At 40.8% G+C, this 144,179-nt stretch overlaps 1 protein-coding gene, 1 non-coding gene and 1 pseudogene across 2 annotated transcripts in view; 2 read left to right on the top strand and 1 right to left on the bottom strand.

The window, feature by feature from the left end:
• LOC143389058 (splicing regulator RBM11-like) overlaps nucleotides 1-452 on the bottom strand; it is a 5,062-nt gene extending 4,610 nt beyond the window's left edge. Inside the window, exon 1 of the mRNA XM_076842384.1 lies at nucleotides 322-452. Coding sequence (XP_076698499.1) covers nucleotides 322-452 — 131 coding nt within the window. The remainder of the gene's footprint in view (nucleotides 1-321) is intronic.
• Nucleotides 453-27,549: 27,097 nt separating this feature from the next.
• Nucleotides 27,550-86,583, top strand: LOC143389060 (lysine-specific demethylase 5B-like; annotated as a pseudogene).
• On the top strand, nucleotides 48,321-48,421 carry LOC143389096 (small nucleolar RNA U13). Its single transcript, XR_013090100.1, has one exon. It is a non-coding gene; the product is annotated as a small nucleolar RNA U13 (small nucleolar RNA).
• Nucleotides 86,584-144,179: the final 57,596 nt, after the last annotated feature.

Genomic DNA, 144,179 nt, shown 5'->3' on the forward strand with positions numbered 1-144,179 from the left:
CTGTGTATATTCTAATTATATGCATTTATATTTGTAGTATAGTTGCTGACTCATACTACCTGTAAAAATGGCAGTTTTTGTTGTTGCTATTATTTCTGTCATTTAACAATATGAAAGCTATTCTTAGATTTCTGACAGTATTTGTCTCATTTGTTTCTCATAGTTTTCCAAATCCTGTGTTCTAATATTCTGGCAAAGATGTAAAAGATAGATCAATTCAGCTTTCTCATTTCATAGATGTGAAAAGTGAAATATAGGAAATTGAGTCATTTTCCTAAAAATCATGAAACTTGCATTTATGGTAAAGTACGCTTAGCAAACTTGGTAAAATGCAAATTCTCATTCATGGGCTGGAGAGGAAGCCCCAGTTTCTGCATTGCTAATAAGCTGTTAGGTGATGCATGGGTACGGAAGCACACTTCAAGTAGCAAGGGAATAGCATAGCAAGTCATGCAACCTTAATAGCCAGTATGTAGGACAGTGACTTTTCCAAGACCCATGGGATTCTGAGCTCATTGTCTCAAACAAAATTATTATATTTGTCTAAATTGTACCAATACTCTTCTGATGTGTCCAGTAATTTATTACTGTTGACTTATGAAAATCAAGTGCATACAAATGACTAATTTACTGTACTAAAGTCACTTTAACACAAGGGTGTTGTGAAAGAACATGAAATGTGTAATTTTAAATTCATGTCCTGGTGGCTAGATATCAGGACTAAGTGACTCAGCCTCCATGAACTTCAGTTTGCCCATTTTTAATTGAAAAGAATAGTTACAATACTACCTCATAGAATTGTGAAGCTCAAATGAGATAATGTAAATGTGTGATATGGTAGATTGTAAAGCAATAATCCACTGTTTTCCCTTTAAATGCATTTTCTTTTAATTCTGTTGAATAATTTCCAACTGTAGATCTTCTCCATGCAGTTTCATGGACTACTTGAATCTCCTAGGTTATACATTTAAAAATGCAAATCTACCTACCAATCAGAATCTCTGGAAATTGCCCCAGGAAACCACATTCTGAACAAACGTACCCAGTATTTTTTCACACAGTTTTTTAAACCTATGCTTGGGAAATCCTAGTTTGTTTTGCTTGTGTAGTCAGATTTCTTGTCAGTCATTGTCCACATATTTTTATAAATAAGTGATTGAATATCTTGATTTTGTATAACACATTGAATCAATATTTATTTTCTGAATTTGCATTGGTGGCTCAGAACTAAAATTTAAAATACATTTTTGCCTTTACTTTTGCTTTTGGCCTCTATCCTTGAGGGATCTTAGAGTTTCACCTATACAATTTTGTTTTAACTGCTGCTATAACCACATAAACACCTGTCTTGGTGACATCAGTGGGTCAATTGTTTCAGGTTTGGGATTCTGCTGTCCCCAAAGGCTCTTTATTCTTGATACACACAAATAGGCAAATGGACTAGTGAACTTCTGATGGGGGTCTTATTTGTGTTGCTCAAATGTGTACAAAATAGCTTATACCATAAATATGTTGCTATGGCTTTTTGGATTTCACTTGAAAATGTTCTGTTGTTTCTTATTTTATGACCTTAGGTCATTTAATCTGTTTAATCATCACTTTATTCATATGTAGAATATGTGAAGAGTAAGGAAATATAAAACAACACAGGACTTGGCATGGAGTGAGTGCTAAATAATCATATGCCATATGATTATTGTTGATATGAATGCTGTTGATAACAAATCCATTTTATTTTCAGAAATAGGGAAAGAGAAGGAAGGAGATTTTTGGGTACACTTTTTGGGATGAGATTGTGGTTTAAGGGGATTATCATAGAACAATGGATTAAATTCAGGATATGTGTGAGGATTTGTAACTTTTTATGCAAGTGTTGGTCAACACTGAAAGTCACAAGATAAAATCATTTGTCTTAGTAGTTTACCAACCAGGAAAATGTGTTTGGAGTCAAATAATATTATAGTAGTAGAGGACATTTGTCTCAACTCCTTCCATTTAAAGATGAGAGCATTATTGTATTAAGTGAGTAAGTCAGAAAGATAAATATCTCATGGCATGATCTTATTCATATGTAGAATCTTAAAAAAGTTATCTTGTAGAGGTTGAGAGTTGGATAGTGGTTACCAGAGAATTGGGAGGGGAAGTGGGAAAGGAAGATCAGGGAAAAGTAGGTCAACACATCCAAAGTTACAATTGGATAAGAATAAGCACTGGTGTTTTATCACCTGTTAGGGTGACAATATCTAATAATATATTGTATATTTCAAGATAGCTAGAAAAGAGGATCTAGACTTATCACCAGAAAGAGGTACTAACGATTGAGGTACTATATATGCCAATCTGATTCAGTTTTTTTTTAAAGGTTTAGGCATTGAAACCAGGGGCACACTATGACTGATGTATATCAATAGACTTTTTATTTTTTATTTTGAGACAAGTTCTCACTAAGTTGTTCAGACTGACCTTGAATTTGTAATCCTTCTGCTTCAGCCTCTTTACAGGCATGTGCCAGTTATTCGGTGTATATATGTGTTGAAATGTACTCCATAAACATGCAATTATTATATGGTTGATTACATAAAGTAAGGCAATAAAATATTTCAAAAAGTGAAGAAACCCGGCTCAGGGTTGAGAGGCATAAGAATTTGTTCAGAGCTGTAAGGGAAGTATGAGAGGGACTAGAGGCCCTTGGGTTTTAGCTGCTCATGCCAAGGGCACTGTTCATTCTTTGGAATGTTGTGATCATTCTGTTCTCATTATTACAGCCATTGTAACTGTAATGAGAATGTATTGTGAAGATACAGTTGCACAGTGTAGAACAATTTTCCCTAACTTCACCATGTATCTGACATTTTTTAAACATTTTTATGCTACTTTATTTAAAATTTGAAACCTAAAATGATTTTCAGCATTCTTTATCAGTGTACCTCTCTTTTGACAATTTCCAGAATCATTATCTTCCTAAGAACTAGCAATAAACTCCTATATTGTTTCCCAATTCTCAATTTTTAATCACAATAATGTTACATAATCTAATCCTCAGACCCTCAGTTTGTTATTCAAAAATTAATATTTCTTTTTCTGCTTTGATTTCTTTGACTTTTTTTTCCAATAACATTACTTTTTGGTGTTTTCAATTTTAATTCAGTGGGGTGTTTTTAAACCATTTTTCTTCACGATAACACCAAAACGTGAATATTTTAGATTCAAAAATCTAAGAAAATATAGAAATACAGGAAATAGAAAAGACAAAAGTACAAATAAGGAGAAAAAAATCGCTGTAATAGTAGCATCGCCATAAACTATACTTTATGGATCTGTATCCTGGTTCTATTACAATAAATATGTATGGTTGTGTATGTGCACATGTACATGTGTATATTTGTATTGTGCATACACATACATTAAGTATTACAGATGAAATTAGGACTATACCTATGGACTACACATAGAAATATATTTATGTGATTTATTTATATGTTTTTGTAATCTTGCTTTTTATTTTATTTTATATAAAAAGTTTTATAATTTATCACTAGTTTTTATAAATGATTTTTAATTTGTTTCATAGCCTTCATCTTAAGGATCCACTATAATTTATTTTATTAGTCTCTCATTGCTATAATTTAGTTGATTCCTAAATACTGACCATTAAAATTATAGTACATTTTGATGTATTAATACTAATAAGGTCAATTGGTATGATAGTAAAAATAATATGGTAATATTTTAGTTAAATTTTATTTCTTTGATCATATTTTAATAATTTTGTGAGCCCTTTATTTTGGATAGTATCTGTTTTTCCTTTGCTTGCATGTATCATTTTCCTTTACTCATTTATGGTTTTTTTTTAAAAATGCATATATATTTTTCTTTTCTACCTTATATTGAAACTATTTTTCTAATTTATTTTTTATATTATAGCTAGTTTATAGTTTCTATATACAGACATTTTAAGTTTATGTGCTGTGGAATATGTTGGCTTGTATTTATATTTCCACCTTTGTTTTTATGCTTAAGATCATTTCTCAGTCTGTAATTGTATTAATTGTATCCTTCTAGTTCACACAACTTGGCTTTTACATGGAATGATTTAGTATAGCTAGACTCAAATAATCATCTTAGCATTGTTTATTTAAAAATCTACTGCCTTTGACTGTTTTAATTGCCCTCGTTTTCATAGCTAACATGATACTTATTGGTGTCCTCATTTTGTTTCATCTATTAGTTCTTGATTCAATTTCACAGGCCTCTTTATTTATAATATTGGGATAATTTTAACCATGCCCCTTATTATCTTCAAAAGGTCATTCTTTTTTAAATACATTTTCCCCTTCCTGTGACATCTTATTAACATCTTAATTTTAGAATTGTAAAATTAACTTGAATAAAAATTATTTCATATTAAATCTTCCATTCTGGATTGTGGTATATCTTAGTGTTATTCGAATCCATTCTATTTCTATGTACAGTTTCTTTGGCTTTGTAGCTTTGTTTTCATTTAAAAAAATGTTTATTGTATATATTTTTGTCTTTGTTTTTTTTTTTTCCTTTCTTCCTCCTTTTCTTCCTCTTATCCTTTTTTTAAAAGTTTTGAAGTATTTTTTTCATTGCACAAAATATACATTGTTATTCATCATCATAAAATTTGAAACCATAACAATATCTACTGTCATAACATTATCTACTGATTTTTAAAAAATGGTAATCTTATTGTGGAAAATGACTTGCTTTGTTCTTCTTTTCATCATGATTTCTATTTTCCTGTTCCTTACTTCTTATACTTACTGCACACCTGCCTTTATGCCTTATTGCTTTTTTCAACTGTTCTTCTATCAAGATGGCCCTCTGATATTAATACCTCATCAAGCAAAAAAAAATCACCTAAAATCAATCAATCAATCTATCTATCTATCTGTCTATAATGTTTTGTTGTTGTTTTCTCCTAATACCTCTTATTCTTTCTCTTTTCTCCTTACACTCTGCTTCCTCTTCTTTTTTTGAAAGAACTAGTTGACTTGCAAATCATAGAACCTTGTTCAAACTAGGTTAAACGAAAACATGAGTTTATTATCTTCTATAACTTAAAGAGTTTTGCATGAAATACCACTGAATACGAGTACTCAGGAAATAATAGCTTCAGGATGTATTTCCTTCTAGCTTGAGCTCTCAAAAGAATAAAGGCACTTTTTATTTCAATGCCTCTCTCAAAAGGTTCCTAAGTGGGTCTGCTTAGATTTCACACACTCCTGTAGATCCAATCCAATACTCTGTTTGAGTATTCAGAGTTCACTGAGATGGAGAGAGAATACACCTTTGCAAATTAGCATAAAAAATCATTTAGGATTGGGAGAAGTTTCCAAAAATGTAAGGCAGGAGAGCTGAAAAACAAATTATACAGATAGTAATATTAATTAATATTTTTTGTGGTTCTGAATATTTTTAAAATTATATTTTATATTGACTACTGTTGCTGTGAGCCAAGTTATTGACTTTTATATAGTAACACTAAAGTTTCTCACTGGATTACTTTTTCAGTTGCCATCTTCTTATTTTTGGTAGAATATCATGTCATATGCAATAATAAAGAATAATATCTGCATTCTTTTAATTACATCATATTTCTTTTTCTTATTGCTAATTTAAAAATATTAAAAATGCATAATAGTATTTATTTTTATATTTTTATATTATTTTAATGGATATATGCTATTATTATTTCCTCATTAATAGGATTATGACTCTTAGCATGAAATTCACAGGATTTTCTCATTTTAATAAATAATATCTGTTTTAACTTATGTAGAATACTTTGTAAAATTTATTTGTTCTAATTAGTTATGCATGCAACAGAATGCATTTCAGTTCATAGTACACAAGCAGTGCACAAATTTTCATTTTTCTGGTTGTACAAAATGTAGAGTCAAACCATTTATGTCACCATACATGTATGTAGGGTAATGATGTCTGTCTCATTCACCATCTTTCCTATCCCTATGCCTTCTCCCTTTCCCTTCTTTGCCTTTGCCCTATCTAAAGTTTCTCTATTCCTCCCATGCCTCTCCCAACCCCCATTAAGGATCAGCGTCTACTTATTAGAGAGAACATTTGGTCTTTGCTTTTTTGGGATGGGCATAATTCACTTAGCATGATATTCTCCAACTCCATCCATTTACCTGTAAATGCCATGATTTGATGATATTCGACAACTCCATCCATTTACTTGTAAATGCCATGATTTTATTCTCTTTTAATGCTGAGTAATATTCCATTGTGTATATAAATCACTGTTTATTTAACCATTCAACTGTTGAAGGGCATCTAGGTTGGTTCCACAGTTTAGTTATTGTGATTGTGCTGCTATAAACATTGATGTGGCTGCATCACTGTAGTATGCTGATTTTTAAGTCCTTTGAGTATAAACTAACAAGCATCATTGTTGATCCATTAAAATTTTTTTTTAATTTTGTCTAATGCTGTGTATTTTTGTCAATATGTTATTTAGGCATTTTGCTTTTGAGGTGTTGCATGACTTAGAATAATTTCTAATTCATGTATCTCTGTGTGTGTGTGTGTGTGTGTGTGTGTGTGTGTGTGTGTATACGTGCATGCGCTTTGTGCATGTGTGTCTTTGTCCTATTTTCATGTTTGATATTAAGGTTATTGAACTATTTAAAGTGATTTTAAAAGTTTTTTTTTCTATTTGCTGCTAAATATTGGGTACTTACTATGACATTTTTATAAAATTAAGGTTATTGAGGTATAATTTAAATACAGTAAAATATATACTTTAATTATATTTTGATGAACCATGAATATGTATGTGTACGGTTTTATAAGTCTTAGTAAAAACATATTAAGATTTAAACATTTATTTTACCCTAAAAGTTAGCTCTTTGCAATTAATTCACTTTCCTTCTCTGATTCCTTATAAACTGGACATATTTTCTGACATTCTAGATTCAAGATCCTTTTCTAGAATTTCATATAAATGAAATCTTCTTTTCTATAGGTTTTATAGCTATAGTTTTGCTTAGAATATATATTTTTTGTGATTCATCAAAGTTGTTCATGAATAAATACTCTATTCCTTTATACTGGGTGGCCTTACATTATATAGATAATCACACTTTGTTTATTCATGCACTTCTTGATTAGCATATGGGTTCTTTCCAATTTAGAGTTTATATAAAAAAATACTACTGAGTGGTACATGCCTGTGATCCCAACAACTCAGGAGGCTGAGGTGGGTGAATTGCATGTTCAAAGCCACCTCAGCAACATATTTTGAGTCCTGTCTCCAAATTAAAAATAAAAAGGGCTGGGGTGTTGCTCAGTAGTTGAACATTTTTGAGTTCCATCCCTAGTACCGAAAAAGAAAAGAAAAAGTGCTACTATGAAAATGTACATGTTGTGGTGAGGACATATTTTCAGTTCTCAAGGGTTAATACCTAGATGTGAGCTTTTTGTGGTTATGTAAATTACATATTTAGCATTATAAAAAAGCTATCAACCTTTTTCCCCAAAGTATTGTATTATTTTGTCCTTTTTCTTCATTAATGTAGAATGGTTTCAGCTTGCTTTTGCCAGTTTTTTTAAAATTCTAGTGGGTGAGTAGTGGTGTATTATTTTGTTTTTAATTTGCATTTTTTGAATGACTAAAGACATTGAGCACCATTTCTTGAGATTCTTGGCCATTATTACAATCTTCTGTTAAATGTCTTCAGTTCTTTTGCCTATTAAAATATTGGTGTGTTTTATTATTATATGTATATTCTACACACACTCACACACACAAATCTTTTGAACCCAAGTACTTGTCAGATATACATATTGCAGGTCTGCATGTTTGTATCCTTGACACTGTTATTTGAGGAGCAAATCGGTTTCATTATGAGAAGGTCCAATATATCACTTGTTTCTTTTTTGTTTCATTCTTGCAGTTTCTTATTTGAGAAATCCTGGCTTCACTCAAAATCGTTAATGTTTTCTCTCAATTCATACACATATTCTGCTTCCTGCCATTAAATGAGACTGAATCAAAGCAAGTAGAGTTGAAAACATGAGAGGGCAAAAGGGCTTGTCAAAGTTATCTTTTACTTTATATGTGGTTTAGCAGCATGGCAACTAATGTCTGACTTTCTGGGGTCTCTAGAGGATGGATATGCTTTTCACTAATGTCCTTCTACTCTATCTAGTTGAGACATTAGTGTCTTCTTTCCCTGCATGACCTCTGGAGTTGTTCAGCTTGTAGCTCCTTGGGCTTTATTCTATGCATGTGTAGGTTTGTATACAGCCACAGACACAAAGAAACTGCCCTATAAATTTCAAAGCTCTTCTTCTTCATGGCTTCTTCCTCTCTAGCATTCTGCTGTTCAAACTTCAATGGCCAAACTCCAGCTTTCTCCTATGTTAGCAAGATCGCCATGCTCTAACTGGATTCACCCTTCCTACACTGCAGTCAAGAAAGGACCTCCTAGCAGAAAGATATTAGATTATAGGATTCAAATAATTTGTTTCTCTTCTTTCAGGGAACACATTCCTGTGATTGTTGTTGTCAAATTTTAAACTTATTTGTTCCAATTCTTATCCAGTGTTCTTTTTTTAGAGAAATATCTGCAATGGATATCCATCATGACAGGAATTGGATTCTGTAAAGCATTTACTTATCTATTTATTTTTGTTCTTAATTGAGGTAAAACACATAAAAATTTACATTTTAGCCATTTCAAGTGTATAATTCTGTGGCATTAAGTATAAAAATATTGTCATGTAACCATCATCACTAACCATCTCCAGAACTTTTTCTCCTTCCCAAACTGAAACAATGTTCCTTTGAAACATTAACTCCCCTTTACCGCTTTCTGTTCAGCCTCTGGAAACCACCATTCTACTTTCTCTCTGAAATCAACTATTTTGGTCATTGAAACTAGGTTGATCATGTAAGTGGAACCATAGAATATTTGATCTATTTTTGACTTTTGTATTTTCACTGTATCATATCTAGTCAAGGTTTTCCCATATTGTAACATGTGTAAAATTTTCTTCCTTTTTAAGGTTGAATAACATTCCATTGTATATTAGAGATTTCGCTAATCCATTAATTTATTGATGGGTATGTAGGTTGTTTCCACTCTTTAGCTATTGTAAATAATACTTCCATAAGCCTCAGCCTTCAATTATTTGGTTATTTACCTAAGAATGGAATTACTGGATTTGTTTCTCTTCTTTCAGGGAACACATTGTGGTAATTCTATTTAATTTTTTTTTTGAGAAGACATCATATTGTTTCCACAGCAGTGGTACCATTTTGCATTCCCACCATCAATGCACAAGAATTCCATTTTTCCATATCTTCATCAATAGTTGTATTTTTTGATGTTTTAAAAAACAGTAGAGGTTCTAAAGAGTTGGAAGTGATATTCAATTATGGTTTTAATTTAATTTTCTTAAATTTAGTATTTTTTAAATCAGTTTATTTACCATTTACTTTTCCTCATTGATATGTCTATCCTACTCCTCTGCCCATTTATTTTTTTAAATTGAGTGTTTGATTTTTATTTGTTACATTGTGGTATTCATCTGAAAATTATCTGCTTTTTGATGAATATATTTTCCCATTCTGTGGGTTCTCTTTTCACTTTGTTGATTCTGTCCTTTAATGCACAAAAGCTTTTAATTTTGATAAAACTAAACTTATCTATTTTTGCTTTCATTGCTTGTGCTTTTTAAAATCTTTTTGGTATTCTTTGAGAAATCAGGGAATCAGTGCTAAATCCAATCTAATAAAGTTTTCTATTTCTGTTTTTTTGGAGGTTTTATTGTTTAAGCTTTATAGTGTTTTTCCTAATCTTTTAACAATTTTTAATTTAAAGCAATTTTGTCTGGTATTAGTGTAGCATTTCTACTCTCTTTTGAATTGAATATTTTTTTTCATCTTTTGACAAAATGAGTCTGTTATAGATAGAATATAGTTGGAGGCTGGATTCTTTGTTTTGTTTTGTTTTGTTTGTTTGTTTCCCATTCTGCCAATGTACACCTTTAGATTAGGGGTTTCAATACATCTACATTCACCTGCGGTGATCTACTCTTTTGTCATTAGTTTTCTACATGTCTTCAAGTATTTTTTGTTCCTCATTTCCTACATCAGTGCCTTTTGTTGGGTTTAGTTGGCTTTCATACTGACATGCTTTTAGTCTCATTCCCTTTCTTATAAATCCTATAGATAGTTTTTATGAGGTTACCATGGAGACCACAAATAACATACTAAAATTATACCAATCCAACTTAAACTGATACTAACTTAAATTCAATCCCATGAAAATACTACCTCTCTAAAGTTCCACTCCACCCTACTTAATGTTACTGATGACAAAACTTTTGTCTTTATACATTGTCTACCCTTGAACATGCAGTTACAGTTATTTCTATTCATTTGTCTTTTAAATCCTTTTTTGTTCCTCATTTCCTACATTATTACCTTTTCTTATGTTTAGTTGATTTTCATACTGACATGCTTTTACAGAAAAGTAAAGTTATAAACCAAAATTATGATAGTATTGTTTTCTGTATTTGTTGTGTGTTTTGTCTTTACTGGAGAACTTTATATTTTCATGACTTCAAATTACTGTCTAGTGGACTTTTATTTCAATTTGAAAGATGCATCAGCATTTCTTATAGGACAAGTCTAGTAAGTAAAGGAGCTTCCAGATTGTTTGGGAATATTTCAATTTATACCTAATTGTTAACGATAATTTTATGAGGATTCTGATATATTTTTGATGCCTAGAATTTTATTCTTCTTTCTACTCCAAAGACCTAGAATTAAATCAATTTGATGTTCTTTAAGTCTAACAATACACTATGTTAACTCTTTTGTATTATTTGGTATCTCTTGTTTTCACTCTCTTTCCTACAATATTATAATCAGGCAAAAATAAAGCCAAAACAAAGTAAATGCTAACATCCTTAGTGGCACTTGATGTGAATCCATTAGTCTCACCTGTGGACTCAGTGAACATAATAAGGAACAATTATTATTCTTGCTTTTGGTTGTGATCACCAGCATGTCTGACTGTTGAGTGGCCATCATCTGGACTGACTAGTGCCTAGCACAACTGAGGAAATAAACTTTTCCACACATGTCTCATCTTCTAGCTGGACAGACCAGTCGCCTGGTACAAGTCCATTTCAAGCCTCTGCTTCCTTCAAGTCTCCTAAGGTACTATTTGTCAAAGAAAGTCCTATTTTTGTTTCTTCATTGTGGGTTTGGGGCAAATCACCCCACTTAAATGAGAGAATACCTCAAAGTGACACAGTAAATGGCCCAGACTTGGGAAAGGGTGATGAATTGGAGCCATCATTGTGCTCTAACAAAGCTACCTATGCCCCTTTTGTGAGGAATATACTTATCTGTCCATTTATATTCTTATTTATTTTTAAAATATTTTTAGTTGTAGATGGATACAATATCTTTATTTTGTTTCTTTGATTTTTTTATGTGGTGCTGGGGAACAAACCTAGCACCTCATACATGCAACGCCATGCATGCTAGGCAAGCACTCTTACCACTAAGCCACGACCCCAGCCCTGTGTTCTTATTCTAGATGTGTTATTCTTATTTATTTATTTATTTTTACAAAAGCTGAAATTGATTATTTTTTAATAGGCCAACTTTACAGTTACATGTCTATTTACATATCATATATTTTTCTCTAGTGTAACTTTAACATTGTCTTATGCTTTCTAGTTTCATTACTTCAATTTTCAAATTTTCTTTTATTTTTGTATATTTTGTATATTTTGTGTATATATATATATATATATATACACATATATATATACTGTTATATGATTAAATATTTAATTTATATTCTAAATATTTTTATATTTAGAAATTTATGTGTTATGTTTTGCATAGCATAGCAGTTGACATTTGGGTTTTCAATATTTTTTAATACCCTATTTTTCTATTTCTACAGTTAAAAATTTTGAATTTTTACAAATTCCTCCTCTATTAAGAACTTTTTGCACCAAGCCCACTTCCTCTATACTCCTTTTAATGTATGCTTCTGTCTTATTAGTTTAATTTGGACATACAGAAATAACTTTTGTTATTGCTTTTCTGTTTTATCCAATTTTGTAACATTCAACCTAAATCAGTGTTCACCTTATTTGCACATTCACTTTCAATCTTTTTCATACTATGAAATTCTGTCGATCTTATCTCCAATAAATCTAACATTTTTAAGTAACAATGATGATTCAGAAAGTGTGCTGTATTATTTTTCGTAGAGTCCTCTAGAAAGACATAGACTTCTAAGGCCCCAAACTTTCCACTTATAACTTTTGTCTGTCTGATGTATTCATTTAAAGGAAATCATGAAGTCATCATTACTTCATTCCTCTGTTTGCAACCTATATTTTCTGCCTTACTATTTTTAGGATATATCTCTCTTTCATGGAACTTCAAACGAATTTCTAGGAAACCTCTTGGTGTGTCTGATTAACTGTCTTTCTCTGCATTGTAGTGAACCTTCTCAGTTTGCAACTCCTGGTATGCAATTCCCTTAATTTTTGTAGTTTCTACCCACCCCCTCCTAAATGCCCCAGCCCATGGAACAACAACATTTTAAAATTTGAATCATCTTTCTTTCTCTTGTATGTATGTTTCCCTTCATAATTTTAATTTTTTCTTGTTTTATTTCTTGCTATAAGAGAGTTCCATGTTTGTTATGACATTTATAATGTGAATTTTTATTCTGCAATTGCTTCGTTTTACTTTCATAAACTAGAATATTTCATTATTCTGTTCTCCATGTGATGCTGTGTTTTTTTTTTTTTCTTTTTTAACCTCAGTTAATTTTCTCTTAATGGCTTTCTGCTTTGTGTTTCTGAAATGATATTTTTCTTCGCATTCCAATGGGGATGCTATCTCTATAGAAATTATTTCTGCAATTATTTGTACATCTGGTAATAAATAATATATTTCTCTGCTGGTGGTTTTGGATGATAATTTCTTTCCTTTATTTTTTTTTCACAGTAATCCTACTGAATAATTCTCCATTATTCATTCTAGGGCCATGTAACAGCTACCTAGAGTTGGAGTGGGTCAGCAGTTTGGATTCATTGATTGCATTGGGCCCTTGTCCAAGTTCTGCTGATAAGATAAGGTGGAGGTACAGAATTTCTTACACAACTTGAACAGTGTAGCAAGCATTCATAGGCACTATGATTCAATCTATTTCTTCTCTTACTTCCTCATTCTCTAGTACTTAAAACATATAAAGAATCAAGGTTTTAACTTTCCAAGGATACCTTAGTTTTTTTGCCTGGGAATTGAATGTATAACTTGCTTCTCCTTCAATGTCTTTCTCCTTTTACTGTACCTCAGTGATTATGACAATATTGCAAATATATATTCACAATTAAGATTATAATAAAATATATATGTCCAGTAATAAAATAATATTTGTTAGTTCATTTCTTTTTGTTTTTTTTTCCTGATAGATTCTTTTTTTTTAATTAATTTTTATTGTAGGTTGTTCAAAACATTACATAGTTCTTGATATATCATATTTCACACTTTGATTCAAGTGGGATATGAGCTCCCATTTTTACCCCATATACAGATTGCAGAATCACTTCAGTTGCACAACCATTGATTTACATATTGCCATTCTGGAGTCTGTTGTATTCTGCTGCCTTTCCTATCCTCTACTATCCCCCCTCCCCCCTCCCCTCCCCTCTTCTCTCTCTACCCCCTCTACTGTAATTCATTTCTCCCCCTTATATTTTCCCTCCTTTCCCCTCACTTCCTCTTGTATGTAATTTTGTATACCCCTGAGGGTCTCCTTCCATTTACATGCAATTTCCCTTCTCTCTCCCTTTCCCTCCCACCTCTCATCCCTGTTTAATGTTAATCTTCTTCTCATGCTCTTCGTCCCTACTCTGTTCTTAGTTACTCTCCTTATATCAAAGAAGACATTTGGCATTTGTTTTTAAGGGATTGGCTAGCTTCACTTAGCATAATCTGCTCTAATGCCATCCATTTCCCTCCAAATTCTATGATTTTGTCATTTCTTAATGCAGAGTAATACTCCATTGTGTATAAATGCCACATTTTTTTTTATCCATTCATCTATTGAAGGGCATCTAGGTTGGTTCCACAGTCTTGCTATTGTGAATTGTGCTGCTATGAACATGGATGTAGCAGTGTCCCTATAGTGTGCTCTTTTTAGGTCTTTAGGGAATAAACCGAGTAGTGGAATAGCTGGATCAAATGGTGGTTCCATTCCGAGCTTTCCAAGAAATCTCCATACTGCTTTCCAAATTGGCCGCACCAATTTGCAGTCCCACCAGCAATGTACAAGTGAACCCTTTTCCCCACATCCTCGCCAGCACTTGTTGCTGTTTGACTTCCTAATGGCTGCCAATCTTACTGGAGTGAGATGGTATCTTAGGGTGGTTTTGATTTGCATTTCTCTGACTGTTAGAGATGGTGAGCATTTTTTCATATACTTGTTGATTGATTGTATGTCCTCCTCTGAGAAATTTCTGTTCAGGTCCTTGGCCCATTTGTTGATTGGGTTATTTGTTATCTCATTGTCTAATTTTTTTAGTTCTTTGTATATTCTGGATATTAGGGCTCTGTCTGAAGTGTGAGGAGTAAAGATTTGTTCCCAGGACGTAGGCTCCCTATTTACTTCTCTTATTGTTTCTTTTGCTGAGAAAAAACTTTTTAGTTTGAGTAAGTCCCATTTGTTGATTCTAGTTATTAACTGTTGTGCTATGGGTGTCCTATTGAGGAATTTGGGGCCTGACCCCACAGTATGTAGATCATAGCCAACTTTTTCTTCTATCAGACGCCATGTCTCTGATTTGATATCAAGTTCCTTGATCCACTTTGAGTTAACTTTTGTGCATGGCGAGAGAAAGGGATTCAGTTTCATTTTGTTGCATATGGATTTCCAGTTTTCCCAACACCATTTGTTGAAGATGCTATCCTTCTTCCATTGCATGCTTTTAGCCCCTTTATCAAATATAAGATAGTTGTAGTTTTGTGGATTGGTTTCTGTGTCCTCTATTCTGTACCATTGGTCCACCTGCCTGTTTTGGTACCAGTACCATGCTGTTTTTGTTACTATTGCTCTGTAGTATAGTTTGAAGTCTGGTATAGCAATACCGCCTGATTCACATTTCCTGCTTAGAATTGTTTTTGCTATTCTGGGTCTTTTATTTTTCCATATGAATTTCATGATTGCTTTCTCTATTTCTACAAGAAATGCCGTTGGGATTTTGATTGGCATTGCATTAAACCTATAGAGAACTTTTGGTAATATTGCCATTTTGATGATGTTACTTCTACCTATCCATGAACAGGGTATATTTTTCCATCTTCTAAGATCTTCTTCTATTTCTCTCTTTAGGGTTCTGTAGTTTTCATTGTATAAGTCTTTCACCTCTTTTGTTAGGTTGATTCCCAAGTATTTTATTTTCTTTGAGGATATTGTGAATGGGGTGGTTGTCCTCATTTCCATTTCAGAGGATTTGTCGCTGATATACAGGAATGCCTTTGATTTATGCGTGTTGATTTTATAGCCTGCCACTTTGCTGAATTCATTTATTAGCTCTAATAGTTTCTTTGTAGACCCTTTTGGGTCTGCTAGGTATAGAATCATGTCATCTGCAAATAGTGATAATTTGAGTTCTTCTTTTCCTATTTTTATGCCTTGAATTTCTTTCATCTGTCTAATTGCTCTGGCCAGTGATTCGAGAACTATGTTGAACAGAAGTGGTGAGAGAGGGCATCCCTGTCTTGTTCCAGATTTTAGAGGGAATGCCTTCAGTTTTTCTCCATTCAGAATGATGCTAGCCTGAGGCTTAGCATAGATTGCTTTTACAATGTTGAGGTATGTTCCTGTTATCCCTAGTTTTTCTAGAGTTTTGAACATAAAGGGATGCTGTACTTTGTCGAATGCTTTTTCCGCATCTATCGAGATGACCATATGGTTCTTATTTTTAAGCCTGTTGATGTGGTGAATAACATTTATCGATTTCCGTATATTGAACCAACCTTGCATCCCAGGGATAAATCCTACCTGATCATGGTGCACAATTTTTTGATATGTTTTTGTATCCGGTTCGCCAGAAGTTTATTGAGGATTTTTGCATCTAGGTTCATTAGAGATATTGGTCTGTAGTTTTCTTTCTTTGAAGTGTCTTTGTCTGGTTTAGGAATCAGGGTGATATTGGCCTCATAGAATGAATTTGGAAGTTCTCCCTCTTTTTCTATTTCCTGAAATAGCTTGAAAAGTATTGGTATTAGTTCCTCTTTAAAGGTTTTGAAAAACTCTGCTGTATACCCATCCGGTCCTGGGCTTTTCTTAGTTGGTAGTCTTTTGATGGTATCTTCTATTTCCTCAATTGATATTGGTCTGTTTAGGTTGTCAATATCCTCCTGACTCAATCTGGGCAAATCATATGACTTAAGAAATTTATCAATGCCTTCACTATCTTCTATTTTATTGGAGTATAAGGATTCAAAATAATTTCTGATAATCTTCTGTATTTCTGAAGTGTCTGTTGTGATATTGCCTTTTTCATCCCGTATGCTGGTAATTTGAGTTCTCTCTCTTCTTCTCTTTGTTAGCGTGGCTAAGGGTCTGTCGATTTTATTTATTTTTTCAAAGAACCAACTTTTAGTTTTGTCAATTTTTTCAATTGTTTCTTTCGTTTCGATTTCATTAATTTCAGCTCTGATTTTAATTATTTCTTGTCTTCTACTTCTTTTGCTGTAGTTTTGCTCTTCTTTTTCTAGGATTTTGAGTTGAAGTATTAGATCATTTATTTGTTGGTTTTTTCTTTTTTTAAGGAATGAACTCCAAGCAATAAATTTTCCTCTTAGAACTGCTTTCAATGTGTCCCATAGATTCCGATATGTTGTGTCTGTGTTTTCATTTATCTCTAAGAATTTTTTAATTTCCTCCTTGATGTCTTCTATAACCCATTGATCATTCAGTAACCTATTGTTCATTCTCCAAGTGATGCATGATTTTTCCTTACTTCTTTTAACGTTAATTTTCAATTTCATTCCATTATGATCAGATAAGATGCATGGTATTATCTCTACTCCTTTATATTGTCTAAGAGTTGCCCTGTGACATAATATATGATCTATTTTTGAGAAGGATCCATGTGCTGCTGAGAAAAAAGTGTAACTGCTTGATGTTGGGTGGTATATTTTATATATGTCAATTAAGTCTAGGTTATTAATTGTGTTATTGAGCTCTATAGTTTCCTTATTCAACTTTTGTTTGGAAGATCTGTCCAGTGGTGAGAGAGGTGTGTTGAAGTCTCCCATGATTATTGTATGGTGGTCTATTAGACTTGAACTTGAGAAGAGTTTGTTTGATGAACATAGCTGCACCATTGTTTGGGGCATATATGTTTATGATTGTTATGTCTTGTTGGTGTATGGTTCCCTTGAGCAGTATGTAGTGTCCCTCTTCATCCCTTTTGATTAACTTTGGCTTGAAATCTATTTTATTTGATATGAGTATGGACACTCCTGCTTGTTTCCGAAGTCCATATGAGTGATATGATTTTTCCCAACCTTTCACCTTCAGTCTATGTATGTCTTTTCCTATCAAATGCGTCTCCTGAAGGCAGCATTTTGTTGGGTCTTGTTTAGTGATCCATTCTGCTAGCCTGTGTCTCTTAATTGGTGAGTTTAAGCCATTAACATTTAGAGTTATTATTGAGATATGGGTTGTTCTTCCAGCCATATTTGTTTATTTATGTTACAAAACATGGTTTGTTTTCCTCTTTGATTATTCCCCCCCACCTTTACTGTACTACCTCCCGCTGTTGGTTTTCATTGATATTTTCCATTTCCTCTTCCTGTAATATTTTGCCGAGGATGTTTTGAAGAGATGGTTTTCTAGCTGCAAATTCTTTTAACTTTTGTTTATCATGGAAGGTTTTAATTTCATCTTCCATCCTGAAGCTTAATTTCGCGGGATACACAATTCTTGGTTGGAACCCATTTTCTTTCAATGTTTGAAATATGTTATTCCAGGATCTTCTAGCTTTGAGAGTCTGTGTTGAAAGATCAGCTGTTATCCTGATTGGTTTACCCCTAAATGTAATCTGCTTCCTTTCTCTTGTAGCTTTTAAAATTCTCTCCTTATTCTGTATGTTGGGCATCTTCATTATAATGTGTCTAGGTGTGGATCTCTTATGATTTTGCACATTCGGCGTCCTGTAGGCTTCTAGGATTTGGGATTCTGTCTCATTCTTCAAGTCTGGGAAGTTTTCTCGTATTATTTCGTTGAATAGATTGCTCATTCCTTTGGTTTGGACCTCAATACCTTCCTGTATCCCCATGACTCTTAAGTTGGGTCTCTTTATGTTATCCCATATTTCTTGAATGTTCTGCTCATGGTTTCTTAACAGCTTTGCTGAGCTGTCTATTTTCTTCTCCAGTTGAAATACTTTGTCTTCATTGTCTGAAGTTCTATCTTCTAAGTGTTCTACTCTGCTGGTAGTATTCTCAATTGAGTTTTTAAGTTGGTTTATTGTTTCCTGCATTTCCAGGATTTCTGTTTGTTTGTTTTTTATAACCTCTATCTCCCTGTATAATTGATCTTTTGTTTCTTGGATTTGTTTATGTAATTCATTGTCGAAGTGGTCGAAGTGGTCTTTCATTGTCTGATTTTGCTGTCTAATGTCTTCCTTGAGACTCCAGATCATCTGAAGCATGTATATCCTGAATTCTTTATCTGACATTCCATCTGCTGCAGATATTACCTCTTCTAAAGTTGAGTTGACCTGCATTGCTTGTGGTCCTTTCTTTCCTTGTCTTTTCATACTGATCGCGTTTCTTTCTGCTTGGTGAAACTGTTGTGTTATTGATTTTTCCCCCTATATATTTATATTGCTCTTGTATAGCTGCAAAGTCTCCCTCGCAGGCTTTGGCAGTGGCTCTGCCCCTCCTCCAATTGAGGCAATGTGCCTACCACGCCAGGAGGCCGCTGTTCCTGTACTTTCGATGGGCCTGTTCTTTCAGTGGTCACAGGTCCGCCTACCTTGCAGGCGTGAGCAGCGGCTTTGCCCCTCCACTGGCCACTAGGCCTGTTCTGTCTGTCGGTTGCAGGTCTGTCTACCTAAAAGGCGCTGGTGGCGGCTCTGCCCCTCCCCTGACCGGGGCGATGTATCTGGGGGGCCACTGGGCCTGTTTTGTCGGTGGTCACGGTTCCGCCTACCTTGCACGCGTGTGGAGCAGCTGTGTCCCTCCGAGAGTTGCTGGGCCTGACCTGCCGGCGGGTGGCAAGTGCGCCTACCTTGCAGGCCCGGGGGTGGCTCTGCCGTTCCGCGGGTCACTGGGCCTGATATGCTGGTGAGTCGCAGGTCTGCCTACCTTGCAGGCGCCCGGTGGCTCTGCCCCTCCCCCAACCGGGGCGGGGCGATGTGTCTGGCCGGCCGCTGGGCCTGTTCTGTTGGTGGTCACAGTTCAGCCTACCTAGCAGGCACGTGGGGCAGCTGTGCCCCTCCGCAGGTTTTTGGGCCTGACCTGCCGGTGGGTCGCAGGTCTGCCTACCTTGTAGGCTCGGGGGGTGGCTCTGCCACTCTGTGTATTGCTGTGCCTGTTCTGCTGGTGGGTAGTGGGTCCGCCTACCTTGCAGGCGCCCGGTGGCTCTGCCCCTCCCCCAACTGGAGCGATTTGTCTGGCGGTCCACTGGGCCTGTTTTGTCGGTGGTCACAGTTCCGCCTAACTTGCACACGCGTGGAGCAGCTGTTTCATTAGTGCCTGGGCACACTCTCCTTGTTTGCCTCCCTCAGGCCCTAAGTTTGTAGAGCTTGGGGCTGAGAACCCCCAGCAAATTTGCTTACCTTCTGGTAGCCACGCCCCCGTATCTGGTGCAAGAGACCTCAGTTGTCAGCACTGGTGGGAGCGGTAGCTGGGAGACCCGCGCCGCACGGGTTCTGCGTCAGCACTGCCTTGGCTCCCGCCGGTTCCCGTGCGGCTGCCGCGGTTCCCGCCAGCTCCGGCCGGCTCCCGCGCCGCTCCTGCTAATTTAGAATCCGCTGGGAAGGAATCTCTTTGGCCAATCTTTGGTGACTTCCCCTCTCTGCTATGGCGGGCCCCTGGCTCCTTGCAGGAGTGACCGAAGGGAGAGGTGGAACTGGCTTGTCTCTGGTCTGACACAATCTCTGGTTTTAGATCCCAGTTCGCTAATTCATAGAGGCTTGGTTAGATTTCCTTCCCGTCCTCTCAAGGGGGGGAGCCCTTTCCCGGGTGGGCAGGGCCGTTAGTAGAGCCGGAAGGGCACGAGCATTCTGTCGGGCCAGGCGGGGACCCTTCTGGCTGCGCTGGGCCGCCGGGGGCGCCCACAGAGCCAGGCATACGGCGCCCACGTGGCTAAGAGCCGGGCGGGGTGACCCTTCGCAGAGCGGGTGGGCCGCCAGGAGTGCCGGGATGGTGGGAGCTGTCTGCCGGCCGGGCAGGGACCCTTCTCGACGAGCAGGGCCGCTGGGGGCGCTTGTAAAGCCGGGCGGCTGCAGCCTCGTGGCTAAGAATCAGGCGGGCGGGGTGGCTGTTTGCAGAGCAAGAGCGGGATGGCTGGAGCTGTCTGCCGGCCTGGCGGGGACCCTTCTCGCCGAGCAGGGCCGCCGGGGGCGCTTGTAAAGCCGGGTGGCTGCAGCCGCGTGGCTAAGACCCAGGCGGGCGGGGTGGCTGTTTGCAGGGCAAGAGCGGGGCTGCCAGGGTAGCCGGGATGGCGGAAACTGTCTGTCGGCCGGGCAGGGACCCTTCTCACTGAGCAGGGCTGCCTGGGGTGCTTGTAAAGCCGGACGGCTGCAGCCTCGTGGCTAAGAACCAGGCGGGCGGGGTGGCTGTTTGCAGAGCAAGAGCAGAATGGCGGGAGCTGTCTGCCGGCAGGGCGGGGACCCTTCTCGCCGAGCAGGGCCGCCGGGGGCGCTTGTAAAGCCGGGTGACTGCAGCTGCGTGGCTAAGAACCAGGCGGGCGGGGTGGCTGTTCGCCGAGCGAGAGCAGGGCCGCCAGGGTAGCCGGGATGGTGGGAGCTGTCTGCTGGCCGGGCGGGGACCCTTCTGCCGCGCTGCTCTGGGCCGCCTGCTGCTTGCAGAAGCGGCGGGTGGCCGCGGGATTGGACTCTGAGCCCGCGCTGCCGGTCAAGTTTCACTTGTCTGGGGCAAACTGTCACGTCTAATAAACTTACTAATTCTCAGCAGGTCTCCTTTCAACGGAATTTTGCTAGAAGATCCTCAGTAGGTAGAATGTAGCTGTTTTAATGGGTGTTTCTGATCCCGTTAATGTGGAGATATTGAAAGTGCTGCTTCCTCGCCGGCCGCCATGTTGGATCCCCTGATAGATTCTTAGAAGTAGATTTGCTGAGATAAAATATACTAACACATTTGTGAATATTTCATATATATTGACCAATTCTCTTCCAAATATTATAGAGTTAATGTTCAAGAAGGAATATAAGCACACATTCTCATTAAAAGTTTATTTGGAAAAAAAACTTTGGGATTATGTTGTTATTATGAAAAGAGTTACAATTCTGAAAATCAATGAAAGAGAAAATAAAAAGTGGCTGTTGTTTTACTATGTGGCAATGAGCATTTTTAATCTTTCTTAGTTATTTTATTTTCTGCCTTGGTTTCTTCTGGGAATTACAAAGGGAGAGAAAGAGAAAGAGAAAGAGAGAGGGAGAGAGAGAGAGAGAGAGAACACATATGGTTTCATAATGACATTTAAAGTGATTTATAATTTTGTGCCAAGAATAAGTGTGTGGTGCACACATATGGAGATACACACATAAATATAAATTTTTCAAAGAGTGTGTCATTTTATATGTTCTCACTGTGTTTATCAGTCATTTGGTATTTACCCTTATCAATGGTATAGGAAGATTTGTCTATTTTTATTTGATAGAAAATGTTATCTTGTTTTTATTCATATTCATTAGAGAACTGGTCAAGTAAAATGTCTTTTTACCTAAAGCTTATTATTCATATATAAGTACTATTCTATAAAGCTATTGTTAAAGTTCATAATTCAAAATCAATTTATCTATCTTATTGGTGGTGGGCTCATCACTTCTTTATTAGCAATATTCATGACTTTAGTCACAAACATTGCTATAATTTCCTATTTTATACAGATAAACAACTCATGATTTTTAACCAATCGTATTTATTTATATTTTCTATTGTAGCTTTTTTATTATTTCTAGTTTAGAAATTATATTTTTTTGCCTGATCAGTGCATTACTTTGAACAGTGCAGTTGATTAGTGAATTATATTTGATTGCTAAGAAAATTTTGAAATCCCCCAACCCTCATATTCAATTCTGTTCTTTATAACAGCATCAAGAATCCAATAATATCTAAGTTCTCAGCTTGATTGACTTTTTAAATTTTAATTTCAGAGAATAAAAGACCATGCATTGAATTCTCTCATCTAAGTGTAAAGGATTCCTGAAAAGATTTGTTTATTCCCAGATTAAAGATAGTTCTGATGATGTATACAAGGAACAAGCTGAACTGTGCTGAGCCACTTTTAGGGCTCAATAACTCACTCAATGTTAATTTCAACACACAAAAGAAAACAGTCTGGCTGATTCTTGGATACAGACCAATGGGCTCCACCCCATCATGGCTTTCAAATTTTGTAAGGAGTTTATTGCATAAAGAAGATATTAATGTAATTGTAGTAGACTGGAACCATGGTGCTACAACTTTTATTTACAACAGAGCAGTTGAAAACACCAGAAAAGTTGCTGAGACTTTGACTGAGTACATTCAATATCTTTTGGTAAGTCTGGAAATTTTATCATTAATCTTGCTATACAATATATAATGTGTTATGTAATACTACTTGTGATAATAAAAGTAATACTTTTTTCCCATAAGCATTTAGAATTATAGCTTTGAAATTCTAATTTGTGCAGTCTTATTATCTTTGCATCAAAATATAATTGTATATCTAGATTTACCTTATTTTAAAATAATTCTCATAAACATTTATTATGATTAATTTAAAACATTGTAAGACTTTTTGACTCTAACTAAATTAACTTTAGAATAAAGTAGTGATCCTAAGTGGGCAGAGGGGATAAAGTATATAATCTTTTCATTCTTTGGATATTCTCCATAAAATATGTCTTAACATGTTTACATTAATCAAATATGAATTTGGTAAAAGACAGGGGAAAACAGTCTGAAAAGTAGATTAATTTTATCAATGTCAAAGGAAATTCCATTCAGGTTTGCTCAAAGTGGGGATGGGTCAGGTAAATTTAGGCCAGTTCTGGGTCATCTATAGTTTGAATGAGTTTTCTTAACCATGTCAACCTTTATGGAGACTCATGTTTGTCCTGAGAGGTGGTGGTTATGGGTAATTGAAATCAGAGGCCACTAACTGGATTGTGCTACTTATATTTTAGAAAAAACAGACACAAGGAGGTGGAACTTCTAAAGCTGTTTTATATCTCACACAGAAAACCATGTGAATTTAATCAAGTTTAGGATGTTCATGTGAAATTTGAACAACTTAGGTTACATACATGCCTATAAATCTGTCTTTGAAATGGGAGTCAGAGTATTGCATTGCAAAGACATGTGAAATCCTAGAACCTAGGTCTATTGAGGGCAGAATTGGTCTATTGCTCATTGTAGAAAAATTTTTAAAGTATACCCTTGGATGAATACCCTTCTCCACAAAACTGAAAATGATGGATACAATATTTAAGAGAGTTTCAGGAATCATCTATATTTAGTTAATGTTTCTATAATTCCTGTATTTCTAAATGCCTAAGCTTTCAAACTTTAGCTTAAAATGTACGAATTTAATTATTTTTTTTTACATAGACTAACCCTTTAATAATTTTACTAACTTTGTAAGACAGGTAATGCATGTGCATATTCTTTGGGGATAGTGAACATTCTGTTTCTTAGTGGAAAATTGAGCATAGTCTGTGGCCAATAGAGTAGAAGAAACAAACTGGTTGCATCAAAAACATAGCAGCTGAAGCCAATAAATAGTTTAAAATAAAGTTACCATGTCTACCTTTTCGTGCCTTTGGTTTGTCTTGGTAAAATTTTCATTCATATATAGTAAGATTATCTTGCTCTGCTACAAATCATATATGTATTTACTTTAATGTCATATATATGTGTGTGTGTGTGTGTATACACACACACACACACACACACACACACACTTTTTCCTATACAAAGAAAGCTTACTTTCTTTCCAACATTCATGCTTTATTACTACTGTGTTTGTTGCATTTTGCATAAACAGTCAGTAACTATAGTACAAAATGTATGTGGAGTGTGGTCACCTAAAATAAAAGGTAAATATTTGTTTCAAAAATGCTAGCTTAATTTGTGTTAAATATTTATCTCTCATATACAACAACCAGATGTAACATTGATAGAGTCTCTTCCCAGTATTTAACATTCAATTAAAATGTTTCCTTTAATGTTTTATTGTCCATACAACAACATACCTTCCAAATTTAAAACATTGTATTTTTATTTCTTGTATTATATTTTATTTTTTGCATTGTTGACTTACATATAGCATACTGTTATGGTTTAGACTATTTCACAGCAACTATAATGAAGAGTCAGCATATTATTTATATTAAAGAAAAAATAAGTCTTCAAAGTGAGGCTATTTAGCTTCTCTAATAAAAAATAATCACTTCTTAATTTGAAAAATAATTATTAAGAAAATAATATTTGTGATAAAAGTACTAACTCTTCAATAAGAAAATAGCCTCTACTAGATATTTAAAGAAAGACTCATGCAAATGCTCCTCAAATTATTACATGAAATAGAAAGTGATGAAACACTTTCAAATTCATTCCATGAAACCAGTGTTGCCCTCAAACTGAAACCATATAAGGACACATCAAGGAAAGAAAGCTATAGAACAATATTCCTGATCAACTTAGATACAAAGTGCCTAATAGGCTATTAGCAAATCATATTCAACACATATGGTAAGATGATTGCACATTGTAACCCAGATAGTTTTATCCCAGGAATGCAACAATGGTTTAAAATATGCAAATTAATAAATGTAATTCACCATATAAATAGAATGAAGGGAAAAAATCCTGTAGTCATCTCAAAAATGCAGAGAAAGCAAAAAAATCACTATCCATTTATAACAAAAACACTGAAGAAAGTAGGGAGAGAAAAAATTATCTAAAATCATAAAAATTGTATATGACAAACCCAAAGCAAAGCCATAGTGAATGGGGGAAAGATGAAAGTATTTCCTTTAATATCCAGAACAATACAATTATGTCTACTGTCACCTGTTCAATATAGTACTTGAAATTCTAGTCAGAGTGATTAGGCAAGAGAAGGAAATAAAAGGGATTAACATAGGAAAAGAAGAAATCAAATATCAAAGTTTACAGCTGATGTGATTCTATACTTAAAAGATCCATAAATATCCACAGAAGATTACTTGAACTAATAAACAAATTTAGCAAAGGAGAAGTTTACACAATTAATATACAAAAATCAGTAGCTTTCCTATAAACAAATAATGAATCTGCTAAGAAAGTAGTAAAAAAAATCCCTTTCACAATACACTCAAAGAAAAAGTACCTGATCAAATAGGTGAAAGACCTCCACAATGAAAGCTGTAGAACACTAAAGAAAGAAATTGAAGAAGACACAAGAAAATGAAAAGACTTCCAAGACCTCCATGTTCATGGATAGGCAGAGTTAGTATTTTTTTACAGGGCCAGTCTCCTTAAAGCAATGTACAAATTCAATGTACAGAGTCAATGTTCAAAATACAAATGGCATTCTTTACAGAACTAAAAAAAAAAGTCATAAAATTAATTTGGAAGAATAAATGACTCAGAATAGCCAAAGCAATTCTAAGCCAAAAAGTTGTGCTGGAGGCATCATGATATCTGACTTCAAATAATACAACAGAGCTGTATTAACAAAAACTGCATCATACTGACATAAAGTCAGACATATAGACCAATGGTACAGAACAGAACACAGAGAAATCCACAGATAGGGTCTGATCCTTAAAAAAGGTACTAGAAACATACACTGGAGAAAAGAGACTTTTTAACAAAATGATGCTGGGAAAACTGGTTACCTGTGTGTAAAATATTGAGACTACATTCTTGTATCTTAGCCTTCACAAAAATAAACTCAAAACAGATCAAAGCCTTAGGAATGAGATCAGAAATTAAGCAAACTCTAGAAAAAAATAGATGGTAAATATTCCAACTTACATACATAGGTCACACTTTTTCATTAGGAGGCCCGAAAGCACAGGAAATAATGCCATTTTTCAGGAAAATGGATTGAACTTAGAATATTATGTTAAACAAAATAAAACAAACTCAGAAAGTCAAGGTCTCATGTTCTCTCTAATATGTGGAAGCTAGAGAGGAAAAATTTAAAGTTGTGTAGAGGAATCTTAGGAAAATCAGAGATCAGTAGAGGAGAGGGACCAGGGTCAGAAAGAAGGTGAGGGAAAGGAGAAATACTGGGGAATGATTTTCACCAAATTATATTATTTTATCATGTTAATGTGTGAATATGTAACAACAAAACCCACTATTGTGTAGAATTATGATGCACCAATAAAGAAAGAAAAAGAAATAGCCAATGATCTGTGAGAAACTCAGCAAATCAATATAGGTATATTTTATAATATCAAACTGTAGAACTGTAGAATAACTGAAGATAGAACAAATAAATATTAGTCCCATTGAACATGCACTAGAACTATTTAAATTTTATGATTAAATCCTCAATTTCAATTTTCTTTAAGAATATTTGGGAAGTAAATCACTTTTTTTTGAGATTACCTAGGCATATCTTCCCCATATTATGAATGTTAAACTGATTCTAAATTTACTAGTTTAAAATAAAGGCTTATGTAAATTGTAAGAAGCAAAATGGTAAGTTTCCAAGTAACTTATGAATTTAGATTATGTTTCCAGCCATTAATTGATGCTTCCACTGTAGGAGAAGGGGAGGGATAAGAGGGAGAAAGGGAATGCTATCTAGTTTGACTGAACATGACTGAAATTCACAAAGATAATTGACAACTTTCCCTTTGTAGTGCCCAGCCTGGGTGGTAAATCAGTTACTTTAAATCATCCCACATGGTGAAGTTTATCCATTTATAATGTATTAAAATCTGGGAAATCTGCAGCTACAGAATATTAACAGCAGGTCAACAGAGAATCACATCTGAAATTCAAAATAAACAATAAAAAAAAACTAGTCAATCTTAGGCTCATTAAGTGCATTTTTATGGATTGTATTTTCTTTCTTCAGCGTGAATCCAAAGGACAAAAACTGGCCCTGTGGCTTTTACTCTTTCATTATCCCAAACAAGAAAGGAAAGATGGTGTGGAGAACAGAAACATAAAATAGCTGTTTCTACAAAAATGATCATCTTCCTCATAGCTTCATAATTTACTCCCAGTCCATAAGGCCCTCAGTTCCTGTGATTGCAATGATGGATGACTCTGCTTCAGCTACATCGGGCAAAGATGCTGCAGGATGTACAATAGAACAAACGAACCAGCAGGACGAAATGGCAAGCGGGCGTGCCAAGGGAATTCTCCTCAGTGGAAGAGTAGATAGTCAGTCCCCAGAATTATGTAAAATGTGGCTTGTAAATATTGCTCTCATTGTGGACACGTGCATGTGTAACTTGACAGAAAGGGCAACACTGGCATAGGATAATGCAAAATATTTTCCACTTCAGTGCCCATATTTTTCACATGACCAGATTTTGCATTAAACAGAGCTCTAACTCAATGCCCAGTGAATTGTTGAGGATGTAAATATATGTATTTAAACACAGAGGGAAACCATTTATAGTTTCATCAATGAAATTTGGTTTACTCTGAAGCTTGTAATTCAGTACTAAGGTAAAGCTAAATTGTTGGTAATACTTGATTAAAATCATATTTAAAGATTACCCTGAATCTCTCTATAAGTCAATATTAAATTTGGACTGACTCAATTAGCAAGTGCAACAATACCCTGTATATTTGATCTCTTCTGCTCACTCTGCCATTCATTAACAAAAGGAGCCTTGGATTACAAGGCAGACATACTTATTCCTACACCTGTCTTGTGCAAATTGTATAGGGAAGAAAAATTCTAAATAACCATACTTTACACTGTCTCATGTAATCTAATATATATAGACCCTATACTGAAGACTAAACGCTTATAATCCTAACAGGACCTTAGTAGTTTAGACCTTGAATCAGCAGTGAATTAGAGTGCTCATTTGCAATTACTTTGAGTTACTATTATCTGGCCAGATCCACTCCTTGGCCAGTTCTTAGGAACAATTTACAGATCCATTTTGCCAGATATGTCTTTATCTTCTTTCTCAAATAAAAACTTCTGTTTCACAGGGGTCCTATTTTTGGGGTGTGTATAGTTTATCTGTTTTGAATTTTTTTAATTTTTATTTTTAGTTTTTTTGTAGGAAAGAAATGTGCTATTTCCCTATCATACCAACAGAGTAGAGTTGAAAAATAAAGTAAATAGAGTAGAAAAATAAAGTGAAAACTCTCAAGTAAAAATAAATAGAGTAGAAAAATAAAGTAAAAAAATCTTAAGAAGTACCCTAATATTACCCACCCGTATAGAGTTCTGTCAGATTTAATTCATATAGACAAGAAATAGACTGTTGCCTGTGTGTACGTGTTTGGGATGGGGAGGGGGGAACCATAATCTTAAGATTGGCTCTCCGGACAGATGCAGTGACCTGTATTCATTCATTCAGTAAAAAATGAATGAAACCAAGATGTGAGTTCCATCTTTTTCATATTGAAGCAGTTTCATTCAATGTTTTTGACTATTTTTATCTTTTGTGGGTTTTTAATTTTTTGGCTTAGGAAAGGAAAGGAGAAACTAAAAAAGGGATGATTATCATGAAATAATATTTTGTGCAGTTTTTATTTTTCAGGAAAGTGATTGGAAGTTATACTTCGGCTTAGAAATGAAGATAAGACTTTACTGTAGTTTCTCTGTACACACGATATGCATTAATTTTGCATCACTTATTGCACTTTATGCAATATTCTTATTTCATAAGGGGTTCTATGGAAAAAGAATTTGGAGAAACAGTGAAACAAAGTTAATTGGATAGTTTTACTATATAACTTAGAAGAATGTTTCATATGGGCATACGAAGTGTGCACATCATGAAGAGATATTTCATAAGTTTCACTCAAGTATATTTAAGTTGGAAATTTTTGTTTTCACTTTTACAGCCTATTCATATCCTGAGAAACATGCCTTGTACAAACTATATTTTGAAAAAGTCTACCTAAATGTTGCATGAATAAGCAAGAATCATTGATCTTAAATTTTATTTATCATAGACAGTATTTTGATAAAGTGGATTGCTATAATACATGCAAATTTCTCTTTGTGCATTCTACTTTATTTATCTTCTGCTGCTTTGTAGAGTTAGAATATTATGTGAGTTATCTCTTGCTTTATTGAAAAAACTTCCAAATAGGTTGATGACCATTTTTGACATGCTGAAGCATTGGCTGTGCTTTGGAAACTAGAACACTATATTGTTTTTTAACCACTATGTAAGTGGTTAGAAAACATCCCATACCCATGCAAAATCACATGTAATCTGGTGCTCTTATTTATATTGGTTGTTTTTAAAATATACTTTTTTCATTTGACATTCAGGAACTCAAGTTCAGTGAAGGAAGATGGCATATTAAAATGGAAATAGCATTAGACTGAGGTTTAAGGGATGAGAGTTTAATTAATATTGGCAGTACAACTCCTGGCAGTTCATTTTATGGGCCTCAGTTTCTTATATAAAAGATGAAGACTGTATGATTTATATATTCTGAGTGTAAGATGTGAAATCAAAACTTAATAAGGATTAAGAATAATTATTTCTTTATACATATATGAGCCATTCTTATTGCAAATAAAAATCATGAAACAAAAAATTAGCATTTCTATATTTTCTCAACATTTATGTAAAACATAAATATTAACATTTGAAATAGACTAGATGTTTATTAAGTGAGACTTCATATAATAAGGAAACATTTCTTCCCTACCTTCAGACTCAAATTATTTCTGGTTAAAATATTATTTTTAAATACAAATTGGGCAAGGAGACCAGAGAATCTTGTTTTTAGTGTGTGTTCATATATAGAAATTTTTCTCTATCAAAATAGTCTTTAGATTAATAGATTCAGAATTCACTTGCATATCTTTCAACACATCAATCTAGGAGCAAAATGCTTTTTAGTGCGTTTTTGTTTAAAGAAGAATGTGTACCTACTTGTTAGAAATCTTGGCACCTTCCCTCCTCTGTATGTAGAAGATATAATAGCTTGACATTAAAAGAACTTAGCTTCAACAAAATATACCCATTAATTGTCACAGCTAAATTCTTCTTGGCAAAAAAAAGGGGTACAAAAAAGAAAAGTGCGAGTTCATGAGAAGAACACAAATTAAGCCTTTTAAAATTCCTTTGGTTTAAATGCCTATGTTTTATCCATTGTTCAGTAAAAGACATTCATTACGTTTTTTTTTTTTCTTATGATTCATTGCTAGCTTTTTTATTTTAAAGATGTGTCAATTGTACCCTTTTAACATAAATGCAAAGTGCTTTATACCATTAAAATATTTTAAGGAAAAACATGATCTTGAATTTTTTAAAGACATACTTCAAAATTTGTGCTTAAAAATATACTGTGGCAGAAAAGATTAAAATGTTTGCAATTCATCTGTCTTGTGAGAGGTTTAGAGCAAATCTAAACATGAAATGTTTCATCTTGAAATGGGCAGAAAAATACTTTACTTTTTTTGTAAAGATAAATATCTTTTATTTTGAAAAAGAAGGAATCGTTTTACTTTCTTTGTTGGGCCACTCTATGTGGGTCTGTTTAGTTTCTTGTTTATCATTTCACTTTGACATGATAAACACAATTTATCATGGCACAATTACCCGGATTAGAGGCTACTGTAAGCTTGTTGAGGATGATAGGTATTCAGTTATGGCTTTAGGGCAAGCAGATGGACTCCCCAGAGCCCAGAGACACTGAGTCTTGTTCTACCTGCAGGCTCCAAAGCAGGTGTGCACTGCTGATGGGGTTGCTCCAAATGGAAAGTACACAGGTGATGCTAATTAAGGAAGCTCAGGGACTAGGAAGGAGCTCTCAGTTTATTGCTGATGGTGGAGTGCCAAAGGTTAGTGAAAAGCAGTATTGTCTGCTGGCCCAGGGAAGATAAGAACACAAAGGGCACAGGAAAGGATTTGAATACAGGCACTTATCAGGGTGCCTTTTAAACTACATAATGCTGCAAATAATGGAGTGCTTTTAGCAGTAAAACTGGGAGTCCTTTTATGAATGTACTAATTTATTAACATCAATTTGTGTTACCATTTAAGTAGTTAGTTTCATTTTTTCCTGTCTTGAAGAGAAAACATCAAGAAAACCTTAGACCAACCTCAAATAAGCTATGATTAAATTAAAAATCAGCTATATCACACACTTATAAATAGTTTCATATGGCATAATTTTATACCCACCTTGGCAACAATTCTTTCAATTCAATTGGCTATGTGTTAAATATATTTTCCTGTTATTTGGAAAATATGTTTTAGAGACATGAATACTACATTCCACAGAACAATGTAATTGCTTTTTTAATGTGATGATCAAATGGCTAATTTTAATAATTATAAACCTGAATTCATGATAAACTTGTAGATAATTGTGAACTTTACATATGCTACTTTGTATTAACTGTATTAGATTTGCTTTAAATTAATATCAAACTATAAATTATCAAAAGAACAATGTTTAAAATTAGAAGCATATCACTTGAATATTCCAGACTTCAGCATGGTTTTCCATAAAGTAACTTATTGAAGGTAAACAGGTCATAGATCACCTCAAGTGTAGGCATTCTATAATTCATCATTAAGAAATTTAATTAGTGTCAGGTTTGTTTTTGTTATCTTTTGTTACTCAACTATCTATCCCAATATTTAATGGCTTAAATCCCGAACAGTTTTATTTGCCTAAGATTTTATAGGTCAGGAAATAAGGGGTAGGTGTGCTTGACTGGGTATTTCCTCTGTTCCTTGTGGTATTTTCTGGGATTGAGCATTTGGCTGGATTCATCTGGGTTATCAGCTAGTGATCAGGGTCAGTTGGAGTGCACAGCTAGCTGATGAATGGAATCCATTCACATATGTGGTGTCTCAGCTTGAATGGCTGGAACAGCAGGGGGATGGCTGGCTGGACCTCTACCCATCTCCATGTTCTTTATCCAGTAGGATAAGTGAGGACTCAGAGAAGTTAAAAGCTGAATATAAGACCTGTGTCTAGAATTACAAGGTGGGGCTGGGGATGTGGCTCAAGCAGTAGCGCGCTCGCCTGCCATGCGTGCGGCCCGGGTTCGATCCTCAGCACCACATACAAACAGAGATGTTGTGTCTGCCAAATACTAAAAAATAAATATTAAAATTCTCTCTCTCTCTCTCTCTCCCTCTCTCACTCTCTCTTTAAAAAAAAGAAAAAAAAAAGAATTACAAGGTGTCATTCCCATCACCTTCTATCGGCCAAAGACAGTAAGCCTAGATTCAAATGGAGGGAAAATAGATTTCAAAGCAGTATGAGATAATGGAATGGCAGATATTATTATATCTTCTTCCCAAATGCATCTGAATCATTTTAATGTCTTTCACTTTGCAACCAGAATTTGCCCCCTATTTATGGAACTATCTACCTAAATAAAACACAGGTGACTCTAAAATACTAATATTTATTTGGAAATGGCAGAGTATTGCAAGGGGACTATGCCTGTTGTAGGAAATAATGGGCCTATTCAAAGACACTGATGCCAGGGGAAGTTTTTAAAGACAAAAATGAAGAGGATTACCTCATATATTTCAAAACAATAATCCTTAGTCACAAGGGTTAATAACAAGTGTGGCACCAATTCAAGTTTGAACAGAAGGTTGCTGGGCAGATGACCTTGTGGAAGTACTTTTTGCATGAGTTTTTTGGTGGCCTCTGTGCAAGTTTATGGTTCTAGCAGAGCCTTTTGTGATAGTTCTTATCAGGCAACAATTCATAACCCTTCCTTCATAAACTCCTGGCTGTGTTTGCTTTTTTAGAATTCACCTACAAGCTAAAAATGATTCGTTCTCATGAGGAATGGGGTTCAGGTTGAACTCTGCCCCCACATCCTTCCCTAAGCAACACCCAAACCTACCTGGACACCAAAGGCAGGAAAAGTCAAACATCCCACACCCTACTTTTAAGGTCTCATTAGACTGTAAACACAAGCTCTACCTTTGGTCTTTTATGAACTAATCACTTTTAAAGAGATTCAAAGCCAGGGTCAGGAAAGGGATAGTAGAAAGACTAAAAATCATCTTGAGCCTCAGAAAAGGTAGAAAAAGAACACAAAAACTTTGTTGTTGTGTTGATGTCTCAACTAAACATACATTTGTAATTGTATTCAAAAAAGGAAGTTAAATGGTAATCTATTTTAATAGATGCAAATATTTAACAGCAAATACTTAGCCCTCCTACAATTAAGATTCATTAACTTTAAGCCTAACATTCAAAGTGGAAACATTCTTAAACCCCACATATGATCCCTAATAGTCATATTTAAAGTCAAAGACTAAACTTAAACCTGAACTGAAATTAGCTTGGAAATTGCTTAGCTCACCCCACTACTGTTAAATGTTTAACAAGGCAAACTGCTAGTCCATTCAAAATATTAATAGATTCTGATTGCTATGGTTTCATTGTCTGTGCCCCTCCCAAAACTCATGTGTTAAAATTTAATCACCAACGTGATAGTATTAAGGGGTAGGACCCTTTGGGAAGTGATTAAATCACAACGGCAGAGTACTTATAATAGGATTAGAAATCTTATAAAAGGGTTGGAGGAACTAGCCCAGACCCTTTTACAAACCTTCCACCCAAGGAGAACACAGCATTCAAAACACCATCTTGGAAACAGAGACCTAACCCTCACCAAATATCAAAACCTACCAAGAACTGTGAAAAATAAAGTTCTATTATTTACAAGTTACCCAGTCTCCAGGATTTTGTTTTAGCAGCATAAACACATTAAGACAGTGACCAGGCTTCAAGGATAGATGCCCGTTTGAAAGAATAAAGGATGTATTGAGACACAAACATTTAAGATGATGCACATCCACTTAAGATGGTAAATTAACAGGTCTTTTCTAAACCTTGATAACTTCAATTTTCTGCCAGACATTGTTTTTCCTTACTGGGATCTTAAGTATGGAAGAAAACTGAACCAAAACTACTTATTAAATTATAACTTCTGGGGCTGGGGATGTGGCTCAAGTGGTAGCGCGTTCGTCTGGCATGCGAGCAGCCCGAGTTGGATTCTCAGCACCATGTACAAACAAAAATGTTGTGTCCGCCGATAACTAAAAAAATAAATATTAAAAAAAAAGAAAGAAAGACAAGGTCTTGGCTGCTCTTTTAAAAAAATAAATAAATAATAACTTCCTTGAGAGAAAGCTGTGGTGTTACAGCTATTTGGTCACAATCTGACTATTTGGTCACAATCTGACTTGGTGTTAGCATTCCAAAATAAATAATGTGTGCCTGTATTGGTAACAGTAGGGAAGAAGAATCTAAAGTTTCTTCTGGTCCCATCCAGTGATTTACATATCATAACTATGAGTGACCGAAAAGAAATATTAGTTTTCTGTTAACTTGTCATGATTAGCCCACATCATGATTATCAGTCCATTTGGGCAGAAGGTGATTTGTTCTAGGGATTCAGTTAGCTTTTTTAGAATCCTTCTTCGTGAATTTTAAAAAAGATATTTTCATTATAGGCCTGTTAAGACTTTCAAGGAGGGGCTGGGGATGTGGCTCAAGCGGTAGCACGCTCGACTGGCATGCTTGCGGCCCAGGTTTGATCCTCAGCACCACTTACAAACAAAGATCTTGTGTCTGCCAAAAGCTAATAAATAAATATTAAAATTCTCTAAAAAAAAAAAAAAAAAAGACTTTCGAGGATATGCCAAAATCTGTATGAATCATTTCAGTAGGTGATTTTGGGAGACTTCTGATGAGTAAATTTGGGAATGGTAAGGTATCTATGTGGTCTAGTTAGCTCCCTTACTCTACTGTTTATGAACAACATGATACTTGGCTAGTTCCTATAAAGTGACCTGACAGGAAACTGTTTCTTTGAGGTTTGATGAAAAAAGATCTCTGAGAGCCATTTTATATTTTCTTCTGGTTTTGAGGACCTGTAATTGCCAAGTTTATATATACATATGCATATATATGTACTTTTTATTGTTCTGAAGATTGAACCCAGGGCCTAACTGGCTAAAAACCCAGCCCAATTACCAAGTTTTGTTAAAAGTGGTGAAAAGGGAATTTAAACAACTCAATTTAAAATTAACACCCCAGGCCCCAAAATTAATCCAATTAATAAATGAGTTAAGCAGATACTTCTCAAAAGAATTAAACCAGATACTTCTCAAAAGAAGCATACAAATGACCAACAAATATATGGAAAAAAATGCTTAGCATCTTTAGCAATTAGGGAAATGCAAATCAAAACACAACAATACAGCTGTGATTTGGGAGGTTGAAGTAGGAGGATCAAGTGCAAGGCTACCTCAGCAATTTAGTGAAGCTCTAAGCAACTTAGAGAGATTCTGTCTCAAAAAAACAAAAAGGATTGGTGAGGTAGCTCAGTCTTGGAGCCCACCTGGGTTTAATTACCCCCACACACACACACCAAAAAAAAAAAAAGGAAAGAAAATACAAGTAATAATACAAGCTGGAGAGGATGGGAGGAAAAAGTAACACTTTTAAACTTTTGGTGGGATTGTAAATTAGCACAACCACTATGGAAATTAGCATGGAGAAACCATCATATGACCCTGCTAGACCACTCCTATTTATCTTAAAGAATTAAAGTCCAAAAACTGTACTGATACACGCATGCTCATGTTTATAGAAGCACCATTCACAATAACCAAACTATGGAACCGTAGTCTAGGTGTCTCTCAGTGGATGAATAAATACAGAAAATGTGGTGTAAACATAATGGGAGTTTTATTCAGTGATAAAGCGGAATGAAATTGTGTCATTTTCAGGAAAATGGATGGAACTTGAGAACACTATATTAAGCAAAGTAAGCCAAACTCAGAATGTTAGAGGGTCAGTATGTTTTCACTCATGTGGAAGCTAGAGAGGAGAAAGGAAAAGAAAGGTTGGGGGAAGGGGTCTCATGAAAAAGGAAGGGATATCAGTAGAGTAAAATAAAGGGACCAGTGAGAGGGAGGAGAAGGTTAAGAGGAGATCCTGGGGAATGATATATGAACATATGTGTTAGCAATGAATCCTACCATTATGTACCATTCCTTTTCTTTTTTTGTACTGGGGATTGAACTCAGGGGCACTCAACCACTGTGTCCATTCCCAGAAGTATTTTTGTATTTTATTTAGAGACAGGGTCTGTCTCACTGATTAATTAGTGCCTTGCTGTCGCTGAGGCTGGCTTTGAACTCGCAATTGTCCTGTCTCAGCTCCCAAGCAGCTGGGATTATAGCTGTGCGCCACTGTGCCTGGCCTACATTTCCATTCTTGTGGTTGTACATGATATGGAGTTACATTGGTCGTGTATACATATATGAAAACAGGAAAGTGTTAAATAATATAGTTCTTGTAGTTTTTATTTTGAAAGTTAAAACTATATTTTAAAGTTTTAAAAATGAAGGAAATTAAATCTCAGCAGGGAATTTATTTAGAACCGCTTGTAATCTATGATTTCTTATTACTTTATGGACTGAAAATATTGTTTTTCTGTAAGAAAAATGGTTTATTATTGGGCTGGGGTTGCGGGCTTGCCTAGCATGTTCAAGGCTCTGGGTTCAATTCTCAGCACCACATAAAAATTAACAAAATTAAAGTATTGTGTACAACTATTAAAAAAAATTAAAAATGACACTTTTTGTTTTTGGGTGTACAGGGAATTGAACCCAGGGGCACTTCACCAATGATATACCCCCCCAACCATTATTATTTTTTGAGATTGAATTCTTGCTAAATTGCTTATGGCCTCACTGAGTTGCTGAGGCTGTCCTTGAACTTGTGATCCTCCTGTCTCAGCCTCCCCAGTTGCTGTAATTACAGGCATATTGCGTCACCATGCCTGGCTAAAATTTTTTAAAAATCTTTTTTCTGTATTGCCATGGATGAATCCCACAGCTTCATTCATGCTAGGGAAGCCCACTACCGCTGAGCTGCATTCCCAGCCTTTAATCACTTTATTGATTAGGTTACATGATATTTTCCTTTTAGATTAAGTGTTGAGATAGAAAATTTCAAAATGTTTGTAAGTGGAGATCTTATTATTTGACTTCTTAATCTGAAAATCATTTCCCCTAATTTTTACTTATTAGAGCCTTTTTATAATGGTTTCTTATCTTTCTTTCTTAATGGCTTTCCCATCCTTATTTAAAACACATGACCCAATGAGGCCAGACTTTGCCAAGGCTCTCTTGGGTTCCCCATGATAGTGAGCATTCAAATAATGTGCAGTTCTTGTGTTGTTGTTTTTTTAACACTGGGGATTGAACTCTGGCACTCATCCACTGAGCTACATCCCCAGCCCTAGTTTGTATCTGATTTAGAGACAGAGTCTCACTAAGTTGCTTAGGACCTCTAGTTGATGAGGCTGGCTTTGTGGTCCTCCTGCCTTAGCCTCCTGAGCCTCTGGGATTACAGGCACATGCCACCGCACCATGCAGTTCTTTTTTTTTTTATTGGAGTACACCTTTATTACTGAAAATGAAAGTCCCAAAAGGAATGGCATTTATCTTTTTTCCTCTAATTTGCAACTGAAAGAGGAGGCAAACATTTGAGTAGATATTTTAAAATGAAAAAAAATGATTTTTGAAACCTTTAATTATAAATTTTAATTGATGTGTCATTATAAAATATAATTGAAGGGACTCTTGATGTGTCACTTTTAGTATTCATTTTATTTGAGGCTACAGGCTAAAATAAGCATAAATTACTTATAGAAATATAAAGATATACTTTAATTTTTCAAAGTTTTTCAGGCTTATCAGGACATGAAATTTCTATATCATGTGTTTATGTTTAGGGATTAGAAGGCTTATTATCTATCTGATCAGTCAGGGAATAATTTATATCACCTTCAAATCCTTTTGGATGGTATGATAAAACTAAATATTTGATCACTTGTTCGTATATGTGATACAGGGAGAGAACCCAGGGACTTTCAACCATTGAGCCACCTCCCCAGCCCTATTTTGTATTTATTTAGAGACAAGGTCTCACTGAGTTGCTGAGTCTGTCCTCAAACTTGCCATCCTTCTGCCTCAGCCTACTGAGCTGTTGGGATTATAGGTGTGTGCCACTGCACCTGGCAGACTTTCATCTTTAAAAAGATGGACACAGCACCTTTATTTTGTTTATTTACTTTTAAGTGGTGCCTGAGATTCATCCCAGGGTCTCACACATGCTAGGCAAGTGCTCTACCACTAAGCTAGAACCCCAGCCCCTAGACTTTCATCTTTTTGACTAGTATGGAGTATTTTTAACTTTCATCTTTAAAAAGATGGACACAACACCTTTATTTTATTTAGTTTTAAGTGGTGCCTGGGATTCATCCCAGGGTCTCACACATGCTAGGCAAGCACTCTACCACTAAGCTAGAATTCCAGCCCCTAGACTTTCATATTTTTGACTAGTAATGGAGTATTTTTATTTTTTTTATTATTTTAAAAAGAGAGAGAGAATTTTTAATATTTATTTTTTAGTTTTTGGTGGACACAACATCTTTATATGTGGTGCTGAAGATCAAACCCGGGCCGCACTCATGCCAGGCGACCGCGCTACCACTTGAACCACATCCCCAGCCCTAGTATGGAGTATTTTTAACTTGAACATAACTACCATTTAAATATTAGCCATAGTCTTTATTTATTTATTTATTTGGTACCGGGGATTGAACTCAGGGGCACTCGGCCACTTAATCATATTCCCAGCCCTATTTTGTATTCTATTTAGAGGCAGAGTCTCAACTGTTGCTTAGCGCCTCACTGTTGCTGGGGCTGTCTTTGAACTTGTGATCCTCCTGTCTCAGCCTCCTGAGCTGCTGGGATGTCATAGTCTTTATTGAGAAGGCAGTGTGACTGAAATGGCATTAAACATTGTATTCTTAAACAACTAACCCTCACGTGTTAGAACTTGCAGGTGGGCATTTCAACTGAAGTCTTTTATATCACTAAAACAAAACTAAACTTCTATTTTTTGTTACCCCCCACCCCCATCCCTGGTACCACTGGGGATTGAATGCCAGTGTGCTCTACCACTGAGCTTCATCCCCAGTTTCTTGACAGTCTCATTAAATTGCCCTGTTGTTATCCTGGAACTTAATCCTCCTGCCTCAGCCTCCTGAGTTGCTCTGTCATGCCTGGCTTTTTTTATTTTTAAACAAAAAAACTATAGTGATAAATTCCTGCAGTATAGGTTCGAAACGTGAAAAAGCCTTTCTTCCTTCTTCCTGTTATGGTAGTCTTTAAAGTACATAAAACTGTGAACACAATTTTTCATGTTTTGTTTTTGTTTACTCATTGAATCTTAGCTATTTTCAATGTTGAATGCCTAGATATTTTATTTACTACCGCTGATTAGTTTTATTATTTACAGATGTACCAACATTTGCTTAACTTACTCCTCACTGATACATATTAGGGCTTTGTTGTCATTTATTTTTGTTTTGTTTACTGAGGACTGAACGTAGGGGCTGTCTACTGCTGAGCTATGTCCCCAGTGCTTTCTGTTTATTTTGCTCAAGCTGGCTTTGAACTAGTTATTCCTCTATCTCACCCTCCCAATTAGCTGGGATCACAGCTGTGTGTACCACCAAGCCCATCTTAGTGTATTTGGGTGTGTTTTTTTTTTAAATAATTTTTAATTTATATGTTTATTTTTAGTTGTTGATGGACCTTTATTTTACTCATTTATATGTGGTACTGCAAATTGAACCCAGTACCTCACACATGCTAGTTAAGTATGCTACCACTGAGTTACAATCCCGGCCCACGTATTTGGTTTTAAGTTGAAACAATTCTACAGTGAATTTCCTGTGTCTACATCTTGTTATTGTGAATACTAATGCATATTTGTAAATTGCTGTCAGGGAATTTCTGGGTCAGAGGGCATATGCCTTAATAAGCTTCCTAAATATCTTACCATTAAGAGTGCACAGTTTGTCACAAATTTCTAATATTGATGGTATGTGTATTTTTAGTCTTTGCTAAGTAAGATAGGAAGAAACAATATAAGCTTTGATTATTTCTTATTTGGAATTAATTTGGACACTAATCTTGGGATGATTGGTCATTTTCCATTTCTTTTTAAAAATTTGGTTTGGGGGATTAAACCTAGGGCCTTGTGCATGCTAAGCATGCTCTCTCACTACTGAGCTACACCCTAGTTTCCCCCCCAATTTTTTCTTATTGATCAGAGATTCTTTATAAATCTGGAACTTGCAAATGCTGTATGTTATTCATTGTTATTTTAATATCCTAATATTTCTTCCTAACATAATACTGCAGTTAATTTCACACATGAAATTTGTTCACTCTGGTTGAATTATTCTCTTAGGATAAATTTCTGTGTATGAAATTCGGTTAAAGGATATGAACTTCCTTGAATTATATCTTTTCAATATTTTATTTTTCTATTTCAAAGCCACTTTTTCTTTTTTTTCCTGATCTCCTTGATCTACTTTATTGATTTCCCTGTTCCTATAATTATGATTATGATTGTTTTGGTTGAATACATTTACATTGTTGTGCAACTATCACTGCTATCCATCTCTGGACTTTTTCATTATTATTTCAAATGAAATTCATTAAAAAGCATTTTGAAAATATTTTAGCTCTTACCTTATTGTAGATTTTTGTTTGTATTTAGCTCCACATAGGTAAATTTATATGTTTTTCTTCTTGCTTGATTCTTTCCTCATGATCTCAGTTCTCCCAGTATAGAAGGATTCTCTAGAGATCAGGTATCTATATGAATAGACATATTAAGGATAGTGAAAATTGGTTTTGGATGTCAGTTTCTCCTTCCCCCTATTGAAGAACTTATCTTCAACTTTTTAATAAAAGCTAATGTGACTAGAAGTTTAAATATATAAAAATATATATTATGGTGTTGATATAGCTGTTTTGTAGTAAGATACTTCTGTAGTAAATAAGAAGTTAGAGTCTCTTTACCTAAACCTGTTTTTTCAACACAGGCTGGCGCTTAGTGATATTGCTGGGCTCAGCAGGGAAGGGGGGGAGTATATGTGATATATCATTCATTCGTGTATATATTCTGCTACTAAATGTCAAATAATTATAAATTCTTCTAATAAGAGCTTTTGCTCTCTCCTAGGATTGGCAGCCACCTTTTGCATGTGATGTTGATAAAATTCATTTTACTCCACGAATCCAGAGGCTGAATGAATTGGAGGTAATGTCTTTACTATTGTTCCTGTTTCCTGTATTCCTGAGGGGTCCACTTTGAAGAGGCTTTGTCACCAATCTGGTAGGGAAAGAAATTATGTCCAATAGTTGATGATCATGGTAAAACAATTTGCAGTAAGGCCATTGAAACAGACAAATTTTACTAAAAGCAATGATTCTTGTCAGACACTTTTTGGTCTGTTAGTAAATCCTATATTAAGGCGATAATCATTAGAATTTAGGTTTTGAAAAAAATTACACAGTAGAACAGATTCTATAGTCCTAATTTCTTCAAAATGCATAACTTTGTCACTTAGATTTAATAACACTTTAGTTTCCTAAGGAAGAGTGAGGAACACAGAACATTCTCTAGAGAACAGATGTTTTTTCAGTTTCTAGCCACCAAGAGCAGGGTAGATAAGACTTGTGTTTTTTGTTAGTTTTAAAATCTGATTTTAATTTTGAACTAAACATCCTTAACTGAAACAGAGCACATATCCAACAGAATTTTATAGACATTGATAATAGGATTAAAATGTGTATACTGTAAATAATTTCAGTGTATTTTCAAATTCAAATTAAACCTGAAAACAGAAGATAATTACTAACTTGAAATCTTGGTATGATTGAGAATATCTGAATATTGATCCAAATTTTGGTCTGGCTTCAAGTTAAATCTCCCCAAACTGTCCAGCTTATATTTGGCAAAGAGAGTAAAAATAAAAATGACTGTATAATAATAATATGTTTAAAAAGTTTCCTTTTTTATCTTTAAATTATAGGCACTTTTAAAAATTGATATGGGGGCTGGGGTTGTGGCTCAATGGTAGAGCATTTGCCTGGCATGTGAGAGGTACTGGGTTTGATTGTCAGCACCGCGTATAAATAAATGAATAAAAATAAAGATCTTCTAACAACCAAAAATATATATATTTTTTAAAAACTGATATAGACCGCATCTGGTGTTGCATGTTTATAATTCCAGATACTTGGGTGGCTGAGCTAGGAGGATCAGAGCTGGGGATGTATGTAGCTCAGCAGTACAGTGTTTATCTAGCATGCACAAGGCCCAGAATCCAATCCCCAGGACCATTGAAAAAAATTTGCTATAGAAGCACTATTATAAATCTGGTTTTAGATTTGTGTTTGAGCAAGTAAGAAAATTTCTACTTGCAACAAGCCTTTGAAATCTTGTTGTAAAAAGACCAAGGTGGGCATATAAAAACTTGTCACGTAACTTAAGCTGTAAAATGAAATTGTGTTTACTCTGGTACCTCTTAAATGAAGCACCTTTTAGGGTAAGAACTTATGTTTTAAGACTGTTTATTGAGTGTAGAACTCCTTGCCTGACACATGCATGATAAGGGCTAAATTAAGGTTTTGTTGAGTTAGTATATAAGTTTTTAGCCAACTTCATTTATTTACTTTCAGCTATTTCTCTATTAAAGTATGATTGTTTAATCAGCTTTATCTTGTATCCTTTGATTATTTCTCTTGAATTCAGAAATAGTTTTGCATTTAAATATTCTAAGAATGAAAATGCGGCACAGCCAGGTAATAGACATGAGCTTTAAAATAAAACTAGGTAAGTTTATTTTATAAGCAGGCATATGTGCCTGTGGTCTGAGCTATTCAGGAAGCTAAGGTGGGAGGATCCCTTGATCCCAAGGATTCAAGCTCATCTTGGGCAACATAGTGAGACATGTCCAAAAATAAGTAAACAAACACATAAACAAAATATCTGAGATTAATGCTCAGTTTTTTGTCATTTAGGCTCAAACTCGTGTAAAATTGAATTTCCTGGACCAGATTGCAAAGTACTGGGAGTTACAGGGAAGTACTCTAAAAATTCCACATGTGGAGAGGAAGATCTTGGACTTGTTTCAGCTAAATAAGGTAAAGGGCTAATGACCATCTTACTCATTTATATAATTGTGAACAGTGCATTTGGTTTTCTTTGCCTTGTGAAGAAACTTGTTTAAAATATATAAAGTGAAGCTGGGTGAAATGGCACACTCCTGTAATCCCAGCAACTGGGGAGGCTGAGGCAGGAGGATTGTTAGTTCAAAGCCAACCTTAGCAACTTAGCAAGGCCCTAAGCAACTCAGCAAGGCCCTGTCTCTAAATAATTGAATATAATAAAAAGGGATGTGCCTCAGTGGTAAAACACCCCTGAGTTCAATCCCTGGTACCAAAATCAAAGTAAAGTGAGATTTTTAGTTCCGTTGAGTGATAAGAATCAGGTTCCATCTGTCTGGTCTGGAAGTCTTGTGTATTTTGCTGCCACCCATTTTTGTCATTTTTAAACTCACCAATAATTCTGTAAACTATTTCTTTCCATTTTAGTATAGACAGACAAACTGAAGCTCATGGGGATTTAAACAAACAAACAAAAAAAAAAAAATGACCCAGTTAAAATGGCTGAGCTCATAGTTAAATTCCAGGTCCCACTTTTTTTAAAAAAAAATATTTTATTTACATTTTATTTTTCGGCAGACACAACATCTTTGTATGTGGTGCTGAGGATCAAACCCGGGACGCACCCATGCCAGGCGAGCACACTACCACTTGAGCCACAACCCCAGCCCCCCAGGTCCCACTTTAATCTAAAGCCTGCATTCTTTCCACCAAACATTATTTCAGGCTTTCTGTCCCTTAGTTTGTGGAGATTTTAAGGGTCACGGAGTAGGACCAAGTACCTAGGGCCTTTGCTTTAGTAGAGATTTGATTATGATTCTTTTAAGATGACTGCTTTGGGGAAGCAAGAAGTCATTTTGGGAGGGACAAAATGTTTATGAACATATTGTTAAAAAAATGTTTTAATTGTCTAGCTTGATATTAACAGCACATGCATTTTTTCTTTTACTTGGGAAAAGTATTTTTAAAATATAACATTAGCCAAGAACATTTTGTTCTTGGAGTCTACCTAGGCATGATTTCCACAGAAGTGTTTCTAACTTTTGCTATTTTAACAGTTAGTTGCAGAAGAAGGTGGATTTGCAGTTTTTTGCAAGGATAGAAAATGGACCAAAATTGCCACCAAGATGGGTTTTGCTCCTGGCAAAGCTGTGGGTTCACATATCAGAGGGCATTATGAACGAATTCTCAACCCTTACAATTTATTCCTGTCTGGAGACAGTCTGAGGGGGAGTTTTGGGGCTCGCCACATACCTGTTTCATTTACTGCTTGTTGGTATATTATCTTTTAGGGGGAATGAAAAAGCCTTAGTTGTATTTGAATGACACTGTTCAGAAGACCTTGGTTTTTGGCTGTTTTCTCCAGTGTTGTTATTCTGTTTTGAGAGCAACCATACTTAGACATTTGTTTTTAGAATGAGTAAGATTATAGAGGACATGTTATTTTACTGTCAAAACCTGAAATCTGTATTTACTCCACAACAGGTGTTTATTTACAGCAAGAAGTTAATTATTGTATACTGTTAGGTTTATACTTTTGCATTTGCTTGCTATTTAAAGCATCCCTGGTTCCCATATTATGAAAGTATAACTTGGAAAATAATTTATTTGTTCTTTTTTGCCAGCAGAGATTCCCAAGGAAAGGGTCATGTAGAATGCTTATATTTGTAAAGGAGAAGGAACTTAAAAATACTGCATAGCTTCAGGGTGTGTGGTGGGATTTAAAACTGTAATCCAGTTAATGGGAGGCTGAAGGAGAAAGAATACAAAATTTAGGACCACCTGGGCAATTTAATGATGCCCTATCTCAAAATCAAATTTAAAAAAAGGCTGAGAATGTAGCTCAGTGGTAGAAGATTCGCCTAGCATATGCCATTCCTGGTTCAATCCTCTGTAACACAATTCAAAACAAAACCAAAAAAACCCAAAAGCTTTGAAGCTAATGGGTTCCTTTTTCAGTAGTTCTTACCTAGCCATGTTTGTTTCCATACAGAAATGGTATTTGTGAATTTACTCAGATAAACACTTTTGTTCTCATTAATTAAGGTAAAACAATATTGTAGAAACTTCCCACCTATTTCAAGATTCTGGCAAAAAAAAGAGAGTCATAATTTATTTAAATCCTTTGAGTTATTCTAAGACTAGAGCAGTGAGCCCTATAATTTTAAAAGTTGTTTCTATGTTATAGAAAGGTAGATAATAACATGGTTTCTGAGGGCAAACCAGTAATCAAAACCCTGTTCTAATATTATAATCTAGTACCATTTGTAATGCTTAAATCCTATAGATTTTCTTCCCTTTCTCCTTTCTTGATTTCAAGTAAATTTTCATTTTAGCCTAGAAGAAAGTGACCAATCTGATATTCAGAAAGCTATGTGTCTATTTTTGTTACTTGGAACTGAACCCAAGGGTGCTTTTATTACTAAGCTACATCCTTACCCTACCACCTGCCCCCACCTTTTTTTCCTTTACTTTTTTTTCCGCCCAATTTTGAGGCAGGGTCTTTTTGTTAAGTTGCTGAGGCTGACTTCAAACTTGATCCTCCTGCCTCAGCCTTCTGTGTAGCTGAAATTACAGGCATGTGCCACCATGCCCAGCTGTTTTAATGTATATTACATGAGTGGTTAGTGAGTCTATGGATGAAATTAAAAACAATATTGAATTTGGAACTTGTATGGTTCTGTTTTATAATCAGACCTAGATAGAGTTGTCCATATAGATTTTCTCTTTTTGAATCTGAAGTGTGGAGGTTGCAGTGACTCAGGGGAGAGAAAGTTCCTGCTTTAAAGTTCCAACATTTCAGAAATATGCCATCTGTATACTTAGGCAGTGGAGTTTTGTTGTTTAAAAAGCATTTAAAAACACAGGGAAGTATCATGAAAATAAATTGCCCCTAATCCTCCTGCTTGTTACTTCTCTTGGCTGTTTTTTATGCATGTATATACAAATTGGCAATGGGTTCTTCCTATACAATATTGTTATCCTGTCTTTTCGACATGAGCATCTGCTATGTCATTGAATGTTTTTAAAAACACAGTTTTGAATGATGGTGGCTTTCCATTTTATATCCAGGTCTTGATTTAATTTCTCCTACTATTGAAAGTTTATATTGGTTTATATTGGTCCCCCTTTTTTTGAGGGGGGGCGTGGACAGGGAATGGGGGTTCTGGCATTTAACCTAGGGTCTCACACATGATGAGCAGGAGCCATACCACTGAGCTACACCTCTAGCCCCTATGCTCATTTCTCATTGTCAAAATTTGTTTTTATGGTAAAGGAGAATTAGAAAATATAGAGTTTTAAAAAAGAAGTGCACATAATGAAGGATTTATTGCAAATTTATTGCCTAAATTTGGAGAAACTTGAGTAAAGTTGAGCAATGATATATGGGCATTATAGAACACAGGTCTCCATCTTGCATCATCATGTTTTTTAAATGTCTTAAGGGATTACTCTGTGGGATGATGTGCTTATGGTGTGATGCTATTAATCATTTGTAAATTTCTGTTTCTCAAGTAAAGGTTAAAATTAGTGTTTGTGGTAGCATTAGATATAAAACCAAGGCTTCAGGTGTGTGTTTTGATTTATGGTTCAGAACAAAATAATGAAGCTCTTCATGCATATTTCTTTTTTTTATATATAGAGAGAGGATTTTAATATTTATTTTTTAGTTTTTGGCGGACACAACATCTTTGTTTGTATGTGGTGCTGAGGATCGAACCCGGGCCGCAAGCATGCCAGGCGAGCGTGCTACCGCTGGAGCCACATCCCCAGCCCTCTTCATGTATATTCTAAAAAGCTGCTAAGCTCGTAGGTCTCAATATATAGAGTCCCTATAGAACTGAACTGATCATAGATAATGGAAATCATTGAAACTAGTGGGAAATAAAAATGGTCTGAATATTTAGTATCTGAATTTCTGACCATCCTTACAGTAATTAGTATTTCCCAACTTTGGTGTCTCAAATAGAGAGTTCATAGAACACATAAATGGGTTAATTTATGTGATGGGCAAGTTTATTCTTCTCTGTTTGCTTTCTTTAAATGTGCTCCAGATGCTCAATAGAAGACTTGTTATAGAATGGTAGATATTATTTCATAACAATTTTTTTTAAAAAACTCAGGTTCTCTCACTTATTACTGGTATTTTATTCATAAGTTTTTCAGACTGTTTAATTATAATATTAATGATATAATAATTGACTTCCAAATAAAATCACTTAGAAAGAACAAAATATTTAGTATTGCTATGTTGTTGTGTCTTTGGTATATTCCTCACTTGATATTAAGTAATCACTTGATGTTCTGTTTTATATATTATATTTCTTAAACATTAGAAAATAGACTGATAATTTGTTTCTCTATGGTTTCTTTTGTTTATTCTCCCCACAGCGTCTCTATTTTCTCTGCAAATGTAAAGGAAAAGGAGCTAAACATGTAAATAAGACTATATGGTAATAGTGGTATCCATAATGCCAATAATTCTGGAATTTTGTTATTTTGGTACCTCTCATACCAAATACAAATGATATAAAACCTCTAGATGGTTACATTTTGGAACATTTTGCAGGGGGTGTTGCACAGCTGGTATAGGGGATTGAAACCAGGGGAACTTTACCACTGAGCTACAATCTCAGCCCTTTTTATTTTCTATTTTGAGATGGGTCTCACTAAGGTACTGAGGCTGTCCTGAAACTTTTGATCCTTCTGAGTTGCTGGGATTATAAATGTGCATACTTTGCCTAGCTGGAACTCACTTTAAAAAAATCCTTGCCATGATCCTTCGGTTCATAAGCGTGACGATTGGGTGTTCATGCTCCTGTGTGAGATGTGCCTCCCTCTCAACCTTGTTACGACATGGCATATTACCTTTCTGGCGGGAAAAAAAATGCTTTGCATGCAAGGTAGGATGGTGCACACCTATAATCCCAGCAACTCTGGGCCTCTGGCAGGAGGATCTAAAGTTGCAGGCTACCCTCAGCAACTTAAAACAGTAAGGCCCTAAGCAACCAAGTGAGACCCTGTCTCAAAATAAAATAAAAGGACTGTGGATGTAGCTTAATGATAAATTATCCTGGGTTTAATCTCCTCTATCTCCACCTCCCGAAAGCTTAAGATGTTTGTGGGTTCTCTTATGAAATGGAAGTGCTAACTTAAAATTCATATTAGCTTCAGTGGTGATACTTTGTTGTGTTATGCTGTATTGGCATTAAATACCATGTTTTAGTCAGCTTAGAATTAAACTAAAGGAGAAAGTGAATAAGTAGAGACTTGTATGATGAGCCAGTTATTGCTTTGAGCTACTGATTAATCTTTGCTTTGTGAGTTAGACTTTGTTGGAGATATGCAAACCTTGGAATGCTTGTCACATGTCCTGTTTTCTCAATTCAGGTGGTATATTTTGGTGACAGCATTGCTTAGTTATTTCTAAAACTACAAGATGGTAAAATTGTAAAAAACCTATTGGATTCCCCTTTTTATTACTCCCAACGCTTTTTGAAAAATAAGATAGTCTTAATGTAGGAAATTATTTTTGGAACATATTAGGGGTCTTTTTAACAACTTGTCTTCAATTAATTGACAGTTGCAAGCAAGGGAAATTGCAAATGGCTCTTTGGGAGTGTCTGGAACCTGCTGTGGTTTCCTGTGACTTAATGAGATCAATGAAATAAATTGAAGAAACCAAATTTAGTTGTTTAAAAAAATTTAAGCTGTTGTACTTATTACATGTGTGTATATTATTAGTTGTTAGTTTTTTAAAACAGATGCAAACTTGTCTTTGTATTTAAATTTTAAAAAATAGACCTGTATGTTATCTACATAAATAATTGTACCATGTAAAAATACATCAAAACCAGATTAAAAAAAAAAGAAGGGAGATTCATTAATGCAATTTATTTTATGTTTAGTGTCTACAGAAGCCCAACCTGACCACAGACACAAAGGACAAGGAGTGCAAACCCCATGATATTCCCCAGAGGCAGTCTGTGCAGCCCTCAGAAACCTGTCCCCCAGCCCGAAGAGTGAAATGCATGAGAGCTGAGGTGAGAGCTTCTCCAGGTCCATTAGCAGGCATTGTGGAATTGTGGTGCTACGGCTGTCCAACAACTGTACCTATGCTTTTTATAGTTTTGAACCTTATTCATCTCACACAAGGAGGCTTTGTGTATTCCATCATTTACGCTTGTGGGGTGGGGGTGGTGGGAACTGTTCCAGCAAAGGGATAAGAAATTGAAGAGCTTTTTCTGGGCTTATGTTGCCTGGATAGCTGCTGAGTTGTAACTAGTCAATACTTAGGAAGAATGGGTGTTCTTGTGCTTCTATTTGGATTGCCCATTGCCCTTTCTTTCTTTCTTTTTTTTTTCAATTTTTAGTTGTATATGGGCACAATACATTCATTTATTTATTTTTATGTGGTGCTGAGGATCAAACCCAGTGCCTTACATGTGCTAGGCAAGTGTTCTGTCACTGAGCTACAACCCCAGTCTGCCCATTGTACTTTCAAAGGTGATATATATTGGAGATTAAGGGTGGGAGATGTGAAGATGGGGAGTTGTTAGTTTTTTAAAACAGGTTAGAGAGTGAAAGCCATAATTCTTAGACTTACTGAAAAGTAGCATGGAACCAATGTCAAATACTTAGCTGAGAGAGAATTGGGAAGCTTAAAGTAGCATTAAATATATGAGGTGAAATAAAAGGAAAATCAGGAGAATAGTAAAAAGACTGATAAGAAGTTTCCCTGGAAAAGAAAGAATATTTTTTCAGTTATCTTGTTCCATACAGAGGTGTAAACTTTTTGGATTCCTGTATAGTCTGTCTGATAGCATGTATGTTTTAGGATTCAGAATATATAGGGAACATTTAGAAATGAGAAGCTTCATATTGCAGTAACCACACTTCTCAATCTCTTGACTATTTAATAATCATTGACAAAGATGGAAAAAAAAGACTCAGCCATTTTGCTTTCTGAGAAAATGAATAAATAAGAGAAGTGTTTTTTTACTTTGAAAAGTTGGAAATATGAAAAACTTTAGTAACCCCATTTTTTGAATGAGGGAAACTATCTAGAATAGGAAAATAGTTATTCAAAAGCCATAAACATATTAAGTTTGTTAATTAAAGAATCAGTTTTTTTGAGCATATCCTTGATCTTTAATAAACCTAAGTACTATGTGTAACTATAATGCTCTAATAAAAAATAATTGTGTAGATAAGCTGGGCATGGTGGCACACCCTTGCAATTCTAGCTATTTAGGAGGCCTAAGGCAGGAGAATCACAGGTTTCCCTCCAATCTGGCATAGGTGAGACCCTTTCTCAAAATAAATAAGGGCTAGGGATATAGCTCAGTAGCAGAATGTTTGCTTAGCATGAGCAAGGCCCCTTGGTTCAATTCTCATTACTTCAAAAAAAAAAAATAAATAATAGTCGGGTGTGGAGACACATGCCTGTAATCCTAGCAGCTAGAGAGGCTGAGGTAGGAGGATCACAAGTTCAAAGCTAGCCTCAGCAACTTAGTGAGACTCTAAGTGGGACACTGTCTGCAAATAAAATATAAATAGGGCTGGGGATGTGGTTTAGTGGTCACGTGCCCTTCAGTTCAATCCCTGGACACCCCCCTCCAAAGGGGGAAAAAAAGATAAAAGAAATAATGAAATAACTGAGACACATGTCCTGGGATATGGATGCCTACATCTTACCTCAGTGACACCTTTAGAAGAAAATCTCTTATTTATGGACATCCTTACTATACCTGAATGAACAAGGGCAAAGTGATATATAGTTTCAGAAACACTACTTGGTTAAGAGATCACAAAAATAATTTTGGTTTTTTTTTCCCCAAAAAATATCAGTACTGGGCTGGGGATATAGTTCTATTGGTAAGAGTGCTTGCTTTGCATGCACAAGGCCCTCGGTTCTAATCCCCAGCACCGCAAAAAGAAACAAACAACAACAACAACAACAAAACCCAATAAATATTAGTACTTTGAGAAACAATAGAAACCAAGACTGGCTTATATACCCTCAATGAGAAGGAAGTCCTTAATAGTTTATTGATGTTAAAAGTATAGTTTATAATGATGGTTTGTAAAAAGAATTGAAGAAAATTTTAGAAGCTGAATTTTCTGTGAATACTGGTAGACCTTGAAAAGAAGTCAACAAAAATAAATAAACTTCCAGGAGGAAAATAAGAGTTGTTTCCAATTTGAGTAGTAATATTTCCCATAATTTGTTCCTGATTTTTCATTGTTATTTTTGGTGGGGAAAGGGCCTATTTTATTTTATTTTTATTTTTTAAAACATAAAATAGTGGAGAATACTCTGTTAACTTCTAAGTTTCTCCTTTATACCTTAAGTAAGAGTTGTGTCAGGACTGGTGTTGTGGCTTAGTGGTAGAGCCCTCACCTAGGATGAGTGAGGCACTGGGTTCAATCCTCAGCACCACATAAAGATAAATAAAATTATTGTGTCCATCTACAACTAAAAAACATTAAAAAAAAAGAGTTGTTTCAAAGATGAGGTGGTCTCCAAGGGAAGAGAGAAGTGTGTTTTGAATTCCTGATTAACAGATATAGTTTGTAAGATTATATAAACCTGTACAGTTTATATTCTTTAAAGATTTCTTTCTTTTTAAAGAAAGTATTCATATATATGATAATTTCTTTTAGGCCATGAATATTAAAGTAGAGCCAGAAGAGACAACAGAAGCCAGAACTCATAATCTGAGACGTCGAATGGGTTGTCAAACTCTAAAATGTGAAAATGGTAAGAAAGTTTATTCATAAATAAGAAAGAAAACATAGCTGAGTACGGTGTATTCCCAGCTACTTAGGATGTTGAGGCAGGAGGATCACAAGTTTGAGACCAGCCTATGCAACATAGTGAGACCTGTCTCAAAATAAAATAAAATTTCCTGGGATGTAGTTCAGTGCTTGCCTAGATTTGGGAAGCTCTGGGTTCAATACCCAATATAAAAAAAGAAGAAGAAGGAGGTGATGGGGTGAAGAAGGAAGCAGAGAACAGCATAATACAGAAAGATCTAACTTTGGATTGCCTCCCACAGACAAAGAAATGAAAAGTAACGTCAAGGAAGAACTCACTGAGAAGAAAGATTATATTGTAGAAAGTGAGAAGGAAAAGTCCAAGAGTCGATCTAAAAAATCCACCAATGCTGTGAGTTGATTTCTTCCTTTCTCTTTTCCCCCATTTCTTGTTTTCTCCTTTCATTTCTTCCTTTTGAGTCTCTTTACCCTGAAGCTTATACTTTTGTGCCATACTTAGGTTAGGTTAACTTACTGCCTGACAATGAAAAGATCTTTTTGAGTCAGTTTATACTATCAGTTTGTAAATGAAGAAATACACGAGAACCTTATAAAGACAGTGTAGTAATATGGGGAGGTGGTAGGGGCAGCTGTTTTTCTAGAGTACATTCTGTTGAGCACTGAATAGTAAACGAGCTGTATCATATATTGAATCAACGAACCTACCTTCAAATGAGCTGAAGGCTATCTCAAAAATCAGTTTGGTGTTTTCCAACTTTCCATCTAGCAAGGGAAAGGAACAGAAAAAAGAAATGAAATATAAAACAGAGAAAGGAAGGAAAGAAGAAGTAAGGAGCCTAGGGATTAGTGGGTAGGACATGGCAGAGATGGGGAGCTGTTTACTCTGTTAGACACTTTTGTTTAAAGTGAAACTAGAGTGTTAGGCTCTGATTGCCCTCATTTCCTGCTCCCACACCGGTAAATATACCTCACCAGTGGGTATTTTGGGGGAACTTTTAAACACTGACCCTTACTTAATTAGAATTTGAAGTGGTAGTTTAATGTAGTTAATTAACTTTAAAACTTCTCTTCTTTTAAATATGGCAAAATTGAATTTTTCCTTCATAAATTCTACTTTTGGTTAGCGGGTAATTATTACCTAGCACCTTATTCTTCTAGAAGACTTTTTTTTTCTTTTAAGGTTGGGTCATAAGCTTTTTAAAATATACTTGTTTTAAATGTATATAAACACAGTGCTGAGGATAGAACCCAGTGCCGCACAGGGGCTAGGCAAGCACTCTACCACTGAGCCACAACCTCACCCCTGAAAGACTTATTTTTAAACTACCAAAAGGTAGCAATGTAAATATAGGACAATTGAGAAAAAATATTCAGAAACTTGGGAGATCACATTTTGGAACTGAGGTTGCATGAAGTATTATGAAATACCTTTTATAGAAAATGAAGGGTTTTTTTTTTTTTATTTTAAATATCCCTTATAGAAGTTGTACAACTGGAAGCAGGCTGGAAAGACTACATACATGTCTTAGATCCATTTCATTCTTACAGTTTCACTAAATCAAGTAATAGCTCATTCTGCTTTGTTCTACCCTCTTTTTCATTGATGCAGGTGGACCTGTATGTCTGCCTCTTGTGTGGCAGTGGCAATGATGAGGACCGGCTTCTCTTATGTGATGGCTGTGATGACAGTTACCATACCTTTTGCTTGATTCCACCACTCCATGATGTTCCCAAGGGAGACTGGAGGTGTCCTAAGTGTTTGGCTCAGGTAAAAATTAAAGACAGTGGTAACATTAGAAAATGTCTTCTGGAGTACTTTTTCTTTGACTGGTGGTTTAGATTTGGCAATGGATAATAGTGAAGTTCAGGAAGAAAATTGGATTGACCCTGAATAGGATAGAAGTCTTAGAAGTAAATTCCACAGTGTGGCTGAGAAGGGGGGGGAAGTAAAAAAAAATGTAAGATATAATTACATTGCTTTTAAAAAAATCTCATTCTAAAAAGCACTGCATATTCTTAGCAAGAATTCTTGAAACACTGAACAACTGAAAATAGAGATAGTTCACAGTGCATAGATAACCATCATATCAGTGTATATTCATCCAGACTCTCTTCTATTTTAAACAAATGAAATTACATTACATAAGCCATTTTAGTGATCTACTTTTTAAAGTATTTTTGTGTATTTACTGATACTTGCCATCACTTTTTATGAGGATTATTTTATACTATTTATAATGAAACAGTCACTTGAATACTATGTTTGAGTTAGGATTAGATTATATAATAAGATGGATAATAGGGATGAACTTGGCTGGGGTTGTGGCTCAGTGGTAGCACTGGGTTTGATTCTCAAATGAGCTGAAATGAGTTGTTGTCCATCAACAACTAAAAAATATTTTGAAAAAAAATAGGGTTGAACTTGCAAGATGGTCTGGAATATTCAAATTCATTAATTTTCTATAATCTAGGGCCACCTGTAACTGCCTGCTAACTTCTCAATGTTTAGTTTTATTTTTTTAGTACTGGGGATTGAACCTAGGGCTGCTTTACCAATTAACTACATTGCTGATCCTTTCTATTTTTTATTTTGAGACAAGATTTTACTAAGATGCTTAGGGCCTTGCTAAGTTGGTGAGGCTGCCCTTGAACTTGGGATTCTCCTATCTCAGTCTCCCAAGTTGCTGGGGTTATAGGCATGCACCACTGTGCCTGGCTCAGTGTTTGTTTTTGATGGCATAGTTAGGATATAATTAACTAATGCTGTTCAGAGAGCCATTCTACTTCCATCAAGTGTTTTATCTCTATTTTGATGATATATTATGTGTTGATTTTTTTCTTAGTTTTAACTCTCTGAAGGACATTATTCCTCTCATTATTGAAAACATTTTTTTTGGTTCTGAAAGAAGCAAGGTTTTAGGCTGCCTCTTTTCTGTGTGTGTATGTGGGTTTGGGGACAAAGAGTTAATAATTGGTGATTGAACTCAGGTAACTGTACCACTGAGCTATATTCCTAGTCACTGCTTTATATCCCCCCATTTAAATTTATTATTTTGAGATAGGATCTCACTTATTTGCCCAGGCTGGCCTGGTAGTTGTTATCCTTCTGTTTCAGCTTCCCCATGCCCAGCCTAGGATGCTTCTTTATAGAGATTTAAATTATTCAAAGATGTGATTATTTAAGTAAATTTATTTGCTTGCTAGAACACCCTTCAAATTTCAGGCAGATTGATTTTTTTTTTTAAACGGAGACATTGCATAGAAGTAAAAAAAAATAAAACTTTTTTTTTTAAAGAAAATCTGTCCTTTTGATGATTGGCCAGATAGACTTGTAGTCTTGACATTTTCAGGTGCCACCTAGAACACAAACTTTCTTTTTTATTTGCAGGAATGTAGTAAACCACAAGAAGCATTTGGCTTTGAACAAACAGCCAGGGACTACACCCTTCGTACTTTTGGGGAAATGGCAGATGCATTCAAATCTGATTACTTCAACATGCCAGTCCATGTATGTACACATTTACTGCTTTGATAGAGGATTTTAATAACTTTGGAGACAGAAATGACACTTTTAATTTTTAATGATATTAAAATTCCACAATAAAATGCATTCTGATTCATCTAAGAATTTCACTAGAGATACCTTTTTCACAGAGATTATACAGTAGCAGTAGTAAAAATAGCAATAAAGAAAATCACCTACAGTCCCTTTAGGCCAATGCATGTAATTTAAAGAATACAGCAAAAATTTATTGACAACTTACTATGTGCCAAGCTGTGTGCTTTGCCTTGGGAATGCATTTGTTGTATATTAGCTAGTTGCATGTAAGTTAGTATTATGAACTTCATAGGATTCTTGTTTTAATTCTCCCTGGTTCACCTAGCACTATAAGCATGCTTCATTCAGCATTTAATAGTCTATCAAATGAATATGACAAAACTAAATGGTTTCCTTTAGTAATTCTGGTTATTTAAAGCTGGGGTCTTCCTCAGTTCTAAATAAATGCTATAGCAAACACTTCATCCATGTTGATCTCTGTAATTGAATTATGTTCTTTGAATGATTGCTGAGATCTAATGTTCTCATAAATAAGAATATTTATTCCTTACCCTACCCCCACAGGTCCATCAATTTATGGCACTCCAGCTTTACTTGTGGGTGTGTGTGTGTGTGTGTGTGTGTGTGTGTGTGTGGTGCTGGGATTTGAACCCAGAACCTTGTATATGCAAGGCAAGCACTCTACCAACTGAGCTATATTCCCAGTCCCAACATCCAGCAGTATATATTAATTAGCCTGTTTTTCTTTATTATCACCAACATTAGCTAAAATGTTTGTTTATTTAATTGGCTTATATTTATTCTCCATTTGAATTTTTAGGTCTTTTGTTTCCTTGTATATTATAGTATTTGCCAGTTTTTGCTCAGCCAATTCTAGTGACTTGCAACCTATCTATGGTTGGCTTTTTATTTTAATTAAAAGATGAAAGATGTTTAAGTTACTTACTTGACTGTGTACTCAAGTCAGATATCAACAGATCCTTGACAGTCTGGTGCCTTTTTATAGGGCATTCTGCCCAAATTAATTGTTCTTTTTGTTCATACTCTGCACCCTTGTCTTTTTTTTTAATCATCATTACCTACTTTACTCTTCTTTTCATATCTAGTAAAAAAAATGGATGGACTCAAAGACAATGTGTTCAAAAGCCTCTTGAAGTATAAAGCATCATTCTAAACACAGATGACCATTATTTTTATACTGTCCTCAACCAAGTTGTGTACTACATTTCTGAAAAGACAAACATTCCCAATTTTTGAATATCAGCATTTTACATTCTTTAGCTACTTTTTATAATCATAGCCAGGTTCGTGATAGAGGAACATGAATTCTTAATTTTTTTTTTTAGAATTTAAAAATATATATATATATATATTTAGTTTTCAGCGGACACAACACCTTTCTTTGTATGTGGTGCTGACGATCAAACCCAGGCCGCACGCATGCCAGGCGAGCGCGCTATCGCTTGAGCCACATCCCCAGCCCCTGAATTCTTAATTTTTATGTTGCCGTTTCTTTTCTTTTTTTGGTAACCAGGATGGAACACAGCATGCATTACCACTGAGCTTCATCCTTGGTCCCTTTGTATTTTATATTTTAAGACAGGGTCTCACAAAGGTGCTCAGGTTGGCCTGGAACTTACAATCTTTGCTTTAGACTCTGAGTCTCTGGGATTATAAGCATTGCACCATTGTACCCAACTCTTAATGCTCCTTAATTATAAAATTCCTTTTAGAAAATAAAGATGTTTCCTGAATTGCCTGGGATCAATTATGGAATGATATGGAGAGAATCTTCCCTTAGAAGTCTGGTCCATGATTCCTGTCATTAATTTACCTAGTTACATCAGTCATAGGCAGTTTGTAAATGAGTAAGAAAACTCACCTTTTCCTCTTATTATATTTTTAGATGGTTCCCACAGAACTGTGGAGAAAGAATTCTGGCGATTGGTAGGCACTATCGAAGAGGATGTCACAGTGGAATATGGAGCTGATATTGCTTCAAAGGAATTTGGTAGTGGTTTTCCTGTTCGAGATGGAAAAATCAAACTTTCACCTGAGGACGAGGTAGGCCCAAATAGTAAGGAACTTTTAGTTTGAGGGAGACTTGTGCATTTAAAGCTATGATGCAGCATATCCTTGATCTAAAGAGCCTGCTACTGGATTAATAGCATCCTTATTATTATTATTTTTTTTTAATGGGATCATTTTTTTAAACCTTTATTTCACTTATTTTTATGTGGTGCTGAGGATCAAACCCAGGGTCTTGCACATGTGAGGCAAGGGCTCTACTGCTGAGCCACAACCCCAGCCAGCACCCCCCCAACCCCAGCATCCTTATTATAAAAAATGAAAGTCCATGTATGTGGCTTGAAAGTTTAAGTACTTATTGAAATTCTGTTTGGTCCTTGAAGTAATTTATTATTACTTTCAGCAGATCCTTAATTATCAGATTTTTAGTGATTTCAAGAAAAGTTGGAAGACAATAGAACAATTCTAGTCCTAATTGTACCACTACATTTTATATCATGGTGATAAGGGAAAATAACTTTGCCTTCAGATTGTATAACTTAATTTCTCCTTCTGAAGAAAATCTAAGAGTTTTATTTATTTATTTATCTTAAAATTATGTCTATGAGTCTATTGTTTTCTACACCATCAGGTTTCTTAAAAAAATTCTATCCTGTTAGGAAGTAAACAAAAAAAATAAATATATAAATATATTCTAACACACACAGGAAATGGGTAATCCTATATCTATAGCTTGATGAATTTTCACAAACTAAGCACACCCATGTAACCAGCAGTCGAATAAGAATTAAGAATCCGCGCCCAACTCCCCCTTTGCCCTCTCTCCTTCATTACTTTACCTCTTTCAGGATAACCACTATTCTGACTTCCAATACCGAAGATTACTTTGCCTATTTTTGAACTTTAGTATCTCTGTATCCAGGGTCTTGTTAGATTGCCCAGACTGGCTTTGAAATTGCAGTCTTCCTGCAGCAGCCTCTTGAGTCACTAGGATTACAGCCTTTTCCACCAATCCTGGAACAAGTCCATTTATATAAAGCTTCAAATGAGGCAGAACTAATCTACAGGCATCCTAAAATTGAGCATGTTGACCCCTCTACTTCCCACTCCCTTTTATTTGGAAGGAAATTATTTTCCAGACAGCCTTTGGAAATAGAATTCTAAAGTATTAACATGGTACAGCTAAAACTTTACCCTCATTTTTCTTATTTTTAGGAATATCTTGATAGTGGCTGGAATTTGAACAATATGCCAGTGATGGAGCAGTCTGTCCTTGCCCATATTACTGCTGATATATGTGGCATGAAACTCCCTTGGTTGTATGTGGGAATGTGCTTTTCTTCATTCTGTTGGCATATTGAAGACCATTGGAGCTATTCCATCAAATACCTGCACTGGTGAGAAATCCCACGTAGAAATTATAAGCAGTATGTAAACCGGGTAGAAAAACTTTCTGTTCCTCTCAAATATGTCTCAGCTATGTTTGAAGACTGATGAGCTAGTTTTTTTCACTGCTATTATAATAGGCATCCTATTAAGGCAGTAGTAGTTTATAAAGCTTCCTAGAAAGTACATGGATCCTCTAAATTGTACACTGTAGCCTGAGAAGTGTAGCCTGTTTCTGTGGAGTAAGTTTTTACTCATAGAATGGTTAAAAAAGCTTTGGACTGTACTTTCCTATAGAAAATTGTATTCAATGGCAATTTGGGAATAGAGGCAGGCTATAGGTACATAGTATCTTCCAGGTCCTTGGGATGCCAGCTTCCTTTTTGTTGGGTGGAATTCTGTCACCACAACACTTTGAGGGAACCTCATCCTTGTGTCTGTGAATTTTGTGGATGCAGATACTTGGGTCTCTATTCTCAAAGCCATTTCTTCACATCTGTTTTCCCCCCTTTATTCATCTTGCTTCTAAATATAAAAATATTTGAAGATTCATAATTCACTTAAATCCTTATATAAGGAATTCAAGAATGTACCACAAGAAAGAAGAGATGGCATATATACGTATGGCATCAGTTCTTCCTCCCTGGGCAGTTACTCCCAGCTGTAAAGTGAAGATGATATTTATCATATCTCACAGGGATGTTACAGATTAATTGGTTGACAATTGAAAATGCTTTGAAGAATAAGAGCTCTTTAGAAGTGCTAATTGCCTTATCATTTTTGATGTAACCTCATCTGTCAGAATGGCAAGGGAAGAGGAAGATGGAGAGTTGCCATCTCTTGTCAGTTGCTGTAGGAAACCGTGGAACTTCATATCCTGTAGATCCCTTATTATTACAAATTCTGAATATCTGCATTTTTTAAAGGGTTAGTTAGTTAAAAGTGGGAGCTGGGAGAGGAATGGACCTCAGCTAGAAAGTCTCATGCTTACACTTATACTTGAAGGTAGAAAATGCATTACGTATGTTCAGATCACATTTATAATGATACTTTCTCAATTTGAACATTCCTTTGTAACTAAGTCTTACACAGCAGGGTCTGAAAAATACGAACTGATTAACATTTTGTTTTGTGTTGGTATTGCAGATTGATTTATTTTTATAATCTCTTTCCAGGGGTGAGCCAAAAACCTGTATGGAGTCCCAGGGTATGCTGCTGAGCAGCTGGAAAATGTAATGAAGAAACTAGCTCCAGAGCTCTTTGTGTCCCAACCAGATCTCCTCCATCAGCTTGTGACCATCATGAACCCCAATACCCTGATGACTCATGAAGTGCCTGTATGTTCTGGTTAATCCTCCTATCACTCCAACTTACTAATTCACCATTTATTCCCTATTATTTACTTTTTAATGAAGTTGATTTGGTTACCTGTTTTCCATAGGATACTTCATAGCAGAAACAGGTGCTTGATGCAAGTTGGTATTATATATATAGCATTAACCCAGTGGGGGTAGTCACTCAAATACCACAGAAACTGATTTGTTGCAGCTAATACCTGGATAACTGAATGGTCTTGCTTTGCCAAAAAAAAAAGTGTGATATTTTTCTTTTTTTCTTTCTCATTGTTCATTCAATGGCTTTAGTATATTCATAGGTTGTGCAACTCTCACCACTAATATGTTCTAGACTGAATTTTTTTTATGACTTCAGTCTTACAATCAATAAAACAAAAACTTTTTTTAAAAAATATTTTTTAGTTGTAGTTGGACACAATACCTTTATTTTATTATTTTTATGTGGTGCTGAGGATCAAACCCAAGGCCTTGCATGCTCTACTGCTGAGCCACAACCCCAGCCCTAAAGCAAAATCTTTTTTTTTAATTAATTTTTATTGTAGGTTGTTCAAAACATTACATAGTTAGCAAAATCTTAAATGATCTGTCAGTATACATAGTTTACTATGAAAATGGCTAGATTTTGTTATAAATAGAGTGGTGTTAGAATTCTTTATATTCTGTCCCTATTTGAAAAATAATTATATTGAATCTATATGATCTTCATTTTGAATGGTGAACCAAAGTATCATTCTTAATAGAAATTATTTATATTGTACCCCTATCCCCAAGTTTTATTTTAAGTGAAAATTTACTTCTAGGTCTTGAGCTTGTTCAGGGCTCCCAGTCTTGACTTGGAAGGTGCTGTGGATATTTTCTCTGAGATTGCTGTTACATAAAGTAACATTCATATGCTTGCTTTCTTTTGGATAATACTCTGAAGATATTTTGGGAGTCTATATTGATTTTTTTTTTGGTGCTTGGGATTGAACCCAGGGCCTTGTGCACTTGTGTATACAAGGCAAGCACTCTACCAACTGAGCCATATCCCCAGCCTGGGAGTCTATATTGAGATGTATGGAATTGAAGAGTCCATCCTAATTAGCTAAATAAAATGTAAATGATAGACTAATAGTGTTAAAATGAATTATTTTTATTTTTATTTTTTTAATTATAGATGAACACAATACCTTTGTTTTACTTATTTATTTATATGTGGTGCTGAGGATTGAATTCAATACCTTACATGTGCTAGGCAAATTCTCTGTGACTTAGCTACAACCCCAGCCCTAAAGTGAGTTCTTGATCTTGCTGTGACCTAAATTTTATCTGTTTTGGCGTCACAGGTTAGTTAGTCAATGGGAATAGACTGAAAAGACATTTCATTGAGGTATCATAAGTTATGCATGGGCTATAACTGATAAAATAATGACCAATAAGTACTAAAATTCTTCCATACTTTCATTGTTAGTACTTTGCTCATTGATCCCTGCCCCCCCCCCAATGTGGATTGGTCTTGCCCCATTTGTCAAAAGTAGCTTGCTCAATGCAAGACTTGGCTCTAGTTCTTTAGTATTTGAGCAAATCATGCAAGACTACATTCTGGACCTACAGAAGTAGATGAATAAGCTGGGTGCAGTGGCTCACACCTATAATCCCAGTGATCCAGGAGGCTAAGGCTGGAGGATCACAAGTTCAAAGCCAGCCTCAGCAATTTAGTGAGGTCCCAAGCAGCTTAGTGAGACACCCTGTCTCAAAAATAAAAGGGTCTTGCCAATTTGCACTCCTGAGTTTAATGCCCTGTACCCCAAACAAACAAAATAGATGAATGAGCTCCTTGTGAGCTCCTTGTGCAATAGGGATTCACAATTTAAGGGGAAAAGGGACAAAGTTTTTGTAGAAAATGGAAAGGGTGGTGTGGTTTGTTAGTGTCAAGTAGACTATTGAGATTCAGAAAGGGCTTATAAATTAGATGCCATCTGAAGTAGGAGTTTGAACTTCTGCTTATCAGTGTTTGGCAAAGAGTAGGAGAGGAAGAAAGTAGTTCAGATAGAAAGGATTTTGCTCATGTGACACAGTCTGTCTTTATGAGAACCCCAATAGAGTCATTACCATGCATATGTCTGGGCCCCATCACTAGAATTTCTGATTTTTTTGGGGTCTTGACCACAGTTGGAACAACCATAAATTCGAGATACAGAGGCTTAAAAAGCTGTGTGCTCTTATGTAAGTTCAGTGTAAAAGTTGTGTGCCTTGAATAATACAGGTGCTTTTGGTGTTTGGTTAATCCAAAGAGTGGAATGATAGGAAGTAAATTTGAGATCCAAATCAGGAAGAGCTCTGTATGAGATTCTTTAAAAAAAATTATTTTTTAATTGTAGTTGGACACAATGTCTTTATTTATTTGTTTTTATGTGGTGCTGAGGATCAAGCCCAGGGCCTTACACAAGCTAGGCAAGCGCTCTACCATGGAGCCACAACCCCAGCCCTATTATGATATTCTTGAAATAGAATCTTCAGCTGGTGGTAGGCTATCCTGTTTGGGGCTAATGAAATTACATTACGATTTTTTTAAAATGATATCAGGGATGCTTAACCACTGAGCCACATCCCCAAGCCTTTTATTTTTAAATTTTTAAATTTTTTAAAAAATTTTGAGACAGGGTCTTGCCAATTTGCTTGCCTTCCAGAGTATGCCCTTGAATTTGTGATCATCCTGCCTCAACCTTCTGAGATAATGGGATTACACCATCATACTCAGTAGGATATTCTTTATGGTAGCTGCATTTAGAAAAATGATCAAAAAATCGATCCTGGATGTGGTCAAAGTTTTGTATTGGAAGCCATATTTTTTGTTCAGAGTAACTAACTATGGTAGCCTGGGGTACTTGCTCCATCTTGTGGCAGAAATTAGGTGACATTCTATCTATATTTTTTCTTTTCTTTTTTTCTTCAGTTTTAACTGGCAGAAAGCTTCATGTTTTGGAGAATCACCTAATAGTTTATGTCCAAATTATCTTTGGTGAGAGTGTAATTGAGAACCTCAAAAATCTCTAATTGTCTGTCTTTTTAGGTTTATCGAACGAATCAGTGTGCTGGAGAGTTTGTGATTACATTTCCAAGAGCTTACCACAGTGGTTTTAACCAAGGGTTTAATTTTGCTGAGGCTGTTAACTTCTGCACTGTTGACTGGGTATGTAATTACAAATTAGTGAGCTTTTTCTAACTGTGGAAATGGAATATAATGCTTTCAAACCTGCCCTGTGTATTGTTACTATAACCCGTTGATGTTCAGCTGGACAGTCTGCAAATTGTTTTCCAGTCCATAAAGAGATAAGGCTCTTTGTACCACATTGTAAATCAAGCATATGTAATATAATCACAATTATTTAATTCCACTAACTTTTTCTTTCTTTTGTAGCAAGACTTTATTTTTTGTTGTTGTTGTAACTTTTTGTTTGTTTGTTTTTTGTTTTTGATTATTGTTCTTTTGAGATGGGGTTTCACTATGTTGCCCAGGCTCACCTCAAGTTCCAGGGCTCAAGTGACCTTCTTTAGCCTCTTCAGTATCCTGACTTAATGATGAAAGGAGGCTATTGATTAATATTCTGAAACTCTGGTCTGGAACTTTGTCCATACTGGTTTAAATTATTCACAGTATTGCAATTTACTGACACATTTGGTTTCCTTTAGTTATAAAGTTGAATATTTTAAAAAAGTATATTTTAGTTGTTGATGGACCTTTTTTTTAAAAAAAACAATATGTGGTGCTGAGATTCCATTGCCTTCATACATGCTAGTATGATATTTTATAGTGTGATATTTGGTGATATTTTTAATACCACTTTTCAACTAAGGTACCCAATATGCTAGATCTTTGAGATCCAAAGATATATAAGGTCTGGGTCTAGTCTTGGTATCTTAGTCTGGTTTTAGAGTTGATAAATGTTTTAACCCAGAATGCGACATTTGATTAACTGATAGTACAAGTTAGAAGTTTTGGGAAATAGAAGATGAGTGTATCTCCTCCTTTCTTTCAACACAGCTGCCATTAGGCCGACAGTGTGTGGAGCATTACTGCCTGCTTCACCGTTACTGTGTGTTTTCCCATGATGAGATGATATGTAATATGGCATCTAAGGCTGATGTACTAGATGTTGTAGTGGCTTCAACTGTTCAGGAAGACCTGGCCATTATGATTGAAGATGAGAAAGCCTTAAGGGAGACTGTTCGTAAATTGGTAAGGTTTCTCCTCACCTAATTGCATGTCATCCGGGTATAACTTATTAAAGTTCTTACACACTTTAAGAAGTCTTTTTTTAGTGTATTTAATTTCCTTGAAAGCCATTCTAGTAGATGTATAGTAATATATCATTTTTGTTTTTATTTACTGCCTATCTTATTGTGGACTTATTTGCCACCTATTTCTCTATCTTTGTATTCAAATGTTTGTACCCCTCCTTTAAAATATTTTTAATTGTAGATGGACATAATACCTTTTATTTTATTTGTTTTTAAGTGGTGCTGAGGATAAAACCCAGTGCCTCACAGTGAGCCACAACCCCAGCCCATATTAGGCCCTTTTTATTTATTAAATTAGATTATTCTAAGAGTACATTATATATTGTGTATACCAGTCCTTTATCAGATAAGTGTTCTGCTAATATTTTCTCCCAGTCTGATTTATCTTTGGTTCTCCTAGCACTGTGTTTCACAGAATAGAATGTATTCATTTTAATGAAGTCCATTTTATTTCTTCCTTTGTTGTTGCTGTGCTAGGGATTAAATCCGGGGTTTTGTGCATTCGAGGTGTGCACTCAGCTAACTTAGCTATATCCCCAGCCAGATTTCTTCCTTTTGTAGATCATGGGGTGGGGGGGTGGGGGGTATGGGTCCTACTTTCCTATCTTTGCTGCATCCCCAGCACTACCCTCCCCCCCCAGGGTTTTTTTTTTTGTTGAGTTGCTGGGACTGGTCTTGAACTTTAGATTCTCCTGTCAGTCTCCTGAGTGGCTGGATTATAAACGTGTGCCACCACTCCTGGCTAGAATCTTATAGTTTGAAGACGATATTTAGGCCTTTGATCCATTTCAAGTAATTTTTGTTGTGTAATAAGGTATTGGTCAAAGCTATTTTTTTTCATGTGGATGTCTACTTGTTCCAGCATCATATTTTGAAAAAAGTATCTCTGTTCATTGTTACCTTGGCATATTGGTTGAAAATCACTTCATACATATGTACATCTGTCCTATTGCTAATGCCATATGCTCCTCATTATTGTAATTTTCTAAGAAGTTTTAAAATTTTGTATCTTACAAAACCACCCCTGCCTCCCCTACTGGGGGCTGGGGGTTCAACCCAGGGTGAACGCAAACATTTTAACACTGAGCCACATCACCAGCCCCTATGTATTTTGCATTCTGAGCCAAGGTCTCACTTGCAGTCCTCTTTATTCACCCTCCCAAGTTTCTGGGATTACAGGTGTGCACCACTTTGCCTGGTTTACAACTTTGTTCTTTATTTTAAAAATAGTTTTGTCTCTTTTATTTTCTTTGAATTAGCTGATTGATTTCTACCAGAATGACTCATTAGGATTTTGTTTGGAACTTTATTAAACCTATAAATAGTTTGGGGATAATTGATACTTTTAACAATACTGAGTCTTTTAGTTCATGAACATGGTATAGTTATGTTTTTCTCTTTTTTGGCATTATTATAAGTGGCACTTTAAAGTTTTTTATTTTCTAATTGCTAACATGTAAAAATACAACTGATTAATTGTATTCTGCAACCTCACTAAACTCACTTTTAATTTCTAGTAGATTTTTTTTGTGGGGGTGGGGTGGGGTACCAGGATTGAACTCAGGGGCACTCAGCCACTGAGCCCAGTCCTATTTTATATTAGAGACAGGGTCTCAACTGAGTTGCTTAGCACATTGTGTTGCCTAGGCTGGCTTTGAACTCACAATTCTCCTGTGTCAGCCTTCCAAGCCACTAGGATTACAGGCATGCACCACTGCGCCTGGCCATTTCTAGTAGATTTTTTTAGTACCTTTTTTGTTATCTTTTTATGTGGTGCTGAGGATCAAACTCAGTGCCTCACACGTGCGAAGCAAGCATTCTACCACTGAGCCACAACCCCAGCCCTCTAGTAGATTTAAAAACAAAAAACAAAAAACAACTGTACAAGTATAGGCTGTCAACGATTCTTTACATTTTTTTTAAAGAGAGAGAGAGAGAGAGAGAGAGAGAGAGAGAGAGAGAGAGAGAATTTTAATATCTAATTTTTAGTTTTCGGTGGACACAACATCTTTTTTTGTATGTGGTGTTGAGGATCGAACCCGGGCCGCACACATGTCAGGCGAGGGCGCTACCACTTGAGCCACATCCCCAGCCCCTCTAATAGATTTTTAATGGATATCTTTGGGGACAAGTCTTCAAGTAGAATTTAGTTAATTTTTTTAAAAATGTGCCTTCTTTGGGTGTATGCTGAAATGTTGACTCACTGAGGTCCATTATGAATTAGTTGCAGGATATCTACCTTCCCCTGATACTTTATAGTTGGGGAAGCTATGCCCAGAGGATTTAAATGACCTACTAAGCTCATACATTAGTAATTGTAGCTAATCTTATTTTAAACAAAAAATTTCAACTGTCTCCATTCATGACATTCTCAATTATAGATGTAAGACCAAAAAATTACATATTTATAAAAAACATTAATTAGCATTTTCCTTACTCTCCTTGTTTTTGTTGGTCAATATATTTGTTAGAAGTGAAATAGCCAAAAGGTTAAAATAAAACAGAAGGCTCAGGACTGGCATTTTCAAGTTGGATTTGGATCTAGAAGCAGATAATTAGATTAGGTGGTAGAGTTTAGGCTTTGAGTGGCAAAAGATACATCCCACTAGGGCCCTCTAAAAATTGGATGGTGTAGAATACAGGTGAAATTCACTGCTTAAGACTATTTTCCCTTGAGAGTCTTACTTTGAAATTAGTCTCTTCTATTACACACATTTTATAACCTCATGAGATAATGATATCACTGCAGATAACTTTTTCTGTAAAAAATTAAGAGACCACTTAGTAAACAGTTACTGCTTGGGTATCTTTCCCACTTGCTCTTTTATTTTTATTCTTTTTATAGATTATCCAGGAATATCACTATGAAGCTCTATGTAGCATTTTCTCATAAATAGAAATCTTATCTATTTCTTTTATCCCCATCTTTGCTGAAGACGTGAACAAGGCCATTTTGGAGTAGGATAAGCAGCTACGCATTGTTAGTACATTCTGTTTTTATACTTAGATCAGAAAAGCCAAACATAAGACCTTACGTTATTCAAAAAGGTGGAGGTCCTTGTTACTTTGTATTCACACATTTTTGCCCTGCTTCTGTATTTTGGTAAGACTTTTTTTTGTTAGTCTTGGGGGCAAGGAGATTATTGTCCTTTAGAAGTCTCTAAAGTCTACTTCATTTTAAGGAGTAATTGATTTGGAGAGAATGGATTTTGAGTTGTTGCCAGATGATGAGCGAAAGTGTATAAAATGCAAAACAACATGCTTCATGTCTGCCATCTCCTGCTCTTGTAAACCTGGCCTGCTTGTTTGCTTGCATCATGTAAAGGAATTGTGTTCCTGTCCTCCTTATAAATATAAACTGCGGTAAGTAAGAGGAATGATTTCCCCCCTTTATGAACAGCATGGAATCTTTATTAAAAGCTCAGTGATCTTCTTGTTCTCGGGCTAAAATGGTAAGTATAAAACATTAAGTTTTCTCCAGAGCCATGTGTCTCAAAGCTGTCTGGTATTCTCTTTCCAGTTTTCGATACACTCTGGATGATCTCTACCCTATGATGAATGCATTGAAGCTTCGAGCAGAATCTTACAATGAATGGGCCTTGAATGTGAACGAAGCTTTGGAGGCAAAAATCAATAAGAAGAAAAGTATGTGGCACAGAAAGTGGGGCTGGCTGAATAGCAAATTGGGGCTGATTGTGATGCAGACAACTTAAAGTTATCAACAAAACAGATTATTAGAAAGAGCTGAAGTCATCCTTGGTTACCACCTCTGTGCAGCCAGGTTTCTAGAGCATTGGCAACACATTTAAAACCCAAGAGTGAATAAAGCAGATGCCCTTACATCAAAGTGATGACTTAGTATATGAATTGTGCTTGATAGTTTATTTAACAATATTGTTAGGAAACACAATAACCTTTTACACCTCTTTGTTTCAGAGATGAAAGCATTTTACATTTCACATAGAATCTTGGGAAAGCTTTTATTTATTATTTTGTGGTATTGAAGCTAGAGGCACTTTAGCACTGAGCTATATCCCTATCTTTTTATTTTCTTCCTTTGAGATAGGGTCTTGCTAAGTAGTCCACATTGATCTTGAACTTAGAGTCCTCCTGCCTCAGCCTCATATACATACAGGTGTGTACCATCTTGAGTAGATCTTAATATTTTCATATTGAAGACCACATCTAAACAGTTGTTTAAAATCTTTTTCTCCAGCCAGGCGTGGTGGTGCATGCCTGTAATTTCAGTGACTCGGGTGTCTGAGACAGGAGTATCACAAGTTTGAGGCCAGCCTAAGTGAGACTGTGTCTCAAAATCAAAAGGGCTACAGGGCTGGGATTGTAACTTATTGGTAGAACCCTTGTCTCACATGTGTGAGGAACTGGGTTCAATCCTCAGTACCTCCTGCACTGCACCCCTGGCAGTCAGTTTCTTGCCCAGCTGCCACCCCCACCCCCCACTCAAATGAATAAGTTTATTTAAGTAATCAATTTCTTTTTACGTTTTGGTATTGGGGATTGATACCAATGGCATCGAAACACTGACCCACATCTTCAACCCCCTTTTTTATGTTTTATTTTCAGATAGTCTCACTAAGTTGCTTAGGGCCTCGCTAAATTGCTGAGGCTGGTCTTGAACTTGCAGCCCTCCTGCCTCAGCTTTTCTCAAGTTGCTGGGATTGCAGGCTTATGCCACTATGCCCACTTCAAATGAACAAATTTATTAATGACCATTGCAATAGTGTTCAAGTTATGTTTATAGATAAGAGTAGATAAAAGCAATCTCTCCCTCTCAGTTCTATGACAGTACTAATAAATATAATAATTATAAAAAGGTGACTTTTTTCTTTATTCCTAGGTCTTGTCAGCTTTAAGTCTTTAATTGAAGAATCGGAAATGAAGAAATTCCCAGATAATGATCTTTTGCGTCACCTTCACTTAGTCACACAAGATGCAGAAAAGTGTGCCTCTGTTGCCCAGCAGTTGCTTAATGGCAAAAGGCAAACTACGTATGTACTTCTGATCATTTTTGTCACCTAAACTTGGAAACCTGTTTTAACTGATTTTTCCTTCTGTCCCAGATTTCTTTGACATTGGAACCTGTGAGTGATGAATAAGGTTCTCATACAGCTTCCTTGGACCTTTTTTTTTTTTTTTTTTGCAGATATCGATCTGGTGGAGGAAAATCCCAAAATCAGTTGACAGTGAATGAACTCCGACAATTTGTGACACAGTTGTATGCTCTTCCGTGTGTCCTCAGTCAAACACCACTGCTAACGGTAATTATAGAGGATGTGTGGGAATACATTATTAATTCTGTGTTCTGTAAATAAACTTTAATCATTAAATTATCTTTCCTAATTACTTTGTTCATTTATTTCAAATACATTTTAATATACATTAAAATTGGGTGCGCATAAAGAAATTATAATATGTCTGTAGAAGAGAGAGAAAATTCAAAATTTTTATTTTGAAAGTGACCACCAGCTAGTTCTTACAGTTGGTGTAAGGTTTTTTTTTTTTTTTTTAAACATAGTCTCTTGTTTTAGCAAGAAACTTGCTACAGTTGGCTTATGTTAGTTGCCTCTTTTACTTATATTATTAGTAAAATCAAGGAGGGATGATGTCAGAGGATCACATTGAATGTGAATTAAAGATTTTAAGTCTGAAAGGAGCCAATTTCTGAAATTACTTGTTTATTTATTAGCAATTAAACTCAAGGGTGTTTAACCACCAAATCATATCCTAAGCCCTTATTTTATTTTATCTTTTTCCAGATAGGGTCTTGCTTAGTTGTTTAGGACCTTGTTGAGTTGCTCAAGCTGGCCTTGAACTTGGGATCCTCCTGTCTCAGCCTCCCAATTTGCTGGGTTACAGGTGTACACCACCACGTCTGGCTTTGAAATTACTACTTTGGTGGGACAGCTTGTAATTTGTTGCATTTGCACCAAATGCAATTTGTTTTTGTTTGCTTTTTTCCTTTTAGGATCTCTTGAACCGTGTAGAAGACTTCCAACAACACAGCCAGAAACTACTCTCTGAGGAAATGCCTAGTGCTGCTGAGCTACAGGACTTGCTAGATGTTAGCTTTGAATTTGATGTTGAACTTCCACAGCTTGCTGAGATGCGGATACGCCTGGAGCAGGCCCATTGGCTAGAAGAAGTTCAGCAAGCTTATCTAGATCCCAGCTCCCTTACTTTAGATGATATGAGACGTCTCATAGACCTGGGAGTGGGGCTGGCCCCATATTCGGGAGTGGAGGAAGCTATGGCCCGGCTGCAAGAACTGCTTACAGTGTCAGAGCACTGGGATGACAAAGCCAAGAGTCTTCTCAAGGCCAGGTAAAAATAGTAAACCCATATCCCTATCTTGGGGAAGGTTAGATGATAGTTACATTTTAAAGCACAGGGAGCATATTTGTTGGCATTTTGCAAGTGTTCAGTTGCTAAAATGCATATAGAATACATGTGGAAATAGCTTAGATATTTTGGCCTACTTTGCAACTTAGGTGAAGAATATTATTATTATTATTATTATTATTATTATTATTATTATTATTTTATTTTACTCATGATGAAATTAATGATTTAAATGAACTACCTCTTCTAGGGATAAGACTTAATGAAATTTTTCTGGATCCCAAGGAGACTGTCTTCAAGAGAAGAAAACATTTACAAATAGGTGGAAATGTTTAAACCAATAAGTGGGGTGTCAGGAAGTCTTAAGAGAAATAGCTGAGAGATAACATGTAGATAATGCAACTTTTCTATAGAAACAGGACTGTACATTTGTGCTGTTGATTTAGTAATTCCGGATACTTTTATCTGTTTTTGAGGTTTAGATTTAGATTATACACAGGCTAACCATCTGAGGGAGAAGAGAGAATGAAGCTTCTTCCTACTCTTGCTTTTTCTGATAGATTTTTGTTGGTCCTCTTGACAACATAAAGCATTGAAATTATCTAGGTTATAGACATTCTTTTGTAATCCTAAAATAGAGGTCTTTGAACAGAGCAATTTTTGGTACTCTGCTTTGAATGTATTAATATCCTGTAGAATTTCACTTTGTCCTTAGTGAAACTCTCAATTCTGACAGTTTATCAAGTTTAACGTAGAAGAGATGTCTGTCAGTAAGTTGTTTACCTTGTGCAGATGGAAGTTTGAGTTTATACCATCATAAGATCAGGTCCAAGTAGAGCTTAAATGCTTTACTGAATCATTTGCTTTTTAATCCTATTTGTGATTATAGAGCAATTAAAGTTTAATTTTATATCTAATAACCAGTGCCATTTGCATTTGCAGATTTATTTGCCATACTTAATTTCTTATTTTTTAAAATGAGGGTTTGTTTTAGCTTTAAGAAAAATGAACCTTCATAGAAAATGCTGAGAAGTCTTTTTGTTTAATTTATGTAGACCACGGCATTCGTTGAAAAGCCTTGCTACAGCTGTAAAGGAGATCCAGGAGATCCCCGCATATCTGCCCAATGGTGCAGCCCTGAAAGATTCAGTGCAAAAAGACAGAGACTGGCTTCAGGATGTCGAGGCTCTGCAGGTTGGTTTAAAAACAAAAGAAAATGTCCCAGATTTGTAAGTGCATCTATGAAGAGCAATAATTGACAAGCAGGTTTTTTGGGGGGAGAGGGTGTGTGTGTGTGTGTGTGTGTGTGTGTGTGTGTGTGTGCGCGCGCGCACGCGCACACACATGTTGGTTTTTGGATTTTGTTTTTTGGTACTAGAAATAAATGGAATCGAATCTTCAGTTAGTGGTAGGCAGTCCTGTTTGGGAGTAATAAAATTACAGTAGGATATATATTTTTTTGGTATTAGGGATTGAACCCAAGGGTCTTAGTCACTGAGCCACATTCCCCAGCCCTTTTTATGTTTTATTTTGAAACAGGGTTTTGCTAATTTGTTTAGGCCCTCGCTAAGTTGCTGAGGCTGGCTTTGAACTTGGGATCCTCCCACATCAGCCTCCTGAGTCACTGAGATTACAGGTGTGTGCCATGGCTCCCAGCTAATAATTGACATGTTATTAAGGATGGTGTGTGGAATCTTATTTCACTGCACAGATTGTTTTTTTTTTAAGAGTTGAGACCCAAATACTGATTCTTTTCAGCCTTTTGGGATATACTTACCTGTTATTATCCTGACCAATTGGATCAAATATTTAAAGCATAGACAATTCAACCCACTTTTTGGAGTCTTTCTTGAGTACTTGGTTGCAGATCAAGGGAAAAAAAAGAAAAGAAAAAGTTGTTGAGAGAAAAAGGTTATCCTCTCATCCCCCCCACCAAAAGAAAATGGGTTTCAAAGTTATATCCAAAGTAATTATCACCAATTAAGTAATTATGTGGCCTTTTGCTAGATGTTATTGACTTGGATATAAAGTTTTAAAAAGAGAGTTATATTTGGGCTAGGGATGTAGCTAAGTGATAGAGGCCTTGCCTAAAATACATGAGCTCTTGTGTTCAATCCTCAGTACTATCTGCTGTGTTTCCTTCCACCCCCAACTCCAGTTCACTTGAAACATTAGTAAGGTTCAGAAAAAATGCCTTCTATGATTTACCCAATTTTTAGCTGGATAACAATTTGAAAAGCAGTTGGTGGGGGAAATGGGTGTCTTCTTTTATCTTTGTAATTATTGTAGGTTTGATGGACCTTTTGAGGGAGGAAAAAGAGCCTCAAGCTTTCTTTTCAGATTCTAGTAATAAGACACTCTTGTTTTCTAAATATTTGTGTAATTTTAATTGATGCTTATTGACCACTTGTTAATAAGAAATACCAAATGGGACATTTGTAGATAAATGTTTGCAACAAAATATCTGGGCCTCTGTTCTGGTTAACAGGGCTTAAAAGAAGATACATTGTTTGAGGGATATTATGTAATTAAAATGTAATCCTAGCAAGACAAAAGTATTTTACATGCATGTAAACGCCCAAGGAGTTGTAGTTGCAGGCTCTTCTCAATAGTTGTTGATGTTATAGTAATTAGTTGTAGTCATGGCCCTCTTTTCACTCAGTGATTGGTAGCAACCAGAAGGTGAAGTTATGCAAATGGAGAGGCTAGCTTATTTAAATCAGAAAGCAAGGAAATGCTTCTGGATAGGTATATTGCATTCATTTCTTTGCAATAGTGTCCTTAAGACCAAAAAGCAAGTTTTGCTTCTTACTTTAAAAAAAATAGCCTTGCCTTTTCTTACATAGATTTGATTAACAACAGGAAACCAATCCACTTGATAGTTAGATTATTTATTTTAGAAGGTTATGGAGTATTCTTTTTCCTGCCTCAGCCTCTGGAGCCACTGGAATTATAAGCATGCACAGCTGTGCCCAGCTGTGGGAGGCTGTCATATCATGTGACCAGCGTTTTTCCCTCCTGATTGGTTGAGGCACTATCAGTCATCCCTGTTGATCTGGCTACTTTTAAGTGGCTGAAGATGGTAGCCCCAATCTTGAGGGTAGTAAAAATGCAGCCAAATGTGTCTCCATGCATGGGCGTGCCTTCCTCTTTCCCCAGGAATTGAGTTACCTTACCTGTCCTTGTAACCCTGCCCTTCTTGACCTTCATTGGATGGAAATTTCTAAAGAATCTAGAGTCCCCCCAATAAAAGTCCACTCCGAAACATGCTCACTCTCTCTCGCCAGGCTCGTATGATATTCCTCGCTTCCCCGTTTAGGGAGCTTGAGGCTGAGGGAAGAGGAGCCGAATTTAAAGGTAAATGTGCATTTGTGTTTTATTTGATATCTTAGGAAATTTGCTTGAGAGATCTCTAGTTTAGCTGCCTCCGCTGGCCGTGGCCAGTACCCAGCCACTCCATTTTCTTCTGAATAACAATGATAGGAATGGCATGTGACTCATGAGTCAATGCTTTTATTTTAAATGTCCATCAGAAATTTATGCCCTAACAGATTCATTTCTTTAAGAATAAATATAAAATAGCATAAATATTCAACTGCCCAGTTTACCCTGTTGCCCTAGAAATGTCGTTTAGGGTTGTCTAATCCATTGCACCTATAGCTCTTTTTATTTTTTTTCTTAAAGTCATGGAGTTCTCCCCATCCCATCTCCCCCCCCTCCCCGGTTTCACTGTCCAGTCTAATTTTCCTGAGGTATGCTCCACCTTCTGGATTTGTCTGGTTAAGAGATTCTTTGTGGTGTGTTCTGTCTTCTATAGTTTCAAAGTTAGTTTCAAAGCCTTGCTGGATTTGAGTTAAATATGTTTAACTCGAATAAATACATCCATATGTGAGGTGGTGATGTATCTGGAAGATTGACCATTAGCCATGTTAAGTTTTACCATTGTATTAGAGCAACACTGGTGCAGTTCATCCCCCATAACCTGATGCTTTTATTCTTCTTCCAGTTTGGCATTATCATTCTCAAATTGTGGTTCCTGGACCAGCAACATTAACATCACCAGCAGCAGCAGCATCACCTGGGAACTTGTTAGAAATGCAAATTCATGGACCCTTCCCTCACCTACTGAATCAGAATGTCTGGGGATGGGACCCAGGAAACTGTGTTTAAACAAGCTTTCCAGATGATTCTTATGCATGCTAAAGTTTAAGAACCACTGGGCTTTCTCAACTCAGATTTTAGTTTCCTGAATAATTTATTCTGGGTTACTTTAATTCATCATTGGTGAGTGGATTGGAGAAAAATACTTTTTTGTTGCTTTTTAAAATATAAGTCAGCATATGAAAGGCTTGGGTCACTGTAAGCTTTTACTTCTGTTGAGTTTTTTCAGACAGTCCATAGGGACCAATGTAACAAGTCAATGTAGAATGACATAAATAGAACAAAGAGATACCACAGTGTTTGTCATGTTGACATTCCATTGGAACATCTGGGAATTAAACATGTTGAAGTCACAGAGTAATTTGAATTGGTCCATTGATCATGGACCATCTGAATTATTCTTTCCTTGTTTTACATGGAATATTTTTTTTTCTTCCCTAAATTTCTGTAATTTTTCTTAATTTATTAGGCTGGAGGACGTGTGCCAGTGTTAGACATGCTCATAGAACTTGTTACAAGAGGTCAATCTATCCCAGTTCATCTAAATTCTTTGCCAAGACTGGAATCACTAGTAGCTGAAGTTCAGGCTTGGAAAGAATGTGCTGCTAATACATTCTTGACTGAAAATTCTCCATATTCTCTCTTAGAGGTAAGTTTACAGCGGGCTCACTTGGAAGCACTAAAATCTCCTAGCTTAGTAAAATATGTGGTCTATCATATACAAAAATCACATCATTACATATGAATCTGTGTTCTGAATTGTTTTTAGCAATCTTAAATTATTTTTGGATACCTGTTGGCATTCAGTGTCTAAAGACCATGTTCTCATTTAAGTTCCTCTATCTTTGTTGAAATTGTACTTTTAAACTTAGTTTTACATCACTACCAGATTAGAAAGCACCTATTTCATAAAGTGCTTTATTTGTACTTTTTTATTATATTTTTTTCTAAGCTGATGCTCATGCACCATCACTAGAGTCTGTGATATATTGCATATTTTTTTAAAGAGAGAGTGAGAGAGGAGAGAGAGAGAGAGAGAGAGAGAGAGAGAGAGAGAGAGAGAGAGAGAGAATCTTTTGATATTTATTTTTTGTTATCGGCGGACACAACATTCTTGTTTGTACGTGGTGCTGAGAATCGAACCCGGGCCGCACACATGCCAGGCGAGCGCGCTACCACTTGAGCCACATCCCCAGCCCTATATTGCATATTTTTACCTATTTAATTGAATCTGGAATCAAAGTAAATATTTTGTAAGCAATCCTGTCTTCCTTTCCTTTCCCCATTCTTCCTTCTTTCCTTTTTTTAATAGACTAGTCTTTTATTTAGCTTTATCTGAAACCCATTTTGCTGATGTTTGTGCTTTGTCCCACATTAGGTGCTGTGTCCTCGATGTGATATTGGCCTTTTGGGATTGAAAAGGAAGCAGAGAAAGTTAAAGGAGCCCTTGCCAAGTGGGAAGAAGAAAAGCGCCAAATTGGAGAGTTTGAGTGCCCTGGAGAGGGCTTTAAGTGAAAGCAAAGAGACTGCTTCAGCTGTGCGTAGTAGGGTTTTTTCTTCTCCTTTATTATTGGAATATTATTGATATACATATATATACACACACACACACATAGTAGTTGTAGATGGACAGAATGCCTTTATTTTATTTGTTTATTTTTAATGTGGTGCTAAGGATAGAATCCAGTGCCTCACACATGCTAGGTGAGAGCTGTGCTGCTGAGCTACAGCCCCAGCCTTGGGAAGGATAATTTTTAACCCTTTCAGATATACAGGTATACTGGGAAGGCAAGTAGAATAAAGTGCTCAGTTTTATTAGAAATTGTCAAGTATAAAAGATTTATACTTCCCAGGATACCTGGCATGGTAGCACATGCCTATAATCTCAACTACTTAGGAGGCTGAGGCAAGAGTGTCACAAGACCAGATTTGGCAACATAGACTATCTCACAAAACAAAAACAACATCATCATAAACAAAACCAAAAAACCTGACCAACACAGAAAGATGTCAGGGATGGGGGGAATTAGCTTAGTGGTAAAGTGCTTGTCTGGCATTCACAAGGCTCTGGGTTTGATGCCCAGCACTGCTTATCTGAGTCTGACCTGCATTTAGTAAAACTGTTGATTCAAGATATCATCTTCAAGTTAATGAGTCAAGTCAAGCTCATGTTCAATGAACAGTATTAGGTAAAAGAAGATAGCTGCATGATTTGGAAGCTGTTTTTGTGTGGCTCTGGGAATTGAACCCAGAGCTTTCCACATGCTAAGCAAGCACTCTACTATAAAACTATACTCCCAGCCTGATTTGGATGCTTTTATTGGCACAAAGTATGGCCCATTACAGAGCAGGAATACATCACCTGTTGCTAAAGGATGGGATAAGTTCTGGGAAGGGTGAACATCATAGAGGTGTACCCTTACTACTAATAGGGCTACAGTGTCAGTAGGCAGTATAATCTTACAGGAACACTGTCATATATACAGTCTATTGTTGACCATAACATTATGTAGCAAGCAACCTGATGTTGGAACGTGACTGGATGGGTTCATCTTTGCGCCAGGGCACCTTTTCTCCTGTTTGCTTTTTTGTAGCTCACTGACCTCTTATGATCGATGTGGGATTGCATTGGTTTATTTATATATTTTACACATTGTTTCTTTGGGGTATATGTATATATTTCTGCAACCCAAGCACTATTTTGGTGTAGTTACTGTAGTTCTCAGATATAATAGTGAACTACACTATTATATCTGTGCTTCATTTTTGTAAAGACTGACTCATTGTCCCTTTTCCCTGAAATGCATATATGTCTGTCTGAAACTTTGTGTGTAGTCAGTCTCTGCCCATCTAGTCCATGGACTCTGGTTTAAGAGCTCCTCCTATGCACGCATGGCAGAACCCTGAAAGGTCAGTCACTTGATTTCCATTTTTTGGTTATAAGAGGACACCTTGTTATTAGATAACATATATATTGCTGAACATCATGTTCATTTTCAATAAGATTTTTTAAAGAAATATATCACAGGTTTGTTACTTAGTATACTTTTGGAACTATTTTTTCTTGCCCCCCCCCATAGATTTTTCTTCCTCAATCTCAAAAAGAGACAATAATTCATTCTGGTCTTATAATTCATGGTGTGACTGAAGGAGGATGGATGGATATGATCACTAGGAATGGTTTCACCTTTGACAAATTAACATTTTAAAGACTTGAGAAAATAGAATAGGTCCTGCATCTGATAGCTTTTTAAAAAAATCTTTTCCCTTCATGTATCTGTTTTCTTTTAGTAATGTGCTAGAGGAGGGCTTTAATGGTCCAGCTTTTGATTGAGGTTATGGCCAACTCTGACATGGTACAAATTTGAATTTGCCACCTTTATACTCTACTTTTACTTGATGATGGATAGTGAATAAATCTGTAATGCTTGGGCTTGCTTATTTACTGGAGGCCTTATAGATAGAAAGTGCTTTATTCTCTGCATATAAAAAGTTTCACTTGTGGACATCTTTAAATGGTCATTTCAGCTTAATGACTATGAAGTTGATTGTGTTTGTTTTCAAGACAAGGTGACTGAACTCTGCTGGGTGCTGGCTTTCTTTAATAAAGAAGAAAGGCTTTATGAATACATTCAACTTGCTGCAGAACAGCAGCTTTGCAGTTTACTTGTTGTTGTGTTTGCATTAAATGATCTTAGTTTAGTATGCATGTGTACATGTAATAAAATCTGAGCTGGACGTGGTGGTAAACACCTGTATGAGCAACTCTGGAAGCTGAGGCAGAAGGATTAAAAATTCAAAGCCAGCCTCAGCAATTTAGCAAGGCTCTGAGAAATTTAGTGAGACCCTGCCTCAAAAAAAAGGCTGGGGACATGGTTCAGTGGTTAAGCACCCCTGAGTTCAATCCCTGGTACGGAAAAGAAAGAAAGAAGGAGGAGAGAGAGGGAGGGAGGGAGGAAAAAAATAAATCTGGTTAAAAGGTTTCTTTTTTTTCTTTTTTAATGAGGACTCTAGTTTCATTGCCTGTAATTGCTGTACTCAGCACACATGGAAGACCTCAGCATTGAAGAGCAGTTAGACATACACTAGTACTATGTAATGGCTGGCCTAAGAGACCTCTATCTCACGTACCTTTCTAGAAGAATGCAAAAGCTAATGGGACTGAAAGCAAGTGGAGAGCCTCAGAAATGAGCTCACATGGAGTATAAAAAAAGTCTCTATTTACAGAGAAGTAAATTTTCTAGGAGATAAATGTACATAGATGTTGGATTTTTAAGAAGTGATGTATGTTAAGTAATTGCTCATACTGTGCTTCCTATGCCCCAGGCAGAGTGATCTATCTCACGTATCACAGCTAATCATCATTGCGGTCCTGTGAGGTGCACACTATTTTCATCTCTATTTTATAGAGAGTGGAATATGTTCCCCACAGTTCCTTGCACTACAATGTGAGGCTGAGCCAGGCTTTGAATGCAGATAAATTACTGTGGGGCCCTTTCTGTTAACTACTAGGACCTTGAGTTCTGGGGAAGTCAATTTCTTTATGATACCATCCTCTCTTTTCAGATGGCAACACTTGGGGAAGCTCGCCTAAGGGAAATGGAAGCTTTGCAGTCTCTTAGACTTGCCAATGAAGGGAAGTTGCTGTCACCTGCCCAAGATGTGGAGATGAAAGTCTGCCTATGTCAGAAGGCCCCAGCTACCCCTATGATCCAGTGTGAACTCTGCAGGGATGCTTTCCACACTAGCTGTGTGGCGGTACCCAGTATTTCTCAAAGCCTCCGAATCTGGCTTTGTCCCCATTGTCGGAGGTCAGAGAAACCTCCATTAGAGAAAATTCTTCCCTTGCTGGCCTCCCTGCAGCGAATCCGAGTTCGCCTTCCTGAGGGAGATGCACTTCGATACATGATCGAAAGAACCGTGAACTGGCAACACAGAGCCCAGCAACTGCTCTCGTCAGGGAATCTAAAATTTGTGCAAGACCGTGTGGGCTCAGGACTGTTATATAGCAGATGGCAAGCCTCAGCAGGACAGGTGTCAGAGACCAACAAGGTTAGTCTGGACTCCTCAGGTTTTGGGAATCTCTGTACCTTTCTCCTGATCCTGGTGTCACTAGCTATGGTGTCACTGTTTGTTCCCTTGGTAATCACCTTGTGTTACCAGCACTCGTGGCACCTACAGCTTCCTACTTGAAGGATGTGCTCATCTGCCATATCCTTTTAGTTTCCTCTGCTCCTAATAGTTGTTGCCTAGGCATTCCATTTCCACAGAACAAATGTTCACCTTTTCATATATACAAGTATTTTTTCCATTTATATGTCTGTTAACCCAAATGTGTATTTCATGTGTGTATCTATCTTTTTAAAAAAATTTTTAGTTGTTAATGGACCTTTATTTCATTAATTTGTATGTGGTACTGAGAATCGATCCCAATGCCTGGCATATGCTAAGCAAATGCTTTGCCACTGAGCTGCAACCCCAGCCCATATGTGTGTATTTTAAATTATTGTTTGACTACAAATTTGGCACCTGCCCCCGTTTTCCCTCATGGGATTTGCTGAGAGTGGAAGAGCTTTTGTCTTCTGTGTATTCAGCCTTTGAGAAAGAATAATTTTTGGAAGTATTGGAGTCCTTTATTTCTTCAGTAGAAAGGCTGTGGGTTTCAATACCTTGTGCATTCTTTCTGCCAAAGCCAGATTCCCTGACCATCACTGGAAGGGGTAGGCCGTTTTCTGTCTTTTCCTCCATTGAAGCTGCAGGAGAAGAATGTGAAGATACCAGGAAAGCACAGTCAGAATGACAATAGTCATTCTTTTTATAATTTGACTTTTAAATCTAGTACGTATTTCTCTATCTGAGATAATTATAGTGCTCTTGTGCCATTAAGAACAGACATGAACTAAATGAATTAAATCTTCAGCAACTTAAGGGTTAAGGAACCAAAAATGCCCTTGTCATATTTGTTTCCTTGGTTTCTGTGTTTTTGTTTCTTTCCAGGCCTTAAAAATACAGTGCCTGGCATATACCAGATGATCAATTCAATACTCACTGCATAGATAAATTGGAGCTATCTATTTCGTGGAATTGCTTGTGTTTTTTTTACACAGGGTTTGCTAGGATTATATCAGTAAAGGCAAAGGACACAACTGTTATTTATTAAATCATGGTCGAAGAAATGTTTCCCTATTTCCTTTAAATACAGGAGAAGATAGGGAGATGAATGTGAATGATTCTGACAAATTCTCCTTTGATCTGTTCAGAGCGGTACTTGACTACGTTTATTGTATTGTAATCTTCAATAAGGATAATTACATAAGGTTATATGATTGTTCTCAGAGAAAGTGGCTTATTTCCCAGTGGTCTTCTTTACCTTTCTGAATTCAGTCCAAGTAAAACTGGGAAGATGAAAGGCTTGGTCTTCCTGACAAAGAATTGTTGAGTTAGTCAGTTTAGAAACACCAGGAGACTCTTCAGTTTGGGAGAATTAGTCTTTCTTTTTCCCAGTTACCTTCCTGATAACCCAAGTTACTTTCCTTTGGTTGGTGCCAGTATTTTTAATCCTGAAAAGGCCTTGTTGTAAGATGTTTTTCTTCCATTAGGTATCTCAGCCTCCTGGTACAACCTCTTTTTCCTTGCCTGATGACTGGGAAAATAGGACCTCATATTTACACTCTCCCTTCTCTACTGGACGGAGTTGTGTCCCTCTCCATGGTTTGTGTATCATTATTATCATTACTACTACTACTACTACTACTACTACTACTACTACTACTCTTTTGAGGGCTGGAGAGTAACAGGTCATCTAGATATAACCAAGTCTTTTGTTGTAGAGGATCAGGTACAATAAAAAACTTTATCCTTCCATTAGGGAGGTTGAGGCAAGAAGACCGTAAGTTCAAGGCTAGCCTGGGAAACTTATTGAGACCCTGTCTCAAATAAAAAATAAAAAGGGCTAGAGATGTAGCTCAGTGGTAGGGAAAAAATAAAATGAAAATCAGCTTTGAGCCCCCTTTCTTTCTCTTCCTTTTGGTACAAGCTAGCAGCTTGTTTCTGAGTTTTCTAGTAGAAGCTGTCAGGGTGGAGGTACTGTCTTTTAGGGATGGAACCCAGGATGCTCTACCACTGAGCTACATCCCAACCCCTTTTATTTTTTTGCTACCCGGGATTGAACCCAGGGGCACTTAACCATTAACCACATCCCCAGCCCTTTTTAAAAATAGTTTTTTAGTTGTATATGGACACAGTATCTTTATTTTTAGTGCTGAGGATTGAACCCAGGGCCTCACACATGCCAGGCAAGTGCTCTACTACTGAATTACAATTCCAGCCCCACGCCAGTCCTTTAGAGACAGGGTCTCAACGAGTTGCTTAGGGCCTCACTGAGTTGCTGAGGCTGGCTTTAAAATTTTCCTCTGTCTCAGCCTCTCTAACTGCTGGGATTACAGGCTTGCACCCCATGCCCAGCCCTTTTATTTTTTTACTTGGAGACTGGGTTTCAAGTTCCCATGGGTCTTGATGAATTGCTGAGGCTGACCTCAAACTTGGCAATCCTTCTGTCTCTGCCTTCCAAAATACTGGGATTACAGGCATGTACCACTGCACCCAGCAGAACTTCATTGTTAAATGTAGGATATAGGTTAATGTGCATTCACTAGGTAGGGAAGAGGGATAATGTTTAAGTTTTATAAGTGCGAAAGAAACAGAGAGAAAGGCCTTGTCTATTGCTTCCAGGGACAGAAGGGTCAGTCCTGTAGAACTAATAATTAAGCAGCAAGTATTTAAGTCAGGTGCTAAGTCATGGACTGTCTTATTAAATTACCTAAGAGATTTGTGGAGGATCTCAGAGATAATACACATTTAAAACCTACACCATCCCAATTTATTTGGAATCAAATTCAGGGCCTCATGCATGCTAGCAGATGCTGCACCACTGATTTACACCCAGCCCTTTAAAAAAATTTTCTTTTGAGACAGAGTCTTGCTAAGTTACCCAGGCTGCTTTTGAACTTATGATCCTTCTGCCTCAGCCTGCTGAGTAGCTAGAGTTACAGGTGTGCCCCACTATGCCTGGCCTACCTTCTTTTTCTTACTTATAAATGACTACCCCATGATTTCTGCCAAAAGCTGCAGTTGGAATCCTGAGCCTTCATCACTCCTTCTCAGTGTGCATCTAGTCTTGTGGTCAGAGCCCCTTGATCCACTCAGATTATTCATGCCCTGAGCTAGCAGCTTGTTTCTGAGTTTTCTAGTAGAGCTGTCAGGGTAGAGGTACTGTCTTTTCTGTATTAGCAATTATCAAAGGGATGAAGTTAATACTTCTCTAGTAATAAGGAGTCTTAGGAAATCTGGTTTGGGGCTTTGGGCACATTAAGTGAACTTAGCTTGAACTGAATGCCATTTAAGGAGGATAGAGGGTGGAAGTGTTATGAAAGGCAGTCCTTCTGTAAATTTCATAGGCCTGAATGCACATGTGTGAACACTCTTTGTTGTCATCCTTTTGATTGGGTCTGGTCTTAAACAGGCATCAGTCCAGAAGTGAATGAGCTATGGATGGAAGCCCAGTTGCTCCAGGTATCCCTTCCTGAAATTCAGGAACTTTACCAGACTCTACTTGCAAAGCCAAGCCCTGCTCAGCAAACTGACCGAAACTCACCAGTTAGACCCAGCAGTGAGAAGGTGAGTGTCTGAGGCTGCTGGAGGCAGCAGAAGCACAAAGGCTTTGAGATGATATTTTTAATCCACAAAAGGGTGCCTGGTGTCTGCCTTATAGCTTGCTCTTAAGGGTGTCCGTGAGAAGGTAGGCACCAGCCACCATTTGCTACAGTTTAAGCTTATGGCCTGTGTTTGGGTTTTGTTTGAGGTGACTGTGTGAATTTCTTCTTTTTTTATTTCTTTTTAGTAAGGTGTATGTTTCATCATTACCATGTGATAATAGTGAGAGTTATTGTTTTTTTTTTGTCTTATCACAGAAATACTAAGAGGTGAAAATATAATTATAGCTGAGAGGGCTTTTAATTATAACAATTTCAAAAATCAAAGATAATTCCAGAGTCAACATTGAACAAATGCTTTTGTTACTCCCTGAACAAGGCAGCTGGTGTGAAGATTGAGGATGCTCATCTTGAATGCTGGCTGACTTGAAGGGTTCTCTACACTGTCCTATTTCTTAGCCTAGTTAAGGGTACTATTTCTGCTTCCTTCTAGTGAACTAACTGACCTGGCACTTCAGGCCCCTGAAAATAGTCAGGATAGAAACTTACCAGGAAGACTGAAGCCATATTAGGGAAGAATCTCAAGAAAGATAATACAAGGGCTAATACCAGCATTTAGGATTTATTTTTCATTATGATAGCAAATAATATAGCACCATTATTATTATTTAATACTTTTATTAGTTGTTGGCAGACCTTTATTTTATTTATTTATATGTGGTGCTGAGAATCAAACCCAGTGCCTCACAGATGCTAGGCAAGTGCTCTACCACTGAGCCACAATCCCAGCCCCTAGCACCATTATTGTGTTCAGATAATGTTTCTATGAGGGGTAGGGGTGTATGGTTTTAAAGAAGGAACTAATAGCCTGGTTCCTTAGGAGCCAGCAGATCAAAGGGTAGACATAAACACCCAGATAGAAACTATGTAAGTGGCCAGTCACTCCCTGATTTGATGAAAAGAATCTTTGGAAGGATCTTGCATCTCCTAGTGCTGGTTGAGTAATTTAAGGCAAATCATTATTTTTTTCTAGTCTTCTTTGTAGCACTAACAAAGAGGAAGGAAGGAAGTTAAAGTCAAATGGTTGTCCATAGAATTGGAGGGGGAAGGTGGTGGTGATGTTTAGGATGCAGGATATTCACCAGGGGAATAATTTGGTTTTTTATTCACCTATTTTCCCGTTCTGTGGTCCTGGGGATTGAATCTGGGGCCTTGCACATTTCAGGCAGGTGCTCAACTGCAGAGCTACATCCTCACCCCTTTTTATTTTGAGACAAAGACTTACCAAGTTGTCCAGACTGGTATTGAACTTGTGTTCCTTCTGCCTCAGCCTCCTAAGTAGCTGGGATTACAGGTGTGTGCCACCATGCCAGGCTCATTCGCCCATTTCCTTTAGCTTCACTAATTTTAGTAGTAGGGAAACTGTAGGCTAAAATTGAATTTGCTCATCTTCCACCCAGAATGATTGCTGTCGAGGAAAGAGAGATGGAATCAACAATCTTGAGAGGAAACTGAAGAGACGCCTGGAGAGAGAAGGCCTTAGGGTGGGATCGAGTTAAAAAAATGAGGACGCCCAAAAAGAAGAAAATCAAACTGAGCCACCCTAAGGACATGAACAATTTCAAGTTAGAGAGAGAGAGTGTAGCTATGAGTTAGTTCGTTCTGCTGAAACTCATTCCCTGCACTCAGACATGTCCTATTCGGAACAGGAAGACTCTGAGGATGAAGATGCCATCTGTCCAGCTGCGAGGTGCCTGCAGCCAGAAGGAGATGAGGTCAGTGAGGTTTGGGCCGTAGAGGACGTGCTTTCCCTTAACTCAGAAACCCTGTAAGCTAGACCTCATCTTGCTGGGGCTTTCTCTTCTGCTTATCTGCTTTGAGCTGATCTGAATGGATTGCTCAGTCCTCCCCCCACTGATATTTCTGCTCTTACCATCGTTCCTGGTTCTCCTCCCTTCTCTTGAAGAAACTCTCTTTCTTCCCTTTTTCCTTTTCTTGCTCCTCCAGCTTTCACCGTCCCGGCGCTAAGAAGGTGGGAGGGATGCTGACGTAATGCCCTTTTGCTTACTGTCACAGGGCAGCACTGTCTTAACCCCAAAGCAGTCACGACTTGAAGATGACTTTGACTCGGTTGCTTTGGCTGGTGGGCCAGCTACACTCGTTTGGTCCCAGTGGTGGGATGGTGGCTGTTAATGGCAAACGGCCTGAATATCTTGAGGCTGGCCTGCCCAATTTTGAATGGCATTCTTTCCTCTGAACACCCCATCTTCCTGCTCTTTGTAACCAGGTGGACTGGGTCCAGTGTGATGGCAGCTGCAATCAGTGGTTTCATCAGGTCTGTGTTGGTGTTTCTCCAGAGATGGCAGAGAAAGAAGACTACATCTGTGTGCGCTGTACTGGGAAGGACGCACCAAGCTGAAAGTAAAAACAAAACAAACACCCCCACTTAATGTAATTCAGGACTCCAACCAAGAAGATTTCCTCAAATCTCAGCAAAGCTACAGGACTGGTGTTCAAGCCAGTCTGTACATGGTGCTATTTCTATTCCTCATGGGATCATTTTTCCAGAACTCTTTGAAAAAAAGAAAAAACAACTAAAAATTTTTCACACTTTTTGTATTTTTTTCCTTAAGAGCTGTTTGTGGTTGTTGAGGTTTGAAACGCTGACTGTTTTTTGCAGGGGTTTCCACCAATTTGGAAGGCACTGAAGCTTGCACCTTTTCATGTACAGCATTGAAATTGTACCTCTGTCTGGGATTTACCGGATTAAGACCCAACTCAGTTTCAGTGCCCAGAGGGGCACCAGAAATTCCAGTAAATCCTCATTTGAGGAATCCTTCTCTTGTTTACTCTGTTACCACATTGGGGATTTTAAGTTTTTCCACTTTTGGGATTTTTGTTTGTTTCTTCCTTTCTTTATCCACTTTTCTTTTTTCTGGTAGACTAGGTTTATTTATCTGAGCAATAACTTCTATGTTGGTTTCAGGGCTGGAATTAAAACAAAACAAAACAAACTCCTGAACAGTGTGTTGGTGCTTTAGCATTTGGTTGATGTACAGAACGCAAATGTCTAGTTTCTAGTGTCACTGATGAACTAGTGATGTAGAAAAGAGACTGCTCTGTAAGTAATTGCCACAGCTGTATTTTGGCTTTCTCCCTGCCCATTCCTCCCTCCCCTATTTTTTGGTAGCTTGTATCAAATGTTGCAGTTTATATTGTGGAATAAATCCTTGGTCCTAATACTACACTATATGCTGGTTATTTAGAGTCATTAGAACAGCTTCCTTTGCTCCTCTGCCTTGTGGGCTTGCAGAACCAGAAGGGGTCGCTTGCCTTGACTTCTGCCCAGCCAGGCTGTGGTGGCAGTGAGTGTATGCCTGCGAACAACATGGGGGTTTCTTCTTTCGCATCCTGCTCTTTTTGGTGGGTCATATGCCTCCAGGCCCCACTAAAAGAACCCCTCAGTCTTTGAAGACTAGAACCTGTCTTTAAAGCCATGCTCTATTTTAATAAACACCTCAGAATGTTGGTGAGTCAACCCTCAAGTCATCCCTCCTTGTGGAAATGACACCTATTATATATCAGTTGACAGGGAAACTTGATTTAGGGTTAAGATATTGGAAGGAAATCTAAGGAAGTTTCATCCTCATAGAGGGTTGGGTTTAGTGTGAGGGCTGAAGGGAAACTTGTGAATGCCCAGGCTCTGCCTTCCTGGTTTCCTTCCTGTCCCTTTCTAACTCTGGATCTGGAGCTGGATGGTTATGGGGCATGGACTGCCACATCTGTTTCCCTCCTTTTCTTTTGAAAGAGCTCTCCTCTGCAGTGGAGAGGGCATCCTGGTCAACAGAAGAAACTGTTGCTCGCTCTTCCTCTCCTCTTTCTCCCATATTCTATAGCCATAAACCTGCAGACGTAAAACTCTAGTGGGTCTTTAATAAAATAAAACAACAAAAAGCAGTTTGTGATGTAGCAGAGATTTAAATGTACTACCCCCTTTTATGCAATTCAAATAATTAAATCTCTTTAAGAATGACTTCTAGTCAGTTTTCCTGCAGTTATTGTGATGTCTCTCCTTGTCTCATGGGGGTTATGGGGCCAAAAGAAATGCATAGCTTCCAGTGCACAATCTGAAATAACAGTGGTTTGGCCTTTTTAGTATCCAAATTCTTAACCCCACCTCACCCCACCCCTGGTGTTGGAACAAGATACCAGCTGACCCAGTCCTCACCTTCCACTGAGAAAGAAAGCTTGAAAGAGGAAAAGCTTGGGCTCGGGAGTAGCTCGTGCACAGGACCCTGGGTTCCACCCCCAGCGTTGCAAGGGGCAAAGAAGACTGCTGCTAAAATAAAGCCTTTGCCTTTAGAGAGCTCTCACCCATGTTGTACAAGACACCCCCACCCCTCCCCGCTATCCAACCCCAATAGTCTTTCTTCATCTGTAAGTTGTGCACAATCTCCAACAATAGCCTCTTTGGTGAGGTATTATCTTCATCTCTGAGGGGGAAAGATAGGCAGGTGTGTATTTGAGCCACCCCTCCCCCAGGTGGGAACCACTGATCATTTTTTTTAAAACATGTGCTGAAGCTAGAGATATAGACAGCATCGGTTGCCTACAGTTATACTGCCAGTAAATGACAATGCCTGGCATTTTCTTTCAGTTCTGCTGTCTTGCACGCTATCAAACACTGCAAATGAACATAGCACGTTTTTGCTTCCATTGCGTACCCAATGTGACCACAGACTAATTTTTGTTATCTAAAAACTGGCCTGGACTCCAGAGAAACCTCTGACCTTACTGGAAATATGAGGAAGATATACACCAACTGACACTTGAGTTTCCATCTCAGTAGTTCTGCAGGCCCCTGAGCTCAGAGAGAAGGGTTGAGGGAGGTAGAGCCTGAGCCAGGAGGAACTCATTGGTGAAGAGCAAGTCCGGGGACTTCGCCAGGAAAGGGTAGATGAGGAGTGCTGTCACTTCACCTGTGAAGTGGTTGCTTTTTCTTCCAGATCTCCTTTTTTTCTTTTCCCTACCCTGACTGATAGCAGGGATTAAACCCAGGGGTGTTATGCCACTGAACTGTGTCCCTAGCCTTTTTATTTCTATTTATTTTTTACAGTACTGTGGATTGAATCCAGGGGTGATCTGCTACTGAGCTTACATCCCCAGACCCCCCCGCCCCCCGCCCCAATCCACTTTTGGTACTAGGTATTGAACCCAGGAACACTTTAACCACTGAGCCACATCCCAGCCACTTTTTTTTTTTACTTTGAGACATGGTCTTGCTAAGTTGCTGAGGCTGGCCTCAAACTTGTAATCCTCCTGCCTCAACCTCCCAAGTAGCTGGGAAAAAAGTCATGTGCCACTGTGCCTCACTTAAGGGATTTCTTATATTAAATAAATGGCTTTCTTAAAAAAGCCTCCAGCCTGGGGGAAAAATAAAGACTGTGTCATTTGGACTAGCTGTAAGAGAGGTTAACATCTTTATCACCAACTTCCTTGGTCCTCTAAGAGGTAGGATTCACTTTTCTGTCTCAAGGTGAATGAACCTAAAGCAGAGGTGCCACTTTGGGCAGTGGAGGTGGGTACAGACTTGTTACCCTATTTCATTCTGCCATGCAGAGCTTAAGAAAATAAGATGTGAAGGTCTTGAGGGTTTGAATCTTCAGTAATGAGATGCACCTGATTTGCCATTATACCCACCATAAAAAGCAACACAAACTTTTGGGTATCAGTGGAAGATAAACTTGAGAACGGAGCAGATGCCAACTTGAAAGGAGCTAAAACTTGGCATTTATGTACCATTGTGTAGTGGATCTCTGCCCCCACCTCTTGCCCTCCACCCCCGTGGTTTTTTTCCCCCCTCTGATATTTGGCAGTCCATTAAGACCTGCTTCTAGCTTGAAATAAGCCTTGATTGGTGTTTAGTGCCCATGGGTGTCTTTGTGGATTCAACCTACCTAGATTTCAACTCAATCTGGAATGGATCACAGGTGCTATATTCCTGTAATAGGAAATGGAATTACTGAGTATTTTGAGTCTGCCTGTATGCCAGGCATTGAACCCGAGCTGTTCACTCAGTACAGGCTTACTTACATGTGCTAGAGGTCAGTCTATATTACGTTGGCTTTTCCCTGCTGTGATGCTGTGTAAAACTGAATTCCCTCCTGAGGAAATGCTGCCTGTTGGGAGGAAGATCTGAGGAAAGCAGTGAAGATCTCAGTGTCGAATCCTTTAAGGACCGGGGTCCTTCCTCAATTAGTGTCTAAGAAACACCTGAGCGATGGCTTCATCTCTGATGGCTCTCTGTTCCCAGTCCTCTGCACGTGGCTTTTTAAGCATCTTCACATGAGAGGTTTCATGTATAACTTGTGTACTAGAAATGTTATTGAAAGTTGCCTAAACAAAAAATTGTATACAGCAATACTGTTGCAAATCTATTTTTAAGGCATAAACAATTTGTAAAGTATATATTTCACTTTGAAATTTATGTAAACAAATTTTCATGTTTAAATACTGCTGACATTGGAATGCACCTGTACATTTTCTTTAGTATAAGTGGAATATATATAGAGCCAACAACAGAATGGATAATCCATCTCCCTGTTTTGGTTTTGGGTTAATTACATAAGGTGAAGGGCTGTGATCTGGTGAGTTTGAGTGTGTTTTTAATTTTCAGGATAACCTACTGCTTACCAAAGTGGAATTGAAATGGTGAGATCATTTGATCTGTTCAGGTGAGTGGAGGCCAAAGGACTATTCTTTTTGCTTTCCCTTCAGGAGGAACAGACATTTTTTTAAAAAATTGCCCTTCTGGGTCTGGGATACGGTTCAGTGGTGGAGCACTTGCCCAACATGCAGGAGAACCTGAGTCAATCCCAGCACCCCCCCCCCAAAAAAAAGCCTTTCCAAGGAAACATTATTTGCTGTTTTAGGATACACCAAAAATTTCAGCTCCTGGCAAACTTTCTTGGCTAGAAGCTGCTGTTCTCTGCCCCACTCGTAAATCCCAAGGATTCAGGAAGCTGAGGCAAAAGGATTGCAAGTTTAAGGCTAGCCTTTGCAACTTGATAATACCTTCAGTAACTTGGCAAGACCCTGTCTTAAAGTCTAAAAAGGACTGGTTGATATATTTAGATAATATAGCACCCCTGCCTGGTTCAATCCCCAGTACTGCAAAAATAAAGAATGAAAAATACTCAGTTAAATTTTAAAACAATTTTAGTTTGTGGATGAGGACCTGAGCAGACTTAAGTGCTCAGCAGGCCAAGACTGAATGCACATGTTAGAGAAGGAATGTAGAAATAGGATTGGGGTCAATCTATAATTTTAAATCATGTGGTTCAGTATTTGTAAAAATGTTCTAAGCTCCCAGGAGACAACTGCCATTACAGATGAGGCAACTCCTCTGCAGCAGCTGTGATGCATTGGTAGTTAGTCTGCTTGGAATTGTGTTCTTCAAAGCTGGTCTACTATTCCTGAGGATCACCTTTCAGGGTGTATGTGGCAAAGAGCCCAATTTCCCTATTTCACAGGTCTGAAAACTGAAAGACGGTAACTTGCCAAGATAGGAGATATGAACTTTGGGCATAAGATGAGACTGATGTAGGCACCCTATTCTAAGGGCAGAGCCTGTTGCTCTGATTTGCAGGTTCCTTTCCACAACTTTCTACAGGTTTCAGAGAACCAAGAATATGGGCACTCAGGTGGGTGATCTTGCTTCCTTTCTCAGTCTTCCACCTTCCCCTTTCTCCCAGCCTGAAGGGAATAGAGTGGACAGATGTGACTCGGGATTTAACCTCCAACCACTGGATTCTTAGTTGTGGCCCTGGTTGGGAGGTGCTTTTGTGTTTTATAGATGTCTGAAAAGTAGCAGCCACATTTAGCATTTAACACTAGAACGACACCACCCCCCACTCGCCTCCGTAGGCCCAATACCCTACTTCCTTTTTCCTACTGAGACTGAGAACACATAGTCAGTACAGGGTGTTTCATAACTAACCCCACTAGATACTGCTGGTGTCCTCAGGCAGTTTCACAAGGGAAAGCAGACCCTGGGCACAAGTTCCTGGACTTTGTTCATTTCCTTGCTCTCTCCATTTCTATCCCCCACCCCCATACCACCCACTGCTCAAAGAAGCTCCTCCAGGATCCTATAGGACTATAGAAGCGCTGTCCAGAAAGCAAATCAGAGGAGGATTTGGAGGTGATGTGCCTGGGTGTCCAAGCTCCCAGCTCGGTGATGATTTTCCACTGATTGAGCACACCCTCTTTGAGCTACTGCTAGACTTAAGGAGCTGCCACTCCTGGCGTGGCCACCAGATGGCACTATTTGCTTTCTATAAGTGCCATGGATCCTCTGGCCTTGTCCATGTAGGTTGGTCCTGTTCAGGTTGGTCACAAGGAAATAAACAAACTAGAGTGAGTTTAGGCAAACTTCAATATGATTATTATGGCTTTTAAGGCTCCAGCCATTTTTAGTTTTTTGATTTTTCAGCAATACACCACTGAGCTACCTCCAAATCCTTTAAAAAATGTTTAAATTTTTATTTTGAAACAGTCATGCTGAATTGCTTAGGCTGACCTCAATTTTGTGATTGTCCTGCTTCAGTCTCCTGAGTAGCTGGGATTATAGTTGTGTGTCACCAGGCCCAGCTGGGCTCCAGCCCTACCTAGCAGAGAAAGCCATTGGGTCTCTATACATTGCTTTCCTCCCAAATCAGTCTTTTTATTGGGGTGGTGGTGTGTGTTGGGGATTGAGCCATGGGGCCCTTTTGAGATACATTTTCACTAAATTGCTGAGGCTTGGCTTGATCATATGATTCACCTACCTCAGCTTCCAAGTCTGTGGGGTTATAGGCCTGTGCCACCATGCAGGGCCAAAGTGTCTTTGGATAGGTTTGTTTTTCAATTCAAGGGAAAATAAGGTCGAGGCCCTCTTTTTTTGTTAGCCTGTTTTGCTTTTGGTACTAGGAATTGAACCTATGGGGACTTAATCACTGAGCTGCAACCTCAGCCCTTTTTACTTTGAGACAGAACCTCACTAAAGTTGCTGAGACGGACTTTGAACTTGTGATCCTCCTGCCTCAGATACTATTCCTAGGACTTTATGTATATTTAATCCTCGAAACACAAGGTAATAGTTCCCTGTAGGTAAGGATGGAATTTCGATGCATAATTGTGCCCTTAAGTATTAGCTTTAGAGTTTAGGAGCATGCATGTACTGGTTCCATGTCTGCCAGATCCTTAGTGGAGGGAAGTACAGGGTTCAGAAGGGAAGAAATGCTCAATGTTGGTGCTTTTTGCCCAGAAAGACCATAGTCTATTTTCTAGTCTGAACTAGAAACTGTGGCAATCACAGCTTTCTTGCTTCTAATATTAACCTCATGCACTGAAACAATGAGGGTGTGGGGAGAAGGGGTATTAGAAGATTGGGTGTTTTTCAGACTGTGAAGCAGAAGCCACCAGGAACTTCTAATAAACAACAGAAGAGGGCAGCAGAGGACCAAGATTAAACTGCTCTCCCATCCTATTTCCCAGACCTGAGCTAGGCCTTGTAGAGAGAAACACTTAGGTACACAAGGTCACTCTGCATTCGTTTACATCTACATGGCCAACCCTAAGCCAGAGGTAAGGATCTGTCTTCTGCAATGTGTAGTCTTTCAGTTCATCATCTAAATCTAACTTGCTTGCTGTTTGGGAGAAGATTGGTTATTGACCTAAAACCGAAGCTCTGAATCCTTGTTCTCTCAGTTGATTGATAGGAGGCAAGCCCTAAGCTAGTGATGATCTCAATGAATTGCCCAGCACATTGAGCACCTATCTCCTATATTCGTAGCTCTGCACTGGGTTTTATAGATTCATGACCTTAAGGAATATAAGCCCTGTGTTCAAAGGAACTCAAAGTTGAGTGCAGGAGGGAACTAAGAAAACAGATCATTCTAGTTTCTTGTTCTCCTGGGAATACGTAATTGTAGTAGAACTAGAGAAGAAAAATAAGACTGGCTATGAGATCCCCAGTGTCATTTGGGCCCTATTTCCCCTCTCCCTAAATGTTTGGCTTGATTGCCACTCCCTTAAGTGGTACCTAAGATCAGCCAGAGGCACTGATGGCAAATTGTTCCAGTAAAGGCTTTGGCCCAGGAGGACCTTTGGGTATTGAGGCTGGGAACAAATTTTGGATATGTGAGTGGAGAAGAACCAAATGAAATGGTCCTAGGAGTCTGTGTTCAGTATCTTTAGGGAATGACCAGAAGAAGGTGTGTGTTTAGGGAAAGGTGAGGAAGAGGCATTTCAAATGACACACATAACCGTGAAAAATGGTAAAACTAGCACAATGCCTAATGCAGGCTCAATCTTTACCATATCCCAGCGGGGTCAGTATTATCATGCCCACTTTACAGATAAGAAACTTGAATTCAGAGAAGTAAAAGGCCATCTAGCTGGTACGTAGAGGAACTAGAATTCGAACCCAGAGTCTGAACCTCAAAAGCAAAATGAAAACTCTCTGAGTACCCCTGAGCCTCGCCTCTGCGGCATGTGGCTCTCCAAAGCAATAAGCCATTCCTAAACACTCCCCAACACAGCTACTAACTCCCCATAGGCTGTGAGTTTCTTGTTCTACCCCAGGTTTGGTGAGGCTTATGAAAGCCTCATTTCAGAAAACCCAGTAAACATTCTTTTTTACTAAACGGGTAATTGAGCCACATTGGAAACGCATTCAGCAGCCTCTTTAAGGTTCCGGTGCCTGCTACACGCAGGAGATAGGTGTGCAGGTCTATGCTGGGACCTTGCCCTCAGGAACTTGCTGGCAGGTGGGTGGCAGCTCCACCACAGCCCTCAGCCTCCAGCCACTGTGAGCAAAGCCACCTCAATTGGGACTGAGGCCAGGCATATTCATTGTTCCTGGCAAAAAGAGCAAGTCAGTCCCAGAAAGCTCAGACCTTTAGAGATGGAATTGCATAAGTAAAAGTGGAAAATCTCAAGGTGACTGGCCTGACTGGAAGAAGAGAACCTCAGGCCTGAGGCAAGCTTCTCTTGTGGCAGACACTTACCAGGAGAAGCACACACTCAGTGCTCTGAACCCAGGTAGCCAAGCCCAAAGACTGCCATGCTGGTGGGTCTTAGCTGCACACAAAGGGCAATCATTCATGCAGAAAGGAGGGCATATCTGATGCCATGTCCTCTGTGTGTGGGGGGGGGTCTAGCTCAGGGCATTCAATGGTCTTCAAACCTTCCCCCAGCCAGGCCACTGAGAATGAGGTGGTAAGCAGATTTCTAGACTCACTGGGTTTCCTTGGGAAAGTCACTCAGCCTCTCCGAGGCAAATGATGTGGGGAATCTCTAGTTGCTGGCCTTCTGGAGCTAAGGAATAAGTTACCATAATGCCCAACATTCATTCAGCTCTTGCTACAACATCTATCGCCATGTTGGATACTTAAGAGTTATCGGTTGATTATGAGGTATCCCCCCAAATTCCCGTTAATGTAGGAATGTTCGGAGACGAAATGATTACGTTACGAGAGCTGTAATCAAATTAGGGATTCATTCATTTAATGAATAATTTGATTTTTTTATTGGTACTGGGGGTTGAATTGGGGCATTTTACCACTGAACTACATTCTGAATCATTTATTTATTTATTTAGAGACAGGGTCTCACTAAGTTGATAAGGCTGGCTTCAAACTTGCCATTCTCCTGACTTAGCCTCCCAAGTCACTGGGATTATAGGTGTGTGCCATCACATCTGGCTTTGATGAATAGTTTGTTTCCCCCACCACACAGTTTTTATTATTATATTATAGTTGTACATAATGACGGGATTTGTTGTTACATATTCATAATCCATGCACATAATTTAGCAATACAATTTGGCCAATATCACTCCCCAGCTCTTTCCCTACTCACCCCATGGTTCCTTTTCTCTACTGATCTCCCTTTGATTTTCATGAGATCTGCCCCCACCTTTCCTTTCATTTTTTTCTCTCTAGCTTCTGCATATGAGAGAAAAAAATATGACCGTTAACTTTTTTAGTTGGCTTATTTTGCTTAACATAATGGTCCCAAATTCCATCCATTTTGCTGCAAATGACATAATTTCATTCTTCTTTACGGCTGAATAAAACTCCATTGTGTATGTATAACACATTTTTGTTATCCATTCATCCATTGAGGGACACCTAGTCTGGTTTCATGGTTTGGCTATTGTGCATTGTGCTGCTATAAACATGGGTATGCATGTGTCACTGCAGTAAGATGACTAATTCTTCAGGATAAATACCAAAGAACTGTATAGCTGGATCTTGTGGTGGTTCCATGCCTAATCTTTTGAGGAACCTCCATACTGATTTCCATAGTGGTTGTACTAATTTACAATTCCCACTAACAGTGTAAAAGTTACTTTTTCTCCACATCCTCTCCAGCACTTATTATTATTTGTGTTCTTGATGGCTGCCATTCTGACTGTTGTGAGATGAAATCTCAGAATAGTTTGATTGTTGATGATGTTGAACATTTTTTTATTTGCATTTCTTCCTTTGATAAATGTCTGTTTAATTCATTTGCCCATTTATTAATCGGATTATTTGGCATTTTGGCATAAAAATTTTTGAGTTCTGTATATATTCTAGATATTAATCCTCTGTCAGAGGAGTAGCAAGCAAAGATTTCTCTCCCATTCTGTGGGCTATCTCTTCACATTCCTAATTGTTTCCTCAGCTATGCAGAAGTTTTTTAATTTGATGCCATCCCATATATTAACTCTCAGCATTATTCCTGAGATTTAGGGTCCTGTTGAGAAAGTTGTTTACTGTGTCTATATGCTGAAGTATTGACCCTATGTTTTCTTCTCAGAGTTGCATAATTTTTGGTCTAATTTCTAGGTCTTTGATCCATTTTTAGTTGATTTTTGTGCAGGCTGAGAGATAAGGATAGAGTTTCATTAACCATTTTTCCCAGCACCATTCGTTAAAAAGGTTGTCTTTTCTCCAATGTATGTTTTTGGCCCCTTTGTCAAGAATCAGACGACCGTAAAATAGTCTATGCATCTGTTTTTATGCCAGTACCATGCATTTTTTTTCTTTTTTGGCTCTGGTCTTTTTTTTCCCCCTTTTGGAACTGGGGTTGAACCCAGGGCTTCACAGATGTGAGGCAAGCACTTTGCCACTGAGCTACATACATCCCAGCCCAACAGGCAGCGTGTTTTTTTTGTTTGTTTGTTTGTTTTGTTTTGTTTTAACTATAGCTCTGTAGTATAATTTAAAGTAAGGTATTGCCTCCACCATTCTTTTTTTTTTGGCTTAGAATTGCTTTGGATATTCAGGATCTCTTAGTCTTCCAAATAACATTTAGGACTGTTTTTTTTTTCTAGTTCTGTAAAGAATGTCATTGATATTTGGATGGGGATTGCATTGAATCTGTATATTGCTTTTGGTAGTATGGCCATTTTAACAATATTAATTCTGCCATTTTAACAATATTCTGCCTATCCATGAACATGGGAGGTCTTTCCATCTTTTGAGGTCTTCTTTAGTTTCTTTTTTTCAATATTCTATAGTTTTTGTTGTAGAGACCTTTTACCTCCTTGGTTAGATTCATTCCTAGTTTTTTTTGTTTGTTTGTTTAGGCTATTGGGAATGGAATTGTTTTCCTGATTTCTTTCTCAGCCAATTCATTATTGGTATATGATGGATAATTTGAATGGACAAACTGGGTGGCATCTGTATTCGGTAGAGCATATGGCTAGAGCAGGCGGTGTCATTGGGTGCGTACCTTGGGATTACGCATTTTGTCCCTGGCTCCTCCTGCACTCTCTGCTTCTTGTCTGTCTGGGATGAATAGTTTTCCTCCTCTATGCTCTTCTGCCATGATGTACTGCCTGACCTTGGACCTAGAGCAATGGATTTGGCCAACAAGAACCGAACCTCTGAAACCATGAGCCAAAATAAACTTTTCCTCCTCTTAAGTTGTTCTTGTCAGTTATTGGAGTCACAGCAATGAAAAGATTGACTAACATACTTAGATTACCTAGTTTGGTTCTCAGCATATTTCTATAAATGAACTAACCTGCCCAAGGTCTTACTGCCTGTGAGAGGTGAGCTGAGATTCAAAATCAGGTGGTTTGGCTTTAGAATCCAAAATGGTGAGTACTATGCTATGTGGGCTCTTTTGAGAGGCCATCAGGAAAAGGGTCCTTATGGGTCCTTCAACTTAACTTCAGACTGAGTGATTTTTCTAAAATCAAGTGGATCAAGTTTTGGTGAAGGCAGTGCAAAAGCCTCTAATCCTAGTGGCTTGGGAGACTGAGGCAGGAGGATTGCAAGCTCAAAGCCAGCTTCAGCCTTAGTGAGGCCCTAAGCAATTTATGCAGACCCTGTCTCTAAATAAAATATAAAAAGGGGGCTTGGGATGTGGCTCAGTGGTTAATCGCCCCTGGGTTCAATCCCTGGTACCAGAAAACCTAAACAACAAGGGGTGTGTGTGTGGGCGGGGATGTGGCTCAGTGGTAAAAGCACATGTGTGAGGCTCTGAGTTCAATCCCCAGCACCGCCAAACAAAAACAAAAACAAAGCAACAACAAAAACAAATGGATCAAGTTTCTCCTGAATGTAAGGCCCTAATCCACACAGCTGGCCAACAGGCTCTGGCGTGGTCTTGCCCTGGCCTCCCTGCTCCCCAAGCCCACTCTGCACTCCAACCTCACAGAACTATTTTCACTTCCCTGAGCATAATACCTTTTGCTAATGCACTGCTCAATCTTTACATACACCTAATCTTCACAACAACCCCTCAAGGGAGATGGTGAGGTCTCCATTCAACGATAAGGAAGCTGAGGTTTCAGAAGGTATCCCAGGTCACAGAGCTTTCCCCCTACAAAGCTCAAGCGCTTTGATAAGCTCACTCTACCCATTTACACCAGGATTGTCTCTGCCTGGCCGGCCTTGGACTTCACTGCCTCCCCAGAGAACTGGTCCTTCCTCTGGAGGTAGCTGAAAGGTTCCTCTAGGAGGGAAGGCTGTCATGGCTTCCACCTTCCTGCCACGCTGACCTGGAGACTCTCACTGCCATTCTCATGGTACCTTTAACTTTCCTATCCCTGATCATCTCACTCCCTGCTTCCAGGAGGCTGTGAACTCTTGGAGGTGTGTAAGTGTCCCCTCCACACTGCCAGCCCCTAGCAGGGGTCCTAATAGACCTTGTCCTAGGAGGTGAGTGGAAAAAATGCTGACTGGGTAGCCCATGGGGACATGGATGATCTGAAGCTTAAGAGAACTGGCTCCAGAGGTGCAGAGAAGGGTGGCAGATGCACCTGGGCAACCCAAAAGAGGACTGTGTCAATCCTAGAGCTCTTCCCTGGTGTCCTCTGCTATGGCTTCTGGTACTCACCTCCCACAGCTGGGGCTCATCCAAGGGCAGTTCTGTGCTACAACCCCAATGTATGAAAGGTTTTAATGGACGCTGGGGTATTAAAGGGCCAGGATTAATTCTCCAGAAAGTGTTTCAACTGACTTGCTTTCCATCTCCTTCTGATGGGTAGCTTCGAAGCCCATGGTTGCCCTCTGGAAAGGAAAGACATCCTGCCCTTGTAGATCTGAGTTCTGAGCCATTTGTTCCTCACGTCCCAGAAGGTACGCACCTCCCTGCGCACAGCATCTCTTCCACATCTTTAGAGTCACCATAAGAGTGTAAGGGGGAGTGGCTGGGGAAAGTGGCAGTTTTCACATTAGGTAGAATAGTCCAGAACCCTATTCTGTATTACAAGGGCAGAAACTTAGGCTCAGTATAACTTGTCTGGGACATAAATCTGTGTGTCAGGGACTGCACTGAGGAGGGAGGAAGTCTGCTCTGGTGTTTTAGATTATTCCCTTTGAATGTGAGAATCATTTTTACTTTCGGACAAGAATGTGAAAACATGAAGTCCTCATGATGTCCTCTCGTCCCTGGGATCTAATAAAATTCTGTGGTTAGTTTTTCAACTTTCTTCTGTATGTCATATGGTCCTGAAAACTTCCAGACACTTTCCTTCTAGGAGTGTTAAATTATAAATAAATAGCCCTCCCCATTCTGTTGTATTTAAGAGTTTTATTTGTGCTCCGTGTTATTTGTTTTATTGTTTTGTTCACTGCACAGATCATAAATAATTACAATTCATTTAATAGCCTTCCTGGAAAAGCTGGCCTTCACCACTTGTTAGGAAAGCAGGATTTTTATTTTTAGTTACAACTAAAAATAAGATATCTTATATCACATGGATTGTACAATATTTAACTTTATTTTACCCATGTTTCATCCTCCTCTGTCTGATGAGTTAGTGTCTTCTATTTTTTCTTTCTTTTTCTTTTCTTTCTTTCTTTTTTCTTCTTTTCTTTTCTTTCTTTTTCTTTTCTTTTTTTTTTTTTTTGTAGTAGGGATTGAACTTGGGAAGTCACCCACTGAACCACCTCCCCAGCCCTATTTTGTATTTTATTTAGAGACAGGGTCTCACTGAATTGCTTAGCACCTTGCTTTTGCTGAGGCTGGCTTTGAACTCATGATCCTCTTGCCTCAGCCTCCTGAGCTGCTGGGATTACAGATGTGCACCACTGTGCCTGGCTTGAATTAGTGTCTTCTATATTGAAAGCATTTTTATAGGATGTCTAAAAATTAAGTGGACTTTATAAATATATATAAATAAAACCAAGAAATATTCAAACTTGCTACGTGTACAAAATCCGAGCAGAAAACACTAGTGAAGAAGACCTCAGTGACAGGAACCGCATGTCAGTTTTATAGACCCATATACTGAGTGCCTGCAGTGGGGCAGGTGTGTTCAGAGGCGGGTCCAGCCTTTATTGGCTTAATTGTTGGAAACAACAAGCAGAGATAAGATGGATGCTTGTGGGCTAGGGGATGGGAACGGCAATCCCTGGCCCCATGTTTGTGTTTGAGTGTGTGGAGAGGAGGCAGGAATAAGCTGGCCAGGTCTGCAGGTGGACAGGAAGGAGGGTGCTCCTGCCTGATCTCTTCTGTTTACTCTAAGGACAGACAACGGGCAGGGCTTTGAAAAGCTGTGTGAGAACAAAGACCTTCCCAGGATAGAGGGGGAAGCAATCTAGGTGTTCAGTGTAAGTGCTAGCAGACCTGGGAGCAACCAGGGACAAAAATGCTGGGCTTTATGTGCCGATTAGTGGCAAGTGGGGGAGGGGCACAGAGACTCTGCATCCCCAGAGAGTCGTTTGGAGGGAGATGCTGCAATTGGTTCCTTGCTCTCTCTTCTTTCCTACATGAGAAAAATTAGAGAATGAAGCTATGAGGAAGCAGTGTTTAGTAGAAAGTGGCAAAACAATGTAATCAAGGGAGGTAGATTTCTCCCCATATAGCTCTATGTTATATGGGCAGACCCCTACCTTCATGGGTTCAGAATGATCTTGCATACAGGCAGAGGGTTTGCCCTAGTGGTCATGCAAATCAGTGATGATGGACTAAGACTACAAGGGCTCATCTTTTAAAAATGATGAGTGGTTGAAAATAATAATAGGTTGGGTGTGGAGAGAGTGGATGTCTTTTCCATTCTTTGCTCTTCCAGCTCCTGGGGGAATAAGCGAGAGGGATTCTGAGCTCGTGATTAGGTTTATAACTCAGACACTACTGGTCCTGATGAATTAAAAGAACATTAAGGCTGTAGCCAGGGACACCACATTTTTCATTTAACCAAATTGATTGCAGCATTGACTTCCTAATAGTCTGGGAAGGCAGGCTGCCTTCCCCTGACCTTAGGTTCCCAGGCAAGCTTAGGAGAAGTTGGGGCACCAGATTGACACAGGCTTTCATTGCATGCGCACAGCTGGGCCAACTGCCATAGAATTGAAGTGTGTTAGCCCCATCAGCATGGGAACTGCAGTCCTGTAGTTACACACTGTCAGTATTAGGAGTATGAAAGAGCAAGGGGAGAAGAGCTTGTCCCTGTGTCCAAGAAACAAGTCCTTGAATATGCCTGGCTCAGAGAGGGGTTGGACATCCTCTTTTGCATGGGAACAACAACATAATGACAGTCACATCTTCCTTGATTAAAATTTGACTCTGCACATGTGGAGCACACCTGTAATTGCAGCAAGTTGGAAGGCTGAGGCAGGAGGATCACATGTTCCAGGACAGCTTCTGCAATTTAGCCAGTTCCTGTTTCAAAAACAAAAAGGGCTAGGGATGCAGCTCAGTGGTAAAATAAATCAATAAATACTAATACTAATACCACTACTAATAAAAACTGACTCTGGAAGAGTTAAAGTGGGTATTGGAGTTGTGCTATATTGTGTGAGTTGTGTGCCTTCCTCCTCATGCCCCCAGGGATCCTGAGTAGGTTAGGGCTCCACCCTGTGCTTGCAATACTCTTTTTCCCCAGACTCTCCCTCAGTGCCACCACTTGCTGTGTGTGGCTCCTTGGTCCAGTACTGTACCTGAACTGTTTCCCCATCTATAAACTAAGCATAATACCCATCTTAAGAAAGGGATGTCTTAAGAAAGGGATGTCTCACATATTCAGCAAACTAACACGTAGGGAAAATCCATCATTTAGGGGTTTCCTCTCTACCTCCTCCCCTCTTCCTGGACACCACCCTATTGTCACAGGCTCCAGGCACCTTTATCTTCTCCCAGAGATCCTCCTCTTCCTCACTCATCCTTTAGGCTGAAAGGCCCCCACCATCCCGGTGACCACTGTAGGTAGACTTACTGGGGCGGGGAGAAAAGAAAGGGATTCAGGGGCCCCAAATGGCTACGGGGGGTTTCTGAGCCTAATAACTTAGCCTTGAGCTGCAGAGGGTTCTGCAGATTGGGGAGAAAACGCTGTCTCAAGCGAGACAACCCGTCGCGGGTGGGGAGGAGGCGGCCCCTTTCCTTTTCCTGCTCTCCCTGCCCTGGGAGCAGCCGCCTTGACCTTGAGCAGGAGGCGTGGGCGCGGAGCGCAGAGGGGGCTGCGCAGACCCGACCAGGTCCCTGCAGGCAGGTCCTTCCCTCCGCCTCCTGCGGGCCTCCTCCCTCCGCGGTCCCCGCCCTCCCTCGCCGCCCGCCTGGTCTCCTCTCCTCACTGCAGCGCTCGCCGGGCTCGCCCATCGATCAGGCCCCCTCCCGCCGCAGCCTCGGCGCAGACTGCTAAGCTCAGCAAGTCTTGCGGCAAAGGTACTTCGGAGCCGAGTTGGGGCCGGGGCGGAGCGGGGACTCCGCGCCCCGGGGGAACGGACGCGGCTGCTACACTGTCGCCAGCGCCGCATCCTTACAACCCGACGCGCCCTCGCAGCGGGGACCCCGAATCCCTCCTTCCTCCTGGGGGTCTGTCTCCAGTAAGTCCGTACCCCATCCGTGGGGGCACCGACCTCCCCCTCCGAAGTTTCTCCATCCCCGCTACAAATTAGAGGGGCCAGGGTGGCGCTCTGGAAGTTTGTGGCCAAGGGGTCCAGGCGCCCGCGCCGCCTCTAGGGGAGTTTGGAACGTCCGGGGGAAGAAGGTTCGTTTAGGGGAGCCGGATGAGGGGCGAGGGGACGGCTCCTCTACGGGCTTGGGGCCAAGAGGGAGCAGATTTCCTCTCCCGCCTCCCAGAGAGGAGCTGCGGAGGAGAGGGGGCCAACGACCCCTGCGCCCTCGCTCCTCTTGGCTGCTTCCCGGAGCCCCCCTATGCGCATCTTGCGCTCCCCCGCCCGCCTGAACCGTCTCTGACCAAGTGGGGACCCCGGGTTCCGTCGTGGGAGAAGGGAGGATCCGCGAGCCCTGCAAACCGGAGCCCCTGGATCAGGGAGCGGTTGCAGAGCCAGATACAGGGACTGTCTGGAAGTGAGGGTCCAGAGGAGCAGGGACAGGGAGTAGCAGGGATGGAGCCCCTTGCCTCCCTTCAAATCTCATGACTCAGCATCACCTAGGACGTCCCATTCCTGCTCCAGCCCTTGTCCCCAGGTGCAGACAGCCTCACTCTTCTTTCTGGACTCTTCCATCTACCTTTCCCTTGGCACGGGGTTATGTGAATCAAAGAGGAGCGGTATCCTTTCCCCTCCACTAGTCCCAGGCATCCTCCCTTCATTTCCACACTCCACAGGTGCCTCTTGCCGCCCCTGGCCCACGCGGCCCAAGTGGGCATGGGGTTTCTTGTTGGAGTAGAGGAATGAGAGCCCTCCCCTCTACACTCCCCGCAGCGGAAGAAACCAGTGCAAGGACAGAGAAGGCACTAGCCCAGAGGGACCACTGCAGTGTGGAGAGGGCAGGGGCTGGCTGGGTGCAGGAGGCCTAGGTGGGAATGGGGTGGGCAGGAGATGAGGAAATCCTTAGCATCCGGGGTCGGGGCAAGAAGGTGGTCTGGGGCCTGACCCAGAAAGCCTGGGGGTAGATGAGCTAACCTCCTCTCCTCCTTCCTCTGCCCAGAGGGGTCCTCTCCCTGTGTAATAAATCGTCCTCAATCCAGTCGCTCCAGCTCTTGGCAACCTGGGCATTTCATTACAAGGGGTGACAAGGAGGAACAGGATGGCCCTTAGTCCTTCCAGCCATCTCCCCCTACTTAGTCCAAGTTCAGCTTTTGGGCTGCTGGAAACATCCCTGTGATCATCAGAGGTGTTGAAAAAAATAGCTATGCCCTGTGCCCCTAGGGCTGAGTGGAAGGGGCAGGTGGAGGGGGCAGGGAGGCTCTGATGCAGCGCCAGGGGTCCATGCCAGGCACACTGAGGCCTGGCCCTGGGAGTCCAGCCCCAGACCTTCTTTTCCTCCTGCCCCTGGGGAATAACCCATGAGGGCTGCACTCCCACTCCTGGGCTTCCTCCCTCAGTATGGCCAGCCTCTGACCTGCTCGGCTCCCAGACACATCCTTAGGACTTCCTCATCTAGGACACATCTTAGGACACATCTAGGACTTCCCTCAGGGTCTGGCTTTTACTGGGGACTTCTTGGGTTTCCTCCTCACCATCTCTCCTCTGTACCTGGCCCACAGAGGAGCAAAGAGATTTGGGAAAGTGGCGAAGGGGGAGGCAGAGGTAGGTGTTCCAATTACAGCCTCCCATAGACTGGCCTTGTGTCCCTGGAGAGGCAGAGACCAGACCATTGTGTTGTGAGTCAGCTTTACTCGTGAGATCTTTCCACTCAACCTGGGATCTTTTTTTGTTGTTGTTGTTGTTATTGTTTTGAGGGGGGTGGATTGTGCAAGCACATTTCTTTTTCTTTTAGTTCTGGGGCTTAATGTCTTCATTCAAACCAAGGGTGTGGGGGGTGCACACTTTGCCCATTTCCCCATAGAGGAGGCCGACTGGCTTCACCTGTGACTGGGGTTGGTCACATCCCTGGACCTTTCCATAGTCTCTGCGTAGCCAGAGAGGCCTTTCCAGAGCTGGGTCTGGGTTGCTGGACCTACACTGCAGATGGAGCTAATTCCAGCTCTTTCCTCCACAGGCATCTTCCAGGCAGATGCAGCCAGGCCACCCCTGATACTGTGGAGAGGGGCGGGGTGGGCTTCGGAGGTGGCTGGAGAAGTCTCTTCCCTGCCAGCCACCCCAGTCCTCCCCAGCCTAGGTGTGCCTGACCTTGAATGGCCTCTGCTTGTTCTTTGTCCTGTCACCCCTGGATCTCCTCTTTCTCTGCTGAGTGGTGGAAGGGGTATGGGCAGGCGTGGTGGTGGTGGTTGGGCCTAGTGCGCCGGAGGAATGACATGTCAATCCCTTGCTTGCACTGAGGCACCTGGTGGATGATGGAAGGCCGCGGCTGAGTACAAATGCTGCTTTGCTCAGCTTTGGGATTTGCTCTGTGGACTTTCCTGATGTGGGCAGGTTCTACTAAAGCTGGATTTGCTTATCTTGAGCTAAACATCTTAGATGGTCCAGTTTGCTGAGATTATTCTTTAGGAACTGGAAGGACCAGCCAGAGGGAGCAACAGAGAGGGCTTTTACATAGATGGTGGTTAAAACAGGAAGCAGCAAAGTAGAGAGGCCTGGAGCCAGCTGGGCTTGGGTTCAGATCCCTGGGTCCTGAATTACAATGGTGTGGCCTTATTCATTCATTCACACAAGTATTTTTACTAGTGAGTACCTACTCTACCTACTCTGTGCCGATGTTCTAGTCACTGGATGCAGCCGTGAGCACAATAGACAAAAAATTCCTGTCAATCTGGGATTTTGTATCCTTTGCCACCCTGATGTCACTTTCCACACTCACTCAGTTCTTGCTGTTTGACAGTCTGCTGTGTCCAGAGCTATGCTAGGCAACAGATTCAGATGGCAACAAAACAGACCTGGTTCCTGCCCGTGGCGCTGATGATCTAGTGAATTCCAAACAATTTGATGAATAATTACACCAAGAATCCATCGTCACAGCCCTGATAAGTATCATGGCAATAATACAGGATACTCCGAGAGCATTTCATGGGGTGGCCTGACCAGGTTTAGAGAGTTTTCTCTATGAGAATAAGTAATACTATTTACCTTACAGGGTAATATTGTATAAATAACTATAATTTCATCTTTAAAATAGTCCCTGGATCACTGGACAGATGCATTTCTAAATTCTGTGCATGAATCATCTCTACACAGGCAACAAGTTGATTATTCATCCTCCACTGGGTCAGAAGCCAGGCCAGGAAGCTGGGATTCAGTCCTGGGTCAGAAAGCCTGTGATAAATGACAGCTTCAGTTTCATCGGAGAAATGTCAGTCATTCTTTATTCTTTTTTTTTTTTTGATACTGGGGATTGAACTCAGGGTACTTTGTCTCAGAGCTACAGTCTCAGCCCTTTTTATTTTTTTCTTTTGAGACAGGGTCTCCCTAAATGGCTCATGGCTTCACCATGTTTCTGAGGTTGGCCTTAAACTTTCAATCCTCCTGTCTCAGCCTTCCAAGTTGCTGGGATTACAGGAGGGGGCCATCGTGCCTGGTTTTCTTTTTTTTTTTCTTTTCTAAGAGGCAGTAGAGTGACTATCACCAGATTGCCTGGGTTCCTCCTGGTTCTGCCACTTGCTCTGACTTTGGGCAAGTTAATCAACTTCTAAATCTCAGTATTCCCATCTGTAGAATGGAACTAACATTCCTGCCTCTGACTTAGGTTTCTGTGGGTGAGGAGTAAATGAATTGAATCTTGTAAAGTGCATTGCTCAGGGTGAGAGTCATATAAGCTTTTCTGTCATGGTGCTCCTCACAGCCCTTTCCTTGCCCACAGACAGGACTCTGTCCTTTGATCTTCAGCTGAAGGGACCATATTTCACCTCTGTTCATCTTAAAAACTCAAAGAAGATGCTGCTCTAACTGCCTTGGTGGTCACTGCAATATTTCATCCTTGCGATTTCCAGGGGCTTCTTTATGGCTAACAAGCCGTTTCTTGCCAAAGCTTGATTTCTGGGAAGGCTCTGTCCTGGCAATCCTTCATCTTCATCCCTGGAACAGACAGTTCCAAGAGGGAGCCAGAGTAAATTTGGATGCAAACCCAGAGGGACCTGATGAGTGAATGGAGTCCAGCCTGCAGGGGGCACCCAACTGGTGGCACCACCCCCTACAGACTGGCTCTGAGATCCAACTCCATGGAGGACTCTGAAATGTGTGGCAAGCAAGAGCTGCCGTGGAACCGCCTCAGATGAACTTCCAGATGAGGATGGAGTCCCCCAGTGAAGGGACGAGGAGTGCAGGTTCTAGAGGTCCCTTCCAGATCCTGCACTGTAGGAAGGCAGGAGGAATGGGGGCCGCTGAAATAAGCATTGCACCTCAGAGCGTCGGATGCTCTAGCCTGCCCCCACATCTGAGGGTTCGGGAAAAGAGAGAGAGAGACAGAGAGACAGAGAGAGAAAGAGAGGGAGAGGAGTTGCCTGCTGCCGTCAAGTCAAGAGGTCCTTCTTTGGCCACTTTATCTGGGGCCCCAGGATTTCAGCTTTGGCTGAACACATGCCCCTTGTCACCCGCAGCATGCTGCCTGCCCACGAGACAGCAGTTCAGAAAGGGTTTCCAGTACCACCATCAGATCTCAGAGCAGCCATCACTGTCCCCATTTTACAACAGAGAGGCAAGGTCCCAGAGACATGGTGTGACATATCCCAAATCTCCAGGCCACGGGTCCTTGCAGGACGGAGATGACTGGTCAGAGTGGAGTTGGCCTGCTGTGGTCAAGTCCCTCCCCATCCTCACCAGTTCTGCCTACAGCATGGAGCCAGAGAATGGGGTTGGGGAATTCTTGGGGGCCCTTGGGGATGAAGTTACTGTTACTTTGAGTATAAACTGGAGACTAGATGTTTGAAATCAGGCAGCAGATTTTTTGAAAAAAATTAGGCAGTGAGACTTGGAGAAATTGAATTGGCTCTCCTTCCTTGCCACAGGGTTTCCTTGGGATTCTCCATAAAGGCTTGGGCATCTTCTTCTGGAGCACCTGCTCTGAAGGGGATAGGGAGGAGCCATGGTAGGCTGCTGGGGTGACTGATGGGATGCCCGCTGCAGCTGAATCTGAATCTGCCTGCCACCTTGGGTGTAATGGGACACTGATCCCCTGGGCACCTGAGCCTCTGCAAGTTCCCAGTTTGGTGATTAAATGATAAATGTCTGAGATGCCAGACATGTGGCAGCCTGTGGAGCCTGGCACAGTGTGTGTGCACGTGTGTGTGTGTGTGTGTGTGTGTGTGAGTGTGTGTGTATGTGTGTGAGTGTGTGTGTGTGCTGGGTCTTAGGATTAGCTGCAAAGGCAGGGGAAATGGGAACTCCTTGGAGCCTGCTTCTCTTTCAGAGCCCAGGCTCGAGAAGTCAGATCCCCATGGGATGCGCAGCCTCAACACCAACCCTCAGATGCATGGGTAGCTGGAGTCCATGCACAGTCTGAGCCACAGTGCCCTGTGCTTTCTCGATTTCCCACCATCCTCCTCTTCCCTCCACTTTCCATTCAACTCAACTAAGTACCCACGGCTGCAAAGGGAGCTCAAATTAACCACGGCTCCTCTGCCAACCCGGAGCTCCTCAAGGGCAGGGCATGGAACTCTTTCCCCTGTCCTGGATCCCCGAGGACCCAGAGGGAGCACTCGTGATGGCCCGTGTGGGGCGGCAGGGTTCCCACTGCTCCCCCAGCCCAGGCTTCCTGATTGCACAATCTGGGATCCTGGGAGGAATCAGGAAGGCTCCCTGGAGGCATTTGTGGGGACCAGGTGCCTCTGAGTGTGACAGGAAGTTGTCAGGCTGTGAACACTGGCAGGGCTTTCATAATGGGGCTGATGTGGTAGCTCTGGAATTTAGCAATTAGGGGATATTGCAATTAGAGGCAGAACTTACCCATTACTATTCCATGCATCTTAATATCTAGTGTAAGTGGTTGTGACTATTAGCGTGGCACTAGAAAGCTGGGAAGATAGAAATGAATGAAGGGATGCTGTGAGGGGCTTGCAGGCTGAGCATGGGGTGGGGCTGGGAAGAGCTTAACCCTTTACATGCCCAAGCTGAGGAATGATCTGGAGATGCAAGCAGCCGGTCGCATTTGTAAGATGTGACTGAGACAAAATCACCCATGCTCACCCTGGGCCTTTTTAAAAAATTACTTTTAATTTTAGTTCACACACAGTAATCACACATATTTATGGGATATAGTGTGACATTTATATATATAAATATATATATATATATATATATATATATATATATATATATACACACACACACACACACACACAATATGTAATGATCAGCTCAGGGAAATCGGCATCTCAGACATTTATCATTTTGTGTGTGCGTGCGGGGTGTGTGTGTGTGTGTGTGTGTGTGTGTGCATGTGTTGGGAAACTTCAAATTCTATGTGCTTCTTCAGCTCAGGTTGCTTGCAGGTGTGGAGGGAGTGGTGGTGGAAGCCATGGGGCAGAGGAGAAGCAGACAGTGAGTCCTAACCAACTGTGAGAGAGGGGACGGTGCCTTCCTCACACCTGACCTTCCCTTTTCCTCTTGTTCTTTTCTCTCCCTCCTCACTCCTACTCCTGGCTTCAATTTCTTCTGAAGCCAAATGAGACCAGATGTGTTGGTGCAGGATCAAGTCAAGAGGGGACATTTGGAGTTAGTGGACGGTGCATGTTTGTCCCTTTTCAGAGCAGATGTGGCTTCCCCAAGGTCAGCCAGTGCTCTGGGCTCCAAGGACCCTCTGGACAACCCCTGCTCCCTAAGAGGTGGAGGATTTGAGAGAAGTATCTTTTCCTCACCGCTGATTCTGCTCTGAACTAATGGTCCAGATGCGTTGGGCTGCTGCTTCCTGTTTTGGAAAGTGTCTGGGGAAAGAGCTTTTATGTCTTAATGGAAAGGATGTGTGACCTCACCTTCTCTTGCTGCTCCTTAGCTTCTTAGAGAGGAGGAGAGCCTGAGAGACAGCCTGCAGGGGGGTCATGGAGGGTCCTTGACTGTGGTGGAGGTCTCTGTGTGCCTCTGCGTCTTGTGTGTATCTAGAAAGAGAATATTTAACAAACACATAGTCCCTTATCTCTGTCCTTCCTGGGGCTGTCTGGTTCCCTGTTTTGATTGTCAACCGTGGATCACTCATTGTGCCAACTCAGATGAACCCAAATCACACGTCCCAGAGTAGGGTCTGGGACCAGATGCCAGGAGGAATGGGATCACCCACTCCACAGCTCAGGAGTGGAGGGAGAAAACGAGAATCTGTTGGTTCAGTGCTAGGGGTCCTGCGGGGAAGCAGACCTGGGACTGAAATCCAGCCTCCCCATTAGGAGCCAAGAAAAGTTAGAGGTTAAACCCCAGGAAAGTCAAGGGCGGCCTGTGGCTAGGATCCGCGTTAGCAGGAAGCACGGAGTTAATTGGTGAGGCGGGAGGCCTCTCTTTCCCAGTGTGAGTCTCCTAGGGGGAGGAAAAAGCATCACTTTAATAAGGCTGACCTGGTTCCAAATCAATCCTGGCATTGCAGGAGGCAAAGGGGGAGACACAGCCGAGAAATCAGATTAGCTCTTTGATGCTGGGAACTGTGCTCCGCTGCTGTGGGAGGCAGGGAAGAAGCCAGGTCTAAGCCAGCCATTGGCAGCCCAGTTCCAGGGGTCTGAGGCTGCGGGAAGGCCTGGCCCCCACTACCATCCAGGCTCTGCTGGTGGAGGGGCAATGGGGAACCCAGGATGCAGGCAGTACGGGGAGCCCAGGTTCTCACTGCTGCAAGGCTGGGAGGTGTCCAGTGAGCCCCAAAGACCCCAGGAGGAGAGGAATGAGAAGGGGGAGAGGAGGTGTTTGACACCCCTGGCTCCATGCCCCCAGTTGCATGTTATAAAAGACACCTCCAAAGAAGGTGTAGGTCAGAGAGTCAGGTGCCCTAGGTTTAAACCAATACTCCCACCTCCTGGCCATGTGTCCCCAGGCAAGTCACTTAAACTTTCTATACCTCAAGGTCTTCTGAGAATGGAGCTAGTAACACATAGGACACGTGGCTCTGGAAGACTACATGTGATGTCCTACAACAGTAGTTCTCCAGATGGGATCCATAGATACCTGGAAGCCCCCAAGAATTTTTCAGAGGGAGCCCCAAGGTCAAAGTAGTTTTCGTAATAACCCTAAGTTATTGACATTTTCACACGTGATGGTGATGGGTACTGAGGCAACCTTGGGCAAAACTGCTGGCACCTCTGCAGAAGTCAAGGTTGTGGCGTCAACTGTACTGGTCATTGTCTTCTTCCCCACCACACACCGCAAATAAGTCAGTAAATGAGGAAATGGCAGTTTCACCTGAGAATGTCTTTGATCAAGCAGCAGATGGTAGGGTTTTATTAAATCCTGACTCTGTAGTACAGTCTCTCTCTCTCTCTCTCTCTCTCTCTCTCTCTCTCTCTCTCTCTCTCTTTGTGTGTGTGTGTGTGTGTGTGTGTGTGTTGCAGTGCTGGGGATCCAATCTAGGATCTCGTATACTAAGCTGAACTATATCTCCAGCTCCTGGAGCACACATCTTGTTTTGTTTTTGGAACTGGGGATTGAACCCACGTCACATCCCCAGCCCTTTTTTGTGTTTTATTTACAGACAGGGTCTCACTAAGTGGCCTAGGGCCTCACTAAGTTGCTGAGACTGGCTTTGAACTCTCAACCCTCCTGCCTCAGGATCCTGAGCCTCTGGGATTATAGGTGTGCACCACCACACCCAGCTTGGAGCACACATCTTATAAATAGTCATTGTGGTGAAATGAGAAGTACGCTTCTGCATACTGAAATAATTCTCTCATAAACTAAAGATTAAGGATTAGGGATATAGCTCAGTGGTAGACAGTTGCCTAGCAAGCACGAGATCCTGGGTTCAATCCTTAGTATCTTAAACAACAAAACAAAACAAAAACTCACCACCAATATCTATGCATTTGTTTGAGTTACAAGCTAAACTAATCACATTTAGTGGGGGACATCATTTTTACTTGAAAGAATGATGGGCAAATTACAATTATTTAGAATTGGGTGTTGAGCAGGCATTTTTACAAAAATGAATGAATACAGACTGTGACTTCAAGAAAATCAACTGATAGTATTTGTTTCCAATGATAAAATTCAAGCTTTCAAGCAAAAGAATTAGAATTTTGGGAAACTCACATCTATTGCCATAAAAAAAAAGACTTCTGATTAGATTGGCTAGAATATTAATGGATGTGATTTGTCAATATTTTGAAGTTTTTCAATATCTGAAAGATCTGCACAACTGAGCAAACCAGTATCTTCAAAATGATAAATTATGGTGTTATAAAATCATGCTCAGAGTTAAAAGATCCATTCCAAACTTAAGGTTTCAGATTCCACACTGCCGCTAAACCTTTAAGAAACTACCATGTATTGAGTTTTGGTGTCCCATCAAAGAAGAATATCCACAGTGATCTGCAAAGGCTTTAGCAAATCCTCCTCCCCTTTCACAGCTACACTTCTGTATAAGTTTGGATTTTCTTTTCTCCTTCAATCAAAGTAACTTATTGCAACAGATTGAACACAGAAGCTGGCATGAGAATTTAGCTGCCTTCTAGTAAACCAGCCATTGGAGACATTTGTGGAGATGTAAAATGAGGCCTTCTTACTAGATAGAACTTCCACTGTGTGTGTGTGTGTGTGTGTGTGTGAGAGAGAGAGAGAGAGAGAGAGAGAGAGAGAGAGATACACTGGGGATGGAATCTAGGGCCTTCTGCATGATAAGCAATTGTTCTACCACCCATTTATATCCCCAGTCCTTTTTATTTGTGTTTATTTTTAAATTATTTTTAAAATTTTAATTAATTTATTTTTGTGGTACTTGAAATGGAACCCAGGAATGCTTTACCACTGTGCTATATCTCCAGCCTTTATTATTATTTTTTTTATCTTGAGACAGGATCACACTAAGTTGCTGAGGTTGGTCCCAATCTTACTATCCTCCTGTCTCAGCCTCCCAAGTTGCTGGGAGTACAGACATGCACCACTGTACCTAGCTTATCGTTACTTAAAAAAAAATATTTTAATTTGTTGTTGATGGATCTTTATTTTATTTACTTATTTGTGGTGCTGAGAATTGAACCCAGTGTCTCACACATGCCAAGCAAGTGCTCTACTGCTGAGCCCCAGCCCAGCCCTACAGTTACTTTTTATTGAACTATATTATGATACTATATAAAGAGTTTATTGCTTTTTTAATATAATAATTTAGAAATTTCTCAGTTTTAATTTCTAACATTAGGGGCTGATGTTGTGGTTCAGTGGTAAAGCACTTGCCTAGCACACTTGAGGCACTGGATTTAATCCTTAGCACCACATAAAAATTAATAATGAATAAATAAATAAAATAAAGGTATTGTTCATCTACAATTAAAAAATAAAGTTAGAAATTTATAATATGGTAATTATTGGTAGCTATAACCCACATAACCACAGGCTCTTGGAGGGTTCTCCATCAATGGGTCTTGGGACCATATTGGAGAACACCATCCTAGGTGAAGGCAAGCTGGTAGCTGGGCACCCAGTAAATGCCAGACAAAGACTGCTTGCTCCTCAGAGCTCCTGACTTCCCAGGATTTGGTACTGTGGGACAGAACCTGGGACATTCTGTGTTTTAAATGTCCAGGGTTACCTAGTAGCCTTGATGGGCATCCTGCATGAGACCAGCTGGCCCCTAGAGATGCACATCCAGGGTCAAGGAAGCCCCGGGGGATACCTAGCCTACTGGCTTCATGAGGGCCTCTGGGGCAGGGGCTCTTCCTGGACTGCTTTTCTTGGAGTTGGGAGAGAGGATACCCAGGGACTGGCCCCCTCAACTGCCCCAGTTCTTTGTTTTAAAGACAAGACCAATAAAGGGAAAGTGACTTCTCAAAAAAACACAGTGAGCCATCAACTCAGCAGTGATCAAGTCACAACCAACACCTGAGACAGTCCCTTGTAACTGGAGCGCCTCCACCCACAGCGCCTAGGTACTCTGTGGTGGGGCCCTGCAAATGGTCAGGCATGCATCCTGATGCCCCCTGCGTGTCATCCAATTTTATCTTTATAACAAGGCTGAGCTCTGCTGAGGTGAATTTGAAGATCACATTATCATCTGTTTAAGGTGCACATTTCAATAGTGTCTAGTAAATTTACAGCATGGAAAATCATTACTAGAATCCAGTTTTAGAGCATGTTTTACCCCATTTATAGAGAGAAACCGTCTCAGGTAGAATAAATTCCAAGGTCACCCTGGGAATGGGTGGCAGAATTAACACCCAGATTCAAGTTTATTTGTCTTCCCATGCCACATTCCCCAGGGCACACTGCAAAGAAGAGGGTCAGCTGGTCCATTGTTTGGGGGCTGTGGGCAAATGTCACCCCTGAAGGCTGGTGTCACAAGAGCTGGTCATGTCAGTCCAGTTTGAGCATGATTCTGGCCACACAGCTCTGTGGATGCTGAGGAGATCTGGATCTCTGCTCTTCTCCAGGGTAAAATTGCATGAACGGGGAGCTTCCATTGCCTAATTTAAAGGAGACCTAAAGCTCCTTGCTGTGCAGGTCCTCTAGGGTCTGGGAAATAAAAATTTCAGGAAGTAAATAAAATTGGTTCTTAACACTAGTAACCTCTAATGGTAAGGCATCTAGCCACATTCCTCCTGCTGCCAATTGACTAACCATTTCCACTTCCCATCCACTCTTCCAGTTCTCCTACCCAGTGAGTCTGGGGGGGTCAATGTACATAGTTTAGAGAACAACTCAGAGCCAGATGCAGATTATGTACTGTGTCTACCTGGACACCTACCTGTTATAATGAAGATTCAAGACCCTGATCTCTGAGGCTTGGAGGTAATTGCTTTTCCCACAAGAAGACCAGGCAGTTTTTGTGTCTCTTCTGTGGCTTTTGTGGCTCTGGCATTGAGAAAATGTGGTCAGTTTATCCTGGAAGGACAAGTGGAGGGCGGGGAGGCTCTGGAGGACAGCAGAAGAGCCACCTTCATGCGGGGTCATGCACATCTGCTCATGCACATCTGGCCTAACAGGGAGCTCCCTCAGCTCCTGAGCAGAACAGGCTGACATAATTGATTGTCCTGACACACGGCTCCTTCCTCTGCATGAGCATCCCTGGCTGCCCAGCTTTTGAATGCCTCTGCAGGGCTGCTTTCACTGCCCATTTTAGACCAGGAATGGGAAAGACCAAGACATAGTAAAAGATGGGGGGCCGGGTGGGAGAGAAGGGTCACTTGAACTTTCCTTGGACATTGCTTTGGAGGGGCAGACATTGCCCACGGAGGTCATCCAACCTTGGCAGGAGTAGGGTCTCTGAGCCTTCACCCTCCTAGAACCCCCAGCTGTGTTTTCCTTTCCTCTCCACAACATCGAGCAGCACTGTAGAAGGACCCTGAGCTGGCAGCCGTCAGGTAGGGGAAAATCAACACTGAATTTGCAAATGCTCAGAGGTGGGCTGGGGCAGCTCAATAGGCAGGATTACAATTGTTTTAAATCATTTTTTCCCAAGCTCTATTGAGGTATAATTGACAAATAAAAAGTCTATCTATTCAAGGTATACAATGTGATGGTTTGGTATATGTACATACTGTGTAATATTCACCATAGTAAAATTAATCAACACATCCATCACCACACATAAATACCTTGTGTGTGTGTGTGTTAGATAGAACGAGGTGCCACAAGAAATCAAACACGTGGTGGCAAGTGGGTGAGCTAGGCACATCTTTGCACCTGGCAGAGGACTTGCTCCTAGAACCTGGCTACCAAGTGACCCGGGTGAGCAGCCCGCCTGCTTTTATCTTTATCCTAACGCAGCTCTGCCCTTCACTCTGATTGGACGAGTTCAGGGTTACCTTCTACGCGATTGGCTTATTTTAGAGTTGGGGCGGGCAAAAGGGAAGGGCTCCAATCGGATCCAGTTCAGGCGTTATACTGTATTCTGAAAATGGACCACGAGACTTTCTGTTTCTCACAGTGTGGATGAGGACTTGGGGGGCAAGTGGGTGCCCCCAGGACCCACCTGTCATGTCCGTTCTGGGGCACAGGGTTCTGGCCACCTCCCCCTCCAAAACAACAGAGACAGATTCCCAAAGCAGCTCCTGGAAGGGTCCCATCGGTACCCCACTTTCTGAAAGCATCTCCTTATCTGGGGTTGATGGCACCTTGGGAAATTTGGTTCCAAGGGGGAAGGATGAACAACGTCCCACCAGCTCACCAGACCGCCTAGGCCCAGTTTTGGCAGGGTGCCCGTGGGCAGGGGCCCTCCCTCTCTCATTCCTTGGAAATCGAGAATGAAATTCAACCTGAGGCCTCATCTCTGTGTTGTCTCTGGAGGAGACTCCTCAGGTGACACAGGGCCTCCTTCCCCAGTCCACACGCCACTGCCCCAGCTTGGCTCAGCAGTGCTCTGGGTCCTGCTTGGTGCTGGGCAGTTGTGTGGCCTGCTTGCAGACTCTAGACCGAAGTTTGGAGAAGCATTTTCTGGAGAGGGACTTGGGTCAGGAGGAAGGTGAATGAGACAGTGTATCTGGGACCAAAGCCCGGGACTCCAGTCACTGCTTGAGTGACAGAGGTGGCAGAGGAGAAGGCAAGGGGGAGGGAAGAAAGGTAGGTAGGAAAGTGTGTAGATTCCTTGGGTCCTTTCACCAACTCCAGATGCTAGCTTGATCCATGCTTCACCCTATAGTGAGAAGATTTTTTTTTCTTTTTTTTTTTTATTGTGCCTGAAATTCTGTAGAAAAGGGAAACTCTTGCCAGTGTTAAAACCAGGAAGAGGAACGGGGACCTCTGCCCCACAGCCCTTCACTTATGGATGCCTCCAGGTCATCACATGCCTCAGGGCCACCCTTCCCTGGGATCACTCCTCCAGGCTACCAAAAATCAGGGAACCCCTCTGTGTGCCACTACAATGGTGAGGAAGATGGGACAGAAGGTCCCTGTCCTCCTGGCCCTTATTGTCCAAGGGAAGCAAGACATTAAGTAAGAGAATCACAAAATTGTTCATGTAATTGCACCTGTGGTCATTGGCATGCAAAGAGAAATGCTTAATGCTTCCAGGGTTTATAGTGGGGAATGGGTTTGTGGCCACCTCAGCTCATGGGCATTCCTGGGCCTTCTTGAGGGGTGTCAGGCCGCTCTCTGGCAGTGCCCGAGTGTGTACACCTGGAAGGCATGGGCAGGAGCATCACTCCGACTTGTAAAGAGAACTGGAATTTCTGGCTCTGCCTTTAGTTAGTTCAAATGAAATCTTACTCAAAATTTTCTGATGTCCTTTCCCAGAATCCCAGAAAAGCATCAGTTTCCAAGGGACAAACTATAGTTCTTTCCTAGAAAGGAACTCAGGAATGGGATCTTCAGCCACTCACTCCAGAGAACGACAGATAGGGAGGAGAACAAGCCAGAGTCAGGAGATCATGGTCCTTTGACAGCACAAATGGAGGGGTGTGGGTATGACAGGTGCATCCTACAGTGGCTGGAATCAGGGAGATTTGTACTAATGGCGGGACCCCAGGGCAGTGGTTGAAAACTACAGCAAGCAGGGTTTAGGTTAGATATTAGGCAGTACTTTCTTGCCTGTAATACTAAGACATCTGGCAGGCGACCAAAGAGGTTGATGGAGAGTGAGTGTCATAGCTATTTCATAAAAAGCAGAGAAAGAGCTTTTCAGAGGGAGATGGTTGCGTGGAGGCAGGGGCAATGGGTGACCTTACAAGGTCTCTCCCCAGACAAGTCCATGAATCTTTCCTGGCGCTGCCACTGATGTCAGTGCTGTCCGGGTGTCTGGGAGAGGAAGATGTCAGGTCCTCTTGGAAATGAGTTTTTGAGCATAAACTATCCCGATTCACATCTCTTGATGACATATGTGGCTAACTGTGCAGTTGTCACCCTCAATCAAATGGAGGCCAATTACACCTTTGCCCTTGTGTCCCCCTGTAATAGAAACATGGCCTCTGAAAAGTGTATTAGTTTCTGGCAACCTGGGGGCTGGGAGGCATTTCATGTTTCTGACCCAGAAACGAGGTCTGAGAATGCACTCCTCGAGGGTGTGGCATGGGTAGCCAATAAAGCCTTCTGCTCAGGCGGCACCAGGGCAGTTATGTCTCTAGATAAAGGGAGATGGATCCCATGTCTTATCAAGGTCCTTTGTGTCCTTGGACTTTAAAAAAAAATTGTTGTCCAGGGACACAGGTCCTCCGTGTGTCATTATTACTTTTTTTTTTTTTTGGTACCAGGGATTGAACCTGGGGCACTTCACCACTGAGCCACATCCCCAGCCCATTTTTGTTTTATTTAGAGTCAGGGTCTTGCTGAGTTTGATTTCACTAATTTGCTGAGATTGACCTCGAACTAGTGATCCTCCTGCCTCAGCCTCCCTAGCTGCTGGGATTACTGCATGCACCACCACCAAGGCTGGCTGTGTTACCTTTATGCACATGTCTGCACCCAGATTCTGAAAAGCCCTCCGCTTCTACTGAGGAACATACTGTGCATCTGAAAAACATGATTCATATTGTTAGAAAGGCAATGAGATTAGCTCTACCATGAAGAATATCAGGTAGATGGAAAGAGGAATTTCCAGACATTAAACATAGACATTGTCACAGAAGACCAAGCGGGTGGTGAGACAGACATCCTTCAACAGGAAGAGAAGCCTCAGATGGGAAAGACATCAGGGAAGGAAAAATTGACAAGATTTCTCCCATACCAGGGTTTGTGTGAGTGTGGGTCTAGACAAGATAGGAAGAACAGATCAGCTGTCAGTCCATGAACGTGTGTTCAGTAAATGCATTAGTGTCAGGGGAGAGAGGAGCTGGGGGAAGGGAGGAGGCAGGAGGAGAGTAATGCTGGACGTAACAGGGCTCAGCAGAGTGGAAGCCCTTTTTTAGCAGTGTCATGGTGTTATCTGTGGGCTCAGGGACATTGTGTGGGTGAGTGTGTGAGTCAGGAAACTTGAGTTAGGAGAGTCAAACCTGCCACAAGGACCTGCAGGTGACTCTCCAGCCCCAGCTGAGTTGGCAGCTCTGCCAGTTTAAATTCAGGGCGCCGCATGTCCCATCCTTTGTGTGTAGTCTATTTACACACGCTAAGCATCTACCCAGCCAGCAAGCCACGATCCTTGAGCCTCAATATTGAAGGGAGCATGAAGAGCCTGGATTGGTGAAGAATACAGTTTCCAGATTCACTCAGGAGGACTCCAGCCTGGTGTCAGGATAGACTCCGCTTCCCCGCCTCCCCTCTCTGTCTCTCTTTCTTTCTGCAGCATTGAGAATTGAGCCCTGGGCTGCGCCACCACTGACCTATATCCCCAGTTCATTTATTTTTGGTACAAATCTCCCTAAGTTGCTGAGGCTGGTCTTGAACTGTGATCCTCCTGTCTCAGCCTTCCAAATTGCTGAGATTACAGGTGTGCACCTCCTGGCTTTAGCTCTTTTTCTAATACAACTCTGATGTCATTCCAGATGTTTCTAAGGGTGTCTCAGCCAGAAAATGCATAAACCTCATCTCAGGTTACTTTACTACCAACACAGAGGCTGAATGACCAGTGCATTAATATTTTTAGTGATCTTCCCAACTTGACTCCTGGGACCACAATCCAGGAAGGGTCACAATCATGATTCTGGATTTTGGAAGTGTGACCTTGAAATGTCCTGATACCAAATCTCCCGCCTCGGGGTAGGACCTTCCTAAATCACCCCATATCCTGTTAGGTACATGTTCTCCAAATTTCTCTTGGCCTTTCCTTCCTTCTAGTAGTTTTATATATATATATATATATATATATATATATATATATATATATATATATATATATATCTTTATTTATTTTTATGTGGTGCTGAGGATCGAACCCAGTGCCTCACATGTGCACGGCGGGCGCTCTACCACTAAGCTACAGCCCCTTTTTAGAAAGTGTTCCTTTTGGCTAACTAGTATCCATCATGTTGTTTAATCACATTTGGCTTCTGGGAAAGGGTCTGATTCTCAGTGTCTTAGGGCCAGGTTGTCCTGCCAAGTTCAAGATGATAGTGAGAGGTTGGGACTCTAGACTACTTTTCTTTGTGATCTTGGTATCTGCCTATTAATCCCCTTAGAATTATTCTCAGCCTTCAGGTCTCTTGCATAGTGCCTTTGCAAAGCTGGAAGCCCCAACTGTGCTTAGAAATGCAGTCTGTACCCGCTGTGGTGGTACACCTAATCCCAGCTACTCAACTGGCCATCCCAGCCTGAGCAACTTAGTGAGACAGACCCTGTCTCAAAATAAAAACAAGAAGGGCTGGGGGTGTGTCTCAGTGGTTCAATCCTCAGCACCTCTGCGCAGCCGGGCTTGGAAAAGTTTCAGGACCATGGACAGAGCTGAGCACCTCCCTCCTCTAGACAGGAAGGCCACAAAGCTGAATCCTGACTCCACTATTGGAGGTAGAGAGGGACAAGGGAAAACCGGTGTTGTAGGATATTGGTTCTGTTTTTTACAAGGTGAGGCCTTGTCAGAGACACTTCCTGTCTCTGGGCTTCACTTTTTCATGTGTAAAACGAGGTGGCTGAACTCCAGGGCTCTGCTTTACTGTGAGCTTGAGTGACTGTGAATGTCTTTCCCAGAGGGTCTTTATGAGTGATCTCAACCTGTGAGGCGTGGATAGAGCTACTCTGGCCTGTAAGGGGAAGGATATGTGATCCCAGGTCCTGCATCCTGGCCATGGCCCCCAAATCAGTGTCATGCATATTTCTCCAACATGTAGGGCAGGGCCGTTTTCTCTGCCATATTCATGATTCCAGATCCCCCACCGCCCACTCTGCTGATGGGCAAAACCTGTCCTGGGTTGTTGGGAGAGGCAAGCTTTGTGGTGGCAGTGGGTCAGGTGAAGCTTAATGTGGGGTAGAGCCTCCATCCAGGCTGGGGCTGAGCAGAGTAGACACACCTGGGGGGGAGGGGGCTACCTAGGCATTGGGAGGGAGAATCCAGACCTTGCTGCCTTGGCGATGGGGGCAAGGTATCTGAGCAGGGTCCTCCCTCCCTCACTCTGTCACAGTGGCTCTGCCTCAGTACAGGGCTGGACTGCAGAGGATCCTGCAGAGGGAGGAGGAGGCACAGCCGGATAGAATGGCGTGGGGCCAGATGCGAGGGCAGGGCTGGGTGGAGACTGGCAGCTCTCCAGAGCTCAAGGGCTGTAGGAGTGACAGTAGGAGAAAGGATTGAGTGCCAGACTGTGGCTGTGTCCTCATGTGCCTGGAGCAGGGCTGCACCAAGCTTTGGCCTCTTGATGAGTCTGAACAGGGTCATCCCTCAGTTCCCAGCCCTCAGGTCACCCAACAGGGATGGGACATCCCTCCCCTCTGTCCTCTCGCTCTTCTTCCCATCTTCCCCACTTCTGTGTCTTTTCCTTGACCTCCACATCTCTCACCATGCTAGGAATCCAAGCCCTGTTGGTTCCCCTGTCCAGGGCACTTAGCCTGGGGTAGAAGGCACAATTGTCATCCCCAGAAGTCACAAGAAGGCAGCACAGGCCTGTCTGCTGAGAGGGGTAACCCGGAGCCCTCCAGACCTACTGAACAGCAAAGGGGAGACTCCAGGCAGTGTGTAGTTACCTGCACCAACCCTTTTGGTGCTCTTGCCGTTAAGCTCCCCTCAGAGATGACAGGTACACCTGCTGTCACTTGCAGGCTCACCTCATCTTCCTCCTCCACCCAGAAGAACAGTCTGGTGTGTTTTATTTTATAGCCCTAGGCCCAGGTTCATGGTCCCCCCGCCCCACCCCCCATTCTCTTCCCACACCAAGGGACACCTGCATGTTGTCTATGCAGTGAAGTGACCCAGAAAAGGCTGGGTAAGCAGGCTGGGAATCCGGGCACTGCCAAGGCTGCTGGGGAACATATTCTAGGCAGGATTTCCCTGTATCGCTCGTGCCGCCAGGTGGCTCACTACCTACCTCACCCAAAGTTAGTTCTTAGGTGTCAAGGGGTCTGGGCGAGGTGGAGGCAGACTCTTGGCTGGCAGAGACATCAGGGGTGCACAGGAGCAGGCACAGTGTTCTAGGGGGTGGACGGGGGCTCAAACCTCTAAAACCAGGGCTCCCCAATGCTCAGGTCCTGCTCTGGAAACCGTTGCCCAGATCAGGAGGGCAGTTCCAGGGCACAAGCCCAGCCTGGGGGAGCAGGCTGAGTCCCACAGTCTTAGAGCAGGGACCTCATGGCTTTAGGTATAAGCAGAACTGATTCACATCTCCCCCATCTCCGAGCAGGCATGGGAAGCATCAGCAACCTGGGGACTGATTTTGTCCCTCTGTCAGGAAGGCGATTCTAACAGAGAAAGAACTTGGCCTGTTTCAGTTGTAAACCAGGCGGGTGCCTCATTCAGAACCAGGTGCATTGAAATTCAGTAAATAATTGTGATGTTGTAGAATTAGCACTGTCCAGAGACTCAGTGGCCGGCCTCAGATATGGACACTTGTGCTTGGGCACAGTTGAGCAGAGGCCAGGTGTTGGAGGGACTTAGGAACCATTGATGGCTTGAGGACCTTTTCTCTTTGGCTTTGAGATTCCATGATTCTGTGACCTCTTTTGAAGAATGGAGACCTCAGAGTGAGGCCAGAGCTGAGCAAGCAATAGGTGTCTCACTCAGGGACACGCTATGCAGCACCTTTTGCCCTGCTACCTCTGCTACATCAACCTGTCGTCAAACTGGGTAAGGAGAGCATGTCTGCCTCTCCTTTCTTGGAAATCCTTATTGCGAGCTTCTAGGTTGCAGTCTCAGCTTGCCCTGTGTCTGGGCCATCTGTTCAGTTGAGCGATATCCATCTGACTCCTGAATACACTTTTCAGAAGTGGATGCTCAGGAAGCCCCAGGTGGGTGGAACATGGGAGAGACTGTTGACTGTCTCAGGGGGTCTGGAGGTGGGGTGGGGGTGGGTCCCAGCTTCAGCTGCTCCCTGCTGCCTCCCTGGCTCTGGCCCTGACAGGGATGAATAATTGATGGTGACTAATGGATCGTTGCTCCTGTATGAAATATTCAGCAGGGACCATGGCAGGTTTGTATAATCAGATGTTTCACGCTGCCCTCCTGGTAGGTGTGGGACTCCTGGGTTTCCCTGACTCTCAGAACCATGGGGTGGAAGGGGACCCTTCCCTACAGATAAGTGGATTCTGTGCAGAGAGCTGAGTGGCATCCTTCTCAGGGGGCACTTTACTGGGGAGGGAGCCCCACAGTCCATAATTCTGGGGACTGGATGTGTCTTCTTTGTGGAATGTCTACACTGACCAACATTTAGAATATTGGGGAACTACCTGGAGGGGTTGCCAGCAGCAAACATAGGGATTGCATACACACCAAAATGATTGGGATGGATAGTAGGATGCTGACTCTGGACATTTAAAGCATCCCTGTAGACCAGCCTGATTATGCAAATGAGGAAGGGTGCCTGGGGTTTTGAATGACTCTAAGGCCTTACAGCTTTTGCTCCACAGAGCTGGCTCCACCCACAGCATTCCTCCATAGTGCTGTCCGCCATGACAGTGCCTTGGTCTCTTCTTTCCACCCCACTACCACCTCATCCTCTCCTCTCCTTTGTCACTGACCCTGTAGGAATGATGTCATGGGATCCCAGGATGGAATTACAGCCACCAGCTGCCATGTGTTTGAGAGGGCTGTTTGTTCTGCGCTGGGGGATGGGGTGATGGGTGTGTATGTGTGTGTGTGTGTGTGTGCATGCGCGTGTGCGTGCGCGCGTGCATGCGCATGCACGCCCACAGCCTCATCCTTGCATGTATGAAGGGGCATGCTAGTATGTGTACTTCGGAGGGTGTGCTAGTCTTCTTCCCCTACTTCAGGAGTCTAGGGCTAAGAGGGTTCCTGTCACACCTGCCTCTGCCCCTTCTGATCAGCACAGATCAGACCTCAGGATTCAGGGAGGAGACAGGCCAGACTCAGAGGTGGGGTTGACTGCGTAGTGCCTTGCAGGAGGCCCCTTCTTATGCTTGATGTGGTCCCTCTGGGGCTGCTCCCATGAGGGTTTAACCTCCCTGGGGTTCCGGGCCACAAGGAGAACCAGCATGTCCTGTCTTCTGCTTTGGATCTTCCCTCTGCCACACTGTTCTCACGTCTCCTATCACTGTTGGAGGCTGGATGGGGAGGTCACAGGAAGGCATCCCTCCCTGAGGGATGAGCAACTTAACTCAGTCCACTCTCACCAGTTCTGAAAGGCCCCAAACAAGGGTGCACCCCACCATCCATTTCTGAGTATCAAAATCAAGCTCCCATCAGTAGGAAGTTGTTCCTGCTCTCTAGTCTGAGGCCTTCCTGCTGCCACCAGATACATCCTTCTGTTTCTTGGGCTGCAAATCTCTCCCTTCAAGGTCTCAGGTAACATCGCCAGCATGGGAGATGGATGAGTAATGCTTGCTTAACAGAGAGGAAAATGCAATTCAGGATTTTGGGGTTATAGCCAACTCCCTCCATAGTTATCTCTCATTCCAACCTGACACATCTCTCTGCTCTATACCTGGGCCCTGTCCAGGGGGCTGAATCAGAACATCCTTGCAGGAGGAAACAATGAGGACCTGCTGGCTGTCCCCTGCTACTTACAACTCAACCTATTTCAGACCTGGGCCCTCACACTGGGTTAGGCCCCAGCATGGTAATCCATGGTCATCCCTGCTAAGGAGTGAATAAGACCTCAGTGAGCTTTTACCACAAGCTGGTTCCACTCTTATGGTGGTGGGGATGGAGAAAAATGGTTGAGAGAGCCCTTGGCAGAGCCAAGGGTGGGGTGCACTCTTGTTTGGGGCCTTTCAATGGTACATCACACTGTCCATTTCACAGATAAGGAAACTGAGATTCAGAGTAAAGTGCTGTGCCTGGGTTCACACTGCAGGTTGGAATGTGAGAGCATTTTTTTTTGGTGTGGGGGGTCTGCCCTGAAATCCAGCCTCAGGAAGTGAAGTGTGATGGTGACAGGAAGTCCAGCTCTTGGCCATGGAGGGGGTCCCCTGCCCGGGGCCTCTGCTGCAGGAGGCTCTGGCTGAGGCGGCGGCAGCGTGCAGCAGGCCGGTGTTGCCACCCAGAATCTCTGTCCCCATCTCATTAATGTGTCCTCTGCGTTGTGATGACTAAAAAGACATTTTTTTTTTGTTGCTCATTTCAGTGTCAGGAACAAAGAACTTGGAAAGGAATGGAGGGGAGGAAGGGTGAGCTTTTATCTTTTTATGTCTCAGGTTCCCAAAGGGAAAAATTAATGCCATGGATGAAGATCCTTATTTATTTTTTTAAGGTGAGCACTGGGGGGGCTGAACCCCAGGGGGCATGCTACCCCTAAGCCACATCCCCAGGCCTTTCTATTTTTGTTTTGAGACAGGACCTCCCTAAATTGCTGAGGCTGGCCTCGAACTTTCACTCCTCTTGCCTCTCGGCCTCTTGAGTTGCAGGGATTACAGGTGTGTGCCGCCGCTAAGCTGGCCAGAGGATCCATCTTACAACAAATACACGAACCCAGGGCTGCTTTGCACTGAGCCCTTTGAGCCCTTGCTCATCTGAGCCCCGTGTGCTTTTGGCATCACTGTCTGCCAGCAGGGCTCCCTGTCTCCGCATCTGGTCCCGGGGAGCCCCCTCCCCACAGAGAGGGCCCCCTTCTGGTGTCAGCCACTCAGTCACCAACCTGGACTGATTTCTACCCCACAGCCAACCTGGCACTGGGCTTGAGAAAAGAGTGGCCCCTCCCTGCCTGTGGCATTCAGAGTACCTCAAGTGGAGACAGGAAAGGGACAGGGGACGGCCACACAGACCCGTCACAGGGAAGGGCATTTAGTGCCACCTGAGGAATCTTAGCAAGATGGGATTTTGGAATTCAAGGATGGTGAGGAAACTAAGGGCTGGGTTGAAGGACACTTCAAAGAGGAGGACACTTAGACTGGGCCCACCTCTTCCTGGGGCCTTGGGGATCCTCGTCATCCATGCAGCCAGCAATGTATAGTGCGCACCCCGGGGACAGGCCTCTGCTAAGTGCTGGGATGTGAAGATGTGTGAGTGCTGCACTCCCCAAACCTGCAGGGCAGATGCTAGCAGGGAAGCAGCAGGTTCTGCCAAGGGCGCTGGAGGAGACTTCCCAGAGCAGGAGGACCTTGAGCAGCGTTTTCTGGCATTTTCCAGATGGACAAGAGGAAAGGAAGTGTGTAGCAGAGGCGATCACAAGAATGAAGGTTCAGAGGGTGCAGAGCCTCAGTGGGCTGTGGGGGCCTGCAGGGGCGAGCCAACACGGCGGAGAGCAGGGCCAGGCCCAGAGATGCCATGATGCTGGGTTCTGTGGGGCAGGGTAGAGGGAGAGGGAGGATGTGCACCTGAGCAGGTTGAGAGAACAACATGGAGGGTATAGTAAGAGGCAGAGAGCTAGGCGTCAGGAACAATGGCCGTAGGAGGTGACAGGTGGCAGGAATTGGTAGGAGTGAGGCGGTTCTGTCTGCTAATGCTCAGCAAAGTACAGGGAGTGTGTTTCAGGATGACTCGTCCTTGTCCCATGGAGACATCAAGCAGCAGGACTTCAGCTCAAGGAAAGGGAGCAGCTGAGGGCTCACGGTTTCCTCGAGAGCTTGAGGTTAGGGTGGAGAGAGTGGTGGGGAGAAGGAGGCGGGGCAGAAAGGGCCAGGGAGGACCTGTGCCCCAGTACTGAGGGTGGCAGGGCTGAGGCACTCTCTGACACATGTGGCCGGACCTGCCCAGGCTCCCGGCCTTCGCCCCCCGGAGGCAGAGCTGAGGCCTGCCTGTACCTGCAGGCTCTGTGCCCAGGACCTATGAGACCATTTCCGATGATCTCATTCCCTCATCTCTGCAGGGAACATGCCTTCCAGCAGTGTGTGCCTATTTCCCTAGTTAATGGAGCTGGGGAAATGTGCATTCATTTCTCCCCTGAGCTGTGACAGGCAATACGAAATTTGCCCTGAAATTTGCTTCAGTGTGGATTGAAATAAAGATGCAGCATATTTTGCAACAGAGCATTAAGGAGGAAGAGTGTGGGCACCTCACCCCAACACCAGCTTCCCAGGGAAGCATTTCCCCCAGACTTTCTTTTCTTTCCCACTCAAGTACCCCTCAATGTGCTACAATGGGAGATGCGTGGTACCTGGCAAGAAGCTACGGGTGTTCAGTAAGCACCATGCCAGTGTGGCCGCTGGCCAGAGACACCAGGAGACCTGGGAATTCTCATTTCTAGAAGAATGGGACTCTAGAAGTCTGGAGGTAAGAATGGGTGTATTTAAAGTGCCCGATGCCTGGATCTGAATAATTAAAGGCCATCGATTCTCCTCATTGCTAATGGAACCTTGTCGGTGTGTGCCATGGTGGCAATAGGATGGGGCTGGAGAGATGCGCCCATCTCTGGTTGGTGGAAGTGCAGCCCTTCTGTTCTGATAACCTGTTTATAGTTTCTGCCCCGAGATGACTAAGGCCAGCCAGGAGCGTGGAAAGGGCTCCGTTTCAGCTTACTTTACTTGTTAGGAAGTGACAACGCTGTTTCCTGGCAGCCACTTTTCCAGAAGGTAAGTTTGCCAGGAGAGGGCTGAACCCCTGAGCCTGAATCTGTCAAAGGCTCCGTCTCCCTCTTGGAGAGCTCAGACTACCCCCGGGGATCCACCTCTCCAAAAACACCTTTTAAGCATTTCATGCCCCTGCCCAGATGTTTATGTAGGATTAAGGCAGATAAATAAAGCTAGAGATTCAATGTCCAGCACTGGCCACCGTTAACATTATCTACTGAAAATTTGCTAGGAGAGTGGAGGTAGGTACAGGTGACTGTGGAAAGTGATGGCGATGTTAATTTGCCTCCCTGTAGCAATCATTTCACTATGTGGATGTGCATGAGAGCATCATGCAGGGCACCTTTAATGCGTACAATAAATATTTTAAAAGTTTGAAATATACATACATAAAAGTGCACAGATGATTTAAGTGTAGAGTTGGACGAATGAATATTCACAAACGGAACACACCTGTGTGACCTGCAGCCAGCTGAAGAAAGAGAACCTCTCCAGCACCCCAGAGGGAAGAAACCATCCCAGGTGGATGAGAGAAGCCTCAGCTTCCCCAGCCAGGGTGTCCTGTGCTGTCCACTAGCTTGACCTGTGTTTGAACTGAAATAATAAGGCATGGGCTCTTCGGTAATTGGCTTGTTCCCCAGGATTATATCTGTGCCATTCACTCTGCTGTTTCGTGTAGCTGTTATGTATTTATTCTCATCAATGTGTCATGTTACACTGTATCAATGTACCTCAATGTTCATTAACATTAACATTTGTGGAGTTTCAAGTTAGGGTCCATTACTGTTACTAATGCCACTATAAGCTTGCTTCTTCTACATACCTTTTGGTAACTGCCTTTCTCTTGTCAGGTCAGAGTGTGTATGTATGTCACTGCAGGGTTTGTGTATTCCAAAATGTTTGTGCCAACTTACGCTCCATCGACGGTGATGGGGAATCTCTGCTGCACCTGTATTCTTGTCAACACTTGGTATTTTCTGTCTTGTATTTTAGCCATACTGGTGGTGGGTGGAGAGGCTATCACTCTTTTTGATTTCAACATGCATTTCACCTATGACTGAAAAAGTCCAGCCTCTTCCATTTGCTTGTGGGCCATTTGGATATTCTTCTTGGAAGACACTATTTTAGTCTTCTGCTCATTTTTTGACTGAATTGTTTTTTGCATATGTATTTGTGGGCAGGAAGCCCACCTGTATTGAAAGCCTAGGTGCTAAGACTTCACTTGGGCTTTTCTTCCTAAAGTAGAAAAGCTGGGATGCTTTCAGAACCTAGAATCTAGCTGATTAATGTGACATTCCCTTCCCAGGATCCCACCATCACCTCCCTGTGGTGTCACATTTGCTTTGAGTGTAGTGTAGAGCCTGGGCCATGCCCAGCTGCAGGTTGGCTCTCCATTCTCATCTCTCCATCCTCCTCACCCTGGGAAGTCTGCCCCTTGGTCAGGTGAGACTGTATCCAGCCCACACCACTTGGTACTTGGCCACTTGTGTTCCTTTGCTCACGTGTCTCTTCACCTAGAATGCTATCTAGGAATCCTTTGTCTTACTGAAGGTCCAGTTAAATCCCTCCACTTCCTGTAACCCTTTCCTCCTTCCCACAGCTCACCATGGTTCCTCTTACCCGGCCTCAGCCCTTGTCTGCTTGCCTCTTGGAGCAATTAATTATATTTTGCTTTGTGACACCTCTTCTATTGTTGACTGATCTTGTGATATGACCTTTGGTGCACTAATGTCCAAGCTCCCCATGAAATCAGTGCCTTCTCTGTTTCCCGCTGTGTGTTGGGAGTCTAGAGGGATGGGGTGGCCAGAAGTCATGTCATGGGACAGTCTCAGCATGCCCTGCCTGTCCACCAGGTCTGATGGCTCAGTCAGCCTCCCTGGGTGCCTCCTGTGTGCCCGATTCTGAGCTGGGTGGGGGATCAGGATGCAGCAGCGAGGGCTACTTTCCATCTGGGTTGTCAGTCTCCCCAGCAACAGAAGGCAGGGAGCAGAGATGATGCTGGAGCAAGCGTGGGCTCCAGGGAGGGGTCAGGGAGGCTGAGGGGTGGGAGGTCTCTGGGTTACTGTGGCCCTCATTAGGAGGTAGTCTGATCAGGGACTCACATCTCATCCCTGTGGAGGCTCAAGTGGCTCTCAGGAAGCAGCATGGCTCACCTCTGTTCCAGGCACCCTGCTTCCCCCCTCTCTGGTGATGCGGTGCAGGGAGATGTGAATCATTCCCCCTCTGACTGCTCAGCTTGCTTAGTGGTGCTGCTGTCCCTGAAGGGAGGAGGAAAGGCTCAGTGCCACATCACAGGGGCCCTCTGAGGCCCTGCGTCCCTTTTCCCAGAGGATAGCATCACTGCCTGCAGGAGGGCTCTACGCACCTGCCCTCTCTCTGGAGGGTGTCCCGTCCTGCTCCTCTCTGATCCCGGGCCTCCTGGCTGAAGATTCTGAGCTCTGATCTGGAGCTTTTTCTTATCCCTGTGAATCAAGGGCCTTCCGTGGGGAGCCTCTTAGAGATTCCATTTAAGGTTTCCTGAGTGCTCGCTGTCTGCAGCCGTGCTGGAGGAGTTAAGGACCCTGCCCTGGGGATTCTCCAGTTAAATAAGACGAGACACCTGTGGGGCAGGGCGGTGGGGCGGAGGAGAGTTCTCTGCAGCTGCTGGTTCTTGCTTTCCTTTCCCTGGTCTCTGGCCCCTCAGCTCTTCCTGCTCCCTCTCTGCAGCCATTCAGCCTGAGGGAGGATCGCCAAGGAAGCCTTCTGGTCAGGGGGTGACTGAGTGGGCTCAAGGAGGGTGGGAGGGTTGGGGCAGGAAGGGAAGGAAGGTGGGCTCCTGATGTTGGCTGGGGCTGGTGGTGGAGGAGGCGGCGTGGCCAGGGGATCTGGTCATCAGATGACCTGGCACTTCATGAGACACTAGCTAGACTGCATTTGAGCCAGGGACTTGGGAAGAGCCCCCACACCTACCCAGCAGAGGCAATCATACCACTGGGCCTTGGGCATCTGGAGTGAGGGTGACCTGTGTTCCAGGTCCAATGGCTCAGTGTTTGCTAAGGGACCTTGCCTTGCCCCCAAGATCACCTGCCATCCTAGCCTAGTCTGGCCCAGCCCTATTTGCCCAGGGTCTACCGCAAGCAGTGATGGCCATGGGCATTGTGCGGGAGCTCGGAAGCCCATGCCCTCTGTCTGCATGTGCTTTGTCTGTTTCAGGACTTGTCTGGTTGGACACCATTTGCATTTGACATGGGCTGAGGCTTCAACACTGGGAATGTTCTTAAGTGAAGAAAAGCAAGGAGGGGCTGGCAAGAAGGTTGGAAGTGTGGAAATGATGCGATTGGGTAGTTAGGCAGGGTTGGGGTAATTCTTCCTTTCTCTTCTTGGGCACCTTCCCATTCTTACCTCATTCCCTTGCCTACCAGCCAAAACAGCAATAAATGTCATTCCCAACTGATCCTATATATGAAAGGAAGCCTCATTCCCAAAGAGGCCATAGTCAGGTCCTCTTTGCTCCAACTTCTAGAGGCAGGGACTGGTGTTTTCTGGTTCCGTATTTTATTCACAATGACATCATGGCCTATATGGATTTGAATCCTCTGAATTTTCAGGTTTGAATTTAGGGAAGCTCTATATTTAGACAACATGTATAGAGCCCCAACTTCATGCAGACTCTTTACTGGATTGGGAGATACAGAGGCCAATCGCCATGGCTCTTGCTTTGGGCCGTGTGTCCTGGGAAAACTGCCACACAGACTGTTAATTCAGGACAGGAGGAAGTTCTGGGGGCTGGAGACACTAGTCAGACAAGGAAGAACTGGTGGACTTGAAGAGGAGGTGATGCTTAAGAATGCCCTGAAGGGGACTGGGAATATAGCTCAGTTGGTAGGGTGCTTGCCTCATGTGCACAAGGCCTGGATTCAATCCCCAGCACCACAAAAAAAGGGAATGTCCTGAAGGAAGAGTTGAGGTCCTTTGAGGAACAGAGGGTACTATAGGCAGAGAGAACAAAAAGCAGAAGGGCAAGTTGCATCACTGGGGCCTCCAGGAAACATGGGGTGTGAGAGAGGGACCACTGGGGTTGAGGCTAGATCAGGAAGGGCAGGAATGTGGAATGTTGGGCTGAGGAATGTGGATTTTATCCACTGGAGGATATTAAGCAGGAGTGCAATATGACCAGATGTGCATTTTAGAAAGTTTATTCTGGCAGAGACGTGATTCCTGGTTAGAGGGAAGCAGCGCAGACAGCAGGGGAAGCAGTCAGGAGATAATCGTGGAATCTAGGTGAGAAATGATGAGGGTCTGGACCTCTGGGAGATGGAGTCTGCATTTGAGAGATAATTAGGAAGAATAGAATAATACACCAAACTTGTTAACCAGTTATGAGTAGGAATAAATAAAAGATAAGGAAGCCCTGGGATGATTCCTGAACCAGACAACTCAGGGATGGCACCTTCAGCTGAGCAGGGAAAGAGAGGAGGAGCAGCAGGTTTAATTTGAAGGATGAGAATGAGTTTAGTTTTGGCATGGTGAGTTTGAGGCACTTCTGGGACAGCTGTCTTAGTGTATTTTCTGAGGTTATAACAGAATACCTGAGACTGGGTAATTTATAAGGAACAGAAAATTATTTGGTGCACAATTCCAAAGGCTGGGGAGTCCAAGAGCATGGTGCTGGCACCTGGAGAGGGACTCCGTGCTGCATCATCACATGGTGGAAGGTGGAAGGGCAAGACAGGCTGAGCGCCAGAGAGTAAGACCAGGTGAACTCGATTTTGTAGCAACGTATCACGCAATAACTAGCCCACTCTTGTGATAAGAATATTAACTCATTGATGAGGGCAGAGCCTTCATGACCTAGTCACCTCTCATTAGGCACCACCTCCCAACACTGTTTCATTGGGGGTTGTTTCCAACATGGGAACTTTGGGGGATACATGTAAAGCAGTGACTGAGTGGAAGCTACTGATAAACATCTGCAAGTCTGGGTCAGGTGCTCGGGAGAGGCACCAGCTCAGGGAGAAGGGAGGGAGTCTCACCCTTGGGGAGAGGAGCTGGAGGGAGGACAGAGAAGGGAGAGAGCAGGGATCCTTGGATCAAGAGGCCAAGTAACCAAGTGAGAACAGCAAGGAGGAGGCCAAGCTGGAGGAAAGAGAGTGGCAGCAAGTGGGAAGATGTGTTGCTCCAGATAGGGGAGATAGAGCAGAAGGGAGTGTGGCCCCTGTCCAGAGCCCATGCAGCGCAACAAGGCAGGGGCAGAAAATGTCTCTGAGAACTTACCCTTTGGAGGCCATTGGGGACCTCAGTGAAAGCAAAGCTGTTTCATTGGCTAAGGATGGCCAGAGACACATTGTGTCGGATTGTGGGATCATGGATCAGCAGTGAACTCTGAATGTGGCAACGGGGAACAGTGGTGGAGCTGTGTAGGTAGGAGGAGCTATGGTTTAATTTATAAATGGGATAAACTTGAACTTACATGTAGATATAAGAGGTGAGGCAAGTGGAAGGTAGAAGAGGGGTTGGGGATAATTTGAGCAGGATCCTAGAGGAGGTGGGAAGAGTTGGTGAAGGGCTATATGGAGGTACAGCCTCACCAAGGACTAAGGACTGTCCCCTTCCCTGTGAGATTGGGCAGATGGGAAAGGAAGGAAGCCTTGGAGAGAGTCTGGATCAAGGTCGCATTAAGGAAGCCATAAGGCAGCAGAGTCCCAGAGATCCTGGGGGTACTGGGTTGACCCTCAGGATGGAGAGGGGGAAAAGAGGTGGAGAGTTGGAGATATGTTGGCAGAAACACATCAAGTCACAGAATCTAAATGTGGACTCACATAGATGATAGATAGAGAATTTTTACAGTTACCATATTAAATTTTGGGGGGAGAAGAAATTAAGATAGCAGAAAAGTATAATAATCCATTTTCACAGAACACAACTCTTGTTCAGTTGTTTTTCTATATATTTTGAACAAACAACATAAATACTATATGCACTCATTCTACTTTATAGAAAATATAGGTATTTTTGTATGACATAGTACAGCTAGAATCCTGTTGCAAATCACCTCCAATCTTATTCCCTATCTACATCTTTGAAAGAACCCATGATGATTTTACTATCTATACTTTATAAATCACAGAGTATTGGTTTTGGTGTGTTGTATAAAAACATAAACCTGGGGCAAAAATTGCCTGATAACGCCTGATGAACACTTGAAACAAACCACTCAAAATCATTTGCTTTGCACAGAAGACTGCAGTTTGAGCAGGGCTCAGCAGGGTGGTCCATCTCTCTGCACATGGTTGGCTTCACTGAGGCTCTGGTGGACCCACTTTGAAGATTGCTCACTGATGTGGATGTCAAGTCAGTGCTGGCTGTAAATGGGGAGCTCAGCAGGGCCTTCTGATCTCTTCCTTTGAACTTCCCTGGGTTGCTTGAGCTTCCTCACAGTGTGGCAGCGGGGCCTCAAGGACAAGTGTCTGTGGGGAAGAATGTAGAAATGAATTCCATTTCCATCACCTGGCCTTAGTATGTAGCATCCCTTCTGCCACCAGTTATGGGTCACAGAATCTATCCAATTTCAAGGAAAGGGGGCATATCCTTTCTCTCAATGTTTAAGTCCTATTCTATATGAAGAACATGTGAGATGGGCAGTTACAGTCTGCCACATGTGTGCTTAAAATTTTTATCTAAACAGGATTTCATAGTCTACATTCTTTTTCTTTTTTTGGTACTAGGGATTGAACTCAGGGGCATTCGACTACTGAGCCCCATCCCCAGCCCTATTTTGTATTTTATTTAGAGACAGTTCTCATTGATTGCTTAGCGCCTCATGTTGCTGAGGCTGGTTTTGAACTTTCGATCCTCCTGCCTCAGCCTCCCAAGCTGCTGGGATTATAGGTGTGTGCCACCACACCTGGCTGTAGTCTATATTCTTTGACTTGTTTTTTTTTTTTTCTCATTCAACATTGTGTTTATGAAATTTAGAGCTGAACTTTAATTTTTACATATGTCCTAGCTGGTGTTTGGGTCTGGTATTGGGAAGAGCCTCAAGCCATATCATGAATTTGGGTTCAGCTTAGTCTTCTGTAGGTAGGACTAATATGCAAAACTAGTCATGGTTGTCTGCTGTGAAATGCAGACGCTGTCACTTGTTTCAGTGTGAGTTCATCAAGAAAGGGAAAGAGGAAAGTAGTGAGTGTAAGTTGAGGGAGGGATTGAGTGCTAGGATTTGTCAGGTATGCAGAAGAATATAAGACAGGGTTCTTGCTCTTGAGAAACCAGTCCTCCATTCCCAGAGGACACCGGCACCATGGATTGCAAGAAGGTTTGTGAACTGAGTAGGGCAGTTGGGAGAGGGTGGGGTCGGCTTGGCTGGGAGCTGAAAACCAGCATTGGGAAGGGTGCTCTGCCCAGTGGTCACCTCCAGCCCAGGAGGGAGTCTCATCAGCCTCCACCAAGTTGGAGCCCAACAAGTTCGAATGTTCACTGTGTCTACTTTTCTGTTACATAATTTATTTGATGGCACATATACTGTCCTCATTCAATAGATTTTTAAGAGAAATTTGTTATATATGACAGAAAATGCATTATAATTCATATTACACATATAGAGCACAATTTTTCATATCTCTGGTTGTACACAAAGTAGAGTCACACCATTCATGTCTTCATACATGATGTCCATTTCATTCCACCATCTTTCCTACCCTCATGTCCCCTCCCTTCCTCACCTTCCCCTTTGCCCTATCTAGAGTTCTTCTAATCCTCCCATGCCCCTGACCCCAACCACATTATGAATCGGCATCCTTAAATCAGAGAAAACATTTGGCATTTGGCTTTTGGGGATTGGCTAACTTCACTTAGCATTATATTTTCCAACTCCACCCATTTATCTGCAAATGCCATGATTTTATTCTCTTTTAATGCTGAATAGTATTCCATTGTGTATATACACCACATTTTCTTTATCCATTCATCTACTGAAGGGCATCTAGGTTGGCTCCACAGTTTAGCTATTGTGAATCGTGCTGCTATAAACATTGATGTGGCTGTGTCCCTGTAGTATGCTGTTTTTAAGTCCTTTGGGTTTAGACTGAGGAGTGGGATAGCTGGGTCAAATGGTGGTTCCATTCCCAGTGTTCCAAGGATTCTCCATACTGCTTTCAATAGATTCTTACTGAGCTTTGTCATGTGCCAAGCACATTTCTGGGGGCACAGTGATAATCAAAAGGACAATGATCCTCTTTATGCAGCTTACACTTACTTGGGAGACACCAGCAGACAACAGTCAAGGTAAAGGTCTGATCAGGGCAGTTCCAGAGGCTGGCAAGGGCTCAGAAGGCAATGGAGCAGACTGACGGGGTAGGGGTGGGGGTGACCCTCCTGCTGAGCCAGCACTGGGGTTGTACAAAGGGGCTGTGGAATAAAGGGGCGGGCAGAGCCTGCCAGGTGGAGGGACTGGCTCTGGAAGAAACCAGCATAGTGTTGGAGGGGAAATTGGTATGACCAGAGAAGCGTTTGAAAGCAAGAGAATGGGGAGTGAGAGGTCAGCGAGGTGGGCAGGTCCGTCTGCCCAGTGCCTTAAAGGTCAGGTGAAGGAACTGTGATTTTATATTAAGTACAGGGGGAAACTCTTGGTAAGTTTTAGGCTGAGAGGAGGTCGTTTGGTTTACTGTTGAGAAAGAGGCTGAGGAAGGACTGTACCCCCACCAGCCCTACAGGTGGGGCACTGACATACTCTTATTAAAGCTCACATTCCTACATGCACACACGTGTGCACATTACATGCAGACCTTCAAACAGATGTTCACCGACTCCAGCATGCCATGATGACATCTGGGCACGTGCAAAATTAAATACAGTTCTGCTTTCATGTTTTTCAGAAATTCCCACACGTACCCACACAAGGCACACACTCAGCTGCCCACACAGGTCTCCCTGTGCTACACACAATTCCCACATCTATGTAAATGTGCACACAGTCACTCTGGCCCAGGACCAGCCAACCCTCGCCGCCCATCACCACAGCAATCTCCTGCAGGCTTCTAACGACAAGTGAGATCAGAGCTCTGTGAGGAATTGTCCTCTCTGTTGAGCATGAATGTGCTAAATAAATCTCTCTGCTTCAAATAAATCTTGTACAGATGTAGAAAATGCATTAAAGGCTGAGGAACTAGAGGTGGTTGGAGACGGTGGTGGAGACGGAGTAGTAAATCTGTGCAGCCCCTGGGGCTCTCTAGTTTCCTGGGAGGAGGAAGGGATGTGAGAATGTGGGCACCTCTTCTTCCTGGAGGTCACCCCAAGGTAAACGTGGCCTCCTGAGTGATGCGCTCTTCCAGCCTGAGCTGTCTGCACCCCTCCCACGCGCAAGGTTAAGTGTTGGTCTTCTCGACACAGAAATACCCATCTCCTTTGACCCATTCTGAGAGGTAGAACACTCCTTGAGAATCTCACTCTGAACTATTTTTGCAGGTACCAAGACCAAGCAAGCATCAATGGTTTTGGGTTTGTTTGGGCCTAATTCAGACACAAATTGCTGCTTCTTTTTTGGAATGTCAGTGAGTTTCCAGGCCCATGATTTTATGCTATTGCTTGGTCCATTTTCAACTCCTCCCTGCACCCACCTTTGGGAATGCAGGATATTGAACCAGGGCCTCGTGCATGTTGGGCAAGGACTCCTCCACTGAGCCACACTCCCAGTCTTTCCCTTGCTTTTTAATGGACATGTTCCAATGCTGAAGCTGATCCGATACACCCAGTCCTGTGGTTTTTCTAGAAGACCTCTCAAATTCAATCTCTGAGCAAGGTTTAATGGTACTTACAGCCCAGTCATTTTCTCTTTTCCAGATCATTTATTATTGTGTCTAATAAATCCAGGGCCCACCTCCACACTTGGGTGGTGCTCACTTGTTATTTCCTTTAGTTTTCCATCTCTAAGGTTTTCCGTTACCTCCTGCCCCGTCCACAGGCTCAGATGTCCAGGTGGGGGGTGGAACCTGCCTACACTCAGTTGACACACTTGTCTGATGTCCTGAGTGTCGACTGCCCTCCTAACTGCTGGCTTGGGTGTTTTGTCTCTATGTATGTAAGATACTTTTCTTTAGTTTTTTTGCAGTTTTTCTATGATACGTCTACATGTGAATTTCTTTTCTTTTTTTTCCCCTGCTTAAGATTCATTAGGTTTCTTTTTTAAATTAATTCATTTATTTATTTACTCTAATTAGGTATATATGGCAGCAGAATGCATTTTGATTCATTGTACACAATGGAGCACAACTTCTCATTTTTCTGGATGTACGTGAAGTAGCCTGGTACGTTGTCTGCAGTTATACATGTACCTAGGGTAACAATGTCCATCTTTTTCCACCATGTTTCCTGCCTCTGTGCCTTCTTCCCTCTCCTCCCTCCCCTTTGCCCAATCAAAGTTTCTCCAGTCTTTCCATGCACTCTCCCCCAATTATAGATCAGCATCCACTTATCAGAGAGAACATTCAGCTTTTGTTTTTTGGGTATGGGCTCACTTTGCTTAGCATGATGTTCTCCAACTCCATCAATTTACTTGCAAATGCCATAATTCGATTCTCTTTTAATGCTGAGTAATATTCCATTGTGTATATACCACAGTTTCTTTATCCATTCATCTGTTATAGGGCATCTAGGTTGCTTCCACAGTTTAGCTATTGTAAATTGAGCTGCTATAAACATTGATGTGGCTGCGTCACTACTGTATACTGACTTTAAGACCTTTGGGTAAAGACCAAGGAGTGGGATAGCTGGGTCAAATGGTGGCTCCATTCCAGGTTTTCTAAGGAATGTCCATACTGATTTCCAGAGTGGTTGCACCAATTTGCAGTGCCATCAGTAATGTATGAGTGTACCTTTTCCCCCACATCCTCGCCAACACTTATTATTCCTTGTATACTTGATAATTGCCATTCTAACTGGAGTGAGATGAAATCTTAAAGTAGTTTTGATTTGAATTTCTCTTCACTGGGTTTCTTTTTTCTTTTTTGGTAGATTATTTTCTATATACCTTTATTTTATTTATTTATTTTTATGTGGTGCTGAGGATCGAACCCAGTGCCTCCCACGTGCTAGGCAAGTGCTCTCCCAGTGAGTCACAACCCCAGCCCCTTCATTTGGTTTCTTGAATGTGCGAATTGATATCTTTTATCAGCTCTGGAAATCTTTTTCAGTCTTTATCTCCCCCAGTATGACCTCGGATCTCTTCTTGTTTTTTATTCCCTGCTTGTAATTCCAATTAAATGGACGTTTTCTTCTCATTGAATCCTCTTTTACCCTACATCTGCCCAGTTTTTGCCACTATATTGTAGACCATTTCTTCTGATCTCTCTTCCAGCTCACTAATTTTCTCTTCAGCTTTGTTAAATCTGGTCATATCTGTCCATTAAATTCTTATGTTATTTTATAGCTACTAAAGTGAAATACCCCAGGCTGAGTGGATTAAACAATAGATATGTATTTCTCACAATTCTGGAGACTGGAAGTCCATGATCAAGGTACTCACAGGTTTGGTTCTAGGTGGGGGTCCTCTTCCTGGTTTGCAGATGGCTAACTTCTGGCTGAATCAAATGGTGGGTGGACTGTGTCTCTCTTTTCTTCATATCATGAAGACCCCACCTTCATGACTATCTAAACCTAATTATATCTTAGGGACTCCTCCTCCAAACACCACCACATTGGGAGTTAAGGTTTCAACATACAAACATTCATTCCATAACATTTATCAATGAGAAGCCTTTATAATTTCATTGTTTCAAAGCTGTCATGTGGCAAATTTTAGTTTTCATATTCCTGCTGAAATTAACTTTTTATTTACTTGAAAATTGAAAACTTAATTGTTTTATAATCAATATCTACTAATTTCAATATCTGGAGTCCCTCTCCCTCTTTTTATTACCTGTTGTTCATATGATTCTTTCTCAAGGTCTCTTTTTTCTTTGTGTCCTTGATTTATTTTAATTATGTGCTAAGCACTTTTTTATTTTTTGTCAAATCATTTGCTATCATCCTCCAGAGAGGACTTTTCCTCCCTTTATTTTAATTTTCTCTTTTATTCAGAGAGAATCTTGTTGGCATCTGCGGGGTGCCTGGGGGCATTCCTAGTGCCGGGCATCCTAATTCAAGTTCAAGGCATCTTAATTTAAGTTCAAGGCTTAGGTTTCCATAACCAAGATGAAAAGACAGCCCGGAAGCTCATCTGCTTTCATTTTGGAATGTGTGTGGAGGATGAGCCTGTTGGAGTCCTGGTCTAAAACAACAGGTAGTTATCAAGGTCCCCCTTTTGGTGGACCCTGGGCACTGGCTTTTATCTCTCTACCCCAGAGGCTGCCACAGGGCAAGGCGGGCAGCTGCTGAATTTCTCAGTGATTCTTCCTGATGAACAAAGGCCCTCAGGGCTCAAACACTTTTGTCTGAACTCACTGCTCTGGGTCTTTATTGTCTTCTGGAGTTCAACCCAGTGTTTCCTCCGCATTGTGTTAGGTCACGGATGCTAAGATGATTTTTGTATTCCACTAAAATTTTCTCAGTTGTCCACTGAGGGAAGGTTGCTCCCAATTATCCAGTTTCCCTTTGCTGAATGTGGGTCTGTCTGTCCCGGCCCAGGTGCATTTGGCCATTCACAGCCCTGATGCGGAGATGAACCCCGGCAGCCGTGAATTGTCCTAGGAAAGCTGTAGCAATCACAATTCTTTCTCTCTGGCTCTGACTCTGAAGCCACCATGGGTCATATGGCTGGCTCCGATTCTCCTTCTTTCTCCAACCTGTTTGTTTCCAACGATGAGAGAGGATGGTCACAGTTTTGTTTCTAGAAGGAGAGGCTCCTCTCGTCCCTGTCCCCCCCACACTGGTTGGGGACCAGTGGCGATGATGTGAAGCTGCTGGAGATGAGTGGGCAAGGCCTTTATGCGTCTCTGGTCTGATTGCTTCATCGGGAGAGTGATGGTTGGCAGAAATGATGGGCTGCTAAGCACCTGGCTAGACCTTTGACTGGCCTTGCTTGTCTCCGACCTGAGCACGTGAGCAGATCCAGGCCCAGCTGGCCCTCGGATCACAGGGAGCTCGGCATGATGCCCCCTTAGGATCCAGAAAGAGGAGGAAGGGTGTCTGGAAGGCAGAGCCCTGCTGAAACTCAGCTGCGCCCACAGGTCATTGAAGGAGTACTTTCCCTTGTCTTACCAGTGACACCTGTGGCTGTGCATGGCCCCATAAAATAAAGACATACAGTATTCTGTGCAGGTTTAGCCACAGGTAGGCATTGATTGAGACTGGAAGGGAGAATCCCTTCATAACTCAAGTGGCTTCTCTGGCTGCAGTCCCCTCTCCTCTATGGCTCTAGTTCCCTGTGGCCTCTCTTCATCTCATTGTAGGACATAAAGGAAATACAGAACCTCAGGCTCCTGAGTGTCCAGGATTGGTCTGTGCAGAAGGAAACCAGATTGTCCCAGTTTCCTGGTGGGAAACTTCTCTGAGAGAGGAAAATATTGCCATTTTGACGAGCAGATTGGCTCTTGATTCTGCTGAAACAGCTAGTCAAGCTGTCAGATCACTGGGCAAGTTTAAGTTAAATTAGTTGTTTGGCATCATGTGGGCCAGGGACTAGGTAAAATTTTTTTTTCTGCTGAGAGCTGCTGACAAAATTAACTCATTAAAAAAAAGGTAACTCTTTAAAGAAATCAACTTATGTCCATTTCTTTTGCTTCTTGAATTAGGAACTATGAAGATAAAACTCTTTTCCCTGAGTATCACAAATAATAAAAGTAAAAACTTTGTACTGATGATAGTATTGTGGGGAGAACCAAGGGGAACTGGATGCGGTGGCACAGGTCTGTAATCCCCACAGCTCAGGAGGCTGAGGCAAGAGGATCGAGAGTTCAAAGCCAGCCTCAGCAACTTAGTGAGACCCTGTCTCTAAATGAAATATAAAAAAGGGCTGGGGATGTGGCTCAGTGGTCAAGTGCCCTGAGTTCAATCCCTGGTACCCCCCCCTTCCAAAAAAAAAAAAAAGAACCAAGGGGAGGGAGGGTCATATGTGGGAAGGGAAGGAAAAGCAAATGGGAGAAGAGAAAGATGTGCTCTGAGGCCCTCCCAGAGACCTTAATGTAGAGAAGGCGAGAGGAATGTGGAGAAAGAGGTGCCATTCAGGAAGCAACGCCCTTTCTCAAGGCCTTCTGGGAAGTTGCAATGACAGCCTTTTAAGGTAGCCTTGTTTTTGCCAGCTGTTGACTCTATCTGACAGCTGTGATGCAGGTCCCCAAGCAGACATTTCTCTTGGTTGCTTTAGTCCACCATGGGCACCTTAAGTCATCACAGGTTAATTGCTTGCCTCCCTGACAAGTGACCTGAGGCAGAATCCAGGTTATAAATTCTTTTCCTGGGATTCAGAATATAGTAGGTGCTCACACTCTCTTTCCTTTCTCCCTCCCTCCCTCCCTTCCTTCCTTCTTTTTGTTTTTCCTGTTTAGGATTGAACTCAGGGCACTTTCCCATGGAGCCATATCCTCAGCCCTTTTAATATTTTTTTATTTTGAGGTAGGGTCTTGGGCCTTACTAAGTTGCTGAGGCTGGTTTTGAACTCAGAATCCTCCTGGGTTGACAGGGGTGGGGGGGGCACCCTGCCTGGCTTAGTCCTCAGATTTTCTGATGTTAACCCAGAAAGGGAATCAGAAGAATGAAAAGGAGTATAGAAAGCCATTGGCTCAGCTTCTCTCCAGGCAGGACACAGCCCCGCTACCTTAGACTCCATACTTCCTGTGAGCTGTGGAAGCAAAGATTCTCCTTTTTCTTCTCTTTCCCACTTTCATCCTAGGGACAAACTCCTCAGCCTTTTAAAATGCAGAACAGGAGCCCGTGGAAAGGACAAGGGAGTATATATGAATACATTTCACATTATTTCAAATTGAAATTAAAATTTCAAACTGAAATTGGCACTTTACGCGATGGTGTACTATATTCAGTAATAAAAAAGAATGAAGACATTTGTTTCCTGCAACCCATGGGTAAATGTCCAAATAATTATGCTGAGCACAGGAAGCAGCCCAAGGGAGTGAGTGTGGAGCGTGGCATTCCATTGACAGGGCATTTTAAACGGATGAGCCTTCTCTGTGGTAAGAAGCACAAACCACAGTGACCTGGGGCCAGGTGAAGGGGGCTGGAGGGCACAGAGGCCCAGGAGACATTTTGGGGGGTTGTAAATGCTCTGCATCTTGATTGGGGTGGTGGTGAAGTGGGTATACACTGAAGATTCATCAAGTCAACACAAACTAGTGTGTTTTATTGTGTGTTTTGGATTTTATCTCAATGCAATTGATTAGAAATGTAAAAATAGTGTACAATGAATCAAAATGCATTCTGCTGTCATATATACCTAATTCAAATAAATAGATTAATTAAAAAAAAGAAAATGTAAAAATAGGGGCAGTGAAGGAAAAACTGGAGCCCACTGGGGTCATGTGCTCTCAGGGACCCAAATGGGATGGGGATGAGCGCCTTCCTCCTGGCTAAGTGTGAATCAGAATGAGGAGCTGAGGCTGGACTTCAGTGGAAAGAAGGCCCTGGAATCCACTGCTGCAGATGGAAGGCCCTCCCTCCCCTGCCTCCTCTGAATTCATGTCCCCTGGGTGGGGAACTCAGCATGAGGGCGAGCCCGTCTTTCCTACCTGTGTTGCACAGAGGAGACACCTGAAGGTGGAAGATCATATGCCAAAGGTGGCTGACGTCCTACCCTGCCAGGTCCCCAGAGCTGCTGCTCCATGGGACTCTGCCCTGTGTCCCACAGGCCCTGTCCCCCGGGCGGATGTGCCTGGGGAGTGTCGGTTGCCCAGATACTGAAGGACAGCAAGTGGCTGGAGTGTGGGAAAGCCTGCTGAGGGGAGCCTAACTAGATCTCTCCTTGTCCCTGGGTCCCTGCTGCCACCGCCGCTGCTGCCATATGCTCATAGTATGCCCAGTGGCCCACCTGAAGACGTTTCTAGAATCCAGTGAATTCCCTGCAGCCTTTTAAGTCCAGTGTCATTGCCAGGTGGGTTACATCCACTCTGTAAACACAGATTAAATACTCAGTGCATGCCCAGCGCCATGGGAGGCACCTGGTGTAGTCAGGGGACTAAAAGTCTTGTGTTGGAGCTCCCAGTCTGGAGCAGGAATCCATGAG

The sequence above is a fragment of the Callospermophilus lateralis genome, unplaced genomic scaffold (genome assembly GCF_048772815.1).
Source record: "Callospermophilus lateralis isolate mCalLat2 unplaced genomic scaffold, mCalLat2.hap1 Scaffold_43, whole genome shotgun sequence".
NCBI classification, from domain to species: domain Eukaryota; kingdom Metazoa; phylum Chordata; class Mammalia; order Rodentia; family Sciuridae; genus Callospermophilus; species Callospermophilus lateralis.